A 144179-nucleotide genomic window follows, 5' to 3' on the forward strand; every position below is an offset into this window, starting at 1 on the left:
CAACAGCACGTTAAAAAGCTTATCCATCACAATCAAGTAGGCTTCATCCCGGGGATGCAAGGCTGGTTCAACAAACAGAACAAAGGCAAAAACCACATGATTATCTCAATAGATACAGAGAAGGCCTTCAACAAAATTCAACAGCGCTTTATGCTAAAAACCCTCAATAAACTAGGTATTGATGGAATGCATCTCAAAATAATAAAAAGCTATTTATGACAAACCTACAGCCAATATCATATTGAATGGGCAAAAACTGGAAGCATTCCCTTTGAAATCTGGCACTAGACAAGGATGCCCTCTCACACAACTCCTATTCAATAAGGTATTGGAAGTTCTAGCCAGAGCAAACAGGCAAGAAAAAGAAATAAAGCGTGTTCCATTAGAAAAAGAGGAAGTCAAATTGTCTCTATTTATAGATGACACGTCAGCCCAAAATCTCCTGAAACTAATAAGCAACCTCAGCAAAGTCTCAGAATACAAAATCAATGTGCAAAAATCACAAGCATTCCTATACAGCAATAACAGATAATAGCCAAATCAAGAGTGAAATCGCATTCACAATTGCTACAAAGAGAATAAAATACCTAGGAATACAACTAACAAAGGATGTAAATGACCTCTTCAAGGAGAACCACAAACCCCTGCTCACGGAAATAAGAGAGGACACAAACAGATAGAAAAACATTCCATGCTCATGGTTAGGAAGAATCAATATCTTGAAAATAGCTATACTCCCAATGTAATTTATAGATTCAATGCTCTCCCCATCAAGCTACCATTGACCTTCTTCACAGAACTGGAAAAAAACACTTTAAATTTCATATGGAACCAAAGGAGAGCCCACATAGCTAAGACAATCCTAAGCAAAAAGAACAAAGCTGGAGGCATCACGCTTCCTGACTTCAAACTATACTGCAAGGCTGCAGTAATCAAAACAGCGTGGTACTGGTACCAAAACAGAGATATAGACCAAAGGAACAAATGGAGGCCTCAGAAGCAATGCCACACATCTACAACCATCTGATCCTTGACAACCCTGACAAAAATAAGCATTGGGGAAAGGATTCCCTGTTTTTTTTTTTTTTTTTTTTTTTGAGACGGAGTTTCGCTCTTGTTACCCAGGCTGGAGTGCAATGGCGCGATCTCGGCTCACCGCAATCTCCGCCTCCTGAGTTCAGGCAATTCTCCTGCCTCAGCCTCCTGAGTAGCTGGGATTACAGGCACGCACCACCGTGCCCAGCTAATTTTTTTGTAATTTTAGTAGAGACGGGGTTTCACCATGTTGACCAAGATGGTCTCGATCTGTTGACCTCGTGATCCACCTGCCTTGGCCTCCCAAAGTGCTGGGATTACAGGCTTGAGCCATCGCGCCCGGCCAGGATTCCCTGTTTAATCAATGGTGTTGAGAAAATTGGCTAGCCATGTGCAGAAAGTAGAAGCTGGATCCCTTCCTTACACTAAAATTAACTCTAGATGGATTAAAGATTTAAACATAAGAACTAACACCATTAAAACCCTAGAAGAAAACCTAGGCAAAAGCATTCAGTACATAGGCCCAGGCAAGAACTTCATGACTAAAACATCAAAAGCAATGGCAACAAAAGCCAAAACAGACAAATGGGATCTAATTAAACTTAAGAGTTTCTGCACAGCAAAATAAACAATCATTAGCGTGAACTGGCAACCAACAGAATGGGGAAAAAATTTTGAAATCTATCAATCTGACAAAGGCCTACTATTCAGAAGCTACGAATAACTAAAGCAGATTTACAAGAAAAAAAAATTCATTCAAAAGTGGGCAAAGGATATGAACAGACACTTTTCAAAAGAAGACATTTACAAAGCCAACAAACATATGAAAAAATGCTCATCATCACTGGTCATTAGAGAAATACAAGTGAAAACCACATTGAGATACTATCTCATGCCAGTTAGAATGGCGATCATTAAAAAAATCTGGAGTCAACAGATGCTGGAGAGGATGTGGAGAAATAGCAATACTTTTATATTGTTGGTGGGAGTGTAAACTAGTTCAACCATTGTGGAAGACAGTGTGGTGATTCCTGAAGGATCTAGAAATGGAAATTCCATTTGACCCAGCAATCCCATTACTGGGGATATACCCAAAGGATTACAAATTGTTCTATTATAAAGACACATGTACATGTATGTTCACTGCAGCACTGTTTACAATAGGAAAGACCTGGAACCAACCCAAATGCCCACCAATGTTAGACTGGACAGGGAAAATGTGGCACATACATACCATGGAATACTATGCAGCCATAAAAAATAAGGAGTTCATGTCCTTTGTAGGGACATGGATGAATCTGGAAACCATCATTCTCAGCAAACTGACGCAAGAACAGAAAACCAAACACTGCATATTCTCTCATAGGCAGGTGCTGAAAAATGAGAACTCATGGACACAGGGAGGGGAGCATCACACACTGGGGTCTGTTGGGGGATGGGGGGCTAGGAGAGAAACAGCAGGGAGCAGGGAGGTTGGGGAGGGATAGCACTGGGAGAAATGCCTGATGTAGGTGACAGGGGAATGGAGACAGCAAACCACCATTGCATGTGTGTACTTATGCCACAATCCTGCAAGATCTGCACATGTACCCCAGAACTTAAAATACAATTTAAAAAAATCTTTAATACAATTCAATAGATAAAAATGTAAACTTCTATATATTAAAAATCAAGTAATCACCTAGAAAAAAGTGTAATATGTGTGTGATACTGTAAAATATATAGTAATATTTGATATTTGGCTTGATTTCCTGGCATACAACTCCTAAAATCCTCAGAATCTTCAAAGTGGCATCTTTTTTTGTGTGTGAGACACAGGGTCTGGCTCCATCACCCAGGTTGGATCAGTGGCATGATCTCATATCTCTGCAACCTCCACCTTCTGGGCTCAAGATATCTTTCCACCTCACCCTCCCAAGTAGCTGGGACTTCCCACCTCAGCCTCCCAAGTTGCTGGGACTTCCCACCTCAGCCTCCCAAGTAGCCTCCCAAGTGCTGGTGAAAACCAGCACACCTGGCTAATTATTAGTAGAAATGGAGTTTTGCCATGTTGCCCAGACTGATCTTGAACTCCTGAGCTAAAGCAATCCACCTAACTTGGCTTCCTAAAGGGCTGGGATTGCAGGCCTGAGCCACTGCGCCTGACCCAAAGTGATGTCTTTTGTGTGCTAACGGAGTTGACTGAGGGTTGGGCAGTCCCTGAGTAGCTTCAGGATGGGGGCTGGTCACTGAAAACAACAAGTAGGATTAGAGGGTTAGAGTTTTAGCCCCATCCCCTGATTGCCAAAGAAGGAAAAAGGGCTTATGGTTAAATTGGTAACTAATGGCCAATGACTTAATCAATCATGCCTATGTAATGAAGTCTCTATAAAAATGCAAAAGGACTTGGTTCAGAGAGTTTGTTGGTGTAAACTAAAATGTGTCAAAGACAGGTCTCAATCAATTTAGAAGGTTATTTTGCCAAGGGTAAGGACATGCCCAGAAAAAAAGAAACACAAATCCACAGGAACAATCTGTGGTCCATGCCTTTTTCCAAAGATGATTTTAAAGTCTTCAGTATTTAAAGAGGAAACACAGGCTGAAGAGGAAAAAAGGGGAAGCTATGGTCACATTACTGAATCCACATGCTGTAAGAGAAAAGGAACAGGTAAGGGAATAGTGAATTATGTATTTGTCTCACATTCAGTAAATTGGCACTTAAGGTGAACACAGAGTAGCTACCTGTGAAGATATTTAACCTTTTATCTGTAACTATTTGCTTAGGAACAAAAGGAAAGGCAGTTTTTTGCAGAATCAGGTTTTAGCTTATTTTTTTCCTTTTTGCATAGTGAACTGGGGTCCTGAGAGCCAGGTTCTTTGAATCAACTGCACCATGGACTACACCATAGTCAAGCCATGGTGACCCCTGTGACCCACATGTACACCTCCAGATGGCCTCCTGGAGCCAGAAAGTCTGAGGTAACAGGAAAACTGCAAAAGGAGAATAGCTAGCTCCTGCAGTGCCTGACTAACCGACCCTGTGACATGCCACCATTGTTCTTGCCTCAACTGCTAAGTCAATCTTGTGACACTGGACCCTGTGGCCTGATTAACTGATCTTGCGACATTCTACCACTGTTCTTGTCTCAACTAATAGGTCAAACTTGTGACACTTCAATCTGCGACACCCCCTGGCCCCCAGCTTGCAAAACAACACCCTAAACTGTAACTTTCCACTGCCTACCCCTAACCTATAAAACAAGCTCCTATCCCACCACACTCTTCTGACTCTTTTCGGACTCCACTCACACCCAAGTGAATAAACAGCCTTGTTGCTCACACAAAGCCTGTTTAGGTGGTCTCTTCATTCAGAGCGTGCTTAACATTGAGATTTTCTTTTCTTTTCATACTGGGTTGCTGAACATGTGGAGGTTTCTTGAGGGTGGCAAACCCAGAGAGAACATGGAAGTTCTGCATCCCTTCACCCATACCTTACCCTATGCATCTCCATCTGTATCCTTTGTAATATCTTTTATAATAAGCTGATAAAAATGTTTCCCTGAGTTCTTTGAGCTGCTCTAGCAAATTAAATGAACCCATGGAGAAGGTCATAGGATCCCAGATTTAGGGAGCCAAGATAGGAGCCAATTGGTCAGAGGCACAGGTAGAAAAACTTAGGGCTTGGAGTGGACATTGCAAGTGGGGACAGTCTTATGGGACTTAGCCCTCAATCTGTGCGATCTTATTCTGTCTCCAGGTAGATAGTGCCAGAATTAAATTGAAGGACACCAAGCTGGTATCCACTGCAGAATGCCCCCAATCCCCCCCACCACGCATCTAATCACAGAGGTCTTATGTATTGATTGTTGTGGTATGACAGCAGTCTTAAGTTTTTCCACACTGAATATGGCATAGGATTGATAAGTTTACTATATAAAATGTCACATGCCAGTTAAAGAAAGATGATCATTTCTATAAGAAAATATGCAAATAATCTTCATGAGAAGTATAATGACCATAAACATAAGAAAGTTATTCATGATCAAAGTAAGGCATATTGAATAAAAAATTAAATGTCCTTTATACCCTATTCAATAGAAAAAAAATTTGAGGAATATATTTAGCATTAGTAATGATGGGCTGCAATTCACAGGTATATACATTATTCAGTCTTTCTTATGGCCAGTTTCTCAGTAGTTAACAAGAACTTTAAAGATGTGAACTCCCTTTAGCCCAGTAATTCCATTTCCTGAGGAAATAATCACAAGTTCTTCAGCATGTCATCTGCAGAACTACTTATGGTGTTGATGAGAAAACACTCTTTGTCACACTATGCTGGACCCTCATCTTCAAACTGGGCAAACGTAATTTGAAGATTTATATCATGCTAATTTACCTTCTTTCCTGGAACAGATTTTTATCCAGGAATGAGAATAATTTATACGATTTATGTTCACGTCCTGGGGCCCTTGATGCAGCGCAGATAGTCCTCAACTTACTCTATGATTCAACTCACAATTGTTCAACTTTACAATCATGCAAAAGCAATATGCATTCAGTAGTAGCTGCACTTTGAGTACCAATATAACCATTCTGGTGTTCGCTTTCAGTACCGCATTCAATGAATTACATGAGATGTTTAATACCTTATGATAAAAAAGGCTTGGTGTTATTTTGCCCAAGAGTAAGTTAATGCAAATGTTCTCAGCATGTTTAAGGTAGGCTAGGCCAAGCAATGGTGTTCAGTAGGTTAAGTATATTAAGCGCATTTTCAACTTAAAATATTTTCAATTTCTGATTTATTGGAACAGAATCCATTATAAGTTGGGGGACCATTTATATTAATTTTTCTATTTTCTTCAGAAGGAAAGGAAACAAGTGGCCTGACACAGAAAGGATTTGAGGTGGCCATGCCAAGGCCCTGGAACCCTGATTCTAGATTATTCTCCCAGCATCCTCAGCATATCTCCTACTTGTATCCCATTTCAAGGGCTCTTCTTTCCTGTGGACTCAGCATTGATAGTCCCCAAATCTGTACCTTCAGAACTGACTTTAGCCACAAGGCCAGCTGTAAACTTTAAAACCCTTCCTGATTCCTCAGCATCACAAGTCCACATGCCTAAAATGAACATCATTAACCCTATTAAACTAAATTCTCTTTCTGACCCTCATTCCAACTTTGGCCCTGCTCAGGAGTTTTTACTTTATTATAGGAGAATCACTTAGCATTCTTAAATAAGAAAATAAAAATTCAAGTTTTTATGTTAAAGAGACAATTCAGACAATGATGAGATTCAGAATGAGTAGAGATCAAAGGTAAAGAGACCGATTAGGAGGTCTTCTTTGGAGTAGTGTCAGTTTCTTAATTAGCTTGGAATCCCCAACACCTAGTACAATGTCTAAAATGTCATGAAAGTTCAGCAAAGAGAATCAAATAGAAAATTCTGCAATAATCAATGAAGCCAATTGAACCAGCGTCACAGAAAGATTTATCAGTAATTAGCATGAAATACAATCTACCTTGTTGTTTTATGTCAGAGCATATACTTATGAGTACAAGACATACTGGTTTAGAGCTCTGGATTTTGTGGTTTGGCCACATATCAGCTATGCAACTATAGGTAAATCTACCAATTTCTCCTTACCTGTAAGGATCTATTTGGCAGGAGGTCAACAATTTTTTAGGTAAATTAACGAATGCTTCAAGTTGTGAAAGGAAGCTCAAAAGTATAAAGACTCTATTTTTATCTACCCTCTGATCCCACCAGCTTTCCTAATAATTTGTTTATGGCTTTGTTTTTATTTTGGTTTACAACCATTAGATTCAGACTCTCCTAGAGAAAGAATCTAAATATTAGGCTTCAAAACCCAGATAAAAATCATTTGGATCATTCATTTATTCAACAGATGCCTGGCACTGTTTCAGGTGCTGTGGACACAGCAGTGAATATGACAGATAAGTCCTGCTTCGAGTGCCTTATATTCTCATAGAGAGATTTTATTTCATTTTTTTTAAAGAGATGGGGTTTCACTATGTTGCCCAGGCTGGTCTCAAACTCCTGGGCTCAAGTTATCCTCCCACTGCAGCCTCCCGAAGTGCCGGGATTACAGGCGCGAGCCACAGCACTCGGCCTAGCACAGAGATTTTAAAGGAAAGTCTAGTGACAAAAAATAAAGTCCTGGCCAGGCGCAGTGGCTCATGCCTGTAATCCTAGCACTTTGGGAGGCCGAGCCAGGCAGATCACCTGAGGTCAGGAGTTCAAGACCAGCCTGGCCAACATGGTGAAACCCTGTCTCTACTAAAAATACAAAAATTAGCTGGGTGTCGTGGCACATGCCTGTAATCCCAGCTACTTGGGAGGCTGAGACAGGAGAATCGCTGGAACCCGGGAGGCAGAGGCTGAGATCATGTCACTGCACTCCAGCCTGGGCAAAAAGAGAAAGACTCTGTCACAAAAAAAAAAAAAAAAAAAAAAAAAGTTGTACTTTGACCATGTGCGGAGTAGGTTTTAATATGCTGATATGGTTTAGACGTGTGTCCCCTCCAAATCTCATGGGAAATGTGATCCCCAATGTTTGAAGTGGGGCCTGCTGGGAGGTGTCTGGGCCATGGGTGAGGACGCCTCATGAATGGCTTGGTGCCTTCCCAGCGATAACAAGTTTCATGTGAGATCTGGTTGTTAAAGGAGCCTGGCACCATCCCCACTTCTTGCCCCTTCTCTTGCCATGTGACACATTGGCACCCCTTCCCTTCTGCCATGAGTAAAAGCTTCTTGAGGCCTCACCAGAAGCCAAGCAGATGCTAGTGCCATGCTTGTAGAGCGTGCAAAACAGTGAGCCAAATAAACCCCTTTATTAATTACACAGCTTCAGGTATTCTTTTGTGGCAATACAAAATGGACTCGCACACATGCTATCATACACTATTGCTATCATATGCTGCACTATCATACACTATTGCTATCATATGCTGCACTATCATACACTATTGCTATCATATGCTGCACTATCATACACTATTGCTATCATATGCTGCACTAACATACACTATTGCTATCATATACTGCACTATCATATACTTTTACTTGTCAGCCCATACAATCCCACTTATGCTCTGGATTCTGGCCCTTCCATTCCCTCTAGGACCAGGCACCCCAAGCACCACAAGTTATGCCCTCCCTCTCTGCCGACCTCTCTGCCAACATCACCATCTGCTTGCATTAGGGTACTAAAAGACTTCCCCCCATCAAGATGGCCTTAATGCTCCCCTCAGCCTGACTGTACTTCAGACAGGCTTCTTCTTAACTTTATTAGGCCATTCTTGTATTGCTAAAAAAAAAATATCTGAGCCTAGGTAATTTATAAAGAAAAGAGGTTTAATTGGCTCATAGTTCTTTGGGCTGTACAGGAAGCATAACATGGGCATCTGCTTCTGGGGAGGCTTCAGGAAGCTTCTAGTCATGGCAGTAGGTGAAAGGGAAGCAAGCATCTCACATGGCAGGAGTAGGAGCAAGGGGTGAGGAGAGGTGCCTAACACTTTTAAATGACTAGATCTTGCAAAAACTCACTATCTTGAGGATTGTACCAAGAAGGTGGACTAAACCATTCATGGGAAATCTACCCCAGGATCCAGTCACATCCCACTAGGCCCCAACTCCAACACTGGCAATTACATTTCATCATGAGATTTGGGTGAGGACATCCAAACTACATCATTAACATTAGGCTTCCCTTAGAGCATTTTGTTCAGAAAACTTATAAATTATTTCTGTTCCCCTTTGAGACATACATCTTCCCTTAGCCTTCTTACAACCCAGGAATGTCTTTCTCAAGGACCCAGGGGAACCATTCTCTGAAATGTCATGACAAAAGGATTTTTTTTCTTCCACGTTCTGTGGGATGTGCCTCACTTTGGTGGGCATCTTGCTCCATGCCACAGGACTACTTCCTAAGGATGTTTACTCTTCCTTTGGATAAAGCAAATCAGCAAACACAGATGACCCATGAACCCCCTCACCCTGGCTCTTACGGGATCCAGATGGCCTCTTGTCCCCAGTACTTTTACACTATCTCACCCAGCTGTTGTAAACCCCACCATCCTCTGCTTCCACGGAGTTGAGTTCCGACTTTGTTCTAGTCTCTCTCCTCTCTTGCAAATAGCCCCTTTCCTTCTCTCACAAGAATCTTTTCAAGTTAATGTGTCTCCTTACTTCATTCTCTCTTGGATTTTCCTTCACAGGAAAGGTTTCTTCAAATATGCTCTCCATTCCACTACATCTCCCATTCACTCCATGACCTCCTAGAGTGTAACTCTGGGAATGTCTTTCTCCTGAGCATCCTTAAATCCTTCCTGAATAAAGCATCAGTTTTGTAGCCAGATAGATCCAGGTTGGAAAACCAATTCAGCTACTTACTAAGTGGCAATTTACCTTCTGTAAGTCCCTGTTTCCATCATTTAGAAAATAGGAATCCCTCCCTCTCAGGAATGGCAGCTATTTTAAGTCAAGAAACAAATGTACGGACTCAGTCAGGCATGATGCTCCCTACTTAAATGATAATGGCTCACATTTACTTAGTTCTTACTGTGCGCAGAGCTCAGCAGTTTACATGCATGATCTCGTTTAATTCCTCACCACAATCCCATCATGTAGTTATTACTATCACCTCCATTTTATAAACAAGAAAACTGAGGCTGACAAAGAGGTCAAGTGCCTTGTCCAATCTCAGAACTAAGAAGCAGTGGAACTCATATTCAAAGCCAAGTCTGTATGGAACTCACCTGCTCTACATCGCCTCCAAGGTACAGGTTAAACTCAACTGTGCTCCTCCCAACTCACTGGCTCTGCCTCCCACTCATAACCGCCCACTCACTCATGACCCACTGCAATTGTTCATGCTGTTCTCTTCACAGCATGAATGACTGCTTCCTCCTAACCCCCTCCAACACACACATTTCAGCAGGTTAACATCAAGTCGCAGCTCTAAAAAGCCATTTTCTATGGAGTTTTTCCTGATCCTTCTAGAGACTCTTCTCTATCTTCTCAGAGATCTTTGCATATATTCCCATATATGCATTCCACTACATCTCCATGACCTAGAGTTTATATAATTTATTTTATATAGTTTATATAATTTATTTTTATCATTATGATGAAGAGTCTGAGATGATCTTAAGGCCTAGCAAAGCTGAGGGATATACACGGAGGGCCAAGGAAGAACATGAAAGGAATTTAAAGCAGAATCACAAAGGTTTAATGATAAATGTACGTGAATGAGGAATGAAAACATGATTAATGGGATGGGTTTACAGTCTTGCAGGCTCAAATCAACTGTGAGAATCGGGTAATATGCAACCTGAATCCTGAGAAGCATATGGCTTGAAGTCTCTATGGGGACAGCCCCTATAAATGGAGATTCAGCTCATCCCTCCTTATGAAGAGAATCACCCTTGATATGAGTGACCCAGATCTTATGCCCTGCTCCTAGTTCCTGGTCATATGCAATTTCCATACACTGAGGGTGATACCCACTAGCTTAGGATGGCCGAATTGTTTCCTTAGTCAGTGCTATGCTTTGAATGTTTGTGTCCTCCAAAATTCATGCTGAATTTAGTCCCCAATGCAACAGTATTAAGCGGGGGGGCCTTTAGGAGGTGATTAGGTCATGAGGGCTCTGCTTTCATATATGGGACTGGTGCTCTTATAAAAGAGGCTGAAGAGAGTACCCTAGTCTCTTCTTGCCTTTCTACCCATGTCCACCATGTGACGACACAGCCTGAAGTCACCATCTTTGAAGCAGAAAGAACAGCCCTCACCACATCTGCTGGTGCCTTGACCTTGAACTTTCCAGCCTCCAGAACTGTGAAAAATATACTTCTACTATTTACAAATTACCCATTCTAAAGTATTTTGCTAAACAGGAGGTATAAACTAATACAGTTAGCAAAGGACTTCAAGCTCTTAAAGACTTAAAATTAAGTATAGAGAATGTAGAGATTCAAACCCTTACTACTATTTTATGCTAATTTGGAAATAATCTCTGCATATTGGTATTTAAAGAATGCAATATTTAATAATTTAGCATTTTTTAAGTTTTATTTTTGACACACAGTAATTGTAAATTTATGGGGTACAATGTGATGTTTTAATTCATGTATACACTGTGTAGTAATCAAATCAGTATAATTAGCATATTCATCACCTTGAGTATTTATCATTTCTTTGTGGTAAAACAATGACTGAAGAGCACTATGGACATCTAGAGGGTGAAAACCAGGAAGAGGTATACCATGGTGTCAGAACAGGAAAATGAAGAATTGAAACACATATCACATGACTTTCGAAACCTACTTATAGTCATCTGAACTTAGAATCTGTTTTACATAAACAGGACCTTTGTTATGGGTTTAATATATACTGAATTTTCTAGGAATGCAGGAACCATATAAATTTAGGGAAGATTCTATTTGATTTTGTTTTGAACTTTACTGGGTCGTTCGCTATTTCAGAAGTTGACATAATAGCAATGCTGCTGAGGGCATTTAAATGGAGACTATGACCTACCCGTGCATCAGACTGGTCCGCATTTGTTATTGCATTCATGGTGATTGCCCACATGGATGCAAGCCACGGACGACTTCATCACGCCTTCAGTGTTGGTGTGTTCTATATACATCTCACTGTGTATTACTTTCCTTTCACTTCTTGTTTACATAAGGCATTAGTTGTATTTTGATTACAAATATAGACAGGTTATAGTAACTATGACTTCCACATCAGGATAATAAAAAGTGCATTACAAACTGTTTGTTACAAAAGTGGGGGCTGGGTGTGAACAGGATGGAAAATCTATCCTGGTTGAATTATAGCTTTAGAAGTATGTAGCATCCTGAGTTCTGATATAAGTTAAAGATGAGAAACAGCATTGCTAGAAAATGGAGACAATTACAGTTAAAATAGAAGAAATAAGACCTGGTGTTCAATAGATCAGCAGGGTAACTAAAGTTAATACTAATCTGTACATTTAAAAATAGCTAGATGAGAGTAATTTGAATGCTACCAGCATAAAGGTAAATATGTAAGGTGATGGATATCTCAATTACACTGATTTGATTGTAGGAATATATCAAATTACCACATATACCCTGGTAATATTTACATCTATTATGTATCAATAAATTTTTTTTAAAGAATCAAAAAAAGGAAAGAAATACAGATATTACAAGTGAGGACAATGTGCATTATAGGACTTTAGTTTCTTTTCAATTAAATCCACCCATCTCTGTGCCTACTGGCTGGCTCATTGCCAGCAGAGGTGTAATCCAAAATAATAGGTGGTATCTGAAGAGAAAACGTGAAGTTGGAGTTGATTCCTTTCCCTAGCATACTGATTCTGCCATACTAGTATACAGGAGAATAAACTGGAATGTTTAATAAAACTAAAATTCCTCGGCCCTCCATCCTGAGAGTCTGGTTCAGTAGGTCTGGGGCAGTGGTCAGCAAGCTGGATTAAAAACACTTGTCGCACTGAACTCTGATATAGCTCTTATGTATGGCGGTGCTTCTCATACTCTAATGTGCATACAAGTCTCTTGGAGACCTTGCTAAAATGCATATTCTGATTCAACAGGCCTGGGACAGGACATGGCCTAGGATTCTGCCTTTTTTTTTTTGAGACAAGATCTCACTCTGTCGCCCAGGCTGAGGTGCAGTGCCACTATCATAGCTCACTGTAATGTCAAACTCCCAGGCTCAAGCAATGCTCACACCTTAGCCTCCCGAGCAACTGAGACTACAGGTACGTGCCACCATGCCCTATTAACTTTTTGAAATTTTTTTGTAGAGACAAGGTCTTTCCATATTGCCAAGTCTGGTCTCAAACTCTTGGCCTCAAGCGACCCTCCCACCACAGCAACTCAAAGCATTGGGATTACAGGTGTAAGCCACTGTGCCCAGTCTGGATTCTGCATTTCTAACAAGTCCCAGGGTGATGCCAATGCTGGTGATCTATGGATCACACTTGGAGTAGCACACTGTTGCCCGTTTTGGGACAAAAACAGTCTGATGCATGCAAAAAGGGAAGGTGCAGAACTTACCTTCAACAGTGATATACCTTTCTCTATAAGGAGGAGATGAGCATTACCATAATCAAACTGGGTTTTTACTGACATTCCTGTCCCAAACATAGATCAAAAGGCTGAAATACAGTGAAACTCAGTGACCAACCCTGGGATCACCATATTGGCTTCATCACAAATTCTGGGAGTTTTAAATCATACTGTACTGGGGGGATTTGCCAACACTAAACCAACTGTTCATCTGGAACTTGGCTGCAATTTAAAAACAATTAGAAAGTCCTAATTCCTAAGTGCTGGCACTACTGGCATAAGAGGCTGAAGCATCTCCTTTGCATGGGAAGAGAATCTATCTACACCTGTATGTCTGAAAGAATCCACATGTGGTACTAAGGGCATGGGGCTAGCCTCAGATAACTCAGATCCAAGAAGACTAGAATTATAGCAAGGGCTCTGGAACCTATAGACAATGTTTTTCTATATATGTACTACTATTTTTACAAGGTATGTGGACATTATTAAAATAAATTTTTAAAACACCTTAAGTGTAAACACATTCGGGTTAAAGGGTATTGTATATTCTCTAATTTAATGGAGATTTAAAAACAATCACATATCACTTGGGGTCTTTACAATATTTTAACATTAAAATGGGTCCTTGTCTTCCAGAACATATGCTAGAAGTGGCTTGTTAAAGGAAAATTCAAGCTCTCTGGCATTTCAGAGAATAAATAATATATATGTCACTATTAAATATGTATGTTTAACAAAAATTATGCTCAAGTTCGAAATGACTGCATTTCTCATTTTATAAATCAAGAAAGAAAATATTGCAGAATTCAACCTCAAATGTTTTAATAGTACGACCTTATCCACTGTGTACAGGATTCTCTAAAGAGACCACCTGGCTGGGTGCTCAAACCACATTGGCTGACCCAAAAGACATCCAAGAGCTGCTTGGAGGGCACTAAAAGTTGACGGTCTTGGCCGGCTTCGCATCCTCAATTTCAGCAGTCAGCCAGCGGTAAGTGCGATGAAGCCGCAGCACCTCAATGGCCTTGAGTTCCAGTGGTGTTGGCTGAATACCAAGGTCTTCTAAGCCGGGCAGGTTAGGAAATTTCATGTCTGTGATGTGAATCTTTGAATAAACAAAGGACCGTAGACAATGCTGAAAACTGACTGAGAACAAAGTGCTATCCTAGCAAGCATTTAAACATTCAAGCCGGCATGAGTCCTATTATGGAGACTTAATTGCTTTTCAAAGAATACATGGCAATTTTCGATTCATGCAAATCACTATAAAAGTAGAACACAGAATGAGGGCTTAAGACAAAAAAACGGCAAGATTACCAAGTATCAGATCGAGGTCCCCAGTGGTAGCCATGAGCACAGGATGTTGGCACTACATGAGCCATTCTATATACAGATTTCCACAGAAATAAATCTAGGGCAGGGAAGCACAAGGCATCACACTTGCCAGAGGAGGCTTAACAGGAGGGTTTAGGAATAAAATCAGGGCTAAAGCAGAGCTAGTCCATTCCTCAGTTCTCTCAGGTCCCCATTTTCTAAGCATGGGCATTCTGACTCAGTTTTAACTTTGAATTTAGGAGATAACACAGCATTTGTTCCTCACCCATTAAAAAAAAAAAACAACAATTACCTCTTTTTGCTCCAGCTATACTCAAGCTGGGTTGACTAATGTTCACTGTAGAGCTAGAAAACTAAACCCATCTTGTTTTTAGGGAAAGACAATGAACTATAAAGTTTGCCAAGATCTCAGATTATTCAAAAGCACATAATGGAATCCATCTGCACCTTAGAGCAGCATCAATCCCTCATCCTACCCACCTGAAAGTCTGCAATTCTTTCACCAGAGCACTGTAAGCCAGCTTGCAAACCAAATTCAAAACCCACTCTCACCACTGTATCAGCACATTCTCCATTATAAACGTAAGAGACATTTAAAGATAAACTGAAGTGTCTGACCACCAGTTATCCCTCCTGATCTTTCATAAACACAGAAGGGACATCACATAAATGGCCTCAGCTCTCCAGACGCAGCCAGTCTGAAGAAAGTATGAGAGCTACTGACTTCCACAGGTTCCCTAAGCACTGTTTTCTCATGTTCTCTACACTTAAGCTTTTAGGTAGCATTCAGGGGACAATCTGGCTGCCTCTTGTCAATATATGGTCCATTGGTCTTCAAAGGTGGATACGGTTTAGTATTTGGTATAGTATTATCACTTTATTTTGCATTCTCCCTAGCAGCAAATGCACAGGAACATGACATGAGGTCTGAGAACTGACTACCGGATGTGGCAGCACGGAGACTGTGGGTGCCTTGAAAAGAGATTTAGGGGAGAAACAGGAATAAAAGCCTGATTGGAATAGGTTAAGGAAAGGATGAAAAAACTGGCAACGGTTTCGTCAGGATGAAACCGTGAGGAGGTGTTAGAATGTGAAGGGACACAAAAGCAAAGTAGCTAGAAGAGTGATGGGAGGAAGAGAGGCTTTGGCAGTGGAGCTATTAGGCATTTTTGCGTGTTGATGGGAATGATCCAGCAGAGAAAGAAACATTGATAATGACGGGCAGGTATGGAGGAGCCGCCCCCTGGAGTAGGGCAGCTGGATGAGTTTCAGTGCTAGCGGAGGGGTTGACCACAAACAGCAAGAATGGCAAACAGACAAGAGCAGGGAAACAAGCAAGTAGGCAAACCAAAGGAAGTCTGACTTCTTGTGTGCCCAGGCGGATGCTTTCCACACATCCACTCACCCGCTCCACTTTATCCCTTGTTGTCCAGGGCTCAAATGGACTTATTTCAAATATTCTTGCTATCCATCTGGAAAAGAAATATATATAGCAATGTGATAAGCATCTCTCTACCCAAGATTTAAGCTAGCCTGTAAGAACACAGGTAGACAGACTGCTGTAGAACAGTCTGAATTGTGGTTTTTGGTTGGTTGGTTTGTTTGTAAGAAAATAACCTACATCCTGGCACCTTGACCTGTGAGGCTACCTCTGCTTTTCAGGCCATCTTCTCTCAAGCCAGCCCAGTTGGCCGCTGTAACTGCTAGCACACCTTGTTCTCCTCCAAAGAAACAACAGATCTTAAACTTAAAATGAAATAAAACCAAGAAACAACAAAGCAAACAGAAACTCCAATATTCAACCAATCTGTGAAATTCAATCTAATCTAAACCTCAGATATTCAAATATGCTGCCTTTACAGACACAGGGCAAGCTAAATGGCGTGTAAAATATAAAATGTAAGCCCTAAAAGCTGGGGCCCTTGAGGGGAAAAAAAAATCCAAAAGCACAGAAAAACCAAAAATCTATGGTTCAAATCAGGATGACAACATACCCAGGACAAGAAAGGCCACCTAGCCTGATTAATGCCATCTCTTCACTGCTAATGAAAACGGAAGGGCTCTTTAAATCCTACTTGAGCTCCCATCATCAGTTACCTCAGGCCAGTGGGTTTTTCTTTTCTTTCCTTTTTTTTTTATTCCAGAGACTATGTGTCCAGGCTGGATTCAAACTCCTGGATTCAAGTGATCCTCCCACCTCAGCCTCCCAAGTAGCTAGGACTACAGGTGTGCACCACTGTGCCCAGTAGCAGTTAGTTTTAAACTAGCATCTGAGGATGCTAGGAATTGGCTGGTGCCCCATGGAGTCCTGGGGCCAAGAGTTTGAGAGTATATGTGCTGAGTATCAGCCATCACTGCAACCAGACCAGTTCTTCTATTGGATTTACCCAGCAGGCCTTGATGTAAAAATTTAGTGAACACAAGGTTCCACAGCTGTTTAAAAGCTGGAAAAACATCATTCTAATGCATAGTATAAATAAATGAATAAAGAAGCTGGCTAGAATTTCTCCAGCAACATATAAGCTTCAGATTCCTCAATGGCAGAGAAAGATAATTTACTAGGCTAACATAGCTTAATAAAAACACTCCTTACAAATCTACAGCTCTCTGTGCCCTCGTTCTACGCTAACAGATCATTTCAGGTCTCTATTCTAGTGTCCTCAGGAGGCCAAGTCATGGGCATACATATGCCAACTCTAACTCAATTGTATGTACAACCATGAAAGCACCACATTGCAATCTGGCTTATATCCCTTTCATGGCTCTGAAGCCACAGTCACAAACGGTCATTTGCAGACATTTTTGGGTCCTTTATCTTATTTGATTTCTGCAAGACTTCATTCTACTAGTATTAACAGTGTCTACTGTGTACCAGGCATTGTTCTAGGAGCTTGAGATACATGTGAATGAACAGCAATGTTCCCCTTCTTAAAACATTGATTCCCTCCTTAAAGCATTCCCTTCCCTTTGGTACCTAGAATTTCAAACTCTCATTTCCCACTTAAAAGTCTGATCACTTCTTTCAGCTTTCTTATAAGTTTCTTACTCTGTGGCCTCCTCTTCCACTCACTCCATATACTCTCCTTTCTTACTTTATAGATAGCTGTAAGTATTAAAGGAGACAAAGTAAATAGGCTGAAAGATACAACACTTAATAAATACTGTTATCATGCTGCATTCTAATGATCTATTTTTCTGGCACTCCTGTTAGACCATAAGATTTTGAGTGTTTATTGTAACATTCTGAGTATCTAGTACATTAAGATATAGTAGGCATTCAATAAGTATTTGTTGAATTAATGAATGAAAATCCAAATGAAGATCAGTTTGTGACACAATGGATGTGACAGTCCCCTTAACCAGACAACTAGGGTGTGACATGATAAGTATAAGATTTTATTTTATTTCAGATAGGGTTTTGCTCTGTTACCTAGGCTAGAATGCAGTGGCACAGTATCAGCCTGGAACTCCCAAGCTCAAGCAATCCTCTTGCATCCCCCACTCCACCCCAGCTGGGACTATAGGCAGAGGCCACCACATCCAGCTAATTTGGTATTTTTTGTGGAGATGGAGTTTTGCTATATTGCCCAGGGTGGTCTCAAACTCCTGAGTTCAGTAGGCCCACCATGGCCTCCCAACATGCTGAGATTACAGGCATAAGCCACCACTCCCAGCCAAGTCAAGGATATTTAACCCACAAAGGGAAGAAGTGAACTAAGAAGGAAGTAAAGAAGAGAAGGCAATCCAAGTCTGAATTAGCCTGACTCCTTTCCCCAGTAGCATGATCACGTTGATTTAATTATGAGCACCATGAAACACAGGGGAACCTGACTGCCTCTTATGTATATGCCAAGCAAGTGATTTCTCCAAAATTAAACTCAATGGTTTTAAATTGGAGAAAGTGAAGGACTGCAGATTTAATCTCCTAACACATTTTTCTTACTGGCACTAATCTATTTCTGCTTCTCCTTGCGCTAATGTCATAATACTAGGAGAGTTGGAGACTAGTCCTTCACACACCCTATAACCCTAAGGGTGAACATTAAGAACAAGTGTGTGGAGTTAGCTTTTCCAGAAGTCGCACAAAAGGAGCACTCTACTTACCGATAGGCAAAACGTGGTATGGGGTACGGGAGGAATAATCTGTGAGTCACAGCATAGATGTACTTCACCAGGTCAAAGAGGAGGTACCGATTTGGCCTACAAAAAGACAATACACGTTCTTTCAGTTACATGCTCCTCACAAATTTTCCTTTTTAACAAAATAGCATTTTTCTCATAAAAAAGGAAACATATATTTATGTAGTAAATACAGATTAGCACAAAGGAAAATCACCCATAACCCCATTATGAAAGACAATTAATATATTTGATCTATATCCTTCTCATCCCCTTACATATACACATTATTTTTGTTTTTATAAACACACAATCCATTCTATGCTGTAATGTCTTTTCATTTAACATTATATCACAACTGTCTTTCCACATCATTATTTTATTACATGTTTCACGACTGCACATATTACAATCCATGTAATCACAATTATTTTATCAATTGCCAGTTTTGAGACATTTGCTATTAAAAATATTTTTCTTTTATAAAATAATGCTTTAATGAACATTCTTATAATAAATATTGTATTATCCATAATTATGCATTTAGAATATATTTGCAGAAGTGGAACTGGCTCAATGTAGACTGTGAAATTTTAAGGTTTTACTGAATACTTCTAAACTGCTTTTCAAAACGGTTCTATCAATTTAAGAACAAGTGTGTGGAGTTAGCTTTTCCAGAAGTCGCACAAAAGGAGCACTCTACTTACCGATAGGCAAAACGTGGTATGGGGTACGGGAGGAATAATATATACAAAATGTTGGTAAGAATGCCCCCTCCACCCAAAATGAGTTGTCATAATAAAACAAAATTTTGCTAATCTGCTACATAAAAAAAAGTATCATATGTTTTAATTATTATGTTTTTAATATGAGAGGTTATTTCTTCATGAATTTTTGGTCATTTATATACTTTTCTTTCCTCCTGGAGTCCCTGTCTATAAAAATAATTTGTAAGAATTCTCTCTGTTTTAGTGATATTGTTGAAAACACTTTTTATTGATTGTATTTTACCTTTTAGTGTTATTTACAGTGTTTTGTGCACATAAAATTTTAATAGTTTAACCAAAACTACTGATTTCTTTATGGCTTGGTTTCATATTTAGAAAATTCCTCTGCAGTGACATAAATTTCCACATATTTTGTCTAAAGCTTATAAAAAAGATTTTGTTTTACTATAGAGTAAGTTCCTTCTGTGACATATTTTTGTACATGATATATGATAAACATGTAATTATATTTTTCCCAAGATGTAAGCCAATTGCTTCAATACTATTTACAGAATCATTTACTGTACTGATTCTTTCCCTATACAAAAATGTCACCCTTATCACATACTATATCCTTACATACAATGGGACTGTTTCTGGACTTCCTGCTCTATTTCATTAATCTGAATAGTTCTGTACGATTTTAACCTAGCATTAATAAGTGTCATTGCTTATAATACATTTTAATATTTCTTCACCCATTTCCTAATTCATTTGCATGTTTCATGACAGAAAATCTATGACAACCAAGAGCTGAGTGAAGTTAATTCAGTGAGAACCTCATTATCCTGACATACTTTACTAAAAAACAAGAAACTGTCAGCTAGGGGAAATACCAGACAAAGGTTTTAAAGTAGATTTCTTCAAATTCCAAAAGGATTTGTAAGGATCATTACAGAACATATAATACATGCTACGCCAAGAACAACTTCAATTTTTGTGACGACTAACAAAATTGGTATCATGGGTAAACGAGTTCTACGTAATAGGTTTCCTTTTCAGCTGTTCTGAAGCACTTTGTGTTCCATAAAGTGCAACTAGAAGACCAGTTTAAGTGCCCTTGCTCACAGAGAAAGGTACATCGAAGCCTGAGTCCCTCCCAGCTTAGATTTCATGGCTCAGCATTACAGTTATTCCTCTGCAAATATCCTCAGCAAAACCTTGTCTCCTAGGCCCGTAACCACTATATTTGCCAAGCAAAACACTTACTCTTGTTAACCCAAACATCTGCCTTCTCTGAGCCTGAAACCCCAGAAGGACAAAACTATAGAAAAAAATGTAATTGAGTGAATTGACTTTACCTTATAGTTTTTCTCAGTAATTTCAAATGGAACACTCAGTTCTGCTTGGCAATCCTACATGTTCTCCGAGGAAAAGCTCTTTCCTATTCTCCCAGGGGATACTTTCTATCTTCTCTGTCCTCAAATTTTCCACACACTTTTTTTTGACTCAGTCCATCCTGCCTTTTAGCTAACCTCAAATTGCTATAGGAAAAGATACTCCCTTAAATTCTCACATCCAAACCTACCTGCATCTGCATATATTCTTGAATTCTTTTCTTCATTAAAATTGAAGAAATTTTTGTCTTTTGCAAAGGTCAAACCCTCATTTGCACTCTGTATCCAACTCCTCTCAATTCCTAAAGGACTCTGCTCCTTTTTTGGTGCCCCCATCTCCTGAGTCATCAACTCTTATCTCTTCCCTGGACCATTCTTAGCAATTTATAAACAAGATGTACAATATTCCAAATCCAGGTGGTACCTCCCTTGACAAGACACTCATGTTTCACAGCCTTCTCTTTACCCCTTTCCTTTGCTCCCTTTTATCCCTTTCCTTTGCTCCCTTTTACAAACTTCTCCAAATAGCTACCCACCTAACTGTTGCCTCCACTTCCTATCCTGCCATTCAAATCTCCCTGCAATCCAATTGCCCTTTCCCCAATGTTCAAATGAGGTTATTAAGGTCACTAAGGTGACCATGAATCTCCATGCTGCCACCCACTCAACCTCTTGGCTGCACCCAATATAGTTATCAACTCCCTCCTTCTGATTTTCTTTCCAATTCACTGGACTTTCCTTTCTGGTCATTTATTTTAATTATTTTGCTTAATTATTACTTATGTGTCTCATCATTAGTCTAAAGCTCAACAAAGGCAGAAATTTTACCCATGCTATTCACTACTGTGGTATAATTTGTATACATTAAAATTCATCCATTTTAATCGTATAATGCAATGATTTTTTCATACAGTTACCAAGTTGTACAATCATTACCATAATCCAGTTTTAGAGTATTTTTCCTTGCTCTGATAAGATCCTCTACAGCCATTTAATCCTGGATTTTACTCCCAGGCTCAGGCAATCACAAATCTACTTACAGCTGCCTTTTACAGACATTTCATATAAATGGAATCATACAACATGTGATCTCTTCTGTGTCGGGCTTCTTTCACTTACATTTTTGAGATTCATACATGTAACATGTCAATATTTCATTCCTTTTTATTGTTGAACTTCAATTATATGGGAATGCTACTATGTTTTATGTCTCCTTTCATTAGTTGATGAGTATGTGGGATGGTTTCAATTTTTAGCATTTATGATAACGCTGCCATGAACATTCATGTGTAAATCTTTGTGTAGACACATTTTCATTTCTTTTGGTCAAATATCTAGAAATAAAATTGATAGGCCATGTGGTAAATTTATGCTTAACTTTTTAAGAAGATACTAAACTGTTTTCTAAAGTGGCTGTACAATTTTACACCACTACCCGCAATGTATAAGGTTCCTATTACTCTGTGTCTTCATCAATATTTGTTATTTTCTCTCTGTGAACTGGTATCTCGTTATAGTTTTGATCTGCATTTTTACTAGTAATATAGAGCATCTTTTCATATTAAAAATTAGGTTGCCTTCTCATTGAGTTCTCATAGTTCTTTGTATATTCTGGATACTAGTCCTTTATCAGATATGTAATTAACAAATATTTCCCACCCCCCATCTGTGACTTGATTTTTCATTTTCTTAATGGTGTGTTTTGAAACACTAGAGTTTAAATTTTGGTGAAGCCTAATGTATCCATATATTTTTTAATTTAATGAATTATGCTTTTGACACCATAGTACCCAACATCTACAAGATTTTCTATTTTCCTCCAAAATTTTTATAGTTTCATAACTCTTACACTGAAGTCTCTGAATTAATTTTTTCATGCACAGTGCAAGATAGGAGTTCATATTTTTTTAATGTGGATATTCCAAAACCATTTGTTGAAAAGAATATCCTTTCCCCTTTGAAATGCCATAGTACCTTTTTCAAAAATCAGTTGTCCATAGTTATTTCTGAACTATCAATTCTGGTTAATTCATCTATATATCTATTCTTATGTCAGTACCACACTATCTTGAGAATTCTAGCTATTAAGTTTTGAAACTATGAAACATAATGGTTTTGTCTGTTGTGAGTCTTCCATTACCATATAAATTTAGAATCAATTTGTCCATTTCTGCAAAGAAGTCCTTTGGACTTTTGATAGAATTAAGTTAAATTTGTCAATTAATTTGAAGGAAATTAACATTTTAATCATACTGACTCATCTATTCCATGAAAATGGGATGTCTTATTACTTACTAGGTATAATAAATTTAATTGTTAAATTTATACTTAAATATTCTATTATTTTTGATGCTACTATGAATAAAATTATTTTAATTTTATTTTCAAATTGTTCACTTGCTAGTATATAGAAATTGATTTTTCTATGGTGATCATATACATCATGATTTTGCTGAATGTGTTTATTCATTATCACAGTTGTGTGTATGAGTGTGTATCAATAGTATTTTATGAATTAATGACAAATAGAATGGACCAAGATAATATAATTAATAACTACAAAATACCTAGGAGCAAAATTACAGTCTTATGTCTCTGCCTTAGCCTCAAAATATCAGGGAGTTTTTTCCTGGGGCTGAAGAGACAAGAAATGTGTTGATGCATATCTACTATTTCACAAGGAAAAATATCTACCCTGCAAGGTCTAGTATTATTTTTTCCATCACTATGCCAAAGAAGAATAACTTACTGGAGCCCAGACAAGATGATACTGACTGGGCAAAGGTAAACAGGAAAATGTTCAACTCATCCAGAGCTGGTGCAAGAAAAATTCACAAAGCTATTTCTATTCATTTATTCCCTGAAATTCTAGTCCATGTACCTCTTTATTGGAACTAATGTCTTTTGTGTTTAGTATTTTATGAAACCTATATTGAATACATATTTTTGTAATTTTTCCCTAGACTCTATAACTGACTGCATGCTAATGTGCCAAACTGGGAACTGAAAGGAAGACGTATTTTGCAACTGCTAGTTGACATGGAAAACTAAGAGCTTTTTGCACTGAAAAAAACTGTTTACTAAAGAATAATAGTGGAACATAACAATGTATACATTCTAATTCTGGGAATACATACTATGCCTCTTGGCTTAAAGAGAAGAGTATCATTTCCCTCTAGAGGCAAATACTTCTTAGGAATTAGGCTATCTCTTAAATACTGGGCCAGATCCTTACCTTTCATAGAATGCTAAGTGTCATTAGGTTGCTTCACAAAATGACAAGATTCTGAACTACTTACTAGGTGAATCTGATACCTCTCAACTTGGCAGATGAAGTCTTAGTTTGTGACTTTTAGATAATTCAGTTAAAAAAAGTCCCAAGTCTAGCTGTGACATGATTTACTAATTTCAGATAAGTCACATAGCTTATCTGTACCCATTTTTCTTCTGAGAGCAAATTTTAGCAAAGAGTATAAAAGAAAGAATCAATCTTGCACAGCACTAGTAATTGTGCTATAAAGCACCCATTTTCAGCTTCTGGGGCATTGTGATACTCCATCAAAATTAATGTGGTTTTATAACAATACTCCCAAAAAGTGTTTTGTTTGTGTTTTAGAATTTACAGCAATATTCTTTTATATATTAAAAACATCACTGGAGTCGTACAAAACCATCCCTAAGAACACTGGACTAAGTATATGCAATAGTCTCAGGCAGTGGTTCTCAGACTTTGGTAACAGAAGAATCATTCATTAAAGTAGATTTCAGGTTCCCTCAAATTCTGACTTAATGCAAGCAAAGGGAAGATTCTGATTGTAAAAGTGCAACAAATAAATCTGTTAGTAACTAATTTAGATATTGATTCCTTCATTATAATAGCACAATTTTAAATTAAAACTCTAAGCACTTACCCAACAAAAGCAAAGGTCTTCCCGCTGGCATGAGGATCCTTAATTGCATTCATAATTCCTTTGGATACATCTGAGACCTATAAGAAATTATAATGTATGTTAAAGTAATAGTTGAAAGAAATAGAGACAGAGAGACAGGAAGAAAGCAAAGAAGGGAAAAAGGAAGGAAGGAGGGAGAAAGGAAGAAGGCCACACTGATCTCAACAAAGAAAATGTGACGAAGTTAAAATAATAGCATTATCTATTCACAGAAAGCTTCTTGAAGAATGAGCCTTCTCAAGAGCTCAAATAATCCCTGCTATCCAAGTATTTTCCACAGTAGGAATGTACTTACCTTCAGATAGCTTGAGGCTTTTGTGACTTGCCTTTGCCCACGGCTTGCCAAACTCATCTCTTACCACTCCTCCCAACTCTCTTATTAACCATCACAAACTATTAAGCTGTATCATATGGAATTGCTAATATTCTACCATTTTGATTTTCAAAAATGGTAGTAGTAATAGTGATTTTGGCCCCCAGGGGACATTTGTCAACCGTCTGGAGACATTTTCAGTTGTCACAACTGCAGGGTGGTATGAATGGCATCTAGTGGCTAAAGGCCAGGAATGCTGCCAAACATCCTTCAACAGCCCCCATAACAAAGAATTATCTGGCTCAAAATGTCAATATTGCCACTACTGAGAAAAATTGGTTCAACCGAACATGGAATCCAGCATGCTCTTTCACCTCTGGGCCCCTGTACCTACTGTTCCCTCTGCAGGCAATCCTCTTCCCCAACTCTCTGCATCAGACTTACCTTCAGTCATCTTTAAGGTTTTACCCTAAATGCCCTTCATTCTGAGAGACCCAAGTCTAGATTTGGCACCCATCTGATGTAATTACATAAAACCCTCTCATTATCATAGCACTCATCACGTTGTACGATAACTGCTTTACTTATCTGCCTGACTGAAAGCAATTTGAGAACAGCAATTTGTGTCTATCTAGTTAATATCTTTATTTTCCTAGTGACATGGGACATGTATGGTGTGTCTAGCATATTATGGGTTCAATAAATTTTTCTTAAATGAATCAACAAATGAAGATACAGAGAAGGCATGTACCTCTTAAGTAAACTGAGAGGCAACTAGCTGACACAAGTTGACAAAGAAAATGACAGAATTACTAAATTAGGACAAAACCAGAAACCTGACACCCAAATCTGAATTCATCAAAAACCCCTTTCTGGGCCCCTTCATCCGAGTACTTACATATACCGGTTGTTTAACTGTCTTCCAGCCCAAGGAAACAAGGGGTATAGGACCAAAGCGACGCATATCTAGCGGAAGAAAGAATGAGAACTACACTGAGAAGGCTTAAGTTGCTATAAGACCCACCAATCTTAAGATTAACATTAATTATTGTGCGTAATAGAAATAATATAGTGAATGTAGCTGACTCTGAGGAACTGAATGTACTTGCAAAAGGCAGTCATTAGCTTTTAGGTTAACAAACATGGAAAGTAAAAAGGCCGAACATTTAAAAACATGAAGAACAAAGAAAGAGGTCAAAAGGCTTGACAACTAGTCTGCTCTATAATGCTAAGTGCATCGCCATGCCCAAGACTGGACTCTAGCTGCATTCTAAGGAGGAACACAGAGCTGTTCCTCCTTGTGATTCTTATGCTGTATCACTCATCTGTTGATACAGCAACAGGACAGATGAGTTGTCTATCTAGTTGATATCTAGATGAGTTCTGTTGCTGTATCAACAGACAAGTGATACAGAACAGGTAACCAAGTAAAAGGACCTGACAGAAGTATTAGTTGATATATGGTGCTGGCATAATTATTCTGCTATTTGAAAAAAAATGTGAGATAATGTTTTAGTTTTTACCATAAACTAAAACAAATCCCAAGTGGTTTAAATATTAGGTTAAAAAAGTTTTTTTTAAGCATTTAAGAGTAGAAATGCCCAGCCATAGGGTGGCTCAGGCCTGTAATACCAACGCTTTGGGAGGCCAAGATGGGCAGATCATGAAGTCAGGAGTTCGAGACCAGCCTGGCCAACATGGTGAAACCTGTCTCTACAAAAAAGATACAAAAAATTAGCCAGGCGTGGTGGTACATGCCTGTAATCCCAGCTGCTCAGGATACTGATGCAGGAGAATCACTTGAACCGAGGAGGCAGAGGTTACAGTGAGCCAAGATCGCACCACAGCACTCCAGCCTGGGCGACAGGTGAGCGCACAGCAAGAAGGCCCTTACCAGATCCCAGCACCTGGATCTTGAGCTTCCCAGCCTCCAGAACTGTTAGAAATAAATTTCTCTTCTTTATAAATTACTCAGTGTTTGTTGTAGCACCAAATGGACTAAGACATACATCAGTTCTACCCAAAGCAATCTACAGATTTAATGCAATCCCTATCAAAATCCCAATGGCTATTTACATTTGCAGAAATATAGAAAACACCATCCTAAAATTCATATGGAATTTAAAGGGATTCTTTTAAATCCAAAAATCAAATCTTGAAAACAATCAATCAAAAACAATCTTGAAAAAGAACAAATTCTTGGAAGTCTCACACTTTCTGATTTCAAAACTTATTACAAAAGCACAGTAATCAAAACAGTGTACTGTGATCAAAACAGTGGCAATAAAGACAAACATACAGACCAATGGAATAGAGAGAAATAACTCTTGCATGTATGGTCAAATGATTCCTGGCAAAAGCACCAACACCATTTAATGGAGAAAGAGTCTTTTTAACATACTAGATATCCACATGCAAAAGAATCAAATTGGATCTTTATCTCATATCGTATACAAAAAGTAACTCAAAACGAATCAAAGACCTAAACCTAAGAGTGAAAACTCTAAAACTCTTAGACAAAAACAAAAGTAGAAAGCTTCATGGCATTGGACTTGGCAACAACTCCTTAGATATACTACTAAAACCCCAGGCAACAAAAGTAAAAATAGGTAAACTGGACTACATCAAAACTAAAAACATCATGAATCAAAGAATTAACAGAGTGAAGAGGCAAACTAAAAAAATCAGAGAAAATTTTACAAATCATATCTCTGATAAGCATTTAATATTCTGAATAAATAAAAAGACTCCTACAACTCAACAACAACAACTAAACAACCCAATTTAAAAAAATAGGACAAAGACACGAATAGACATTTCTCCAAATAATAAAGTAGCCAACAAGCCCATAAAAAGATGCTCAACATCCTAATCATTAGGCTGAAGGGGGCAGATCACGAGGTCAAGAGATCGAGACCATCCTGGCCAACATGGTGAAACCCCGTCTCTACTAAATATACAAAAAATAGCTGGGCATGGTGGCACGTGCCTGTGGTCCCAGCTACTCAGGAGGCAGAGGCGGAAGAATCGCTTGAACCCGGAAGGCGAAGGTTGCAGTGAGCCGAGATTGTGCCACTGCACTCCAGCCTGGCGACAGAGCAAGACTATGTCTCAAAAAAAAAAAAAAAAAAGGAAAATATAAATCAAAACCACAGTGAGGCCAGGCAAGGTAGCCCATGCCCATCATCCCAGCACTTTGGGAGGCTGGGACAAAAAGACTGCTTGAAGCTAGGTGTTTGAGTCCAGCCTGGGCAAGACAGCAAGACTTTATCTATACCAAAAAAAAAATAAATTTTATATATATATATATTTAGCCAGGTGTGCTGGTACACACCTGCAGTCCCACCTATGTAAGAAACTGAGGCAAGAGGATTTCCTGAGCCCAGGAGTTTGAGGCTGCAGTGAGCTGCAATTGTACCACTGCCTAGGTGACAGAGCAAGACTCCATCTCAAAAAAACAAAAACAAAAAACACACATAATGAAATACTACCTTATAGCCATTAGGATGGCTACTATCAAAAAAATAGAAAACAACAAATGTTGACAAAGATCTGGAAAAACGGGAAACCTTGTGCACTGTTGGTGGCAATGTAAAGTGGTACAGCCACTATGGAATACACTATGGTGGCTCATCAAAAAAGTAAAAATAGATATACCTACCATGTGATACAGAATTCCACTTCTCAGTACATACCCCGAATAACAAATCAGGGATACTTCATACATCCATAGTCACTGCAGCATTATTCACAAATGCCAAAAGTTGAAGCAACCTGAGTAACCACTGCTGGATGGCGTATTAAACAAAATGTGGTATACACATACAACAGAATATTATTCAGCCTTCAATAGGAAGGAAATCACATCACACGGTACAACGTGGATGAACCTTAAGCATATTATGCTAAGTCAAATAAGCCAGCTACAAAAAGACAAATGCTGTATGATTCCATTTATATGAGGCAGTCAAATTCATAGAAACCAAAAGTAGAATGGTAGTTGCCACGGGCTGGGGGGAAACAGGGGACAGGGAGTTGTGTAAAGGGTAGAGAATTTCAGTTTCACAAGATGAAAAAGTTCTGGGGATTGATTGTACAGCAATGTAAATATCTTAATACTACTGAACTGTACTCTGGTAAAGAGTTAAAACAGTCTTACTCTTAAGACTCTGAATTCCAAAGTCTCATCCAAATATCATCGAAATCAGATATATATAAGACTCAAGGTGTGGGTCATCCTGAGGCAAAATTCCTAACTATGAACATGTGAAACCAGACTAGTTATGTGCTTCCAAAATAGAGTGGTGAGACAGGCATAAGATAGACATGCCAATTCTAAAAGACACAAGAAAGAAGAAAGGGTGACAAGTCCCAAACAAGTCCAAAGCCTAGCAAAGTAAATTCTATTAGATTTTAAGGCTCAAGAATAATCCTCTTTGCCTAGACACCTTGCCTTCTAGATTCACAGAGATGCTGGTCTCACCTTCAGAAGTCACTGAAACAGTGGTCCTAACTTCCAGGACCCACTGGGGCGGCAGTCCCACCGCAGCAGCTCTGCTGAGCAGAGGGTCACACCTTAAAGGTTCCAGGAGGCTCTAGCCTCAAGGACCAAGCAGCTCTACCGCCAAGACTCTGGGTGATTCCATCTCCAAGGCCTCTGACAAAGACCATGTGGTCTGTTTAAACTGAGGCAATGGCCCCATCCTTTGAAACCAAAAAGGTAGTTTTGAACATCTCTGAACCATTTTTGGAGTCACTCTTCCCTTTTCTTGAAAAATAGCTCACACTCACAGCCAAACAGCTCTATGGTCTGGTCCTGTCAGATATAAGAAGTCAGACAGGCTTCTTTCATCTGCCCCTTCTAGTTCAAACTGCTGGTGACTTTGCTGATACAATCTCATCTCTATTCCTGGCTTCTGCTGAGATGGCTTATTAGTTTGCTAGTCATATCCACAATCTCTTCCTCAAATGGTTGTTCAGCCACATTCTTAGTGTTCTCTTCAAAATAAGCTTTCTCATTTTTTGCAATATGGAAAAGCTGAAAATTTTCCAAATCTTCAGGTTCTGGTTCCTTTTTGCTTAACAAGTCCTTTTCATTTCATCTTTCTCTCTTTTTGTATTTTATTATTAACAGGAGAAACCAAGGCATTTCTTCAACACTTTGTACTTAGAAATCTTCTCAGCTGAATAAACAATTTCATCACTCACAAATTCTACCTTCCACTAGAACACAGTTCAGCCAGTATCTTCGCCACTTTATAATATGGATCACCTTTCCTCCAGTTTCCAATGATATATTACTCATTTCCATCTGAGACCTTACAAAAATCACCTTTAACATCCATATTTCTACTGTGTATCTCAAAACTCTTCTAGCACCTACCTGTAACCCAGTTCTAAAGGCCCATTCATATATTTAGGTATTTGTTACAGCAGCACCCCTCTTCTTGGTACCAAAATCTATTTTAGTCTGCTCAGGTTACAAAATACCATAGACTGGGTGGCTTAAGCAATAAAAATGTATTTCTCACAGTTCTGGAGGCTAGCAAATCCAAAATCAAAGTGCCAGCCAGTTTGGTTCCTGGTGAGGGCTCTTTTTCTGGCTTGGAGACAGCTGATTTCTTGCTGTGTCCTCACGGGGTCCTTCCTCAGTGTGTGCACACAGGGAGAGAGAGATCTCTCTTTTTTCCTCTTCTTATAATAAGGTCACTAATCCTACTGAATTAGGACCTCACCATTACAGCCTCATTTAACCCTAACTACCTCCAAAAGCCCTAACTCCAAATAAATTCACAATGCTGTTGAGGCTTCAACATATAAATTATGAGGGGGAGCAATTCAGCCCATAGCAGATGGCAAATTTTATATTATGTATATTTTACCACAACATTTTTAAAGTAGAAATTATTACAGATGTTACGTGGACATAAGCAACAGGGGGCAAAACAAGATAGAAACATCTAAATTGGATAAACAAATATCCAATACAATGGAATCCACACAATGGAATACTATTCAGCTATATAAAAAATAAGCTATAAAGCTATGAAAAGAAATGAAAGAATCTTAAATGCATATTGCTAAGTGAAAGAAGTCCACCTAAAAAGGCTACATACTGTGTATGATTCTAACCATATATACAATATCCTGGAAAAGGCAAAAATATAGAGATAATAAAAAGATCGGTGGTTGTCTGGAGTGGGAGTGGGTAGGAGGGTAAGAACAAATAGGCACAACACAGAGGATTTTAGGATGGAGAAACTATACCATATTATCTTCTAATATTTGTCAAGGTCACAGAGTCACTTGAGCCAAGGCTTAAACTCAAGTCTTTGACTCCCAAGTTCATGCTCTTTTCATTAATCTAAGTTGCTTCTTTTGATATGTAATAAAAAAGACTATATTGACTATGAAAATATAACCTTAGGGGAGAAAAAGGCAACTGAGGCAGAAAAAATACATCCTTAGTCTGTCAATCAGAGAAAGCTGTTAGCTTGTGCAACTTCAACCTGGTTAATCGGTATTCCTCTCTTCTATCATTAAGAAAGAATACGTACTTGAAAAATGATTAAGGAATCTATCCTCTCTTCCAAAGATGTCCGACGGCTTTATGATAATGGCTTCTGGAAACGCTTCTCTCACTACTGTTTCTCCAACGGCCTAAACAACAACCAACAAACCTGTTTTGAGTTTTGAGACAAGTGAATAAAGCTTCCATTCTTTCCACTATTAAGACATGACTTGTATTTCAAAGGTGATATTTTCCTCCAGATAAAGGTCATCATGTGATTCATAAAACTCAGTTACACAGAACTTTTAAAAAATATAATCCACAAAAATGTCCTTCACCTTATAGCTTTGCTTGGGTTTCTTCCCATTTTTTACTTTAAGGGAAGCTTACATTGAAGGGAAAAAAATCAAAGTATAATTTTTTTGGCCTCCATTTTTCCTTCTGTTTACAGATTCTCTGGTTTGTGTCAACAATCTAGCAGTCTGCTTGAGAAAGGAGAGTATGGTGGCAGTGGGCTAAAATAATGGAAGTGGCAGCAGTATGCGTATCCAGAGGAGGCTGGGGATAGAATCAATCTTCCTAATCTCAATTGCTATGCCATCCTTACTTGTTATCCTCTACTAGCCTCCTAGATAAGTCTTCTTGTTTGATGAAGATATCAGCACCTAATTCAGTCTTCCTTTCTACTTTCACCACCACTGGGGGTGACATCAATGTCCAAGTGGGCTTGGACTTCTCAGGTTCTTGAGCTGCTCAACTCCAACGACCTCCTCTTCATTCCACTTCTAACACTCTTAACTCAGTTACACCATATACCATATCAACAACTGGAATTGCTCTGCTTCAGAGGTATTAAATGAAGACATCCTACTCTCTGATGACAATTTCCAGCCTGCCTGTTCTTTGTCTGTCTGCTCCTGGGACACCTGTTTCTTGGCCTTCTCAAGAATTCTAGTTCACCGATTCTGCTTCCCCTGTATCAACCCTTCTGACTGTTCCTGTTCTCCCTTCTGAATTCCAGATTAGGTTCCATAGGCCATCTTCCCATCATTCTCTTGCCAATATTGTAAACTACCTTTTCCCTTTGTCCTTTATTCTAGCCACCATTCAAAATTCTAATCCTAGAACTCCATTTGCCTTCCTTGGGCCATGCACTCCCACTGCCTTGAGCAGCAGGCAGGAAAATAAATCAGTAAAAATCATGAATTGGTACCACTATGAATTCATGCCAACAATTTTAACTGGGCCCTCAACATTTCCCAAAAATAGTGTTTTCCTCTAATTAATTTACCTTCCTATGAGATAACTTGAAACATTTTCTATTCTATTCAAATTTCAGACATCCCTTTCTTTCCTTTTCCTTCCAGTAAATGACTTTACCTTCTAATAAAAGAGAAAGTATAAAACACTAGATAAAAACTACCTCAAGTTCTCACCAGTAAATCTACAAACTCAGGTATATAAAGCACAATTTTCTCCTCCTCTCTTACCTGAAGGAGGAACAGCGTCACTTCCAATGCTTTAGAGCTCATGTCCTTTCACTTTCTCAGGAACCTATCCAATTTATTCTTTCTTCCACATCTTCAGCCTCACTCTTTCCACCAGCATCTCCCTACCAGCATTTAAACAATGTAGATCTTTACTGTAAAAAAAAAAATTCCAACTCCACATCCTTCTCCAGCTTCTATTCTCTCAGTCTTTCATCTTCTTCTTGCCAGTCAAGCTACCTGAAAATGTACCTACCCTTGCCATTCCCACTGCCTCAGTGCCAATTCACTTTTCACTCACCTGCATTCTGGATTCTGCTCCAACCTTTGCACTGAATCTATTGTTGATAAGATCACCAATGACCTCCATGTCAATAGATTCAAGGTGACTGTACAGTCATCATCTTGCATGACTTCTCAATGGCATTCATAAGTATTCACTTCCTCCTGCGAGACTGTCTTGCCTTGGCTTCCCTAGCATTGTACTCTCCTGGTTTCCCTTCTGCCTTATCACATCCTGCTTAGTCTTTGATTGGTTTGGGTTTCTGCAGATGCCTCCTCCTCTACCAGATCATTAACCATTGGTATGCTCTAGGCCCAATCCGAAACTCTCTTCTCAATCTTTAGCCATCTTATCCCCTCCCATTACTTCAATTAACAACAATGCTGGTAACTACATTTCTGTCTCCAACCCAGACCTCTCTTCTGACCTCCAGGATCAGAAACCTTACGTATCAGTTACCTGGAAGATTGATACACATCTGAAATGCACCTGAAACATGAGTCCAAAACTCAATTATCTTCCATTCTCTCAAGTAAAATACTGTTCCTCAATCTTTGCTACACTCAGAATTACCTAGAGAGAGTTAAAACATACTGGTGCCAATGTTGCAACCCCAGAGATGGTTTTAATTGGTCTGAAGAACAGCCTAGGCATCAGAGCTTTATAAAACTCCCTCAGTGGTTCTAATGTGCAACTAAGGCTAAGAATCACTGCCCTACAGGCTAGTCCCTCTCTAATATTTCCCATCTTACTCAACAGTACTATCATCCACCCAACGGCTCCAGCCAGAGGGCTGGACATTTCTGACTCTTCTCTCTGCCTCACCGCTGACACCTCCTATTCCCTTCCAAACAGTCATGAAATTCAGATGATTTTATGAATGTTTCAGCAGAGGCAGGCACAAGTATTCTGTCTCTTATTTTCTCTCTTTCTTCAGCATAGCATGAAAATGTGAGACCTGGATGTGCTATATTAGCTCTGTGACTGTGAGAAACAAAGCCACACAAAGAGAAAATCAAAGCTGAGAGTCAGAGAAACAAGGAGCCCTAACAAACCCTGGCACAATCTGTGGCTAAGGTTCCCTATTGCTAGATTTTTTAAATTATTTTTTATTTATTTATTTTTAAATTATTTTATTTGTTTTATTATTTATAGATACATGGGCCTATAAACTCCCCATTTTAAGCCAGTTTACATTAGATTTTCTGATGCTAGTAATTAAATGCTCCTAACTGATAAAGTGCCCTCTCTCCCTGATTATATGCCCCTTCGGCACAGTTTGCTACTTTGCAACATTTGGTACATCTGGAATTAAAAAATAATTCCAGATGTACCAAATGTTGCAAAGTAGCAAACTGTGGACTAGAAACTTAATTTGGACTAAAAACTTAATATGGGCTAGGACCAAGTCTATTCTATTTACTACTGTATTCACCGTGTGTAACACAATATATGATACAGAGTAGGTGCTTCATGAATAGTTTATCCAGTAAATTAATGTGGTGAGTCAAAAACTTGGAACTATTCTGAAGGAACTCTGTTGTCTTTATCAGTATGACTCAAAACAGGTTTCCATATGGCAGAATCCAAATGTTAAGGGCACTGATAGACACTGATATCCCTTCTGAGTCTCTAATAATGAAGACGTTTCACTCAGGTTACAGACTGACTCCAAACTACAGTGGTTAATCTCTAGGTATGGCATTTCTGGGAGTAAAAGGAGTGTAAGTACTATGTGAATAGGCATCTTCCCTGGCAAATATTAATCCCTGTCATTCTGAGCCTTCACATTGCCCCTTTAAGAGTGGCATAAAACCGTTACAATGCAAGGGGTGAGAAAGATGATCTTTTAACCATGGTAGATGACACAGGTATGATTCCTTTGGCAGAAATGATATTCTGCCTTCTGTGATGGTTTCTGTGCATTTCAGTGATGCCTCAAAGAAACTTTAGGTATCTGAATTCCATTAGTTACATGGTCTAGCCAACTCTGAAGGCCCTTAGCAGTTTCCTGCAAACAGAAGGCACTCAACTAAAATGTCAAAACATCACACATACAAACCTAGTTCTGGATGCAGGGAATCAGAAAACCTTTAATTCTAGATATGTCAATGATAAACCCTTCTTTAATTCTAGATATGTCGATGATAAACCCTTCTCAGTGAAATCATGTTTCAGATGGGCCAAGAAACTCTGGCTCTGCAAACCACTTCCCAAATCAATTTGTTACTTACCTTATTTCTCAAATATTTGGAGGAACTTTTCATATCTGCATTCAAATGCGAAACATGGATGAATTTTCCAACTCCAGCTTCCTTGGACACTTGAGCAATTGCTTGAGGAATCTTCGCATAAACATCCGCAAAATCAAAGTGTCTGGAAGAAAAAAAAAAAAGGATTGGTTGAGAACTCCAGACACAGGATCTCAAAGCTGGTTGTTTTTGTAACAGTACTGAAATTCATACTACTGAAACTTTTAAACAGCAATAATTTAACTTAAAGCTAAAATTGGCCAGGTGTAGTGACTCATGCCTGTAATTCCAGCACTTTGGGAGGCCATGGCAGGTGAATCACTAGTGCCCAGGAGTTCAAGACAAGCCTGGGCAACATGGTAAATATGTTAAACATGTCTCTATTTCTAAAAAAACAAACAAACAAAAAAAAAGTGTTTAAGCCACAATTTTTTAAAAAAAAAATTTACAGGTCTTGCACACTGTCATTACTCTACACAATTTGAGGCCTACTCTAAGTTATAATAAATCCAGTATATATCATATTCTGCATTATCAAGGAATCCCGACACTGAGGCCCTTTAAAGAATCCTGGCTATATTGGTTGCTGTGGGGGAGAGAAGTGTTGGGAATCACTTCGTACCCCTGGGACTTTGTTTCCCTCAAGGTAAAAAGAAGAAACTGAAAATAGCCAGTCAACAATTTTATTCAGTAACATTAACTAAATGTTCACTCTGTATAATATACTATGTTAATCACTAGGGGGCATAAAAAGTTGAATAAGACCTCCAAGTCATCAAATAATTAATAAAATATTTGATAAGAAAGGCATATATTAAAACTAAGTCGCCTGTAATCCCAGCACTTTGGGAGGCCGAGGCGGGTGGATCACGAGGTCAAGAGATCGAGACCATCCTGGTCAACATGGTGAAACCCTGTCTCTACTGAAAATACAAAAAATCAGCAGGGCATGGTGGCACATGCCTGTAATCCCAGCTACTCAGGAGGCTGAGGCAGGAGAATTGCCTGAACCCAGGAGGCGGAGCCTGCTGTGAGCCGAGATCGCGCCATTGCACTCCAGCCCGGGTAATAAAAGCAAAACTCCGTCTCAAAAAAAGAAAAAATAAATAAAATAAAATAAAACTAAGTCAAACTTTAACGCTAAAAAATGAGGTGTAAACAAAGTGTTGTGGACTATAAGATAAAACAATATTTGCTAATAATCAACCCACACAAAGAACTGTTCAAGTTAGTCCTTGTGCCATCTCCAGTTAGCAATGCAGAAAAGACATCTAGAACACTGTCTACACAAGGAAACCCAATGTTCAACTTGCTAAACAACAGAACAGGCAAAATCCTATTTCCTAACGCCATCCCATAGGGACTAATCCAAGCACAGGACCAACACTAGCCACCCCAATACTACCTACTGGCTTTTTATGGGCAGTATATCACACTACTGACTTATACCAGACTTAATGTCAGCTACATCTCCTAAGGGGTGTCACTGGGTATGCAAGTGATTGTTCAACCAACCCTTATTAACTAACTGAAAATGTCACTGTGATAGCTGGCACATAGAAGGTGCCCAATAAAGGTCTATTAAGCCCTAAGAGAGACTTTAACAAAGAAGAAACGAGAGTCAAAGACTTACTTGGTTTCCCAGTCTCGTCCAATAAGATTGATGACCACATTGCTGTGTTGCACAGCTCGTCTGATAGAATCTTTATCTCTCGAGTCCCATTCCTATAATAGCAGAAGGCAATCAGATGAAAACATAGCGGGGTATACCTTGGCATTCAACACTTCTGTAGCCTCCTCAATGCCAGTTTCAAAATAAGTCATAATATGGTGCCATTTCATACAAGCTCCATCTATTACAACAGACATGATGTCTCAAACTCCCTGCTGATTCTCTCACTCTTTTGGAGACAAACATGTAAAAGTACACTTTACTCAGGTAATCAAATGAGAGCTAGAAAGGAGGCTACTGATTTTTAATGGAGCATATTTGTTTTTGTCCACCGAACTACTGCCCACTAAGTTTGAAAAAAGACACCAGTAAACCAAGTCTCCTCTCTTGAAATATAGCCAAAGAACCGAGGATCATTTGGGAGACAGAGACTTTCCCTTCTTGACAGCAACCACTTACAGACTGAAGATAGGGAGGGTGTCTATTAAAGGTTAGTATTAATCGGGCCATTCATTGCTATTTTCTTATTTCATTTTAATTCTTTCCTATTTTATAACCCCAGATCTAGTCATTTCTACATTAACAACATAAAAACAAGAGTCTAAAAGAACTACCTAAAACTTCAGGGTGAGCCAAGGGCTGGTTTCTATAAGCATTTCAATGGAAGATAACAAATAATAAGAATTTCTTAGCACCAAATAGTAAGTGCACATACATGGGTCAGTGCAATGGGAGGGAGATGGGGCAAGAAGAGAAAAGACAAAGAAAGCAGGGATGAGGGAAAGAGAGATGGAGAGAGAACTAAAATGCTGTTTAACTTAGAAAAGAGAAAACAAACTATAAAATGAGATTCAAGAACAAAGATGAAGCCCCAGCAGAAAGAACCAGTTACGACTGATGATAGAGAGTGGGTTAAAAGGCATAGTCTAGAACAGTGGCTCTGGAGTCAAACAGACAGGAATACAAATCTCAGTTTGCCATGTACTAACTTTGTACAAATTATCTCTTCAAGCCCCATGTAAAATTAGAAAACACAACTTACCTCATGAGGTTATTATGAGGATTAAGAGAAATATACACAAAACCTACAGCAGTGAGTGACATATTAAAAGAAAACCAAATTCTCAGGAATAAGGCCCAAGGGCGCACAGTCAGGTAGGTAAAACAAGTGGCCATTCAGACAAGAGTTGCAAACAAAGACTAAAGCAAGAAATCAGCACCTCACACCCCAAATAGTTCTCGAAAATAAACACATAAACAAACACTTAAACATATAAGCCTCTGAGTTCCCTGTGGTTGTGCTCATCCAAATGTGCTCAGAACACAGGTCAATGCCAGACACTCAGAAAATAAATCTCTCCAGAAATAATGGAATAGATGTCATTTAGTTAATTCCAATGGTTCAAAAGTTTTCACCTGCCACTTTTTAAATACTTCAATTTTGAGGCTCTGACAAGATGACCAGTAAACTTAAGGCACAAAGAACTGGGAATAAGCTAAGGTTCTATAACTTTAATATCAAGAAGATACTTAATAGTAAGATTTTGGAGAAGAAAAACATTTTAGAAATAAGAAAGTTATAATATGAGTATTATACTTAGCTTGTGAACAGTGAATAAAGAATAAATGAAAATGTGAAAATGAAATGAAAGTAAGTTAAAATTTAAAGGGATTACAAATAATTTGTAGGACTATTACCAGAGATAGTAAGGATGTTTAGCACATATCTTTTAAAAGGGAATATGTGTAACTGGAAGAGCTCCATTCCTTATAGGACAATACAAGTAGGAAGTCAGCTATAAGATCCAGTAGACTTCAGCATCAAGGCCAGAGAGTATAGCAATCAATAGCTTGGCTGCAGGCATTTGGGGCAGCACAACTCTTTGTGGAAAGGGACTGTCCTGTGCTCTGTAGGATATTTAGCATCCCTGGCCTGTACCTAATAACTAGGATGGTTCCCCGATCACTGTGGTAACCAAAGAGTTCCATTAATCGCTCCCTTAATGGCTTTCCTTTATGGTCTTTCCCCTGCCTCACCCCACTGGCAACTACTAAAGGAAGAACCTGTAGATTACAGAATGACAAAGGGAATGCTCAGAAAGGACTGTTCTAAGATTTAACTATGCTAAATAACCAAGTTATAAAACACTGCATTTGTGATTTTTTAGTGTCTATAGAGCACTATCCAACAGAAATACAACATGAGGCACATGAGTGAAAAAGAAACAAGTGAAATTCATTTTAATGACATATTTTATTTAACCTACTATATCCAAAATATTATTTAATATGTAACAAATACAAAAACTATGATATATTATATATTCTTTCCTTCATACTGAGTCTTTGAAATCTGCTGCATATTTTATACACACAGCATATCTCAATTCAGACTAGCCACATTTCACGTGCTCAGTAGTCACATGTGGCCAGTGGCTACCACATTAGATAGCACAAGGCTAGACCAGGGATTGGCAAACTATAGTCCATAGGCCAAATCTGGCCTGCAACCTAATTTTGTAAATAAAACTTTATTGAAAAGCAGTCATGCCCATTTGTATACATATTGTCTATGGCTACTTCCAGGTACAAAGGCAGAGCTGAGTAAATATGACAAAGACTATGACTTGCGAAGCCAGAAATATCTACTATCTGGCCCTTCACAGAAAAAGTTTGCCAACTGCCAGTCTAGAGCTTGCATGACAAAGAAGATGTGGGAACCTACCTGAAAGAATGACCTGTGAATAGAGAGTGCCTCTGGTTCATTTTAGGATGAAATTACTGCTTCATCTGCTTCTTACTCCTAAAAATGATCTTAGTAATTTATATTTGTCAGTTTCAATCAATCAGCCCTCTTACTCCTAAAAATGATCTTAGCAATGTGTATTTGTCAACTTCAATCAGCCATAAAGGCCCTTACCATAAACAGAAGCTGGCCCAGGTCACCCATGGGACGAAGGTGCATGATGTCATATTTATCACACCGATAAGGTATAACCACCTGTGACCCCATGCGTCCTAAAAGAATCGATTGCAAAAAGGATCAACATTAACATAACGTGGATATATTATACAATTGTGATTTGGTAAATATCTAAATTCTAATACAGTATGTGAATTGATATTATATTTGACAAAAGGAATATTTTGCCATGCTAAGGATGCCATAGCTTTTCAGAGTCCCTTATTCCCATCTTAATAATTCCTATACAGGAGCATGAGTGTGCTCGTAATGTCACAACAAATAAAAATTACATACGTCCAAGATAGGAGTAATTGATAATGCTGTTAAAATGAAGAGAAATATAGCTCATGGCTTCTCATCAGGCAATCCTGACCAGTGGCAATGGAGCATATGAACTCAAGGAACTTTACTTACCAAGGTGATTGACAATATATCGGCCCAGGAATCCTGTTGCTCCAAACACAGTGGCCACGACCCCACTGAATGAGGAACGTCCACCTTTCCCATGAGGTATGAGGGCATGATGAAGCTGGCGATGGGGTGGGCCATGACACACAGATGTGGCTACTGCAGTAATGGCAGAACCTTAAACAAAACCCCAAAGTATACAACAATGGCCAATGTTAATATTTTTACAACTGTGAACACAAATAGCTCCTTTCCCTAAAAACCTGTAACACTATTTTTCAATCAGTACTTTAGTAATTTAACTATCAAAAGCAATAATAGGGGGCCGGGCACGGTGGCTCATGCCTGTAATCCCAGCACTTTGGGAGGCCGAGGTGGGTGGATCACCTGAGGTCAGGAGTTTGAGACCAGCCTGGCCAAGACGGTGAAACCCCATTTCAAAAGTAAAATAAAATAAAATATTAAAATAATAATAATAATAATAATAATAATAAACACAAAATACTACAACACAGAATCCACAGGACATGAGGAAATATATATTCCCTACTCTATACAATGTAATTTACCTAAAAAGACAAGTCACGTTGTTTAAAAACCACATTAAACAGTCACAAAGTAGGAAAGTATAAGCCTATATGGCGAAAGGAACTGAGAATACATAATAAAGGAGCACTAAATCACATTACTATGAAGAAGGATTTCTGGACAAAATGTTTTGAGAAAGGTCTTAAAGAGGAAAAAAAGAAAGGACAGAATTCCATGAGAAACACATAACAATGCAGAGGTATAATGAATAAGCCTAGCACAGGGCAACACAAACGACTCTCCTGGAACAGAATCTGAAACTGGTGACTAATGAAAAACGAAGTTGATGATATCGGTTGGAATCAGAGGATTATTAATACAGAATATTCTTTTTTCAATGCTACCTTTATCACCACCTTATAGATAAGGTTAGTAACTAGCCCAAAGTGCCAGTAAAGATTAAAAAGCAATCCTGTGAGGTAGGGGAAAAAATGCAGAAGGAAACAGAATCTAAAAACCAAAAAAGAAAGTGTTTCAAGAAGAGAATAGCTAACTTTATCAAATGCTGAAACGGAAGTAGAAAGAGAACAGAGGACTACAGAATCTAGAGGATGTGGATGTAGGTGGCATAAATAGAGCAATTTTATTGGATTAGTGGGACTGAAAGCCAGACTGGAGTAAACAAAAGAGAGGCTGTGAGGCAAGGAAGTAAGTAGATGAGGAGCATAGATAATCATCCTTCTGAGGAAGGAGAAACTGGACTAGAGAAACACAAGGACAAGGACCGATTTGTTTGTTTGTTTCTTTTAAATATCAGTTGACATTTTTGTGCTGATGGAAATGACAGGATTTCCACGGTAGGAGGGGGATATTACTGATTCTAGAAAGGGAATGAATAGTTGAGAGGATGAGATCAAATGCAAAGTGAAGGAACTGACCACAGAACAGAGCAGAAGGAGCTTACCCATTGTAATAAGAGAAAAGGCAAAGAATTATCACATATCAACCATTAGAGTTTATGGTGGGAAAATGACTGTTCTCATCTGATTTCCTAGGAAAATGTAGCACTGAAAATCTACTCGAGATTGGTATGCATGAATTTAACATAAGGCCAGTTAGTTTGGAGTTTTCCGTAGCCCCGTTCTCCATTGCTTAGTGGCAGGCAGCAAATTACGTGGAAAGTTTTGTTTAATCAGGGTCAGTGTTTTTTATGACGATGGGAGTTGGGCTGGGGAATTAAGAATGCATAAAAGGGAATGATTAGAATAAGGAAGTGAGGACATAGGATAAGACAGGGAAAAGATGGCAGAGTCAATGAACTGGGAAGAGTTACTAGAGTTAAGGAACTAATATCTCAAAGGACTGTTAAGAAGATTAGATATAAATCTTGGATGCAAGATTAGATTAGACATAAAGCATTTAGTACATTACCCAGAGCATATTAAGCATTCCATGAATAATAGTTGCTTTTACTTTTATTATTTTGAAATTTCTCAGACGGTAACGTCACACTAACCTCACATGGCTATTTGTTTTTTTTAATAATTATGGGCCAAGTATCATTCTAGAAACTGTGACCATCACAGTAGAATACAAAACCCTGGCTTCATGAAGCTCACAATTTAAAGGGTTGATGAGAATTAATAATATATGGGGAAGCAGCTGTCAGAGTGCCTTGCAAATAGTAGGTGCTCAATAAATATAAATTATTATTCTCTTTGGTTGAGCATCTCTTTCTTCCATTTATTATGGGTACTATTAGAAGAACAATATATTCATTATATTTCTCTGCTTAAAAACCTACATTGATTTCCTACTGCAATATATTTGCTTGCACAGTGCATTAATTTTTTTAAAGTCTTTATTTAAAAAATTATATGCATGCTCTACATAGTACCAAAATGATATACACATTATAAATCATGTATTACTTAGAATAGTGTCTGGCATAGAGTTTAAACTAAATAAGTGTTAGCTATTGTTACTATAGAAAATAGTTTTTAGGAGTTCTAATATTATATTTCCATAACTTATTAGGCCCTCTTGCACAACTACCTTTGGAGACTACTGGTCTAAACTCTGCTTGGCTTTCAAAGGTCTCCACTGTCTGATCCCATCTAACACATTCAACCTCCTTTTCCATTAACGCAGATATACAGGTAGTCATTTCACTGCCTCTTGAATACCTCATGACTCCATTCTCACCCACTTGTCTTTCCCAGAAGACTTTCCAGATCATAACAGCCCTAAAGAGATCAATGGGAGCACTACAATTCTCCACTCATCTTCCAATCTTCCTTCAGTACCTGAAATGATAATCTTTCCCTTTTATGATTTCCTGTGATATATAATAGTCTTGCCACGCTTTACTATATACAGTTGTCTTACACAGTTCTGTCCTATAGTGTGTGGTTTATTTTACATACTAGACTTGCCTCTCCAGAATTTACTCAAAAACTTACTTTACCACACAATAACACAGAGTGGTTAAGAACACAAGCTATGGTGTCAGTCAGAGGAAGGTAAGTTAAAAGAGAAAATTAATTAAAATACCTAGAACTGGATATGGCAGATAGCAGGTACTCAATAAACAGTGATTACCATTCACAATCTACATTATATCATACAAATGTAATAATTTAACAAGAACCAGCAAATGCTTTTGCAAGACATTGTGACTACAAAACTATCCACTGTAAGTGATGTGCACCACCACCTTCACAGTGGTATGCAGGAGTTCTAACCATGAGGGAAAACCATAAAACGAGGATCCTCTAAACTCCTAATCCTTGCCTTAGACTGAACATCAAACCTATCTGTGGAGCTTTTAAAAATTTAAGGTGCAAGAAGCTAATCTCAAATTCTGATTCAATCGCTCTACAATCAGTCTTAATTTCTATTTTTTATAAAGCTCTACGAGTGATTCTGACATCAGCCAATTTTGAAAGCAAATGATATTCTGTAAGATTAAAATACACTAAGAAACAAATACAACTTTTGGAGTTTGAGTGGAATATATTTGTGGAAGAGTAGAGGGTGAAAGAATAATAATAAAGTATAACCGTATTTCTAATTGCCTTGCTTTTTAGTGAGGGCAAATGTATGTTTCCAATTTGAGGACTGGGAGCAGATCCAATCGGATTAGAGAGAAAACAAATAATGCTAACAAATTCTAAGATAGCCTTCATTATTCTTCACTTTCCTTTCCACCAAGCTCCTGATTCTTCTCTCCTCAAACATCCTTCTCTCCCCCAGACCCCAAGGCACTCGGCCCAACACATTCTACATCCATATAGACGCTTTAGGTTAAAAGGATGCTTTTACAAACATTAGCTCATTTAATCTTATCAGAGCGTCCCTGGTATTGTAATATTATCATTTCCATCGCGCCATGAAGAATCTGAATTGAGACCTATTAAGGGTTTGCACAAGGTCATAAAGTCAATCCAAGAAAACCTCTCGCCACACTAGCCTTACTTCGCTACCCTACAGATTTCTCTCCCTGTCCCATACAAATATTTCTCATAATCCTAAACCCTTACAACCGTATCAGAAGTCTGATTCTCTCAATCCCTTCTGTAACCCTGCTTTCTCTCCTTCGTATCCCGCTGCTCAAGATCTTTTGTCCCCTCCCAAGATGTACAATTGAGTATGTAAACAGGGGAAGCGGAAAGCAAAAGGAGAAACCCGAGGCAGCTCCAGACCTAGAAAAACCAGAGTGCCTAGGAAGTCGGCGTGACCGCTGCAGCACGGCGCCACTCCCAAAACCTTAGATCCCCGTCTCGGAATCCCGATCAGGGGTCGCCGTTCCCGGTGACACTTACGTGACATTGGCAGGGCCCGGACAACCCGGGATTGTGCGGCGGCCGCCATCTTCTCCCACAATTCCTCACGCCGGCACTCCTGACTGACTACGGCTGCTAAGCTGGGTCAAAATTTATCTTCCACGCCTGTTTGCGCAGACGCTAACCAGGAGGAAAAGCGTTTCGGGTACCACTGTGGTTAAGAAAGCCGGGAGAAGAGAGGAGACAGGAAGGGAGGCCAAGTGAAGGAGAGGGGGAATAAAGGAAGTAAAAAGAATTTGGCTGTTGGAATTTCAGATCTGGAATAGGCTGTCAAGATGTGTCTTTGTTTGTAATCTGTAATTGCCGAGGAACCTGAAGTTCAGAGGTTAACCAGTGACTGACTTGGGACATGCAAAATGGCAAGACCGCGGTAGAAGACCTCAGCTTTCCTGACTCTCAGTTTCCTGTTCCTTGAAAATGTCAGCTAAGGCAGCCCTGGTGAGGCCAGGGGAAGAAGGAGGTGTAGCCCCCTGCGCTCGGGAGGTCCAGGTCCCAGGAGAGAGAAAAAGGGAGACAAGGACGAGGGGAAAAGTGGAGAAGAGAAACCGAAATGAGGGTGTGTCCTAAGTGGATAAATGTACGTCGAGCCCGCCAAGCACTTTCTCTCCTACGGACCTTTGTGCTTGCTGTTGGCGTTTCCTGGAATGCTCACTCGGGTATCTGCACCAGCTCACGTCTCTGCTCAAAAGTGACCTCTTCGGAGAAAACAACTCTGACCATCCTGTCCAAGGTGGTAATCATTCTACCAATTTTTGGTTTAAGTTTATATACCAAAGCACTTATCACCACCTGGCGTATGAATTCAGGAGTTCTTACCAGGAGTGTGATTCATGAGTGGGCTTCAGGAAATCTGTGAACTTCCTGAAATATTATGTAAAATTTAGTGACCATGTGTCCCATCTGAACATCTGTCTAAGAGGAACCTGCAGATGGCTCTCTCTAGCGCAATGGTTTGTAATTTTTTCTTTAACTGTGGACACCTTTGAGAATCTGCATTGTTCTACAAAGAGCCATCTGGAGACTGAGGAAATTTCAGGTTAGGCTAAGTGCTTGGATTTTAAAATACTTTATTACGGTCAACCTCTCCAGATTCTTGGGTAAGAAACAGCAACCAGTGATCCTGTGAAACATGCCTTGGGCTTATCAGAAAAACCACCTAGTTTGGGGAGGGCGGGTTCTTTCTAGTTGATAATCCTTCCAGTGCTTTTTTTTTTCAGAAAAAGTATGTGTTTCTGGGATAGACAAAAAGGACTGAGGTGAGTAGGGCTGTAGGAGTTGCTTTATTACTAGGCTTGAAATCTTGGCTGTTTCCACTCTTTCTTACCCCTACCGTTTTCTGAAGTGTCACCTACCAAATTGAATTGGAAGACAAGAGAAACCCTTGAATTTCACCAGAGAAGGTTAATAATGCTACGCTGTCATCTTGGCTTCATCCTATGTTCATTTAACACAATTTGCTAATACTTGATTCTGGGACCAATACGGATAGTATTCCTGGTTTGAATTGACAGACCCTGACTGTTACCAGCAATCTTGGAACTCCTGTATAACACTGCCAATTATATTATTTAAAATCTCTAAGTTAAACACTCCCTCATGTTCTCAATTTTACTTTCAAGGTTGCATGATGTAAATGAAAGAACACTGATTTTTCTTTTTTTTCATAAGAGATGGGGTCTAACTATATTGCCCAGGCTGGTCTCAAATTTCTGGGCTCAAGACCTCCTCTCACCTTGGTCTCCAAAATTGCTGGGATTACAGTCATGAGTCACTGTGCCCAGCTGAAAGAACACTGATTTTTAACACCCAGAATACTAGATCCCATTCCCAGTTTTATCAGCTGTTAGCTGTTACCTGGACAAGCTCCGACACCTGTCTAACAGGGTAAATAAAACTTACCCTGTTACCTCAAAAGGTTACTACGAGAATTGGGTGACATAATGGATGCAAAGATGCTTTGTCATCTGCAAAGTACTATATGTAGGTCCATGCAGTACTTTTCAAATACCACTGAAGTATCAAAATCAGGATGTTAAGCTAGAAGAGATCTTAGGAGCTCAGCAAGCCCCATTTCTTTATTTTAAAGATGAAAAGGCTGGGCACAGTGGTTCATGCCTGTAATCCCAGTGCTTTGAGACGCTGAGGCAGGTGGATCACTTGAGGTCAGGAGTTTGAGACCAGCCTGACCAACATGATGAAACCCTGGCCTCTACTAAAAATACAAAAATTAGCTGGGTGTGGTGGTGGGTACCTGTAATCCCAGCTACCTGGGAGGCTGAGGCGCGAGAATCACTTGAACCTGGGAGATGGAGGTTGCAGTGAGCCAAGATCTTGCCACTGTACTCCAGCCTGGAAGACAGAGTTGAGACTCCATTTCAAAAATAAAGAAAGAAAATGAGATATATTAACAAATATATTTGATTAGTAGGTGCACTTTATGTGAAAAGAATACAGGAGCTCTTTTGAGACCTAATATAAAAGATCATCAATGGATAAATAACTTTTTTGTTTAAAGTCTCACTCTGTCACCCAGGCTGGAGTGCAATGGTGTGATCTCTGTTCACTGCCACCTGGGTTCAAGCGATTCTCCTGCCTCAGTCTCCCAAGTAGCTGGGATTACAAGCATGTACTACCATGCCTGGCTAATTTTTCGTATTTTTATAGAGACAAGGTTTTGCCATGTTGGCCAGGCTGGTCTTGAACTCCTGACCTCTACTGATCCGCCCGCTTCTGCTTCTCAAAGTGCTGGAATTACAGACGTGAGCCACTGCACCTGGCAATAAATAACCTTTTTGAAGGAAGTCTGTGATAAACCAGTCACTTTTGAATCTGTTGCAATTTTCATCATTATCTTGTGGCCTTGCTTGGAAGTTCTTTTTGCTTCATGGAAACTGCATATTAGTCCTGTGTTTCATTATTAATTATGGAATAGCTGAGGTAACATTTCCACAGAGAATGTAGTAATAAAGACCGCCCCCATCCCACTCCACCCCAAGCAAAGGAAGAGTCGCTAACCAATTGCCTCATGGTCTGATTTTTCCTACTACAGCTTCTCAGGTCAGGCGGTCAGGCATTGCAAAAGATAAATTAGTTCATTGTATCTCTGAGCACCTAAGACAAATTATAACCCAGAGATGATCAGTTTAGACAAAATATCCTAAAAATATTATATATATATATATATATATATATATATATATATTATTTTTACAAAAGGCAAGATGCTTATAAATAAGAAGAGTCCTGGTTGGATTTGACAAAATAAAGTGATTCCATGGGATTTGCATAAAATTTAGACCCTCAGTTCTTTTATTTCTGATTCTCCCCTACAGTGCTCTAGATTTGTTAATACATAATACTTGCTCTGCTGTTTTAAGTGGAATCCATTGGCAAAATGTCCCCCTCCCGTATTCCCCTGCGTATATTAAACGCTCTAAAGCAAGGGTCCCCAAACCCCAGGCCATGGACCAGTGGTCTGCTAGGAACCTGGCCACACAGCAGGTGAGTGGTGGGCAAGTGAGCAAAGCTGAGCTCCACCTTTTGCCATTAGATTCCTGTAGGAGCTTGAACCCTATTGTGAAAGTGCAGGTTGTGCACTCCTTATGAGAATCTAGTGCCTGATGATCTGTCACTGTCTCCCATCACCCCCAGAGGAGACCCTCTAGTTGTAGGAAACCAGGGCTCCTACAGATTCTACATCATGGCATAATGATAGAAATAAAGTGCACAACAAATGTAATGCGCTTGAATCATCCAGAAACCATTCTCCCGCCCCACTCCCATAGGTGGAAAAATTGTCTCCCATAAAACTGGTCCCTGGTGTGAAAAAGAGTGGGGACCACTGCTCTAAAGAGAGAATTAATCAGAATAAAGCCCAGTCCTTCCAAACTAAACATCAGCGCCTTGGAGCATATCTTCACTCCTCCTCTTTGTCTTTTTGACCACTCATTTTCTGGTAGCCTCACCACTGTTGCTATAGAAACAGTGATATCACCAATTGTGATTCTGATGTCATTCTCCAGTCCCAGCAAGGGGGAGGTACATGGAAAGCCACAGAAGGAAACAAGATCTTGAGCTGAGGAAGAACATCCCATTGACTTGAACAATCCCATCTTCATTGACTTTAAAAGTATATTCTGGAGTCTTCTGTGGTTCACTATTCAAGTGCTACAGAGGTAGGAAATCTTACTGGACTGATAAAACAGCCCATTTTCTGCTCCTCTGTGGTTGGAAGGGAGAATTCAGTGACAAGTGATAGGCAACTTTTTATGTTCAACCCACCCTTGTTCTTCTGTCATCCAATATATATATATATTTTTTTGAGATGGAGTCTTACTCTGTTGTGCAGGCTGGAGTGCAGTGGTGCTATCTTGGCTCACTGCAATTTCCACCTCCTGGGTTCAAGTGATTTTCCTGCCTTAGACTCCCAAGTAGCTGGGATTACAGGCATACACCATGTCACCTGGCTATTTTTTTTGTATTTTTAGTAGAGATGTGGCTTCACCATGTTGGCCAGGATGGTCTTGATCTCTTGACCTCGTGATCCGCCTGCCTCGGCCTCCCAAAGTGCTGGGATTACAGATGTGAGCCAATGCACTCGGCCATTTTTTTTGTATTTTTAATAGAGACAGGGTTTCGCCATGTTGGGTAGGCTGATCTCGAACTCCTGACCTTAAGTGATCTGCCCAACTCAGCCTCCCAAAGTACTAGAATTACAGGTGGGAGCCACTGTGCCCAGCCTGCTTGGACAATTCTAATCCTACCTCTGGAAATAAACAAACCTCTCCTTTAGCAGCATTGAAGTCAAACCTACCATCTTTGCTGCTGACATTGTGATCTTTTTACAGATTGGACAAGATCTCAGCCCATGGGAGAATTTCACTGCTGCCAGAATGTTAGTGGGGCTGGAATATCTAAAGAAATATATACGCACTGATTCTAGCATTTCCTTTCTGAGCCTCAATATCCTAATCTATAAGATGAGAGTGTTAGAAAACATGGCTTCTACGGTCCATTTGTCATTAATTTAATAGATAACATGAAGTGTCATTTTCTTTAACTCCAAGATGTTATTTACCAATTTTTGAACTTATAATAATTGATGAATCCATTCACTGACTTCATTAAACTCTTTAGCTCTTCCTTTCTTTTTTTCCACTTTGTTATGAGAAACATTGATTTAGAAATCTGAATGTCGTTAACCATTAATAAGTATGAAAGTGCCCTTTATAGATGCTATCATCTATAAAGACAATTAGGAAGTTTTAAAAGTCCAAAACAAGCTTCGCAATGCAGATAAACACACACACAGGACCTATAAAATAGAATAAAAAACATTAGAACATAAGTAAGTGAAGTGTTTGCTGAATATATTTGACTAGTAGGTTCTCTTTCTGTGAAAAAAAATACAAAAGCACTTTTGAGATGTTGATTTATTTGTACTAGTGGAATAGGAAGGTCTGCTAGTAAATCATAACTAAGTCTCTGGGGTGCACATATCTCCCAAAGGAGTTGAGCTTCAAGAAGTCTTGAATATATGAATTATCACCATAGTAGATTTGAGCAATCCATCTCTTTTTTGTTCTTTTTCCAATCCAAAAGAAAAAATGAGCTATCTGAAAATGGGCAGATTGTGCATATTCATTCTTCCAGCAGGTAATTATTATGCTCCAATTTTTAGATACTACCTACTATGGGGGATACCAAGATGAATAGGAAAATGCCTCTCCCCTTATGAAGTCACCCAGTAAAGAAGATGAAATATATGGGAGCAATTAAAATACAAGATAGAATGTACATGTTGAGACAAAATATGATAGAAACCTCAATGAGGGAGCAATCACATTCACTAGGTATCTAGAAAATATTTCATGGATAGGGTAGTCCTTGCTTGACCTGGGCTAAAAAGTAAGGGTAAATTTAGAGAGCCAATGCTGGGATGCTGGGTGGATATTCGACAAGAGAGTACAGTGCTCTAATGTCTTCCACTGAAATGTCTTAGTAGAATTAGAACAAGGAAGTTAATAAATCGAAAGATACCTGTGAATTCCCCCTCATAACTTGAGAGTGTATATTTGTAGTCCTCAAAGATGCTTGCAAAGTGTTTTGAGTTCCATAAATTTAGGGTGCTTATTCATTCTAGCTATTTTTCTTCCAACTTCTTATTCAAGCAAGTTTAAAATTAAGCTGAAAATTTTTAGTGTCTTCATTGTTTAAAAAGACTGTATACCAATGATTTGAAGGTGAGGAATAACAATAGTCATTTAAGAAATAATTGGTCCAAAAGTGGAACGGTTTTTGTCATCTGGGAACTGCTAGAATGCACCAAGAATAAGATGTGCACTCATGAAATTTGAATGTCACTTTGAGCTCGTTATTTAAATGCACATGTGAAAAATAATAAATAGGTCAAAATCATTATTTGGTAATAAGAGCAAAAAGTTTCATCTGTAAAATCTGTCATTCTTATCTGTATCTTTCCATTGCAGATTCCTGTATTACATGGCAGGAGGTGTGATAAACTGAGGGATGCTGAAAACAACAATGAATTAATCCAGAGTTTTCCTCCTGTCTCAGAACCTATCCTGAGTAAGAGTAAGTGATCACATAATTCCCATACTTTTTGTGCACAATTTTCAGCATTATAATTGTATATAGCTTAAATGAGGAAATGTATCCTATTGATTTTGTCACACTTTTCTGTTAGAATTAACTCATTTGGATGAAATATAAAATGAAAATTAAGAGATTGTGTTTATGGCTCTCACTAGTACATCAGTAATCTAGGATAACCTGCTTCTGAGTCTTCCAGTTCTTTGGCCAAATCGTAATACCATTCGTTATTTGCTTTATAGTAATGATGCAAGCATAAGAACATTTATATGTAAGTATATATAATAGTGATACAAGCCTAAAAATATTTATATGTATATATGTTTATGCAGAGGACGTACAGGGTTTAACCTCATAGACATTAACAACTTCCTTGTTAAGGTAACAAAACATTCAACTAAGATACCAAAAAAAATTAGAAATGGGGCTGGGCAGGGTGGCCCACACCTGCAATCCCAGCACTTTGGGAGGCCAAGGCAGGTAGATCACTTGAGGTCAGGAGTTCAAGACAAGCCTGGCCAGCACGGTGAAACCCTATGCCTACTAAAAATAGAAAAATTAGCCAAGTGTGGTGTGCCTGGTGTAGTCCCAGCTACTTGGCAGGCTGAGGCAGGTAATTATCACATTGACATTTTTGAGGAACATTTTAATCCGATCCTTCTATTGGCCCCGAGAAAATTTCACAGCTTCCAAGATGTTAGCAGTGCTGGAATATCTAAAGGAATTAGATATTCCCTTGGGAGGTGGAGGTTGTGGTGAGCAACCTGGGATGCAAATTTACTGTGAGCCAAGATTGCACCAGTGCAGTCCAACCTGGGCAACAGAGTGGGACTTTGTCTCAAAAAATAAAGTTAGAAAATCTGGAAGACATGGGTAAATAATTATCTTTCTGGACCTAGCCAGTGTTTCTCACAGAGTTTCTCCAGATAAGCCCTGGTCTAGAAATTCTCAATTCTTGATGTATATTAGAATCACCCAGGGAGCATTTAAGAATTTTAAGAATGCCTGTTTCCCCAACCAAAAACCATTAAAATAAGATTTTCAGGGGGATGGTAACTTGGATTCAGTATCTTTATACAGCTCTCTTGGTGATTCTCATGTCTAATTAGAGTGGAGGACCCATTGTTTACCTAAGGAATCCATTGTATTTGGATACCTGGAAGATGAAAATAAACTGCTTCCTTAGCTCAGTAATCTGAGGTAGTGATCTCTGTGTGAAAACAGGTGCAAATTATTGTGAGAGCAAATAATAAGTAGCTCTTAAAAGATCTTGCATTTCCTTTGTAATGATTATCTCAAATATCCTGTATAACAAAAATGACATATCCACTTATGTAAGTTTCAATCATGTATTTAATCTTTCATTGCTCTGTACTGGTTTTTTTTTTGAGGGAGGATGTCTATCCTCACCACAGTCCAAAGTCATTAAAACAAATATTTCCAGTTAACCAGATGTTCACGCCTTAATATTGCTTCACTTCAAGCAGTTCTTCATAAAACACAGTTGTACTATAAAAAATCAGGGTAAGCTGTTGGGCTTGATTACAACAGTATTTTAAACCAGTATTTTGTTGAAATTAAAATACAGAGATATTCTGTTTCACAAAGATGTTTGAGGCATTGGGGAGGAGAAATGGTGTAGCTATTCCACCTTGATAATCGAGAAGTATAGGTCTGAGCAGAATTTTTTTGTTTTTAATTTTTTTAATGGCAACTGAGCCTAGGGGATGAAGCAGGAAGGAGGGATAAGCTGAGCAAAGTTTTTAATATAAGAAGGGAAACATCTATGTGAAAGCCTGGGAATGGAAGTCTGGCATAGAAAAAGAGGGCAAGGTTCTCATAATTTTAGATGATCAGTGGATAACTCTAAGTCATTATAGTTGACCATGTTTTCAAAGACTACCAAGTAAGGAGTACATAGAATAGGGACTATGATCAATCAATGAAAGCAGCAGGTCTAAGCAATTCCTTTAAGAAAAATGACTGCAAATATAAAAAGAGAGAAATAGTAGCAAGAAGTAGCTTGGGGTGGAATAAGACAATTAAAATGAATCTCAGTTTTCTGGCTTAGAAGACCAGGTAAATGGTGGTGCCATTACCGAGATTAGGGAATCAGCAAAGTATTGGGAAGGCTGTGAACGAATTCACTTCAGCAAGGAAATCACTGCATCCATGGACAAAGGCCCGTTGGATGGCACACATGACATCTCTTTTGTCCTGTCTGATATTCAGAAATTCCACTGAACCATAGAGGCTGAGAATTCCCCTAGGATCCTTGGCTAATGAGGAGGGTTTGGTCTTTAGTAAGAGAGACACCAGACTTACTGCTAGTATGAGTAAGTTACAGCTTTAGAAATTAATTAAAAATAAAACATCTTTTACTTAAAAGCTAAGTTGGTAGGGCAAGAACCACCAACAAGGGAGCACTAAATTAATTCTATTTTGGTCACATTGAGTTTTGAATGTCTACTGAAAATCTAGTGGGTGCAGGAGGAGGGTCATCAAGCAAGGCCACAAAGGGGTGGGACATGGCTGCTAGGTTCATTCATTTAACAAAGATGTGTTAAGCACCTGTAGCAGATACCAGGCACTAGCTTCTTCATTAGAGGTGCAAATATGTTTAAGAAATCTTCCTTCCATTGAGAGCTGAGGATGAAGATATCCAGAATGGAGTGGGTCTAAAGTGGCTGTTGGGGAAGGTCTCTATTGAAGGCATTGTTCATATTTCCCATGCCTTAGCCATGATCACCACGTTTCTTCTTACTTTTGTGTAATCTGCCCTTTTGATGATTCTTATTTTTTTTCCTAATTCCAGATGTCAGATAAGGTTGATTGGTTACAAAGTCAAAATGGAGTGTGCAAAGTTGATGTCTATTCTCCTGGAGACAGCCAAGCCCAGGGCTGGGAAATGGTAAGGGTCAGCCTCTTGATAAACAGTAGGTTAAGAATATGGGGCTGTCATTAACAGTAGCCTTATTCTCTCCACCATACCACCAACCTGTTGTTTTTCATGGTGGGATTCTTGTGGTGGACAGGAAATGAGCCCCTGTGGAACAAAACATTCCCATTTATAGTTTTGTGGGAAAAAAATTCCCATCATATGGTATTTAATATGCTATAATTAATGAAATATATATGTACATATAAGCTGTATAACATATGTCGTGTAGGTATATATCATGTATATGTAAATATATATGTATATGTCATGTGTATATTGTAGCTGTAAAATTTTAATTTTCCAACAGAGAGGAATTGGAGATAAATGTCTCCAAGGCTTATAGAAAATATTTTCTAAAATGTAGGATGCCTTAAAGTTTTCAGAACTATAAACTCTCATCTAAGCCACATTGTCATTCTGCCTTTACTATTCAACAAACATTTATTAAATACTTAATATCAGGCAATGTATCAGTCAGAGTCTAGTCAGAAGATAAAAACCATACGAGTAACTTAATGTTTAAAAATTATTTAGTAATAAAAGGTAGTAAACTACTAAAAGCCATAAAAGAGGACTCTAGGAATTCCAGAAATAACAAATGCAGAAAGCAGCTACTACCCCAGGCTGAGATTGCATAAACAAGGAAGAAACTAAGTAAATATAAGAGCTGCCCTCCCTCAACCAAAGCTGCTTCCCATCTCTTTGGAAAGAATGTGGCTGCCACAGGAAACTTGCCAGAGGGAAGCCCTTTCCTCCTGCTCTGACCATGCAGTGTCCCCCCATACCCTCTATTGACAAAGCCAACTGCAAAGGAGAAATGTTTAGAGTTCAGCTCTGGTGTCACAAAGAAAGGCAAAGAAGGGTGGATTTGGAGTGAGAGATAGTAAATCAATAGCTGGCACAGACACTGTCCTGAGTGTGAGAGTCAGAGACATAAAATAAATTAGAATTCTCTCCTTTTAAGGATCTCATAATCTAATGGAATCACTATTATTAATAGACTATTACAGCAATATATCAGGCCAGGTACAGTGGCTCACACCTATAATCCCAACACTTTGGGAGGCCAAGGCAGGAGAATTGCTTGAGCCCAGGAGTTGGAGAACAGCCTGGGAAACATGGCGAAACTCTGTCTCTACTAAAAAAAAAAAAATTAGCCAGGTGTGGTGGCACATACCTGTAGTCCCAGCAACTTGAGAGTCTGAGGCAGGAGAATCACTTGAGCCCAGGATTTTGAGGTCGCAGTGAGCTATGATCATGCCACTGTGCTCCAGCCTGGGCAACAGTGAGACCTTATCTCAAAATTTAAAAAAATAAATAAATAACACTTATCAAACATTTATTTGCATGTAATCAAAAGCAAATGACCCATCTTCTTCTATTTGTCCAAATCTGGTCAATCTATATATAGCCTTAAAGAGAAAACACTAACAAATCTACGTGAGACATTAAGACATAAATATAATAAATATTCAATTACTATAAAGGGCCAGCCAAAACTGCTTCTACTGAATCTTTGACTTACCTCTGCCCTTTCATTTGAAGAAACAAAGGGCAGATCAGTTTCAATGCTAAATCAAATGAATAGTGATTTTTCACTAAATGAGAAGCAATGTGAGGGATACAAAAAAGAATGTAACAATTACTGAACCTTATCATTCATTAGCGAAAATACACACATGAAAATAGACATGGTGGAGTGGCATGAAGAACAGATGCCACGGCCTCCACCACCGCGGCGTGAAGAACAGATGCCACGGCCTCCACCACCGCGGCATGAAGAACAGATGCCACGGCCTCCACCACCGCGGCGTGAAGAACAGATGCCACGGCCTCCACCACCGCGGCGTGAAGAACAGATGCCACGGCCTCCACCACCGCGGCGTGAAGAACAGATGCCACGGCCTCCACCACCGCGGCGTGAAGAACAGATGCCACGGCCTCCACCACCACTGCCATGCACACACTCTCTAGACACACTCTAGTCCTATGGATCACGCCTAGGCCTTGGTGCCAGGAAGCTTCAGCTGGCAGCTCCGCTTGCTGCGTCTCAGGTTTCTTTACCTCCTGAAAGAAGAAAATTGACCCCTTGAATTCAGGAAGTTCATTGAAGAGTCTGAAATTAGTGTCTTATTTCAGATTTAGGCATGGCTAATTGAGGTGCAATAAGACCCAATGGGCCAAATACTGTAAATAAAATATGCCAGTTCAAACTAGTGCTTCCGAAAGAGTCTGCTGTTGGCAAATCAAGCCTAGTGCTTCATTTTGTGGAAGGTCAATTTCATGAATTTTAAGAGAGTACCATTGAGGTAACTCTCAAAGTGATAGAAGCTGTTTCTTTGTGAAATATGGGCCTGAAAAGAAAACCAACCGCTAGTGCTGGTGATGGGAATGAAGAGAAAATGAAGAGATCTAAGAGTGATGGTTCTTAGCCAGAAAATAAATGTTTCAGGAAAGTTAAAGTAGTTTTACAGATTGAGCTGCTTTTCTAACCCAAACTGTGTGTCTTGATGACACTACAGTATAGGTTGAAAGATGGGATATAGCTCGTCAAGAACAATACCGTAGCCTAGCACCGATGTACTACAGAGGACACAAGCAGCCATAGTTGTATATGATAACACAAATGAGGAGTCCTCTGCAAGAGCAAAAAATTGGGTTAAAGAACTTCAGAGGCAAGCAAGTTCTAACATGGTAGTAGTTTTATCAGGAAACAAGGCTGACCTCGCAAAGGAAAGAGTAGTAGATTTCCAGGAAGCACAGTCCTATGCAGATGACAATAGTTTATTATTCATGAAGACAGCAGCTGAAACATCAATGAATGCAAATGAGATATTCATGGCAATAGCTAAAAAATTGCCAAAGAAGGAACCACCAAATCCAGGAGCAAATTCTGCCAGACGAAGAGGAGTAAACCTTGCTGAACTTACACAACCAAGCAGGAGTCAGTGTTGCAGTAACAAAACCTCCAGTTTGAACTAGATGGAATAGTCTTCTGCTTCTTAACTGTTAATAATGATGGAATTGGAGCATTTATCCAGCCCAGTATGACTTCCAAAAGAAGAGAATTGTGATAATAGAGTCAAGTTTCTAATACAGAATTATTTTAAGTGTTTTGAACTTAATTTTTAGTAACATGCATGGGTCCCTTTCACTAATGTTTCAGCAATAAGGAAAAATGAGAACTATATGTATACTTATTTCATTATTCCCCCTAATTTCTTATCACTAGGAGTATAGACAAATGACTGACTGGACCAACACAGTTAACCAGCCCATTTCTCCACACTGCTACAATAGTCAACTGTGAAAAAAATTTAGAATGTACTATTTGGCCTTTTCAAAACCATTCTCTTTTTATAAGGAGATTCTAATGTTATTTATGCTTAGCCATAGTATTCAGGCAAATGTTCATTTCTCCTGATATTTGTATTTAAAATGGACATTTCACATTTTAATAAATTAACCACAAGAAAATAATCCCACATATACAAGGTGGGGGGTGGAAAGAGCATTAATGGCATCTAAATCATAGCCAGTCCTGTTTTTTGTTTTTTTTTAAAATGGGTTAAAAAAAATCAAATGTAACCCCATCTTGTTTTAGGAATTTGAGAACTAATAAATGCATCTTAATGGATAGTGTTCCTTTCAAACATGTGAGTCATTTAACAAAATGAAATAAACCAGGTATCTGTGATTTCTAATTAATCACTGCTGGCCATTACCTAGGTTTTGTTGTTTGGTGCAGGGAGGAGACTTTCATTCACTTTTGACGCAGGGTAGTCAATGCACCAACAATTATGTATATTTAAACTTGATTATTTTATTTTATTTTATTTATTGCATTTTAGGTTTTGGGGTACATGTGCAGAACATGCAAGACAGTTGCATAGGTACACACATGGCAGTGTGTTTTGCTTCCTTTCTCCCCTTCACCCACATTTGGCATTTCTCCCCAGGCTATCCCTCCCCTCCTCCCCCTCCCACTGGCCCTCCCCTTTTCCCCCCAATAGACCCCAGTGTTTAGTACTCCCCTCTCTGTGTCCATGTGTTCTCATTTTTTATCACCCGCCTATGAGTGAGAATATGCGGTATTTCATTTTCTGTTCTTGTGTCAGTTTGCTGAGAATGATGTTCTCCAGATTCATCCATGTCCCTACAAACGACACAAACTCATCATTTCTGATTGCTGCATAATATTCCATGGTGTACATGTGCCACATTTTCCCAATCCAGTCTATCATCGATGGGCATTTGGGTTGATTCCAGGTCTTTGCTATTGTAAACAGTGCTGCAATGAACATTCGTGTGCATGTGTCCTTATAGTAGAACGCTTTATAGTCCTTTGGATATATACCCAGTAATGGGATTACTGGGTCAAATGGAATTTCTATTTCTAAGGCCTTGAGGAATCGCCACACTGTCTTCCACAATGGTTGAACTAATTTACACTCCCACTAATTTATGGTGTAAAAGTGTTCCTTTTTCTCCACATCCTCTCCAGCATCTGCTGTCTCCAGATTTTTTAATGATCGCCATTCTAACTGGCGTGAGATGGTATCTCAATGTGGTTTTGATTTGCATCTCTCTGATGACCAGTGACGATGAGCATTTTTTCATATGATTGTTGGCCTCATATATGTCTTCTTTCGTAAAGTGTCTGTTCATATCCTTTGCCCAATTTTGAATGGGCTTGTTTGTTTTTTTCCTGTAAATCTGTTTGAGTTCTTTGTAAATTCTGGATATCAGCCCTTTGTCAGATGGGTAAACTGCAAAAATGTTTTCCCATTCTGTTGGTTGCCGATTCACTCTAGTGACTGTTTCTTTTGCCATGCAGAAGCTGTGGAGTTTCATTAGGTCCCATTTATCTATTTTGGCTTTTGTTGCCAGTGCTTTTGGTGTTTTGTTCATGAAGTCCTTGCCTACTCCTATGTCCTGGATGGTTTTGCCTAGATTTTCTTCTAGGGTTTTTATGGTGCCAGGTCTTATGTTTAAATCTTTAATCCATCTGGAGTTAATTTTAGTGTAAGGTGTCAGGAAGGGGTCCAGTTTCTGCTTTCTGCACATGGCTAGCCAGTTTTGCCAACACCATTTGTTAAACAGGGAATTCTTTCCCCATTGCTTGTTTTTGTCAGGTTTATCAAAGATTGTATGGTTGTAGATACGTTGTGTTGCCTCCGATGCCTCTGTTTTGTTCCATTGGTCTATATCTCTGTTTTGGTACCAGTACCATGCTGTTATGATTACTGTAGCCTTGTAGTATAGTTTGAAATCCGATAGTGTGATGCCCCCTGCTGTGTTCTCTTTGCTTAGAATTGACTTGGCTATGCGGGTTCTCTTTTGGTTCCATATGAAGTTCATGGGGGTTTTTTCCAGTTCTGTGAAGAAAGTCAATGGTAGCTTGATGGGGATAGCGTTGATTCTGTAAATTACTTTGGGCAGTATAGCCATTTTCACGATATTAATTCTTCCTAACCATGAACATGGAATGTTTCTCCATCTGTTTGTGTCCTCTCTGATTTCATTGAGCAGTGGTTTGTAGTTTTCCTTGAAGAGGTCCCTTACGTTCCTTGTGAGTTGTATTCCAAGGTATTTTATTCTTTTTGTAGCAATTGTGAATGGCAATTCATTCTTGATTTGGCTCTCTTTAAGTCTGTTATTGGTGTAGAGGAATGCTTGTGATTTTTGCACATTGATTTTATATCCTGAGATTTGCTGAAGTTGCTTATCAGTTACAGGAGTTTTTGGGCTGAGGCGATGGGGTCTTCTAGGTATACTATCATGTCGTCTGCAAATAGAGACAATTTGGCTTCCACCTTTCCTATTTGAATACCCTTTCTTTCTTTTTCTTGCCTGATTGCTGTGGCTAGAACTTCCAGTACTATATTGAATAGGAGTGGTGAAAGAGGGCATCCTTGTCTAGTGCCAGATTTCAAAGGGAATGCTTCCAATTTTTGCCCATTCAGTATGATATTGGTTGTTGGTTTGTCATAAATAGCATTTATTACTTTGAGATACGTTCCATTGATACTGAGTTTATCGAGGGTTTTTAGCATAAAGGGCTGTTGAATTTTGTCAAATGCCTTCTCTGCGTCAATTGAGATAATCATGTTTTTTTTTGTTTTTGGTTCTGTTTATGTGATGAATTACGTTGATAGACTTGCGTATGTTGAACCAGCCTTGCATCCCCGGGATGAATCCTACTTGATCATGATGGATAAGTTTTTTGATTTGCTGTTGCAATTGGCTTGCCAATATTTTATTGAAGATTTTTGCATCTATGTTCATCATGGATATTGGCCTGAAATTTTCTTTTCTTGTTGGGTCTCTGCCGGGTTTTGGTATCAGGATGATATTGGTCTCATAAAATGATTTGGGAAGGATTCCCTCTTTTTGGATTGTTTGGAATAGTTTCAGAAGGAATGGTACCAGCTCCTCTTTGTGTGTCTGGTAGAATTCGGCTGTGAACCCGTCTGAACCTGGGCTTTTTTTGAGTGGTAAGCTCTTAATTGCTGCCTTGACTTCTGACCTTGTTATTGGTCTATTCATAGTTTCAGCTTCCTCCTGGTTTAGGCTTGGGAGGACACAGGAGTCCAGGAATTTATCTATTTCTTCCAGGTTTACTAGTTTATGTGCATAGAGTTGTTTGTAATATTCTCTGATAATGGTTTGAATTTCTGTGGAATCTGTGGTGATTTCCCCTTTATTATTTTTTATTGCATCTATTTGGTTGTTCTCTCTTTTATTTTTAATCAGTCTGGCTAGTGGTCTATTTTGTTGATCTTTTCAAAAAACCAGCTCTTGGATTTATTGATTTTTTGAAGGGTTTTTCATGTCTCTATCTCCTTCAGTTCAGCTCTGATCTTAGTTATTTCTTGTCTTCTTCTGGGTTTTGAGTTTTTTTGATCTTGCTCCTCTAGTTCTTTCAATTTTGATGATAGGGTGTCAATTTTGGGTCTCTCCATTCTTCTCATATGGGTGCTTATTGCTACTTTCCTCTAGAGACTGCTTTAAATGTGTCCCTGAGATTCTGGCATGTTGTGTCTTCGTTCTCATTGGTTTCGAAGAACTTCTTTATTTCTGCCTTCATTTCGTTGTTTATCCAGTCAACATTCAAGAGCCAGCTGTTCAGTTTCCATGAAGCTGTGCAGTTCTGGGTTGGTTTCTGAATTCTGAGTTCTAACTTGATTGCACTATGGTCTGAGAGGCTGTTTGTTATGATTTCAGTTGTTTTGCATTTGCTGAGCAGTGCTTTACTTCCGATTATGTGGTCAATTTTAGAGTAGGTGTGATGTGGTGCTGAGAAGAATGTATATTCTGTGGATTTGGGGTGGAGAGTTCTGTAAATGTCTATCAGGTTTGCTTGCTCCAGGTCTGAGTTCAAGCTCTGGATATCCTTGTTGATTTTCTGTCTGGTTGATCTGTCTAATATTGACAGTGGAGTGTTAAAGTCTCCCACTATTATTGTGTGGGAGTCTAAGTCTCTTTGTAAGTCATTAAGAACTTGCCTTATGTATCTGGGTGCTCCTGTATTGGGTCCATGTATGTTTAGGATCGATAGCTCTTCTTGTTGTATCGATCCTTTTACCATTATGTAATGGCCTTCTTTGTCTCTTTTGATCTTTGTTGCTTTAAAGTCTATTTTATCAGAGATGAGAATTGCAACTCCTGCTTTTTATTGCTCTCCATTTGCTTGGTAAATCTTCCTCCATCCCTTTATTTTGAGCCTTTGTGTATCCTTGCATGTGAGATGGGTTTCCTGGATACAGCACACTGATGCGTTTTGGATTTTTATCCAATTTGCCAGTCTGTGTCTTTTGATTGGTGCATTTAGTCCATTTACATTTAGGGTTAATATTTTTATGTGTGAATTTGATACTGCCATTTTGATGCTAGCTGCCTGTTTTGCCTGTTAGTTGTTGTAGATTCTTCATTATGTTGATGCTCTTTAGCATTTAGTGTGATTTTGGAATGGCTGGTACTGGTTGTTCCTTTCTATGTGTAGTGCCTCTTTCAGGAGCTCTTGTAAAGCAGGCCTGGTGGTGACAAAATCTCTGAGTACTTGCTTGTTCGCAAAGGATTTTATTTTTCCTTCACTTCTGAAGCTCAGTTTGGCTGGATATGAAATTCTGGGTTGAAAGTTCTCTTCTTTAAGAATGTTGAATATTGGCCCCCACTCTCTTCTGGCTTGTAGTGTTTCTGCCGAGAGATCTGCTGTGAGTCTGATGGGCTTCCCTTTGTGGGTGACCCGACCTTTCTCTCTGGCTGCCCTTAGTATTTTCTCCTTCATTTCAACCTTGTTGAATCTGACGATTATGTGCCTTGGGGTTACTCTTCTTGCGGAATATCTTTGTGGTGTTCTCTGTATTTCCTGCATTTGAGTGTTGGCCTGTCTTGCTAGGTGGGGGATATTTTCCTGGATAATGTCCTGAAGAATATTTTCCAGCTTGGATTCATTCTCTTCGTCACATTCTGGTACACCTATTAAACGTAGGTTAGGTCTCTTCACATAGTCCCACATTTCTTGGAGACTTTGTTCATTCCTTTTTGCACTTTTTACTCTGATCTTGGTTTCTTGTTTCATTTCATTGAGTTGATCTTCGACTTCTGATATTCTTTCTTCTGCTTGGTCAATTCGGCTATTGAAACTTGTGCATGCTTTGTGAAGTTCTTGTATTGTGTTTTTCAGCTCCTTTAATTCATTCATATTCCTCTCTAAGTTATCCATTCTTGTTATCATTTCATCGAATCTTTTTTCAAGGTTCTTAGTTTCTTTGCATTGATTTAAAACATGTTCTTTTAGCTCACAAATGTTTCTCATTATCCACCTTCTGAAGTCTAATTTCGTCATTTCGTCACAGTCATTCTCCGTCCAGCTTTGTTCCCTTGCTGGTGAGGAGTTTTGGTCCTCTGTAGGAGGTGAGGTGTTCTGGTTTCGGATGTTTTCCTCCTTTTTGCACTGGTTTCTTCCCATCTTTGTGGATTTATCCACGTGTCATCTGTGTAGTTGCTGACTTTTCGATTGGGTCTCTGAATGGACACCCAGATTGTTGATGATGAAGTATTTCAGTTACTTGGTTTTCCTTCTACCAGTCAAGCCCCTTTGCTGCATGACTGCTGAGGTCCACTGCAGGCCCTGCTTGTCTGGGGTGCACCTATAGCAACTGTGGAACAGTGAGGGATGCTACCAGTTTCTTTTTCTGCTATCTTTGTCCCAGAATGATGCCTGTCAAATGTCAGTCTTTTGGATATAGAGGGGTCAGGGAGCTGCTTGAGGAGACAGTCTGTACTTTATAGGAGCTCAATTGCTGAGCTGTGAGCTCTGTTGTTCATTCAGGGCTGTTAGGCTGCTATGTTTAATTCTGCTGCAACAGAGCTCATAAAAAAAAACCCTTTTTTTCTCAGATGCTCTGTCTGGGGGGGTTGGGGCTTTATTTTTGAGTGTCCGTGGTGCTGTCGTGCCCAGCTAGGAGGCAGTCTAGTCACTATTTGCCTGCCGCGGCTCCGCCCTGCTGGTGTGAGGTTCGCCCTGTTGCTGTAGGCTCTGCCCTTCTGCTGCGGTCTCCACCCCGCTGCCACGGGCTACGCCCTGCAGCGGAGTCTCTCTGTTGTAGCGGGTTGCCTCGGCCATGGCAGGCTGCGTCAGCAATGGGCGTGTACCTCAGTAGGGGCTGATTGCCTCGGTAATGGCGGACGCCCCTCCCCCACGGAGCTGCGCCCTTAGGGAACCTCTCCACCAGGAGTGTTTGGAATCACTGTTTTGTTTGTCGCACTGCGCTTGGAATCTCCTGGGCTGGCTCACTGTCCAAGTCCTGTTCAGTCTCAAGTTCAGCCCTCTCAAGTCTCAGGTTGCCGGTTCAACAGGGCACCTGGACCAGTGCGCTTTGTGCGGAGCGCTGTGTCGCACCACTGCGCTATAGCGCGGGCCGCCGCCGCACCAGCTGCCGGCTACACCAGCGAAAACCTTTGCCTGGTGTCCCGCGTCTCTTTTATACCTGGGAATTTCCCCATTCTGTGGGCAACAAAGATCCATCTGGAAGTGCTGCCCTGACTCACCCTCTCCGCCCATTCATCAAGAGCTTCAATCCTGGGTTGTTCTCACAGCGCCATCTTGAGTCCTTCTAAACTTGGTTATTTTAAATTCAATCTTTACCTGTACAAAACGGAGACTATATTGTAGTCTCCATATATATATTACTTTTCTGTAATATTTAAGGGTTGCTTAAAAGTATACAAAATGTACAGTTACTAAAACAACTAATTATTTCTCTCCCCCCTCTGACAGTAAGGGGCTTAAGTTCTTCCTCTGTGGCTAGAACCTTAACAAACAATGTTCCCATAATTTGTAATATAAAGTATGGCAATATGTTAGTAACAATCTTGCAGCCTTGTTTTCCAACATTCAATTATTTTGATTAGGTCAGTATATTGCACTAATTATTTTAGGTATTTTCATTATATGAGAGCTACCATGTGTCAGAGATGATTTAATCTATTTACATGTTGGTCTGCTAGGAGGACTTGTACATTTACAATAATGCAGAATTAGGAAAACGATTCACCAGTATTTAGTTTTATATTGAAGTTCTCATGTTGGAATAAAGCAGTATAAAAAGCAAAAAAAAAAAAAAAAAAAAAAAGAATGTAGATAGGTCACTTGAAAGCTCTGAATAACTGTTGGACTAATGAAAAGCAGTTCATGATTATTCGTCACATGTGTTTTCTTTTCTTTTCTTTTTTTTGAGATGGAGTTTCGCTCTTTTTACCCAGGCTGGAGTGCAATGGCGCGATCTCGGCTCACCGCAACCTCCGCCTCCTGGGTTCAGGCAATTCTCCTGCCTCAGCCTCCTGAGTAGCTGGGATTACAGGCACGTGCCACTGTGCCCAGCTAATTTTTTGTATTTTTAGTAGAGACGGGGTTTCACCATGTTGACCAGGATGATCTCGATCTCTTGACCTCGTGATCCACCCGCCTCGGCCTGCCAAAGTGCTGGGATTACAGGCCTGAGCCACCGCGCCCGGCCCATCACATGTATTTTCTAGACAATAATTGCTATAGGTGTTTAAAGAATGGGTCATCTCAAAATGGGATATGGTCAGAGAAAATTTTATGAGGTATGTTTGAGACAAAGGTCAGAGAAAATTTTATGAGGTATGTTTGAGACAAAGGTGGAGAAGAGGAATAAGACAGGGAGATATATAGCTGACTTAAAACTGAGCTACCAAAGGAAAAGATGGTGAGCAGAGAAAATAAAACCCATGAATCCTTTTTATATTCTCCTTCATGGACATGAAAATTTGCCCCAGCTTCAGAAATACTGAGATAATCTGGCATCTTCCTTCCCTAATTGCTCAGAATACTATTGTGCAAGAAAAGAAAAGGCTGCAAGAGGGCAAGGGGGTTCGAAGAGATGGATGTTTGGTTATAGACTGCATTGATAAGAAAGGAAATGTGGGTACGTAGTCTTTCAGTCACTATGGTTTGATCAACCCCTTTTGCAAAATCCTTGTGGATAGAGTGGAATAATAGACATAGTGTATACACATTTTAGGTTTAAAAATATATAGACATTAAAAACCCATAAACACAGCAACTTAACACAATTCTGTGGAATCCATTGTAAAGCTCTGTGCTATGCTGTAGGTTTGGTTTTTTATTTTTTTTTTAAATTTTATTTATTTTTTAAAATATATTTTTGTAGAGACAGGGTTTTGCTATGTTGCCCAGGCTGGTCTCAAACTCCTTTGCTCAAGCGATATGCCCACCTCCGCCTCCCAAAATGATGGGACTGCAGCCGTGAGCCACCACACCTAACTTTTTTTTTTTTTAATTAAAAAGGGTAAAAGAATAAACTCCACAGCTGCACTATAGTAAGGCTTCCTGTACTGTTACAGCCCTATTATGGAAACACACCTATTTGCAGGTTAGTGTGTTTACTTGTAAATGACTAGGTAGTAATGCATTATCATTTTCCAAAAAGAGAGGTAAAATTATCACTTTGATACAGATAGAAAAATGAATATGTACTAAAGATTGTATCTACCTCACAGGTGAGGAAATTGGTAGGTATTACAACCAGTTCAAAGGAGAATGTTTTTAAAGATACACTTATATATCAGGAATATTGAAATAAATATGCAAATAAAAGCAAAACTGGCCTGCTCCACAGTGGGGAAGGGAAATCAACCAAATTTCCATTAGGTAGAGTTTTAACATCTGTAGCCAAGAGTTATTTTGCATCGCTATCAATTATCTACAGCTTGCAGAATTGTAAAATAGCTCTCACAGACTAAGAATCAGATCGTGTGGAAGACTGAAGATAATGCTTAGTCTGTAGGCTATAGACAATGTTTAGTTTTCTATTTAAGCGCAATTTTTTTCCTGTAGTCTTCCCATTTTGATAAAAATTAAAATCTCAAAGTAAGATTATTCTTGAACACAAAATGAAGCTAGTCTTATCAGATTTGGCCTGATTGTTCACATAGGTGCAGCAACTGGATAGGCTTTCTTAAGTTGGCTTTACCGGAAGTCTTCATAAGGAATCTCAGATTGAACTTTTAAAGGCCTCTATTATTTAACTGTGCTGAGTTAGGAAGTCAAGCCTAAGAAACTCTCTACCAGGTTTCACCTGCAGTCGCTAAGAAAACAAGCAGGTATACATTTAGACTTCTCCGAAACTATTGTTCCTAATTATAGTCTCAACCACTAATAGTAATCATAACTGTTAACCAAAGTACTTTCTGTTCTTTCTATTTCTCACACACACAAAAAAACTAGGGGTGAGGGATATATAATTGCGAACATCACACACCAGCTGAAATTCAGATGAGTAGAACTCATGAGTACACCTGAAGAAGACTTGCTACAGCCACAGACACCCTTTATGCCGCCTCTCTAAGTGGAGAAGATGAACACACTCATTAACAGACTTAAAGATATGGCCTCTCTATAAGTGATAAAAATAATAAGCAAAAGCATATAAACTTTATGCTTAGCCATCAATGTCTCTGTGTTCCATCTTACTTAGAAATGATCTACATATTCAGTGAATATGCATTAACTCAATGTAATACCACTCCAGTATTTTAAGTTATACAAAGATGTTGGAAACTTACCATTAGGCTGACATATAAAACATAATAACTGTTGAAATAAAGATGTCAGAATGATTATTGAACGTGGTTAAACACAAATTTACATTTTTCATAATCCTTAAACATTAAGTAGAAGTAATGCTGGCTTTTTTGGATCTGTGTAACCTGTGTAAGTTTATGAAAAGCATATCAAAGTAAAATAAAAGCATACTATTGTATTATACTTAACATTGATAAATAAGAAAAGATATAGCTGTTTTTATTAAATCAAAATTATTAAACTAGTACTGTTGCCAAAGATTTACCTAATTTATGTCAATTTGGGTTTCTAAAATGTTTCTGAGTTAGGTTCCATAAAAACACTTTTTTTTTCCTTTTCTTTCTTTTCTTTTAGCATTCCCTTTGAATATTTTAAATATTGAAAGCTAGAGTTCCTTATTTTCAAGGGATATCAAAAATGTTTAATTTACCTAAGTGTGTGTTTGTGTGCATGTGCATGTGTGTACACGCGCTGATCCGAATAAATATTTTTTAATTTAGGAGACTTCATATCATTATGTACTGATACCATCTGGAGGAAGACATGCTGCTTACACCTAACATTATCTGAATTACAGACATGTAGCGATGCAATCACTGATAGACAGTTTATGGCTTCAATTCTAAACCTTCAGCCAAACTTTGTGTCAAAAATCAACCAGAAACATAAAACTCACTTGTCCAAATATCAAAGAGCTCGTCTCCTTCCAAGTGAGCACAAACACGTTAATTTATTTGAGCTTAAGATAAACAAAAAAAATACTGTCAAAGCAAATTTTCTGTTGCTTCGAATCCAACAGAAGATAGATCTTTATAAATCATTAATCCATAAAAGGAATTAGCAGTGGTCAGAAAATAAAATCAAATTTCCCATCATCACTGTCACCAATTGACCATAAACAAACCAAAGTGAGAACCAAAATGAAAATTAGTGGAGCGGAAAATTAAAACTAGAAAAAATGGTGGCTCATGCTTGTAATCCCAGCGCTTTGGAAGGCTGATGCAGGTGAATCAGGTCAGGAGTTTGAGAATAGCTTGACCAACATGGTGAAACCCCGTCTCTATTAAAAATACAAAAAGTAGACAGGCGTGGTGGCACACCCCTGTAATCCCAGCTACTCAGGAGGCTGAGGCAGGAGAATCACTTGAACCCAGGAGGAGGAGGTTGTAGTGAGCCAAGATTGTTCCATTGCACTCTAGCCTGGGCAACAAGAGCAAGACTCCATCTCAAAAAACAAAACAAAACAAAACGAAAACTAGAAAAACAGAATGTCTGCAAACTTCTGTTGCCACTCTGGGGGCTGAGAAAAGACACACCTGGTGCACTTGTCTCATGAGGACATTTATCTCCATTAGGTGGACCTATTGGGCATCTTGGTGGAAGACTTCCAAAACCATTAAAAGATAATTTTCAAAGAAGGGTAAAATAATGACTCTCATACACATATAAAAATGAACATGTGTTAAAGATTTTATTTAACTCATTAACAAGGAACAGATGAGGTTCAAATGACACATGTAGCTTGGAAATACTGAAGTGAATGTGCCCATGGAGGCAGAGCTGACCTTCTCTACAGTGGGAGAGGCAGTCAGTCGACCCTCCCTTTATTGGTGTCTAGACAAGAATTATATTGCATTGCTGTCAGTTATCTACAGTTAACAGAGTTGTAAAATAGCTCCAAGAGAAGGAGAATTAGATGATGTGTAGTTTTCCACTAAAGCACAAAATACCCCATATAATAGCTATTATTAGGAGAACCATTTGGAAGGGTTTTGAACCAAGCACAATGGCCCTTAACTCCAACATGGTAACAAGCCACTTAAACCAGTTCTGCAGACAACTAGCACAACTGCTTTTCTTTTCTTTCCAAGTAATCAAAACACAGCAGGATATTGTAGGGGTAGAGAGCCCAGATTTTAGAGTCAGAATTGGATTTGAATATGAAACCCCACCATGGACTAGCTGTGAGATGCCTGGCAAACTATTTACTTCTCTAAGCCTCTGTTTTCTTACCTGTGAAACTGGAAGAGTAAAACCTATCTTACTAGGTGAATATGAGGATTAAACAAAATAGTGCATGTAAAACATTTAGCATGGTGCCTGGCAAACCTTATGAGTACTTCACAAATAATAACTAGTAACTATTTGACACTTGGTAATAAAAATACCAAATTGTTCTTTAAAGATGGGCAGTATTTGTGGTCATTCCCAGATAGACATATGAACTCCAATAATTACAGTGATCCTTAGCATTTGATAATAAATAAGACACGTTCATATATACTATTTTATCCTATGTTTAAGAGTTTTTCCCATATGCAGATTGTACAGTTTATAAACGTATAAACATGGCCATGTGCTTATCGCAGCTACTGTCCATCAAAGAATCTGTATTCACACAAAACTACTAAATTGCCCATACATATTAACTGCTGAATTGTAGATCAGAAAGTCAACTTAAGTGATATCAGTCCACTGGAAGCCACTGAACATATCTAGATAGTGTTTGTGCAGCCTGGCAAAGTGACTAATTGTGCACCATTTTCCCTGAATTTTCTCAATTTTTGGAAACTATACTTATAATATGATCTAAATAAAAACAGGTAAATCATAGAAAATAACAATATTAAAACAAGAAAAAATCTGATTCAGTTCAAATGCTAACTCTTCTATGTAGCTGGTGACTATCATCTTTTTTTCAACTTTATTTTAAGTTTGGGGGTACATGTGCAGGTTTGTTACGTAGGTAAACTAGTGTTACAGGAGTTTGTTGTCCAGATTATTTAATCATCCAGGTATTAAGGCTAGTACCCATTAGTCACTTTTCCTTGTCCTCTCCCTTTTCCCTACTACCACTCTCCAAAAGGCCCCAGTGTGTGTTGTTCCTCTCTATGTGTTCATGTGTTCTAATCATTTATCTGCCACTTCTAAGTAAGAACATGTGGTATTTGGTTTTCTGTTGATGAATCACTCTAAATGCCCATCAATGATAGATTGGATAAAGAAAATGTGATACATATACAACATGGAATATTATGCAGCCATAAAAAAGAACGATATCATGTCCTTTACAGGGACATGGATGAAGCTGGAGGCCATTATCCTTAGCAGACTATCCGATCTTAAAGATGTATGTCATTAGAAGCAATATAATGTACTAGCTGAGAGCATAGGCTGTGGAGTCAGACTGCCAGGACTGGAATTTCTGCTCCATCAGTGGTTAGCTGTATTATTTCAAATAAGTCACAAACTTAACTTCTCAGTTCTTCAATTTCCTCCTCTGTAAAATGAGGATAATAAGAGAGTTAAATCTCAGGCTTATTATGAGAATAATTAAATGAGATAGATAATAGTCTTAAAACAATGCCTGATACACAGTGAGTACTGGATACATAGTTACTTTTATTGCCAAGATGGAGCAAGCTTGAGAGGGCTGAGGACATTTGTAACTCAACTTTGAGGTTGTCTGGAATATCCCATGTCTTTGCTTTGTGATAGTCAGATGAATGCTTGTCTATTTTTAAGGACACCTCCACGGATCCTGTCAGAGTGCTCAGCTGGCTCCGCAGAGACCTGGAGAAAAGTACAGCAGAGTTCCAAGATGTTAGGTTCAAGCCCGGAGAATCATCGTTTGGTGGGGAAAGGTCCAACTCAGGAGACCCACACAAAGGCACCACCAAGGGCACTCCAGGAAGATTGCATTTTGAGATAACTCACAAAGAGAATCCTTTCCAGGGCCCCAGGGCCCAACTTGGCAATGGGAATTCAGTAGATGAAGTTTCCTTCTATGCTAACCGCCTCACGAATCTAGTCATAGCCATGGCCCGCAAAGAGATCAATGAGGCAATCAATGGCTCTGAAGACAAATGTGTCCATCAGTCATTGTACATAGGGAATGAACCCATCCCCACCAAAAGTCTCAGTAAGGTAGCATCAAAGCTGGTGAATGAGACTGTCTCTGCATGTTCCAGGAATGCTGCCCCGGACAAGGCTCCCAGCTTTGGAGACAGAGCATCAGAATCATCACAAAAGCCTCCAAATTTGAAATACAAGTCCATTTTGAAGATGAAGGAGAGCACCAGGGAAAGACAGGGTCCAGAGGACAAGCCTGATTCTAAGAAGTCTTTCTTCTATAAGGAAGTGTTTGACTCTCATAATGCAGATTATGCCAGAGCAGGTGGAAGGTTCTTTCCTTGGGAGAGAAAGATGTTTCGAGGGCAGGAAAGGGCTGATGACTTTACAACTTCAGTTAGTGAAAGGATTATGACCTATGCTAACAGTGTGGTATCTGATATTATGGTCTCCATCATGAAGACACTGAGGATCCAAGTGAAAGACACAACCATTGCCACCATCCTACTGAAGAAGGTTCTGCTCAAGCATGCAAAAGACGTGGTCTCAGATCTCATCGACTCCTTCATGATGAACCTCCACAATGTCACAGGGACCCTCATGACTAACACAGACTTTGTTTCGGCTGTGAAAAGAACTGTCTTCTCTCATGGAAGCCAAAAGGCCTCAGATATCATGGATGCCATGCTAGGGAATCTGTACAATGTGATGTTTGCAGACAAAGTCTCTGAGCATATCAGGAAAGCCAAAGACAAGGCTGAGCGTTATTCCCTCCTCTCCATGAAAGGAATGGGTGATCCTAAAAAACGAAATGTGAACTTTGCCATGAGATCTGAAGCTAAATTGAGAGAAAAAATGTGTTCTGAAGCCAAATCAGAGAAGAAGACTTGTGCCGAAACTCTGGGTGAACACATTATCAAAGAGGGGCTGACTTTGTGGCATAAAAATCAGAAAGAATGTAAATCTCCAGGTTTTCAGCATGCAGCCTGTGAAGCTCCCAACACACAGTGTAAGCCTGCACCAGACATTTCCTTTGAGTACCCTGAAGGTACTTGCAATTTCGGCCCTCCTCAATATCCCCCAGAGAAACCTGAGAATTTTATGTTTGATTCAGATTCCTGGGCCAAGGACCTGATCATATCTGCCCTACTTCTGATTCAATATCACCTGGCCCAGGGAGGAAGAAGGGATGCACAGAACTTCCCTGAAGCTGCTGGAACCACCAACTTTAATGCCAACAAATCTCCTGTAGTTCCTGATGAATCCTGCCTGAAGACTGCTCACAATGTAGATGACCAAGAACAAGCAGAAAAGAAGGACCTAATGAGTGTTTTCTTCAATTTCATCCGGAACTTACTTAGTGAGACCGTTTTTGAGCGTGGCCATTGCTCTGAACCCAAGGTGCCAGAACAACTAGTTAAGGAAGATACAAACTTGTATGAAAGACCTTTAACCTCTTCACCCCCCAAACCTTGTAAAGATGATGAGACCCCTGGTGCCTCTTCTGGGCTGACCAAGATGGTTACCAACCAGCTAGATGGCAACATGAATGGGAAGATGGTAGAACATCTGATGGACTCAGTGATGAAGCTGTGTATCATCATTGCCAAGTCCTGTGATACTTCTTTGACAGAACTGGAAGATGACAAGTCTGGAAATGTCAGCAGGCTAATGTCGGCCTTTCCAGATAGTTTATATGAGTGTTTGCCAGTCAAGGACACAGGGACAGCAGAAGCTCTTCTGCAGAATGCCTATCAAGCTGTCCATAATCTACTGAGAGGTGTATCAGGACAAGCCCTTGAAGGGTGTGCAGCACCCAAGGTGATTGTCAGCAATCACAACCTATTAGATACGGTTGAGAACAAGCAACTCCAGGCCGTCCTTCAATGGGTAGCTGCCTCTGAACTCAATGTCCCTATTTTGTATTTTGCTGGTGATGATGAAGGGATCCAGGAGAAGGTAAGAAAGGCAGAGAAATTTGGAAGCCTTATTAAGATCTAACAAGGTCTTTAAGTTCTGCTTTCCTTCTGAATAGGAAGATAGCCACCGGGAAGGTAAAACGGGAACAGCAGGATTTGAAGATCATGCCTCTTGGCAGAGATAATGGATAAAGTAAAATTAGATTTTGCCCAATACAAGGCATATCAAAGAGGGAAAAGAGGATAAGTGATATTTTTCTTTCTTTTTTTTTTTTTTTTTTGCATTTAGGAGTAGGAGTGTACAGATGAGGAACCTCCAAGAGACCTAGTGAAAGAATCAGATTAAGGTTTGGGCTTTGGGCTGAGTTTTGGATAGGACAGCATTGCTCAAAAGATGAGATGAAGCTGGAAAAGTAGCCCTGGGATGTGTTAGGGAAGAGGCAAGAGTCTGAACTTAACGACCTCTTCAAACGTGTCATTACTGTCTTAGCTGGTTGTCTAGGTGGCATAGGGGATTTGAAAGGATTCAGTTGATAACCCCTCTTCCCCCTACCCTAAATTCTAAATCCGTTGAGAAGTAAGATTAAAGCATAAGGCAGATGGGAAATCAACCTATCACTGTTATTACTGCTAAAGGTAAACATGCCTGATAAGTTCTCGTCCTTCACCCAAGGTGCCCGATAAGCATCAGAACTGCTCACTAAAAGGAGGGTTTGAGTCTGGAGAACATGCACACTTACCCAAGATGCTGTTGCTTCATACTGAAGTGGGGGAATTAAAAAGACTATCCCCGCAACCTTCTCTTCTCTCTCTTTCTTCCTTCTCTCTCTCTCTCGTTTTCTCTTTCTCAATGCTTTTGATGATCTCCTCTTGACTGAGAAAAGTGGAACAACTGCTATTAATCATTAAGTAGCAAAGGGTGGCAAAAGAGGCTACAATTATTCAGAAAAATTCATCATCATAGAAATCAGAAGATATAGAAAAAGAGGCTTTCTCTGCTTAATTAAGTGTGGTATTACCAACGCTTGCAACTGAGTCATTACATTTATCTGATAACTGGGAAGACACACGATTACAGAGCATTCAGATTAGGCTTTACCAAGCCTAGACATGAAACTGTATGGTCTTTGACTTTGGTCTTGCTACTCGAAGTATACTCTGTGGACCTGCAACATTGGCATTACCTGGGAGTTTTTTAGAAATACAGAATCTCACACTTCCCTCCAGATCTACTGAATCAGAATCTTTGTTTTAGCAAAACGTCCAGCTGAGTTATGTGCACATTCAAGTTCAGGCTAGAAGATAATGTGAACTTCCAATACTAGATGTATTCCTAAGGGTCCTTGGCAAGCTGTGTCTCCATGCAGGGTTTTCAATCTATGAAACAGACAACTATTTTATAGTATATGGCAATTAGCAGAGATGGGGAGTAGGAGGCTATATTCTGAAGAAAATTTAAACTGATGAAGAAAAACTACAAATAAGCATAGACTAAAGGTGTATAATGTGTGATAAAGCCCTTTGTTTTGTAGCCATCTTTGAAATCAAACCCATATACATAATGTACATAATACACTCTGGTTTTAGACTTTTTTGACTTGGAATGTCTTGTTTTAGATTATTTTAAATTGAAAAGTTTATCTAAAATAGGACAATAGACTTGCAGTCCACACACACACACACACACACACACACACACACACACACACGTGCGCGCCCACCCCCGCCCCTCTTTGTCTACTCTAAAGATAAAGCTATCTATTTTATTGACTGCCTTTAAGGGTAGAAGCAACAAGAAGCAGCATATTCAAACTTCAACTAATGAATAGATGCACTGAATATCAGTATATTTTTAAGAACAGAGAGATTAATATATGCATACATTCTCATACCGATTCAGGTGATTGAACCTTCTGTCACTGGGATGTCTACGAGCCCAGTGTCTTGAAATACATTTGTATTTATTTTTGAATGAATAATATGTGTGCTTAATTCAAAATTCAAAAGTACAAAAGGATGCAGAGTGAAAATTAAGGGTTGTTTCCTCACTTGTATGCCCATCCCATTGCCTTCCCTGGAGGAAAAAAACATTTGGATCAATTTCTTATGTGTCTTTCCAGAAATACACACACATACACACACACAAAGTCACAAATTATTATAAATAAATATGTATATATCCACTTCTGTAACATATAGAGCTGCCACATTCTTTTTAATGGCTTTATATATTTTATAATATATGAAACCATTTCATATACATGTTTCATATATGTTTCATATATTTAACCACTCCCCCATGAATGGATATTTCATTGCCACTGTTTTGGACTGTAAGCAATAATATACTGAATATCCTTGAATATACATAATTTTGTATATTCAGATTTACAGATTCAAATGTATTCATATGTGCTATATACCTAGGAAAGGAATTTCAAGGTTACTGAGAATATTATTTGTATAATTTGATACATGTTTCCAAATTGCCTTCCAGAGAGCTTGTGCCAATTTACACACCTTTTTTTTTTTTTTTGAATTAGAGTCTGTCTGTGATGTCATGACACCCAGGTTGGAGTGCAATGGCATGATATTGGCTTACTGCAACTTCCACCTCCTGGGTTCAAGTGATTCTCCTGCTTCAGTCTGCCTAGTAGCTGGGATTACAGGCATGTGTTATCATGCCTGGCTAATTTTTGTATTTATAGTAGAGATGAGTTTCATCATTTTGGCCAGGCAGGTCCTGAACTCCTGACATTAGGTGATCCTCCTGCCTCAGCCTCCCAAAGTGCTGGGATTACAGACGTGAGCCACCGTGCCCGGCCTTACACACCTATTTAAACAGTATAAGAGGACTATTTCCCCACTCTTTAACCAGCAGTGCATGCTAAAATCTTTAATTTGCCAAGTTGCTTTACTTTTTTGTCTTATTAGTAGTGAGGGTGAGCATCTTTGCATATATTTAAGGCCATTTGAATTTCCTCTTCTGTGGATAAATTGGTCATAACTTCTGCCCACTTTTTTTTAACTTTTATTTTAGGTTCAGGGGTACATGTGCTGGTTTTTTATATAGGTAAACTTGTGTCACAGGGGTTTGTTGTACAGATTATCTTGTCACCCAGGTACCAGGTAAGCCTAGTACCACCCAATAGTTATTTTTGTCTGATCGTCTTCTTCCTCCCACCCTCCACTCTCAAGTGTCTGTGGTTTCCCTCTTTGTTTCCATGTGTTCTTATCATTTAACTCCCACTTCTGATAACATGCAGTTATTTGGTTTTCTGTTCCTGAGTTAGTTTGCCAAGGGCAATGGCCTCCAGCTGCATCCATGTTCCTGCAAAGGAAATGGTTGTGTTCTTATTTTTTTTTTTAATTGTACTTTAGATCCTGGGGTACATGTGCAGATCATACAGGATTGTTGCATAGGTACATATATGGCAAGGTGGTTTGCTGCCTTCATCCCCCCCATCACCTATATCTGGCATTTCTCCCCTCATTATCCCTCCCCACCCTCCATTGTCCCTTCCCTAGCTCCTACCAACTGACCCCAGTGTGTGATGCTTCCCTCCATGTGTCCATGTGTTCTAACTGTTCAACACCCATCTATGAGTGATAACGTGGTGTTTGGTTTTCTGTTCTTGTGTCAGTTTGCTGAGAATGATAGTTTCCAGATTCATCCATGTCCCTATGAAGGACACGAATTCATCATTTTTTATGGCTGTGTAGTATTCCATGCTGTATATGTGCCACATTTTCATTATCCAGTCTATAGTTGATGGACATTTGGTTGGTTCCAGGTCTTTGCTATTGTAAACAGTGCCGCAATGAACATAATGTGCATGTGTCTTTATAATAGAACAGTTTATAATTCTTTCGGTATATACTCAGTAATGGGATTGCTATGTCAAATGGTATTTCTGTTTCTAGGTCCTTGAGGAAACACCACGCTGTCTTCCACAATGGTTGCACTAATTTGCACTCCCACCAACAGTGTAAAAGTGTTCCTATTTCTCCCATCCATTGTAGCATCTGTTGTCTCCAGATATTTTAATGATCACATCATTCTAACTGGTGTGAGATGGTATCTCAATATGGTTTTGATTTGCATTTTTCTAATGACCAGTGATGATGAGCATTTTTTCGTATGTTTGTTGGCCTCATATATGCCTTCTTTTGAAAAGTGTCTGTTCATATCCTTTGCCCACTTTTGAATGGGTTTGTTTGTTTTTTTCTTGTAAATCTGTTTTAGTTTTTTGTAGATTTTGGTTATTAGCCCTTTGTCAGATGGGTAGATTGTAAAATTTTTTTTTCCCATTCTGTTGGTTGCCAGTTTGCTCTAATGATTGTTTCCTTTGCTGTGCAGAAGCTCTGGAGTATGATCAGGTCCCATTGTCTATTTTGGCTTTTGTTGCCGTTGCTTTTGGTGTTTTAGTCATGAAGTCCTTGCCTATGCCTATATCCTGAATGGCTTTGCCTAGGTTTTCTTCTAGGGTTTTTATGGTGTTAGGTCTCATGTTTAGATCTTTAATCCATCTGGAGTTAATTTTAGCGTAAAGTGTCAGGAAGGGGTCCAGTTTCTGCTTTCTGCACATTGCACATTGCTAGCCAGTTTTCCCAACACCATTCATTAAACAGGGAATCCTTTTAAAAAAATTAAACTTCCTTTTTAAATACTTTTAATAAAATAAAATTTTATTAATATTAAAATCGTCTTAATAAAATAAAAATTGCTTGTTTTTCTCAGGATTTGTCAAAGATCAGATGATTGTAGATGGGTGGGCCTCTTCTCTGTTTTGGTATCAGTACCATATTGTTTTGATTACTGTGGCCTTGTAGTATAGATTGAAGTCAGGCAGCATGATGCCTCCAGCTTTGTTCTTTTTTCTTAGTATTGTTTTGGCTATGCAGGCTCTCTTTTGGTTCCATATGATGTTTGAAGTGGTTTTTTCCAGTTCTGTGAAGAAGGTCATTGGTTGCTTGATGGGGATAGTGTTGACTCTATATATTACTTTGGGCAGTATGGCCATTTTCAAGATGTTGATTCTTACCAACTATGAGCATGGAACGTTTTTCTATCTGTTTGTGTCCTGTCTTATTTCATTGAGCAGTGGTTTGTAGTTCTCTTTGAAGAGGTCCTTTACATCCTTTGTTTGTTGTTTTCCTAGATATTTTGTTCTCTTTGTAGCAATTGTGAATGGGAGTTCACTTCTGATTTGGCTCTCTGTTTGTCTGTTAGTGGTATATAGAAATGCTTGTGATTTCTGCACATTGATTTTGTATTCTGAGACTTTGCTGAAGTTGCTTATCAGTTTCAGGAGATTTTGGGCTGAGACATGGGGTCTTCTAAATATATAATCACATCATCTGCAAATAAAGACAATTTGGCTTCCTCCTTTCCTATTTGAATACCCTTTATTTCTTTTTCTTGCCTGATTGCTCTGGCTAGAACTTCCAATACTATATTGAATAGGAGTTGTGAGAGAGGACATCCTTGTCTAGTGCCAGATTTCAAAGGGAATGCTCCAGTTTTTGCCCATTCAATATGATGTTGGCTGTGGGTTTCTCATAAATGGCTTTTATTATTTTGTGATATGTTCCATCGATACCTAGTTTATTGAGGGTTTTTTAGCATAAAGCGCTGTTGAATTTTGTTGAAGGCCTTCTCTGCATCTATTGAGATAATCATGCGGTTTTTGTCTTTGGTTCAGTTTATATGATGGATTACGTTTTTGGACTTGCCTATGTTGAACCAGCCTTGCATCTCCAGGAGGGAAGCCTACTTGATCATGATGAATAAGCTTTTTTGATGTGCTGTTGCATTCTGTTTACCAGTGTTTTATTGAAGAATTTTGTGTTGATGTTCATCATGGATATTGGCCTGAAGCTTTCTTTTCTTGTTGCATCACTGCCCGGTTTTGGAATTAGGATGATGTTGGTCTCATAAAATGAGTTGGGGAGGATTCCCTCTTTTTGTATTGTTTGGAAAAGTTTCAGAAGGAGTGGTACCAGCTCCTCTTTGTACATCTGGTAGAATTCGACTGTAAACCCATCTGGACCTGGGCTTTTTTTAGTTGGTAGGCTATTAATTGCTGCCTCAATTTCAGCCCTTGTTATTGGTCTATTCAGGGTTTCAACTTCTTCCTGGTTTAGTCTTGGAAGAGTGCAGGTGTCCAGGAATTTATTCGTTTCTTCCAGACTTACTGATTGGTGTGCATAGAGTTGTTTGTTGTAATCTCTGATGGTAGTTTGTATTTCTGTGCAATCAGTGGTGATGTCCCCTTTATCATTTTTTATTGCATCTATTTCATTCTGTCTTTAGTTTTTCATTCTTCATTAGTCTGGCTATCTATTTTGTTGATCTTTTCAAAAAACCACCTCTTGGATTTGTTGATTTTTTGAAGGGTTTTTCGTGTCTCTATCTCCTTCAGTTCTGCTCTGATCTTAGTTATTTTTTGTCTTCTACCAGCTTTTGAATTTCTTTTTTAATCTTGCTCCTCTAACTCTTTCAATTTTGATGATAGGGTGTCAATTTTAGACCTTTTATTCTCTGGTGGGCATTTATTGCTATAAATTGCCCTCTAGACACTGCTTTACATGTATCCCAGAGATTCTGGTATGTTGTGTCTTCATCCTCATTGATTTCAAAGAACATCTTTGTTTCTGACTTCATTTCATTGTCTATCCAGTTGACATTCCAGAGCCAGTTGTTCATTTTCCATGAAGTTGTGCAGTTTTGAGTTAGTTTTTTAATTCTGAGTTCTAATTTGATTGCACTGTGATCGAGAGACTGTTTGTTATGATTTCCATTCTTTTGCATTTGCTGAGGAGCGATTTATTTCCAATTATGTAGTCAATTTTAGACTAAGTGTGACGTGGTGCAGAGAGGAATGTATATTCTGTGGATTTGGGATAGAGAGTTCTGTAAATGTCTATTAAGTTCGCTTGGTCCAGATCTGCAGTCAAATCCTGGATATACTTACTTGTTGATTTTCCATCTCCTTGGTCTGTCTAATATTGACAATGGAGTGTTAAAGTCTCCCACTATTATTATGCAGGAGCCTAAGTCTCTTTGTAGGTCATTAAGGACTTGATTCATGTATCTGGGTGCTCCTGTATTGGGTGCGTATATATTTAGAATAGTTAGTTCTTCTTGTTGTATTGATCCTTTTACCATTATGGAATGCCCTTCTTTGTCTCTCTTTATTTTTGTTGGTTTAAAGTTTATTTTACTAGAGACTAGGATTGCCACTCCTGCTTTTTTTTGCTATCCATTTCCTTGGTAAATCTTCCAACCCTTTATTTTGAGTCTGTGTGTGTCTTTGCACTTGAGATGGGTCTCCTGAATATAGCACGATGGTTCTTGGCTTTTTATCCAATTTGCCAGTCTGTATCTTTTGAGTGGGGCATTTAGTCCATTTGCATTTAATGTTAATATTGTTATGTGTGAATTTGATCCTGCAATTTTATTTCGGGTTGGTTGTTTTGCCCTTTCGTTGGCGTAATTTCTTCATTGCGTCATTGGTCTTTACTCTTTGGTTCTTTTTTGCAGTGGCTGGTACTGGTTTTTTCTTTCTGTGTTTAGTGCCTCCTTCAGGAGCTCTTTTAGGGCAGGTCTGGTAGTGACAAAATCTCTCAGCAGTTTCGTGTCCATAAGGATTTTATTTCTCCATCACTTATGAAGCTTAGTTTGGCTGGATATGAAATTCTGGTTTGAAAGTTCTTTTCTTTAAGGATGTTGAATATTGGCCCCCACTATCTTCTGGCTTGTAGGGTTTCTGCCAAGAGATCTGCTGTGAGTCTGATGTGCTTCCCTTTGTGGGTGACCCAACCTTTCTCTCTGGCTGCCCTTAGTATTTTTTCCTTTGTTTCAACCCTGGGGAATCTGATGATTATGTGCCTTGGTGTTGCTCTTCTAGAGGAGTATCATTGTGGTGTTCTCTGTATTTCCTGTATTTGAATGTTGGCCTGCCTTGCTAGGTTGGGGAAGTTCTCCTGGATAATATCCTAAAGAGTGTTGTCCAGCTTGGATTTATTCTTCCCATCATCTTCCGGTACACGGATCAAGCATAGATCAGGTCTTTTCACATAATGCCATATTTCTTGAAGGCTTTGTTAATTTCTTTTCACTCTTTGTTCTCTTTTCTTGCTTTCTCATTTTATTTCATTGAGTTGATCTTCAATCTCTGATATCCTTTCTTCTACTTGATTGATTCGGCTATTGAAACTTGTGTATGTTTCTCAAAGTTCTTGTGCTGTTTTTCAGCTACATCAAGTCGTTTATGTTCTTCTCTAAGTGAGTTATTCTAGTTAGCATTTCTTCTAACCGTTCTTCAAGGTTTTTAGTTTCTTTGCATTGGGATAGAACATGTTCCTTTAACTCAGAGAAGTTTGTTATTACCCACCTTCTGAAGCCTGCTTCTGTCAGTTCATCAAATTCATTCTCCATCCAGCTTTGTTCCCCTGCTGGTGAGGAGTTGTGATCTCGTGGTGGGGGAGAGGCATTCTTGTTTTTGATGGTTTCATTCTTCTTGTGCTGGTTTCTTCCCATCTCCTTGGATTTTTATAGTTTTGATCTCAGGTAGCTGCTTGGGGAGGCGGCCTTTCCTTTGTCTGCCTGCAGAGGCGCTGCTGGCCTGCCACAGATTCAGTGGAGCTGCTGCATCTTTTATTTACTCAGGAAAATTAGGCTGGCTTCTGCAATGGTGACTGCCCTTACCCCCACCGAGCTCGATCATTCCTGATCACTAACTGATGTTCTGGGTGCAAAACTCTGAGAGTTTTTTAGCCTCTAGGCTTTGTGCAGGGGGCCTGACCTGCCATATGGGCTGTTTCCCTGTTTTCAGTTCCCTGTCTTTCTGGGGGGCGGGTGGCTCTCTCCAGCCAGCTTTCTGGCTTTCGAGTCAGCCAGTGCTTCCACCTAGATCTATGCTGAGATCCCTGGTGCAGGCCAAAGTTGCTGTTCTGCCCTGTTCAGGCAGCTGCTCACTGAGGCTTTTCAGCCTGGCAATGATCTCCTGTTCTGTGGGTTGTAGAGGGCTTGGGAGGAGCACTGTATCCAAACCGAAGTCCCAGAGGGGGAGATCCCCTGGTCTTCTCTGGTTGGTTGCATGCACCTCCTGGGTGGGGCAGTGCCCCAACTTGCCTCAACTTGCCCTATTTGGTTTATACCCACTGTCCAACCAGATCCACCAAATGAACCTCGTACCTCATTTGCAATTGTGGAGACCACTCGGCTTCTGTGTCTTTCTCACTGGGAGCTGTTTTCTCGAGCTGCCCCTTATTCAACCATCTTGGGATCCCTCGGTTGTGTACCTTTTTATGACTGTGTAATATTCCATGGTGTATTTGTATCATATTTTTAAAATCCCATCTACCACTGATGGGTATTTAGGTTAATTCCATATCTTTGTTATTGTGAATAGTGTTGCAATGAACATTCATGTGTATCTGTCTTTGTGGTAAAACAATTTATATTCCTTTGTGTATACACCCAGTAATGGGATTGCTGAGTTGAATGGTAGTTCTGATTTTAGCTCTTTGAGGAATCACCACACTGCTTTCAACAATGGTTGAACTAATTTACACTCCCACCAACAGTGTAAAAGTGTTCCCTTTTCTCCGCAACCTTACCAGCATCTATTATTTTTTACTTTTAATAGTAAACAGCCATTCTAACTGGTGTGAGATGGTATCTTTTTATGGTTTTAATTTGCATTTATCTAGTAACCAGTGATATTGAGCTTGTTTTTATATGATTCTTGACCACACATATGTCTTCTTTTGAAAAGGGTCTGTTTGTGTCCTTTGCCCACTTTTTAGTAGTTTTTGTCTTGTAACTTTAAGTTCCATATAGATGCTGAACATTAGACCTTTGTCAGCCACATATTTGCAGATATTTCCTCCCATTATGTAGGTTGTCTGTTTACTCTATTAATAGTTTCTATTACTGTGCAGAATCTCTTAAATTTAATTAGATCCCATTTGTCAATTTTTGCTCTTGTTGCAGTTGCTTTTGGTGTATTCATCATGAAATCTTCATCAGTTTCTATGTCTATTGCCTAGGGTGTCTTCTAGGATTCTTAGTTTTTAGTCTTACATTTAAGTCTTTAATCAATCTTGAGTTTATTTTTGGTATAAGGTTTATACATGGTATAAGGAAGGGGTCCAATTTCAATCTTCTGCATATGGCTAGCCTGTTATCCCAGCACCATTTATTGAATAGCGAGTCCTTCGCCATTGCTTGTTTTTGTCAGCTTTGTCAAAGATCAGATGGTTATAGCTGTGTGGCCTTATTTCTGGGCTCTGTATTCCGTTTTATTGGTCTATGTGTCTGTTTTTGTGCCAGTATGATGCGTTTTGGTTACTGTGGTTGTGTAGTATAGTTTGAAGTCATGTAATGTGATGTCTCTGGCTTTGTTCTTTTTCCTAGGATTGCCTTGGCTATTGGTGTGCTCTTTTCTGGTTACATATGAATTTAAAAATAGTTTCTGTGAAGAATGTCATTGGTCATTTAATAGGAATCGCATTGAACCATAAGTTCCTTTGGGCAGTGTGGCCATTGTAACAGTATTGACGTTTTCTATCCATGAGCATGGAATATTTTTTCATTTGTTTGTGTCATCTCTGATTTCTTTGAGCAGTGTTTTGTAATTCTCATTGTAGAGATTTTCACCTCCTTGTTTGGCTGTATTCCTAGGTATTCTTTTTATGTTCTGCCCATTTTTTTTATTGCATTGTAGACCTCTTCCTTATTGATCTATAAGGGTTTTATGTATTATAAGGAATCAACGTTTATGATATTAAATACAGTTGTTTCCTTTGCCATTGGTCTTTTGATTGGTGTTTTGTTTTGTTTTGTTTTGTTTTAGATTGTGTCTGCCACACAAATGTAGTCAAATATGAGACATTTTTCTTTTATTTTTGCTGGGTTTTATGTTTTATTTTGGAAAACAAATGATACTAGCAAACAAACGATACTAGCTAATTATGTTATTAGCAAAACTTTCCCATTTTTTTCTCGTACAGTCATGCATTGCTTAGTAATGGGGATATGTTCTGAGAAATGTGTCATTAAGTGATTTCCTCATTGTGTGAACATCATAGACTGTACTTACACAAACCTAGCTGGCATAGCCTACTATATATCTAGCTTTTATTGTATTGTATAGCCTATTGCTCCTAGGCTACACACTTATATACAGCATGTTACTGTACTGAATACTGTAAGCAATTGTAACACCATGGTATGTGTGGATCTAAACATATTGAAATATAGAAGAGGTACAGTAAAAATATGGCATAAAAGATAAAATCTTGTACATCTGTATAGGTCATTTACCGTGAATGGAGCTCACAGGACTGGAAGTTGCTTTGGATGAGTGAGTGACTGAGTGGTGAGTGAATGTGAAGGCCTAGGGCATTACCGTTCACTACTGTAGACTTTATAAACACTGTACATTTAGGCTACAATAAATATATTTTAAAATATTTTTTCTTTCTTCAATAATAAATTGACCACTTACTGTAACATTTTTATGTTTTAAACCTTTAATTTTTAAAAACTTTTTGACTTTTGTAAATAACACTTAGCTTAAAACACAAACACATTGTACAGTTACACACAAATATTTTTTCTTTATATTCTTTTTTATAAGCTTTTTTTCTATTTTTTTAACTTTTTATTAAAAATGAAGACATAAACACACACATTGGCCTAGGCCCACATGGGGTCAGGATCATCAATATCATTGCCTTCCACCTCTGCACATTCTCCCACTAGAAGGTCTTCAGGGGAAGGAACACTCATGAAGCTATTATGTATAATGTCCTATGATGACAATGCCTTTGTCCTGAAGGACCTGCCTGAGGCTGTTTTACAATTTTTTTAGTAAGTAACAGTAGACTAAAATAACACTAAAGGTATAGTATAGTGTAGTAAATACAGGAATCAGTAAAATAGTCATTTATTATCATTATGAAGTACTATCCACTATATGTAATAATGTGTGCTGGACTTTTATACAACTGGCAGCACAGTAGGTTTGTTTACAGCAGCATCACCCCAAACTAGTGAGTAATGTGTTGTGCTATGTTATGGTAACGATGATATCACTAGAAAATGGGAGTTTTTCAGGTCCATTGTAAACTTATGGAACCACCATCATATGTATAGTCTTTGGTTGACTGAAACATCATTATGCAGTGCATGATTGTACTTTTATGATTTTTTAAATATATTTAAGACTTTAATACATTTTGAATTCATTTTTGTGTAAGGTATGAAGTAGGGTTACAATTTCTTATTATTTTCTATTCTTTTTCTAAACTTTCTACTCTGTGCCATTGAATCGTCCATCTACTCTTGTACCAATAGCATACTGTTTTACTTACTGTAATTCTATAATATTTTTGAATATCTAATAGGACTGGAAACTCCTTATTTTTCTACCTGAGAATTTTCTAGGCTATTCTTAGTTGTTATTCTCTGAGGTGCCCTTTTGCTCTAACATTTTAGGGTTCTATGGTCTATGGGACATGGAAAGCAGCATCCACATTTGTCCACTGGATATTTTCTGTCTTGCCCTTTTGGTCTTAGGGCAATGACAGAGACTTTTCTGATATTAGGGTGAACTTAGAACCTTAGAATTCTTGGAGAGCAAGATCGTGGACAGGTGGGTGTTAACATCTCTTCTTTAAACTAAAAATATTGTCACCAACCTTCTTCTGGTAAACAGGCCAGCAGACTTTAAAGTCTGTGTTGCAGTTTCCCAAGGTCTGCCTGGCCTCTGCTCTAGACATGGCAGGCTCCGTCTGGCCTGCCATGGGATGCTGCACCTCTCCATTAGTGTTTTCTTTTCTTTCACAGCTACTACAGCTCTCGGCTGCTGCTGTGGACAAAGGATGCAGCGTGGGTAAAGTTCTGCAGTCAGTGCTATGCTATGAGAAGCAGCGCCAGCTGAATGAGGCAGTGGGGAATGTCACACCACTGCAGCTGCTGGACTGGCTGATGGTGAACCTGTGATCAGCAACCTCACTGCTTTCCCTTCTTCCGGCAGCGGGCCTGGCCCTTATCCCCATCCTTTCTCATTTCCATAGCTCCCCCTCTATATCCTTATAGAGCCCTAACCCTATCTTCATATCACTCTCATCAAAGACATATCATCTTATGCTAGTCACTGGATTTTGCAGATTTTCCTGTCCATGACAGCAAGGATGTAAAATTAAAAAAATACAACTAAATGGCTCCACGTGTTTTGCTTTCTTGGGATCCAATGGGACAATCAGGTAAAGAAATCCCAGGAGTGAAAAAATAACTAGATGAATGCCAGAGGTACAACAGAGCTGGACTGAGGGGCCCTGCTGCAGGTCACTCAGCCTTTCCCCTGTCTCTGTGTCACAATTTGCAGCTTCCTCATTCTCTTAAACTAAACCACAGTTTATCAGTAATTCATTTTAGACTTTTATAACCATGAAAATCAGAAGATACTTTCTAATATTCAATCAAAATCATCCTAATTAAAATGTTGAGGATTTGGTTTCCCTTTCTCTGTAGAGCTGCATAACAATGTCCGCCTCCGACTTCATCCATGGTTGAAGTTCGTGTCAAGAATGTTCCCAAGGGTCTGAGTTCTGTTGCTGGTTTTGTGGCTTTCTGGCTATAGAACCTGGGATAAGATACCTGTTCTAATACTGCTCCGACTTAATATCCATATCACCCCACTTAAGAAATACTTTCTATTCTTATCATGAATTTTCTGTGGAATTTTATATTCTTGACCCTTCTTTCCTTTTAGAAACTTTTCCGTTGACTTCTAATTTTCTTCCTGTATCTGTGGGTCTCTTGGGGGACCTCCTCAACTCTGTTACCTACTTTTATTATCTATCTTTTTATTAGTTATCTTTCCTAGGACTTTCTTTCAACCCTCTGCTATTGAACTCAAGATCTTCCCTGGGAGATTGCATCCAAATCCATTGATTTAATGACTTGGTGTAAACGTTCATAAAATGTTATACAACAATTAAAATGAAAAGTGTATTGAGGGGAGGTTATTCCAAATGGCAATAAGAAACCTAAAACTATTGTTATATATTCTATAGCATTTCTGATGTTATAATCTTAAGTTTCATGTCAAATTCTATCTGCCCTATTATAATCACATAAAGCTTATGTATTTGTGTAGGTAAGGATTAGAAAGGGAAGTAAGAAGGCATACTTAGATTTGCAGTATGGTAGATAAATGAATATGTCCTGCTTGCTCCCCTCCTTTGAGAAACCTCCTATCCCTTGCTCTAGTCTAGAGAAGCATCAGTCACAGTGCCCTCACCATCACTGTGGGCTTGGGGCCCAGACTGGCCAAACATCCCAGTCTCCCAGGCACAGTTTCTGTGTTACAATCATTTTGGAGACTTCCTGTCAGCAAAGAGCCTGCATCTTTTGACTGGATGTTGGTGGTTACTTTCTGGGCAGAGACCATCATCAGGATGAACTCAACCATAGAGAGAAGCAAGGCTAATAGGTGAAGAAGGAGTCTGAACCCTACAACCTCATTTGAATTCCTGGATCCTGCTGTGCCTGAAACTACATCTACCCTTTCTGATTCCCCAATTATATAAGTCGATAAATGTCTTCTGTTGTTTAAGCTACTTTTGAATTCAGCTTCTATCATTTTCAAACAAAATTCCTGACATAGGTTGGCAGTCACAAGCAAGAACAAAAAAATGTCTTTGTCCAGAGTTCTAATGATGCTATAACATTGACAGTTAAGTATTATTCCCACCCCAACACACAAACACATATGGAATGAATTTAAGTGTGAGGACATCCTCCCCCATCCCTCATAAGAGAAATCATGCTAACTGGCCATATTAATAGAGTTTTTAAAAATAAACTTTTATGTATTAAAAAGCAACAGTCTGATGTATTGTACAGTGTAAGTGCTGTCTTAATACAAAGCACTGGTGGAAAGGAGTAGGACACACTCTCAGCAAAGGTCATACAATAGGGGGTAAAATGTTTGTGTTCTTTGGGGAGGAATTTTTGCTCTGTCCTGTGGAGGTCATGGGCATTTCTGCCCCAACAGCTGCCTCTGACTTTGGGGGAGCTTCTATCAGTTGAGGCAGCTGAACAGTGTCAGCTGTGTGCTGGAGAGAGTCCTGCTGATCACCTGAATGCTGAATATGCTTCATGGGGCCATCTTTTGTTTTGTCTGTAGTCTTTTCGGTGATCTCATCTGCTGAAGGAGAGAGAAGACAGAGGAACAAGCGTTCAAATGGGGACTATATGCTAACTGTCCTTTAGGCTGTAAATCACTTAGTGGAAACCATGACTATGATGATATAAAAACAGTTCATTTGTAAAGCACGTTCAGTGTGCCAGGCATTATTCTAAGCACTTTACGTGTACTAATTCATCTGATCATTTCAGCGACCCTGGAGAATGGGCATTATTCTCATTCTCATAAATGGAGATACTGAGCTATAGAGAGGTTAAGTCCATACCTGATAAACGGTGGAGCCAGAATTTAATCCCAGGTAACCCGACTCTTGTGACTATATACCTAACCACTAGGCTATATTGCATATAAAAATTTGCATAGTACCATCATCTGGTACTGATAGAAATTCTAAGGGTACTTATAGAGCATAAAGGGGTAGACACAGTTAATGAAAAGGAAAGGAGGAGAAAGGAAATTGATTATGGGAGAATAATGGAATATCCTAATAAGGAGCAAAAAGGAAAATCCCAAAGCTAAGAAATGGCAGCCTTCCTGGACTATGGAAATAGGACTGGCTATTTGACAGGCTGTACCTTTTTTGCTTCAGTGATGACCGCCTTGAACCTTGATCTTCCTTATCTCAGAGGGGAAAACGAAACTGGATTTCCACAGGGTCTGGGGCCTGGACTGTGGCTTGAGGTTCCTAGACTGATGAATCCAAGCATGCTTGAGGGCCTGGTCCGGGGTCATGCGAAGAGAAGTTTCCCATCTGCACCCCAACAAAGCCCAGCAAGGGTTACTGTTTTACCTTTAATATACCTTTTAGTATATTTACCTACTGTTTTACTTTAATATACCTTTTAGTATATTAAAACATTTAAAAAACCCGATAAAGATTTTTATTTAAGCTATGTTGATATCTCAAAGATATCATCATAGAACAGAGATTATGGCATATAACTTAAAAGTACCTGGAAACAGCTATTGAAAATAATATTTTTAGAAGATGTGTGTAACAAGCCAGGGAATATATATTACACTCCCAAGTCTTCCAGAATGCCTAGAAATTTCTTTATAAGAAGTATTATTTTATAAAAGCTTAATCAGAGGGATTTAGGGTTTGGTAAGCTAAGCATATTAAAAACAAAGAGATGCTTAATTTCAATTTCCAGACTACAGAATTGGGGCTTCCAAATATATCACAAGAAAAGTTACAGAATTCTAGAATATTAAGATTTGCAAGGGGACTTGGATATAGTCTAATTAAACTTCTAATTCAGTAGCAGAATCCATTGACCAAATTCCCTTCATGGAATCACCCTACAATTCTTGAGTAATTTCAGTGACAAGACACTAACTCTCAGAACCATCTATTCCAATTTTGAAAAACTCTGATTCTTTGAAAGTTCTTGATTTTTATTATATCAAAACTGGTTTGCTTTCCAGTAACTTGTACCCAGGTCCTGATTCAACCCATTACCATCATACAAAATAACTAATTCTTCTTTTATGTTTCAGCCCTTCAACTATGTGAAAATATTTACATTGCTACTAACTAATGATCCTATGATATGGTTTTCACCATCTGGCCACCTTCTGAGATAAGGATATTTTAGCAGTTGTCTAACTAAGGTCCACCATGGTGGGAATAGCTTCTATAACTGCAGGGAGACAGTATTAACACTCTAGACTAATTGAGGTCCTAAACAGCTCAAACTCTCATTTCTGTGTCAAATGAACTGCTGTTAAACAAATGTGTCCTTTCCTGGACTTTTGGAGTTAGCCCACAAAGTCTAACACAAGGCTTTACATTTATGCCTACTGAACTTGGCTCAACACTTTTAGTCTCTCATTGCAAAGATTTGCTAATTAGTGATATATATATAGTAACAGTCCCCATTAGCTTGACTGCCTCTTGCAAGGTATAAGTAATCAGTCTTTTGCACTAAAGAAGAAAATAATGTGGCTGGGCGCGGTGGCTCACTCCCGTAATCCCAGCACTTTGGGAGGCCGAGGCAGGCGCATCATGAGGTCAGGAGATCAAGACCATCCTGGCTAACAAGGTGAAACCCCGTCTCTACTAAAAATACAAAAAAAATTAGCGGGGCTTGGTGGCACATGCCTGTAGTCCCAGCAACTCCGGAAGCTGAGATAAGAGAATCGCATGAACCCAGGAGGTGGAGGTTGCAATGAGCCAAGATCATGCCACCATACTCCAGACTGGGCGACAGAGCAAGACTATGTCAAAAAAAAAAAAAAAAGAAAGAAAGAAAGAAAGAAATGAAAATAATGTCTTCCTTGGTGCTGAGCTGTATTCTGGATGGTTGGGGTTTCTGGATAACCCATCTGTCTCAGCAGTTGGTTTCTGTCGTTTGTTAAGGTAGAGGTAAAGATGGGGTACAGAATCTTTCTCTACCTTGATTATTCTGATAAGTGAATAGCATGACCCTCTAAGTTGGGAATACTTTCATCGCTACCTCACAGTTCACCCTCTGAGCTAGTACTGAAATCTGAAGCTTGGGGTGGAATAAGACAATTATTCTGAATTTTCAGTTTATCCCTTTTGTCTGAATAATAAAGTGCACATTGGTTCCTATGGCATACAAGCCCCTCATGGTTTGACTTCACCTACATAATTCCACTATTGCCTTCGGCTGAATTCCTTAGTTGATGCTGATATAATAGTTCTTAAGTTTTTCTTCCAATCCTCCTCAAGACAGGAATCATTTTAGCTATAGCCAATTCCAGGTTTTCTAGCTGTCACTATCTCTATCTTCCTTTTAACTTAAGAGAGCATGAAACAAAAACGCTTGAAGGAGTCTGCTTTTATTTTCATATGCACACATGAAATAGCAGCTCAACTTTTGTATTCAGAAGAATAAGGCTTTGCTGTGTGTTTGGATTTGAATCTGCTAGAGGCAACTCTTAGTCTAAGAAGTGTAAAGGAGAAAACAGATCAATGAGTCTGAAGCTTTCTTACAAACAAGAGAATATATATCTCACATACATTCTATATCTGTAGTATTAATTATCAAAAAGTGCTCATATTTAGTTGCAGCTAAAGAGAGGAAAAATAATTTCTTATAACATATTAATAGGTTAAGTGAGTGAATATAATTTCTTGGGTTATATTCATGGGTTTTATGAGCTTTGTTTATCACATTAAAGATGAAACTTGTGGGAATTTGGAAAATGGTATTTAATGGTTTAGTATCTCAGGCAGCTTCTGGTTCCCCCTCTGAAACTTAGAATAATAACCTAGAGAACCTGTTTAGATTTAAGTTCTTTGCTTTTGATGATTAGGCTCTGTGATTGCTAGAATGCAAGAATTCTCTGACTTTCCTTATTTTTATTTAGAAGTATAACAACAGTTATTAAAAAACTGAGAAAGTACAAATAAGAAAAAATAAATAGACTTCATGCTACCACCCAGTGACAAATGTTAAGAGTTTTGTATGCTTCTTTCTATGTAGTCTATCTATGGGTAGATTTAAAATTTTAAGTTAGAATTACGAAGCACAAATATTACTTTTATTATATATCATATTTTATAGTATTATATATACAATTAATACTGATTTCTACTTGAGTAATAAAATTCATGTTTATAAAATATGGAATTATAAAGATAGAAGAAAAAGTCACCTTTTATTTATGGCACCTATATATAAAAACACTGTTGTATATTAACATTTTTACATATTTTATTTCTGTGTTTCTCCAAATATATCTATATCTACATAGCTAAGGGTTTTTGAAAGTAAAATTGAAATTGTAATTTCATACGCTACCTTTCTTTAGCGTGTTTTACCATGTTATTACTTTCAAAATTGGCATCATGTTAAATGTATATCACTGTGAGAGTCTTATGCCACTTAATCTGGTCTCTTTTCTGAAACTTTTAGAGTAGTTCCAAGGCTTCCTTTTTATAAACACTGCTTCAATAAACACTCTCATATATGTAGACTATTTCTGATTTTATGTCTATTTTTATAGCCTAGCTGGCCAGAAATAGTATTATTCTTAAAACAATAAAAATTCTATTCATTTTATTAACCACTTTCTAAACATTGCTAAGCAGCAGTCTCTTTTCCAAGTGGCAGTGTGTCAGCAATTAAGGTCAAGGCTGCTTTTTATCCTCTTCCTTATAACTTCAGGGCCTGCAAAGTCGTTCATTGTCAATGGGTGCCATGATGTCTTCAATCTCATCTTTATTTATTTATTATTTTTTTGAGGTGGAGTCTTGCTCTGTCTCCCAGGCTGGAGTGCAATGGTGCCATCTTGGCTCACTGTAACCTTGATCTCCTGAGTTCAAGTGATTCTTCTGCCTCAGCCTCCTGAGTAGCTAGGATTACAGGCACATGCCACCACATCCAGCTAATTTTGTGTATTTTTAGTAGAGGTGGGGTTTCACCATCTTGGCCAGGCTGGTCTTGAACTCCTGACCTCAGGTGATCCATCTGCCTCAGCCTCCCAAAGTGTTGGGATTACAGGTGTGAGCCAGTGTACCTGGCCCAATCTCATCTTTTATCATCAAAAAAGAGATGAGTCATGATGACTTTTGAGACTTTTACAAGCATCAATGCAGTGGCTGAGCTCACAGTTTGGCTTCTCTCTGCTAATTTTTTTTTTTCTCATTCACATGTGTAGTGTGAGCTGGTTATTATTTTGTTGTTGTGGTAGTGGTGGGTTGTGTTGTTTCAGGGGGGTTGTTGTTGGCTTTGTTTTTGGATGCACCCTTAGCCTGTCGCCTCATTAAGGTCTGTGTCAGTTTTTCAGAAATGCACATGGCAAGTTATTTCAGCATGTGGTTTATAAAATAAAAAGCACTGAAAACCAGCACAACATCCATAGTTGTAATTGTGTGTGCCATGGAAACATAGTAAGGATGCTTTTCATTTCCATTTAGAGAGTTTTATCTCTGTAGCTGTCTATGTTTAGAAGCATCTCACACCAACCTAAAATACATTGCCGTATTTTACCTTTCTGTTCCCCTTGTCTTGACATTTATAATGGCAAAGGAATAAGTTTTCTCTAAACATCTTCAGGTTCATTGTGGCAAGCAACATATACCCTGTAACTAGATTCAGCAGCAGAATTGATAAGGGGGTTGGAATGTGCATAGACTCTTAGTGAGAGCGAAGGAATCTGCAGTGAACGAAAGCATCCGGGGGCAGCATTGAAATCACCTTGCCGGCCTGTTGATGACTAGGGTTCCAGCACCTCTGGCCAAGCTTGTGATGAACCAGACACAAACTTTCCTTAAACACGCCCATCTCCCAGACAAGAGCAGCATCCCAGATGCCCTAAAGCAGCTTTCTACGCCTCCCTGGTACATTCCCTTTTGCATTCTCTGTCCCTGTTCAACCGAGAGCACCAAGGGAAATAAACCACGCCTGTTTTCTTCATCTCTGTAGTTGCAGCACCAATGGGGAAATAGGTCACTGGGGCCAGAGTGTTTTCATGAGGCCCTCATTTCTGCTGCTCCAGGTCCCTCTGCAGGCTGCTCTCATGGCCAGGAAGGAATTCTCCATGGCTCCTTTCCTCTCTCCCCCATTATTCTCATAGAAATCAGAGTCTAGGGCTGGGCGCGGTGGCTCACGCCTATAATCCCAGCACTTTGGGAGGCCGAGGTGGGTGGATCAAGAGGTCAAGAGATCGAGACCATCCTGGTCAACAAGGTGAAACCCCGTCTACTAAAAATACAAAAATTAGCTGGGCATGGTGGTGCGCGCCTGTAGTCCCAGCTACTCAGGAGGCTGAGGCAGGAGAATTGCTTGAACCCAGGAGGTGGAGGTTGCAGTGAGCCGAGATCGTGCCATTGCACTCCAGCCTGGGTAACAACAGCGAAACTCAGTCTCAAAAAAAAAAAAAAAAAAAAGAAAGAAATAAGAGTGTAGTAGCACTGGTGAATCTGATTGGCTTGACCTAGGCCTGCATCCTAGCTTAAAAGATGCTGGGAAGTTGAGTTCTGACTTCTAGAATGGAGAGGCAAGACCCACGACCTCGACATTTCCATAAATATAAAGAAAAATATTCAAACGATATTTGAAGGTCACAAATATGTAAGATGCTCTCTTTATTGCAAAACAGCCCCCTCTATAAGCAGCGTCTATGTGAAGTGGTTTCCTGGCTCAATGCAATGTGCCTACTGTATTCTGAATAAATCCTTTTTGAGTGGATCGCACTAGGAAATTTATATTTTAATTCAAACATGTTCTATAACTGCTACTTATAACAAGCACTGACTCCTTTCTCAATCTCAAAGTTGTTATAAGCAGGTACCCTGGAAATAAACAAGTTAACTAGTGGTTTGTTTTATAACGGTCTAAAACCAATGTGTACAATGAAGGGCTTTTTAAAATGCTATGCTTTTTGCCAGGTAAAAATTCGATTAAGGATTCAAACTAGCAAAAGATGATTTTATTTTGCCCCAAAGAGAGTGGTTTCCTGGGTTTTGTGTCATCTTGCTTTGCAATGTGTAGCCAATTCTTCAGGGGTTGCAGAGAGAAAAATCACATGCCAGATTCTGGACCCACAGTGACATCTGGCGAAGAAAGGAGGGAGTCCCATGATCACGGTGCGTGTGGGTACTAGACCTAGCCAAAAAAACAGAACCAAACAAATAGAATGCAATAAGTTATGGACTCTCGTACATTGCAGTGGAGCGAATTCCTCAAAAGCTTCTGTTGTATTATATATTACTGTAGTAATCTCGAAATACATAGTCACTCATTTATTCATGCACTGATTTATTCATTAGTTACCATACGTTAAGCGCCTACTTCCCCATTGGTGCTGCAACTACAGAGATGAAGAAAGCAGGCATGGTTTATATCCCTTGGTGCTCTCAGTTGAACAGGGACATAGAATGCAAAAGGGGATGTACCAGGAAGGCGCAGAAAGCTGCTTTAGGGGTCGGGGATGCTGCTCTTGTCTGGGAGATGGGCGTGTTTAAGGAAAGTTTGTGTCTCAGTCTGTCTATGCTGCTACAACTGAAGTCCTGAGTCTGGATGATTTATAAACAATAGAAATGTATTCCTGACAATTCTGGAAGCTGGGAAATCCAAGATCAAGACACCTGTAGGTTTGGTGGCTGGTGAGAGGTTCAGTTTCTCCTTCTAAGATGCCAACTTGTTGCTATGTGCTCTGCAGGGCAGAATGCTATGTCCTGACATGGTAGAAGAGCAGAAGAGAATGAACCCTGATACGGTTGGGCTATGTCCTCACTCAAAATCTCATCTTGAATTGTAATCCCCATAATCCCCATGTGTCAAGGGAAAAACCAGGTGGAGGTAAGTGAATCATGGGGGTGGTTTCTCCTCCTCTGTTCTCGTGATAGCGAGTGAGTTCTCACGAGATCTGATGGTTTTATAAGTGTTTGGTTGTTCTTCCTGCATTCATTCTCCCCGTTGCTGCCCTGTGAAGAAGGTGCTTTGCTTTCCCTTTGCTTCCCATCATGATTATAAGTTTCCTGAGGTCACCCCAGCCATGCAAAACTGTGAGTCAATTAAACCTCTTTCTTTTTTAAATTACCCAGACTTGTGCATTCTTTATAGTAATGGGAGAATGGACCAACAAAAACCCATTCCCTCAAGCCCTTCTAGAAAGGACACAACCCCACTCTTGAGGGTTCTATCCTGAGACTTAAAGGTCCCCACCTCATAATACAACCATGTTGGCCATTACATCAACATGTGAATTCTGGAGGATACATTCAGATCACAGTAGCTTCCTAGATGGAGTAACATAGACGCTGAGTCTTGAGGATGGTTAGAATGTAGCTGGGTGAACAATAGGAAAAAGGCATCGTAGGCAGCAGGAAAAGCACATACAAAGGCCCTGAGGCCGGAGGGAGTGTGTAGCATTCACAGGATGGAGGCCCAAGGGAGTGGAGCACAGTGAGTGAGGGGAAAGATGGTGCAAAACAAGGTCAGGGAGGGAGGCTAGGCCCTGGTAAGAAATTTAAGTGCAATGGGCAGACAATGAAACGTTTCACACAGAGTTATGGAAAAACCATTTGCAAAATTGTTTAGCTAAATACAAACTGGAAATACTTTACATTATCCAGCACAATAAGTATCAAAAGAAGTGCAAAATATCCGGAAGGTGGACTTGAATGAGTCTGGGAATAGTGTCATGTTCCTCGGGTGCCCTCTGCAGGCGCCAAACCAAATTGCCGTGTGGTTCTGGGGGTTTGCTCTTTTTTGCCCCTCCGTCCTCATGGCCAGTGTGGAAGGGGAATATGATCAAAGTTTCCTTTTTAAATCTTAGAACCAGGAGCCTGGAGCAGGTGTTGCAGGTTCTGGAGGGCACCCAGGCGTGTAATTCCGGGAAATGATCTGATAACCTCTTTATTGCTCTGTGACAAAATCTAAATTAAACTGGGACATGTCTGGACAATTTTGTAGCTTACATACCAATTCAAATAGGTTTTGTTTTTTTATTCTCATGGTTTTCAGTCAACATACCATTTCTGTTTTTATATCTTCTTCATAGGTGTTCATGATGGTAATTGCACAGTCTTTTATTATAACTGTATGAGTTCTTATTGGAGCTATAGATAGGATTTATATTAATAATACTTTGTAACTTCCTGCATCATTTACTTATATATTTTGGTTATGATATTTTTTTCTATCCATAGAATGTAAGCCACAGGAGGACAAAGGGTTTTGTCTGTTTTTCTCAGTGTTAAACCCTCAGTGCTGGGCACCTGCCCTTCTTGGTCTAATCAACATGCCACAGTCCTCAGGGACCACTCCTGCCAGATTCGAGCTCTTTCTTCCGCAAACTCATCCCAGGGCTGCAGTGTCTGGTGCTATGATTTTGGTTGGTGGTTTGTTTGCCATCCATAAGCTTCATGATGCCAAACACCTTGTCTGCTTTATTTTTCTACTCACAATAGCATCTAGCATGGTACAAATTTCAAACAGACACATACCCAAATGCTCTCATTTAGGTATGTTAGAACAGAGGGCTGGGGATTACAAGTTCATAGACCTGGAGGGCCTGACAGGTGAGTGCACAAATGGGCAGGTGCTCTGCATGTACCTGTGTGTGCTCTGTGAGTGGAAGTCTGCTGGACCTAGGAGAAAGCCTGCTGGCTGAATGTGCCAGTCCAAAGTGGCACCAGCAGCTGCCATCATGCAGAAACACAGGTGCAATGTCGCCAGGACTCTGATTTTACTAGCTCAAGAAAAACTAAAAATCTCAAATATTTGTTCTGTTAAAGACAAATACCATATGGGTCAAAGAAAACATAGCTTGGATCCAGTCAGTGGGTGGCCAGTTTTCAACCCAGCATAAGGGAATGTCTTTTCAAATGCTCATCGTTGATTCTTCTCCCTGACCATATGCTTCCACTTGTACCCCACACTTCTCCCCAGAGAGCCATGGATAGTCCCCAGCTGGAGAAAGGACCAGAAACAAATGTCGGAAATGCTCTGCATCAGGAAATGAGAAGATGCTCAGCAGAAGACTTGAAAATCCCTTTGCCACGCAGACATGCAGAACTAGTTTTTATGCTAGGAGAGAGATTAGCTCAAAGGACAGCAAGGTCAGGGGAGAGGAGAGGGACAGGAATGGTGAGAAACAGAATGACAACGAAAGCCTCTAAAGCAAGGGGAAGCCAGGGGCTTCAGAAGGAGCTGAGTCAGCAGCAAGACTGCCGGGAGTCACCATTGTCCTCTGTCCAGATTCAGTGGCACTGCCCTGAGCCCAGAGACTCTCTGCCTAGTGCCTTTTCTCTCTGTTTTTGCAAGGCCTGTGTGGGGAACTAATACTGGGAGAAGTGTCCAGCATCTCGTGATAGTGATGGAATAGACAAAGACTCAGAGAGCATCTGATTGGAGCCATGGCTTCTCTGAGCTGCGGATCCAGCCCAGTCATCCCCTACCTCCACATCATCTGTTAGAGGAGACAATGCCCCCTAGCCCTGCTGCCTCTGGAGCCCATGTCTCCTGGTGCAATCTCCCAGCTCAATGACTAGTTAACGAGGCCCTTGGACGTTAAGGAGGCGTGGTGATGAATGAGTGAGCCCTGCATGAGGCAGGCTCCTCAGGGTTTCTCAGTGGCACATGTATTAGCAATTGGACCAATCTGATTTTATTATTATTGACATTCATGTATTTATTTGTAATTTTGTGGGTACATAGTAGGCGTAAATATTTACGGGGTATGTGAGTTCTTTTGATATGGGCTTACAATGTGCAGTGATCACGTCAGGGTAAATGGTGCATCCACCACCTCAGATATTTATCTTTTGTGTTACAAACAACTCGGTTACACTCTTTCAGTAATTTAAAATGTATAATAAATTATGATTGACTGTAGTCACCCTGTTGTGCAATCAAACACTAGATCTCATTTATATAACTGTATTTTCGTATCCATCAACCATTCCACGTCCCCCTCCCCTACTACCCTTTCAGCCTCTGGTAACCATCCTGTTCTCCATTTCCATGAGTTCAGTTGTTTTAAGATTTTTAGTTCCCACAAATCAGTGAGAACATGCAACGTCTGCCTTTTTGTGCCTTAACATAATATCCTCCAGTTTTAACCATGTTATAGCAAATGACAAGCTCTTATTCTTTTTTTATGGCCAAATAGTACTCCATTGTGTATAGGTGCCACATTTTCTTTTTATTTTACTTTAAGTTCTGGGATACATGTGCAGAACGTGCAGGTTTGTTACGTAGGTATACATGTGCCATAGTGGTTTGCTGTACCTATCAACCCATCTTCTTTAAGTGTAATAATAAAATTTAGAACAAATTTTTTTGGTTTTAAATTTTATTATTATACTTTAAGTTCTGGGTACATGTGCAGATCATGCAGGTTTGTTACATAGGTGTACACGTGCTAAAGTGGTTTGCTGCATCCATCACCCTGTCATCTACATTAGGTATTTCTCCTAATGCTCTCCCTCTCCTTGGCCCCCACCCCTTGACAGGCCCCAATGTGTGTTGTTCCCCCCCGTGTCCATGTGTTCTCATTGTTCAGTTCCCACTAATGAGTGACAACATGTGGTGTTTGTTTTTCTGTTCCCGTGTTAGTTTGCTGAGAATGATGGCTTCCAGCTTCACCCACGTCCCTGCAAAGGACGAGAACTCATTCTTTTGTATGGCTGCATAGTATTCCATGGTGTATATGTGCCACATTTTCTTTATCCAGTCTATCGTTGATGGGCATCTGAGTTGGTTCCAAGTCTTTGCTATTGTAAACAGTGCTGCAATAAACATACATGTGCATGTGTCTTTACAGTAGAATGATTTATAATTCTTTCGGTATATACCCAGTGATGGGATTGCTGGGTCAAATGGTATTTCTGGTTCCTGATCCTTGAGGAATTGCCACAGTCTTTCACAGTGGTTGAACTAATTTACACTCCCACCAACTCTTCATCCATTCATCTGTGGATGGACATTTAGGTTGCTTCTGAATCTTGGCTGTTGTGAATAGGGCTGCAATAAACAAAGAGTGCTTCTCTTTGATATATTGATTTCCTTAATGGGGGTTATATACCTAGCAGTGGGACTGCTGGATTATGCAGTAGCTCCATATTCAGTTTTTTGAGGAAGCTCTGTACTGTTTTTCATAGTGGTTGTACTAATTTACATTCCCACCAACAGTGTATCAGGGTTCCCTTTTCTCCACATGCTCTCCGGCATTTGTTATTTTCTGTCTTTTGGATAAAAGCAATTTTTAGCTGTGATGAGCTGATACCGCATTGTAGTTTGGATTTGCATTTCTCTGACGTTCAGTGATGCTGAGCACCTTTTCTTCGTTTGCCATTTGCACGTCTGCTTTCGAAGAATGTCTATTCAGATCTTTTGCCCATTTTTAAACGGATTATTAGATTTTTTTTTCCTATTGAGTTGTTTGAGCTTCTCATATACTTTGGCTGTTAATCTCCTTTTTCTTGCCTTATTTCTTAAATATTAAGTTAAATATTTATCTTGCAAATATTTTCTCTCATTCTGCAGTTTGTCCAATGTAATTTTCAAGTCCTAAAGGAATTTGATTCGATGACCCTTCAGTATGTCATAACCTGAAATTTTAGCTGATTTTATGGGCCTCTATGTCAGATGGCACCTAAGGATGTATCACATTAAAGCCTCTTGGTTGAACCTGTCTTCATCTTCACCTGCCTTTGGCCACTTCCTCCACCCCAGCAGCCCCCGCAGTGGCTGGCTCCACGCCAGCCATGGTGTGCGGAATTGAGGTGTGCAGAACCAAGCAGGGCTGCCTCAGGCTCTGGTGCCTTGTGCTTACAGCCTTATGCCTTGTTCCTCCCCCTGGGGGCTTCCCTGTGGAAGGTTGAGGTGAGAACATTATGGGAACCTCAATGAGCAACCTGGAAGTATCTGGGAGTTAGGTCCCTGTGGGGCCAGCTTTTGAATGGGAGGCAGGAACCGGCAGATAAGAGCTCTCCCTGGCTGAACTCTCCTGCGTCCTGGTTAACACAGCTTCTTACAGGACAGTCCCCAGAGAGGGAGCAACCAGTCATGCTTGATACCAAGCAAAGGTCAGCTTGGTGAGGCCTCCTGCTTTTGGCTCTGCTGCCTTCCCTCTCCTGCTTCATTCTGCTTTTTGCTTGCTCTGGCTGCCCTGGGATGGCATTTAATGAAGAAGCATATCCAAATCCTTTGCTTTGGGCCCTGATTTAAAAATTCCAGCTAGGATGACTTCTAACCACTGTCATTCTTCGCCCCCAGGATGCTTTCCAATTTCTACATGTCTGAAATGAATGCTACAGTCTCAAAAGGCAGCGCTACTAGCGGCCATGGGGGTAGTTAGCCGTAATACTGAGCCAGGGGAGTTCTTTAAGAGGAGATTTGAAAGATCGTAACTTGGGCAGAGGAATTTCAGAGGCAACTGGGCTGAACTGAGAAAGTAATCATAGCTAACATTTCCTGAGAGCTTGCAGTGCATTTTATTTGCATGTATTATTGCTTCTACTCTTTGCAACAACCCTGTTAGACAGACCTTATTATTTTTACCATGAAAGTAACTTGTCCAACATCAAAAGTAGAAAGTGGTGGAGGTATGATTTGAACCCAGGCAGTCTGGCTCCAGCACGCACTTTATTAGTCTTAAACACTTTGCTCATGCAAGTCAGGTGACAGGAGCTCCAATCTCCACTATGAACTGCCCTCTCTGGGACACATCTGACTTTATACTTAACTTGTAGTGATGAGTAAAGTCTGGTGCTTAGGAGAGTGGTTTCTGGGGCCAGGTTCATCAGAGTTCAAATCCAGGCTCTGGAATTTCCTGGCTGCTGTAGCCTTGGCCAAGTAATTTTGTCCTGCTGAGACTCTATTTCCTCTCCTGTAAAAAGGTCGACAACAATATTGTGTGGAATGGTAAGGATTGAAACATTTAGCAAGGTGCAAGCCACAGAATATGTACCCTGTCGGTTTTATGTTACTATTGCTATTGCATTGATTTATTTCCACATTGCTGATAAAGACATACTCAAGACTGGGTAATTTATAAAGAAAAAGAGGTCTAATGGACTCACAGTTCCACATGGCTGGGGAGGCCTCACAATCTTGGCAGAAGGCAAAAGGCACATCTTACATGGTGGCAGACAGGAGAGAATGAGACAAGTGAAGGGGGAAACCCCTCATAAAACCATCGGATCTCATGAGACTTATTCACTACCATGAGAACAGTATAGAGGCAACCGCCTCCATGATTCAATTATCTCCCACCAGGTGCCTCCCACAACACATGGAAATTATGGGAGCTACCATCCAAGACGAGATTTGGGTGGGAACACAGCCAAGCATAACAACTATTATTATGATTATATTATCAGTGAAAGGCAAAGGTTAGCGTAGACGAAGGTTTATGGTCCCTTCTGGTCCTAAGAGCTATGAATATGAGGACAGAAGTGCTTCTGTCTCTGAAACCCCCTCTGCTGCGTTCACTTCTCACCATATAATTACATTTCCTCAAAATTCATGCACTATTGTTCCTCACCTTTCAACTCAGCCATTTCTCAATAAAAGTTTTAAAAAATCCGAATTTTTTCTTTCTCTCTCTCTCTCCTTCCCCTGGTGTGGCCTCACCAAGGTCTAAAGCACGCCCAGATCTGGCCCCTGCCTTACACCCCAGCCTTGCTCCATGCTGCTCTTCCCTTTCTACCATGTCTCACCAGGCTTTTTCCCTCTCAGCCCTCTATCCCTGGGGTCCACTTTCATCTCTTCTCCCTGTGCTGGGGCCCCCTATTACTCTCTTTTAGCTTAGAGACCAGATCCAGAGCCAGCCCCTCCCCTCTGTGCTCTGCCTCAGCACCCCATTTATCTCCTTCATGCACATGGTACCATTTGTGACAATTTTGCCCTTTATGTCTGTCACCCTCTCCACCATTTGTTTCTTGCAATTTTTTTTACATTAAGCTCTGGAATAAACATGTCACTGATGGAGCATCTCTTATGTGACAGACCCTGTGCTAAGAGTTAACCCTGGAAAAACATCTTTTTTTTTTGATGGAGTTTCGCTGTTGTTACCCAGACTGGAGTGCAATGGCACGATCTCTGCCTTCTGGGTTCAAGCAATTCTCCTGCCTCAGCCTCCAGAGTAGCTGGGACTACAGGCGTGCACCACCATGCCTAGCTAATTTTTGTATTTTTAGTAGAGACGGGGTTTCACCTTTTTGACCAGGATGGTCTTGATCTCTTGACCTCGTGATCCACATCTTTATTCATCAAATACTTTTTAAGCACATATGAGCTGCACACTGGAAAGTCCCGATACTAACGGTCTGGTGAGGCCAGAATTGGCAGGAGAGTGGGTGATGGCCATGGTGTGGGGGGGCAAGGTGGATGGGTAAAAAGAGCACAGGGCACTATAAGGTTTCATCTCCCTCATTTAAACAAAAAGGAAATTGAGACTTTGAGAAAGAAGAAGGCTTGTCAGGGGGCAGTTCTCAAGCTGTGGCCCATGAAACTTGGGGGTCCCTGAGACCTTTTCAGGACCCATGAGGGCCTCCCTTTCCCAACTGCATTATTTGTGTGAGGCTGGAGTTTTTCATACCTACGACTAGACAACTATTTGGAATGACCGAATGCAGAAGTAGACATGAGAATTGACCCTTCCATTAAGCCTGATATTAAAGAGATGAGTGAAAATGTAAAATGATGACAATCTTCTCAGTTTCTTTTTGTCTCAGAAAATATAGTTATTTTTAAAGTATGATTTTTATTACCATGGAATGGATTTTTATATTATTTTAAATGAATTAATATATACATTTAAAACATTCAGTTTGAATTTCTAATACAGTAAATATCAATAAATAACTTATATAAACAAGTTATTTGGAGTCCTCAGTAATTTCTAGGAGCATGAAGAGGTCCTGAGGAAAAAAAATTAATAATTGGGAGACAGTTATCAGAATATACAGTAACTGTTCAGTAATATTGCTGCAAATCAATTAGTAAGACTGTCTATTCATAATAGCAAAGGCATGGAATAAACCCAGGTGCCCATCTGTGGTGGAGAGAATAAAGAAAATGTAAGAACAAAGTCATGTCCTTTCCGGCAGCATGGATGCAGCTGGAGACCATTATGCTAAGCAAATTAACACAGAAACAGAAAACCAACCGCTCATATTCCCACTTACGAGTGAGAGCTGAACACTGGGTACTCATGGACATACAGATAGGAACGATAAATGCTAGGGATTCCAAAAACGGGGAAGGAGGGAGGGGAAAAGGTTTGAAAAATTACCTGTGGGGTACTATGTTCACTACTTGGACACCGGAATCATTAGAAATCCAAACCTTAGCATCATGCAATATAACCGTATAATAAACCTGCACACATACCCCCTGAATCTAACTTTTAAAAAAATTTTATTAAAAAATAGGAGTGCCTCCTCCTTTACGCCACTTGAATTATTAGGGCACATAAATCTCACACCCTATTTGCCAAGGGCATTCGTTCCTAGCTCTTTTACAGGTAGGTCAATTTCTCAGTGCAAGTCTGTGGGACGGATGGAGAAAAATTTCCCTTCCCTCCCCTCTGATCCCGCCCCAGCCGGGTCCCGCCTCTCTGAGCCTCTGGCGCGCCCCCTGCTGCCCGCGGCCGGAGCCGTTCGCCACACCCCCGTGTTTATCAGTCCACGGGGGTTGCCTGTCCCTTTAATTGGTATGTACCAAGTCCTTCCAGGTCACATTTCCTCCCTGCATCCCAGCCATTTGGAATCATTGGCCAAAAGTCCAAGAGGAAGGAATGTGGAGGTAGTGTTGTATTTTTGCGGGGAGTTCTGGCTCTACCGGGAGCGAGAGAGCGCTCGGGGGCGAAGCGCGCCATTGCGGCCCTCCCCGCCACGTGCCGTAGTCCAGTCCCAAGATGGCGGCCACCATGAAGAAGGCGGTGAGTGGGGCGCTCGGGGCGCTGGATGTTTGGGCGGCGCCGAAGCTCAGCAGTCGGGGCTCGGACGCGGCATGTTGGGGGTGCTCAGCTCCGAAGCCTGGCGTGGGGCCCAAGGCCGAGGCCGAGGCCCTGAGATCAGCCCCGCGGCGAGGCCTGCCTGCTGGCTCCCTGAGCATTTTCCTAGGCACCTGGCCGGCCGAGGCGGGGCTCCGGGGCTAGGGCCGGGAGCCTTGGAGGGCGCAGGGTCTCCTTCCCCGGTGCCGAAGATGCCCCCGGGGAGTCTGAGGAACCTGCAGCCCCAGCCTCGCCCCTGGGGTGTGGGAAGCTGAATGTCCCGTTGAGTGTGGTTGGCCTTGACTCGGGCGCTGCATCGGGATTATCACATTAGCCTTACGGGTCCTGGGTAGCTACTGCTAGGACCGTGTTTATGAGTGAGGAAACTGAGGCCCAGAGATGCGGAGTAACCTGCGCCAGGTTACGCAGCTCGTAAGTGGGAGAACAGGTTCCTGCAACCCCGAGCTGACTTGTATCCATCCTCGATGCCCCTGCCTCCTCCAGGCTAAAACCAGTATTTATTGAGGATGGACGATGTGCCGGGCCCTGCAGCTGGCCGTTTATCTGTATCCTTCCCGCAACTCAGCAGGTGTATGGGTTCCTCTCCACTTTGCAAGTAGAGAAACTTAGGCACAGAGCAGTTAGGGCCCCCAGAGTGACTCAGCTAGTAAGAAGCAGAGCTGGAGTTCAAACTCAGGTTTGGTTTTGTTTTACCACACCTAGGTAAACACTAAGCAGGCTAAACTTCCATGTGGGGTTTATAATTCCTTGAATCTTCCCAGATGTGTAAAGATGGCTAGAGAGAATAAAAAGAAAATTGGAGAGGGGGACGGAAATAGGCTGTTAATTTGGGGATCTTTACAGTTTGCTAGGTACAGCTGTAAGGTTTTTTTTTTTTTTGCATGTATAGTTTATCTTATGCACTTTTGGGGGAGATACTGTTTTTATCCTTATTTAACAAATGAGAAAACAGGCACGGAGGCAAAGCTAGCATGTAAACCACAGGCATTCTGACTCTGTTTTTTGACTGCTGTAAGGGATCTTCGATGAGAATCCCTTGGCTGGACGGATTTGCGTTCATTCCACTTTTAAGACCACATTAGAACTTTCTTTGCCTTGCCCCTATCCAGTACCACATAGTCTGTGCCATCCGTGCCTGGTATACGGTGACCCACTGAACCCTTTTATCTGAAATTGAGGGACGGCCTAAACTGGGAAAACCCCAGTCAACTCAGGATGAGTTACTCACCTTACTATTCTGCCACCCAGAAAATCTTACTGAGTACCAGAGTAGGGTCCACGGCCATGGTGATTCAAAAAAGCGTGAAACTTTGTGAGATTTCTCTTTGTGAGAAACTTTATTTGTTAAATTGGGCCCGCTGGTGTTAGATATGGCCTCTGATTTCTTGGAAGATACTAGTTGTGGTTCACGCGGTTTTATAGGTGTGGAAACTGAAGTGCAGAGAAGTGAAGTAAATGGTACAAGAGGAAATGGCAGAAGAATGATTTGAAGCCCGGATTTTGATTGCAAAATTTTTAATTACCAACCTTTTCTTTACCCCTTTCATTGATTCAGTAGAATTTTTTTGAGCATATAACATGGATGGTGTAGTCTCAGTTTTAAGTGGAGACAACTATGGATCGACCAGTGAGGAAGTTCTTCTCCCCTTATTCTCATTGTACCGAAGAATGTATGTTCCAGGGAAGAGGCAGGCATTACTCAAATCACACAGAAAATTTTCTCTGATGAGAACTGTGAAGGAAAAGTATTTAACGAACTGAGGGCCAAAGTGAGGTCTGTTTTGAGATCAGAGAAGGCTTTCCGGGAAAGGGCCATTTAAGTTGAGATCTGTGAGATTATGTAAGGAAAGGAAGGGAAAGTTGGTTAGGGAGTGAGGCATTCTAGAGAGGGAGATTCTCGTGCAAAGACTCTGAGCATGCATTTAATACAAGGAAGGCCAGATGGCAGATAATCAGGGGAAAAGTGTTTGAGCCATGATGGGAAATGAACTTATAGAGGGGTAGGTGGTGGCCAAAATATAAAGGATCTTCTGTATCTTTGGAGCCTTTGAGAGTCATATGATGGATGCAATGTCCTGTAGATGTTTCCATTGTTTATGAACAATTCCTGATAGATTAGCTTACATGTATACTTTGCCCCTTTGCCCTCACTAGGAAAAAACACACATGTATGCCAGTGAGTGAGAGTGAAGCAGAGAGAGATAGCCCTTTGAGTTTAATTAAAAGTAAATCATGTACAATCCGGAGTACTTATATTTGTAACACATTGTACCTCTCAACTGGTCATGACTTTGCGGGGGAGAGTGTTTAGATGAGATGATTCAGTCCTCTCATCTCTAAAGTTCTGCCTTCTAAGATCTAGTTCTTGAGTATAAGGAGATCTGTACTTTTATGATTTCTGTTCATTATCCTACATGCAAATATTCCTCAGAGAGGCTACCTTTGACCTTTATCTAAAGAAGCCTCCTTCCCGCCCCAGGCTCCAAGCACTTTCTACTACTAAGCTGTTTTATTTGTCACTATTGGACACTATCTTGTTCATCTTGGTTTTTGCTGTCTTCCTCCACCAGGACGTATGCTTACCATTTGTGTTCATGAAGGTGGGGTAGTGGCTCTCTTGTCAGTGCATGGCATGTAGGAAACAATATTGTTAAATGAGCGACTCCATGGATGAAAGGTGCAAAAGTTTATATCATACAGACTTGGTAGATATGTTTTTAAAAGTAAAAATACAAGACTGAAATTGACCAGAATTGATTTCTAGGGACCCAGCTGTCAGTTCAGACTCCAAGTAATACCTAGACTTGGCATGGGGCATTACTGAGTATGGTTCAGTTTCCAAATCCTCTAATACCAGAAGATATTTATTCTCAAGAAAAAGGTCGGCCGCGGTGGCTCACGCCTATAATCCCAGCACTTTTGGAGGCCGAGGCGGGTGGATCAAGAGGTCAAGAGATCGAAACCATCCTGATCAACAAGGTGAAACCCCGTCTCTACTAAAAATACAAAAATTAGCTGGGCATGATGGTGCGCACCTGTAGTCCCACCTACTCGGGAGGCTGAGGCAGGAGAATTGCTTGAACCCAGGAGACGGAGGTTGCGGTGAGCAGAGATCGTACCATTGCAGTCCAGTCTGGGTAACAACAGTGAAACTCCATCTCAAAAAAAAAAAAGAGAAAATAGCCCAGGGAATTTTAATTTTTACCTTGGATCTTGAGCCTGCGTATTTCTCTTTGGCCTAGCAGAACTTTCTTCTAGATCTGGATCTGTTCTTTGTAATGATTTTTTATAAACAGTATTCAGGAAATAAAATGCTTAGCTATCATTTATTGAAAACTGACTTTCTCCTAGGTATTCATTTTATCAACCCTATAAGGAAGGAACGAGCTTCTCCATTTCGTAGATGGGAAACCTCAGGTGGTTTCAGAGAATTGGGTAATTTGCCCAAGGTTCCTGTTTGCTTGGATTGGATTCTAGTCTGACTCTTTCCACCACTCTGTGTGCTGCCTCCGATACTACAGGATATGAGTTCTTCCTAGACTTCTTATGACTTTTAAGAGTAGCTACCTCTGGTTTCCCTGAAGGCAGGAGTTACTAATCTTTTGGGCTTGTGGATTCGTCCCTTTGAGAATCTGGTGAAAGCTAGAAGACTTTCCAGAAGAAGGCACATACTATTCATGCCATTTTGCATACAGTCTCAGGGTAAATTGCCCTCTCAGTGTCCACTGACCTCCCCCCCGCCCCGGTTAAGAATTACCCACTTCTAGGCTGGGTGCAGTGGCTCATGCCATTTTTATGTCAATCTAGCATATACATGGAAGGAGACTTAACTCAAAGGCCTGATAGTTCTTAAACTTGAGCATACATCAGAATCACTGAGGGCACTTGTTAAGGAACAAATCACTTAGGCTGGGCGCAATGGCTTATACCTGTAATCCCAGCACTTTGGGAGGCCGAGACAGGTGGATCATGGGGTCAGAAATTCAAGACCAGCCTGGCCAAGATGGTGAAACCCCATCTCTACTAAAAATACAAAAATTAGTCAGGCATGGTGGCAGGCGCCTGTAGTCACAGCTGCTTGGGAGGTTGAGGTGGAGAATTGCTTGAACCTGGGAGGTAGAGATTGCAGTGAGCCAAGATCGCACCACTACACTCCAGCCTCAAACAAGAATTACCCACTTCTGGCTGGGCATGGTGGTTCATGGCTGTAATCCCAGCACTTTGGGAGGCCGAGGCAGGTGTATCACCTGTTAGGAGTTTGAGACCAGCCTGGCTAACATGGTGAAACCCTCCCCCCACCAACTAAAAATACAAAAATTAGCTAGGCGTGGTGGTACGTACCTGTAATCTCAGCTACTTGGAGGCTGAGGCAGGAAAATGGCTTGAACCCAGGAGGTGGAGGTTGCAGTGAGCCGAGATTGCTCTGCGGCACTTCAGCCTGGGCGACGGTGAGACTGTCTCAAAAAAAAAAGCCCACTTCTTGCCATAATGCAGCTTCAAGAAATGTAGGAATGATCTAGGACAGTTAGGCATCAGAGGCACTGACCTCTTACTTTCTGCTGTAAACAGTGGTCCACTGGGCGGCGTGTAGCATATTAGACTCACACATCAACTTTAGCCCTTTACCCCAGTGGGAAAATCACCATAAAGAACCAGATACCAGGGACCAAGTAGGTGCTGGTGGCTGTGGTTTGGTGGGGCTCCAACAGGTAATTCCTGCTTTGGAAAGACAGAAAGCATAGCCAAATTCTCTCTACCACATTTTGGAAACTGAGTGTTTGAGTCTGATCAAGCATGATTGAGATTCAAATTCAGAAACCATGTATTAGCTTCAGTTATGTGCCAGGCGGTCCTGCACTGGATCCGTTCATGTGAATGGCTGTCGAGCCCTCACTAGGACAAATGGATCCATAAATACCTGTTAAGGTTTTCAGGGGTTCAGTATTTAAACAAAATGGCATATACTCTTCAGGCAAACAGGAACTCTTTAGAATTCTCTGCTATTTGCTTAGGGAATTGACAGTTCTCACTTTGGCGAATGACTTGTGTGCCCAGAGATATACTTTGGTTTCTTTAGTGTAGCTCAGTGTTCCCCAACTTCCATATTCATCAAAATTATGCATCTGGTTGAACACTCAAAGCTATACATAGTGTGATGTAAAGGATTTTTTTCAGGCTATCTTCTGTGTTGCCGAGGTGGGGCGTAATGCATGTGAAATTGTTTATTGGAATGAGAGCCTGACAAAGGGGAGAGCTGTGTTCTATTTCAACCACTGAGCTCTGTGTTGATTGATACCGCCTTTCAACCTCAGAAATAAAAGTTCACATATCTTAAGTCAATGGTCACAAGAGACCAGGTCAGGGATGGTGTGTGGATGTTGTGAGCTCATGACTGTTATTGCAAAAGAGCCAAAAACAGTTCTTCAGTGAGAACTATTTTCATACACATACACATGTCTTTCCGCCTTTCAACTAGAATCAGGTGCTCGGATTCTCACTTTATAAATGGAGGGGAAACCTTAAGGAGAGTCTGGTTTTATTTTCTAGCTTTATTTTTTAAAAAACATATAGTACCTCCTTGAGAATCTAATGAAAGCAGACTTCCTGCTGCCTCTTCCAAATGTGCCTAAGCCTATGTGCACACTAACACACATGTACACGCACACACAGACGCACATTCACACTCAGTTTCCCAGGACTCATGGACCTGTCTGACCTCTGCAGCCAGTCTGCCGGGTTGAAATCAAGCTCCACCACCTACTGACTATGTGGCTTTGGGCATGTTATATAAAGTTTGCCTTAGTTTCTCAATCTGTAAAATAGTACTGGTGATCCTCCTTACTAGGCTGAAATGGAGGATTAGCAGAGATGAGAAAGTACTGAGGAAGTTTTGGCACATAGTAAACTCTCCATCAGTGTTAGCTATTAATTAAATTTCATGGGTATTAGGTTATCCAAGTACTCTTTATTTGCAAATTTGTAAATTTAATTGCATTAGGTATTAATTTTTAAATACTAAACATTCAGTTTTTATCATGTTTTAGTGAAGTAGACCTTATTAAGACATTTAAACAGGTCCTACATCATTAACATAATTTTTGCTATGAATGGAATGTAGCTACTGAAATATACAGTGACCCTTCAGCCAGTATCTCGTTTGTTTTAAATACCGTAGAAACCATCAGATTTTTATTACCACACTAAGCTCATGCAAGTTTTGGCTTTAGGCAAAAAACAAACAAACAAAAAAACACTACTATGAGGCATTTACCAATATATTTGACACATCACTTTTTGTTTCCTGGGTTATCTTAATAGAATAATGCTCCAACTTGAGAAATTCTGCTCTGGGCCAAAAGTTGGCTTTCTTTTATTCTTTTTAAAGAACTTATTAATTGTTCTTTATATTTGCAATATTCTTATAGCATAGGAATTATTTTGTAGAGTATCAGAAAAGGTTATAGATTTATGAACAACCTTAAGCTTGTGGAGCAAAAAATAAGGCATTTGTTATGTTCTGTAAGAACTTCTTGTGATTCTTGACTATATGAGTGCACATATTGTTTATTGAGTTATTGTTGAGAAATATAAAAAGCTAACTGACAGCTTCTCCATTAACATTTTACAAAAACTTAAAAACTTTTTTCAGGCTGCAGAAGATGTCAATGTTACTTTCGAAGATCAACAAAAGATAAACAAATTTGCACGGAATACAAGTAGAATCACAGAGCTAAAGGAGGAAATAGAAGTAAAAAAGGTATTGAAAATAATTATTAGAAGAATAAAAAATTTTTATACTGTAGCTACTTAAAACTGAACTAAGTTAACAAGTATCTTTCTCTGGGCTGTTTGTTGCAGATGATGCAGTCCGCTCTGGTTAAGTAGAAAGTCTTTTTTTTTTTTTTTTTTAAGGGATACGAGATAACGTATTGTTGAGGCGCTTGAGTCTAGACTGAGGTTCCAGGAACAAGCCTTGGAGAACTTGGCTGGCGATGGAACAGCTGTTGCCTCCACTGATCCCAGAGTTAGCTATCTTCCCAATGAGGAAGCCACCCTTGCAGACCTAGAAACACCAAGCTACTGCAGCCACTGCCAACTACCTCTGTCAATCTGGGGCCTGTGTCCAGCCTGTCTCCCTTGAATTAAAATCCAGCTCAAGTGCATTTGATTGGTGGAATTTATTATCACTTACACATGCTGGCAGAGCCTTCATTACCAGTATGATTTACTTACTCCCTATCAGCAAGCAAGGCTGAGAAATGTATGTTGGTTTTTTGTTTGTTTTTTGTAGGAAGGCAGAATTCACAAAGTTGAAAATTGTTAAAACAGAAGAAATTTTACTTTGGGAGGCCGAGGCGGGTGGATCATGAGATCAAGAGATCGAGACCATCCTGGTCAACATGGTGAAACCCGTCTCTACTAAATATACAAAAAATTAGCTGGGGATGGTGGCGCGTGCCTGTAATCCCAGCTACTCAGGAGGCTGAGGCAGGAGAATTGCCTGAACCCAGGAGGCGGAGGTTGCGATGAGCCGAGATCGCGCCATTGCACTCCAGCCTGGGTAACAGAGCGAAACTCCATCTCAAAAAAAAAAAAAAAAAAAAAGAAGAAGAAATTTTAAGTGACCGTGGGCGCCTGCTGTCCACCACCACAGGGTGCTTATAGCAATCTGAAAATTTCAGAGGACAGTGTGTTAGCTCTAACTGCTTACCTGTGAAGTGTTATCTAAAACGTTACAAATTAGTCTTATTCTAATGTGGTAATACCTTTGTGAGGGGGTCCCTCAGAGAGTTGCTGTCCCCAGATTACAATTGGCCTTTAGCTTCTATCAGAGAATTTTGAATACATTTTTCTATGCCATTTTGCATTTATAGAAACAACTGCAAAACCTAGAAGATGCTTGTGATGACATCATGCTTGCAGATGATGACTGCTTAATGATACCTTATCAGATTGGTGATGTTTTCATTAGCCATTCTCAAGAAGAAACACAAGAAATGTTAGAAGAAGCAAAGGTATGTTCAAACTTAATTCTGAAATTAGAATTTATATAATTATAAAGAACATGTAATTGTAGATGTAGGGACATAGTGGATGCTAACTATAGTTAACATTTACTGCCTTGTTATGTCCCACGCATGCTCTGATGCTTTGCTAGCAGGATCTTATTGAATCCTAACAATGACCTGTTAATCCCAATTTAGGGACAAAGAATAGAGGCTTAGAGAGGTTCCAGGATTTATGCAGTGTGACATATAGACAGTGGTCTTCCGACTTCAGAACCTTGCTCAAAACTAAAACTCTGTAGAAAGCATAGCATATATTGAAGCAGAAAAGAAAAATCCTTTGTAATGCTACTACCTAGAGGTGACATTTTTATGTATTTCATTTACGTTCTTTCTGACTCTCTCCAAAGAGTAGTTTGCTTCCCAGTTTGGACAGTTAATGTTCTAGGAGGAGCATTTTTGCTTGTTTTGTTTACTGTTTATTTGTACAGCAGATACTCATTGGGAGCCTGCTCTGGGCCAGGCACACAGGCCTTTTAAAAACATGATTTTTGATTACTGTTTAATATCATGTTGATGGGTATCAACTGGGGTCATGAATCTTACTGTGAGCATTAATTTATTTCCAATATTTCACTGTAGTAATGTTACAGTGAACATTCTTCTACATACATCTTTGTTGACATTTAGGAAATTGTTTTGAGGAAATAGAGAAGTATAATGACTGGGTCAGCAATGAGTTCTCTGATAATATCTGAGACGTTTGATACATGGTATGAAAATTTTTGGTTCACATGCCTTCTAACTATGAGAGGGATGGTCACATTGCCTATGAAAGCTGACGGCAATTAAACCTTTCCTAATGGTTTTGCTGATAAGTTGATTTCTTAAAATGATAGTCTGTCTTCTTCAATGTCATAAAAAGCAAAACTTCCTATGAATGAAACCCACATTTAGTAAATCTTGGGAAGAACTGTCACTTACTCCTGTGTCTTTCCATGCAGAAATGTTGTAAGTCTCCCTATGTTTAAATCTTTTCTCTTAGTCAAATTTTGTGATTTTGTTCTTTTTATTTAACCATTTAAAAAATATTTTTACTGAAAGCATTCCAAAATAGTTTATGGTCTTTGTGGCTATTGTGAGTCCCCTGCCCCGTACACAGATAGATACTGAACCTTTATTTTTTTTACTCATTCATTCCTTCTGGAATGAATGAATTGAATACTTACTCTGAATCAGGTTCTGCCATGTACTAGGGATCATTGGAGACAACAAAACCTGCCTGGGCCCCGCCTGCATGGAGCATATAGTCTAGATGGAAAGAGAGAAAAGTAAACAAAACTGATAATGAGTAGAAAGTGGTATAAGGATAGAGGTGGCTTTAAGACCATAGGAAGAGGAGTCTATTCTAGTCTGGACATCAAGGGCTCCCAGGGAAAGTGATGAGAGAACAGCTGAGGAATAAGTGGCTGTCAGCCAGAAAGGGGTGGAGGGTGTGCTAGTCCTGAGAAGCAGCATGTGTAAATGGCCATAGGATGATGGTGGTGCAGACGTAAAACGGCAAGATGTATTTGCTGGAGATTTGGGAGCACTTGAAATTGTGGCCACGTCTTGGAGAACTCTAGTCAGTTGAGTGGAATAAATTGCCCTTTATCTTAGCAGGGGTCATCAAACTTTGTGTGAAGGGCCAGAAGTAAATATATTAGGTTTTGTGGGCTGTACAGTCTCTGCCATAATTACTGTGAAAGCAAGATGAATGTATCTGTATGGCTGTGTTCCAATAAAACTTGACAAAAACAAGCTTCGGGCTAGATTTGGTCTGAAGAACCTAGTACAGAGTTTGCCCACCCCAGTCCCAGAGCAAAGAGGAGCCTTCAGAGATTTTTGGAAAAGAGAGTTATGACTAGACTTGTGATATTAAAATAGCTTTCTAGTGTCTTCTTTTACTGATTAACTAGGTTTTCTCAGTATAGACATTCAGAATTTATCTCCTTTCTAGTAGCCATATGTCCTATTTCTATTTCTTGTTTTGTAACAGTGATTCTCAAACTTGTAGCATGCATCAAAATCACAGTTGCCCATAGGGCTTGTTAAAAATTCAGAGTGCTGGGCTCAACCCAAAGAAGTTCTTTCAGGAGGCCGGAAGTAGGGCCCCAGAGTGTGTACTTCTAACAGGTTCCCAGGTGATTTTGCCCCTGATACTGCTCTGGGGGCCACCCTTTGAGAACCATTGGCTAGATTTCTAAAACAGTAACATGGTCAATATTACATATTCTTTAGTTTCTAATGTTAATGTGTATTTGGTTTGTATGATTTCATATTTTTTGTCATGTTTAGGAAAAAAAATTGTTTTGATCCTAGCCAGGAACTTATGACTTGTTTTAACAAAGCATATATGTTAAAGTTTATTTCATCTATTAATGAGGGATTACAAAACTGGTTTTATAATTGAAGAGGCTAAGTATCTATAGATGGGTAGGTAGGTAGAAAGAATTGTCCTTTGGAATTGTACTTTCTTTTTTAGCATTGTAAATTGACAATTTACAATTCTATAAATGTATGGGGTAAATGTGCTGTTATAATTCATTAATATAATGTGGAGTAATTAAATCAAGATAATTAACATGTATCACCTTGAATATGTAGAAAACATGGGACGTTTCATTGGGCAAAGCTGCTCTGTCTTAAAAATGAGGTACCCTACCACTCTCTTCCAAAATTTAGCTGCAGAGGCCTCAAAGTTAGTGAAAATTTCTGCCAGAGTTGGATGTAAGTTGTTATTCTTAATTATTGGTAGTTGGTGGTGTGAGTTTCTATCATTTCCTGTAGTCTCATAGTTATTTTTGTTGTTGGGAAAGTTGGGTTAGAAGCCAGCAGGCCCAGGATAAACTGTTTATAGAAGTATTTGTATTTGCTTCTTTCTTTATTAGGAAATGATAATTTAGAAATTATTATTACTATTTTTTTACTTTTTTTTGGATTACCAGAAAGGGAGAAAACAAGCTTGATTTATTCTGTGATAAGCAAATATGGACCATGAATTTAAAATGCCCACATTCAGATATTTAGACCTAATTATCAGTGTTACTTAGCTGCCTGTTCAAGTTTAGAAGGTTCTTGACCTAAAATTCTTCCCAAATATTATTTCAGACACAGATGCTCAGAAATCATCCAATTGAATAGAATTAATGTAAATTATTTTTTTCCAGAAAAATTTGCAAGAAGAAATTGACGCCTTAGAATCCAGAGTGGAATCAATTCAGCGGGTGTTAGCAGATTTGAAAGTTCAGTTGTATGCAAAATTTGGGAGCAACATAAACCTTGAAGCCGATGAAAGTTAAACATTTTATAATACTTTTTTTATTTGTTTAATAAACTTGAATATTGTTTAAAATGATAATTTCCCTTCTTCAAATGACATGGAAAGCAAAACTTTCTTTTTTAAAAAATTTTCATTTATTTAATGGAAACTTGCCTATTTTCACATGTCTTGCTTATTTATTTTATATTTTTAAAAGAAGACAGTATTCACCTATGTATTTTACATAACGATTATATCAAGTCTAGGGGCTTTATGTCATGTTATTAAAATCAGTTAAGCAATCTTTTATGTTTCTATATTATTTAGAATATTTGTTGTTGCAATTTTCACATAAGAAAATTTAACAGTTGTGTCATGTTGTTTCTATGTATGATTTTAATTGCTGTCTAATGACTGGGAAAGCATAACTAAAAGATGTACAATCCTGCATCCTTCCTTATTTCACAACTAAAGCTTTGTCAGAGACTTCAAAGTATATATGTATATATTTTATTTAAATACATGTTACGTATTATATTTAAACATACCTAACATTTTTTTACATATCTATCAATGTCAGAGATTTGGGTAGTAGAATGGGCAATGTTGAAACATGTGGCTGCATATGGAGCTTTATAGAAACAGTGCAGAACCACAGAAGAACGTTTTAGAAGCCAAGAGATGTGCAGAAAGAAATGTTTAATGTGTTTTTGTTTTCAATTTTAGATTTTATTGTAGTGCTTTGTAATGAATTGGGGTTTATATTGATAAAGATGTGGAAGTTAAATGGCTATGTACTTAAAATGAGGCTTATTTCTTAAATAAAGGGTACATTTCTTCCTACTCCCTCCCGAAAGACATACATTTTGGGATTTGGGAGACCTAAGTGTATCAGCTTTCCAGCAGATGGCACTAATGTGCCAAAATGCGGATGGAAGGATCATAGCACAAAAATGAGGATACTGCTAGGATTCAATATACCTAACTTTAGAGAAGTATTTTTAATTTTTAAGGCTAAACTGCATATGTATTTTTTGGTTCAATGTTTATAAACATGAATCAGACTTAAAGATAGACAATTATATAATTTCTAAAATTCTTAATACTATAAAGGCAATTTTTTTTTTAAGATGGCCTCTCACAGTGTTGCCCAGGCTGGAGTGCAGTGATGTTATCTCAGCTCACTGCAACCTCCACTTTCTGGGTTCCAGTGATTCTCCCACCTCAGCTTCCCGAGTAGCTGGGATTACAGGCGTGTGCCAGTACACCCAGCTAACTTTTGTATTTTTAGTAGATACAGGGTTTCACCATGTTGGCCAGGCTGGTCATGAACTCATGACCTCTGGTGATCTCCCTGCCTTGGCCTCCCAAAGTTTTGTGATTACAGGTATGAGCTACTGTGCCCAACCAAAGGCAAATTTTTAAATTGCTGCAAAAATAAATAGTGAATTCAAGTTCTAGAAAATGACTCTTACCAAGGGTATTTTATTCTTGCATGCATTTGGTCAATGTTCAGTTAGAGGAGTGAAGTTGGGGAGATGAGTCAGTCAACTTGCAGTAGGAAATAAAATTAGAATAATTTGAGGAAACTCTAGCCAAAATAATAATGGTGCCAGGTCACCACTAGAGTCCTTTTGTACTGTCAAAGGCCAGGGAAGAGAGCAACTGCCCCCTTCACTCCTGACGCAGGGAAAGTTGCTCTTCATCTGGGGAGGAACACAGCCAGCCTGCATCATCCCTGCGGTGATAGAGCCAGGGGACCAGACACCGTGACCTCATTTGCTCTCCCTGCAAAATCCACCTGGGTTCCACCATTGGTCAAACCCAACCGGAATCCCGCCTTCTATGGTTCATAGAAGTCAATTGCCTGCAGGGCCTGGGAGGGGTGGGGAATGGACGAATCTGGGGATCCCCCGTGGAAGATCTAGTTTAACCCTTTAGAAATGTTGACAATCAACAGTCACCTGACATGGGCCAAGAGACTGAAGTATGTAATTCACTGGGACTTTAAATTTTGTCCTGCATATTATAAAGAAAACATAATACAAAAACCCAAATATCTAACATCAGTGGGATGGAAGGGTGTGATATTGCTAACTTCATTTTCTTAACTTACCTGTGACATTTTAGAACATTACAAATATTTGATTCCCGTTTTAAATTCATTTCTAAAGCCTTTGCTTATTTTTATGAATAGTAACTTCCTTGGGCTAGGTGTGAAGATGGGCGAACAGCACGCTGCATCTGAAGGGAAATGAGAAACGTCAGCTCCATCTAGTAGTTGCCATGGAGGGAGTTTCGATCTGGATTTGTCACTTGTTTTTTTTTTTAAAACAGGAATCCTGATTTTTATGTGCAATCACTATTTTTAGACCTGGCCACTAGTTTTTAAAGCAGTGCAGGCCACACAAAAGATAATTGTACGACAAATCTGACCCTGAGACTGCCAGTTTGCAAACTCAGGTGCACAACATGCTATGTCTTATGCGGGCTTTTCACAGCAAGTGGTAGTAGGAGTCTTACCAGCGGCTGTGCTTTGCTGCTGACTTTAATATTGAAATATCTCTTAAATCCCTTCATTTCTTGTCATCTCTACGACTACCATGATCCTTGTCCAGCCTTGTGAGCATTAGTCAAAAGCATGGCTAAGGAAGGGAGCAAGAGGTTGGAAAAGCCATTTGAGCTGGGGTTTTCACACAGGGGGTCTCTAAAGGGTTTTGAACAGAAAGGTAATTTACGTGATTGGAGCAGTATTTTTCAATAATTTGGCAGTTGTTAGGTGGCTTTTACTGCAAAAAGATGGAGGTAGAAATACCGGATGTCACTGTACCTTCTCTGGTGCCTCTAACCAGTTGGCTGAAGAAAAGGTACACCAGGACTTAGAGAAAGGGTGAAATGTACAAATTTTGGCAATGATTGGAGAGATGAAGGTGAGGGTGAAGGAGAAAGCCAAAAAGAACTTGCTTTTGAGCACAGGCCAGTACAGTTTGCAACAGGTTTTCTTTGGCTCCTACAGTTCAACAACAAAAAACTAAATTTGTGGCCACAATCAAATCCAGAGATCTCACATAAAAATGCACAGTTTGGCAACGTTGAAACCGTATTTCTAAATGACAGTCTTCAGCTGCTCATGCATTAGACAAAGCAGGCTGCCTCCAGTTCACCCCAGTCCCCACCCAGCCCACTACCCTCATTTATTTCACCTGCATGGTGCCTGTCTGTATTTGTTTTGTGATCTCTGGATGCCTGCTGGTAGTGTAAGCAGAGGCAAGAAAGAAAGAAGTGTCTGTAGGAAGCACGGCTGAGAAGGGGGAGGGTGAGAGAAGGGCACGAGCTTGGCATCAACACTTGAACTTCCCAGGGCATCAACCATGTGGAGACATGTAATTGGCAATTGGAAAAGCGCACTGAAGCTCAGGATATGCGGGACTCGGGAGAGAACCCTCTGCATCCTAAAGAAGGGCTTCTTAACATTTAACGCACATAAAAATCACCTGGGGATTTTGTTACACTGCAGAGTCTGGCTCCATGTGGGCTTGAGCCTGAGAGACTGCCTTTCTAACGAGCTCCCAGATGCTGCTGCTACTGCTGACACCTGGGGCCATGCATTATTAGACAGCTAAGGTAGCTTGCCGCAAAGAAGAGGACATGGGGGAAATGCAGGTGGGAGGAAAAAGAAACAGCAAAGGAGGCAGAAGCTGCAACGGTAAGGGGAGATCCACAAAAGTGTGAATCCTAGAGGCCACGAGAATATTGAAAGCAGGGGTATAAACAAGAGCCAGTAGTATAGAGTGGCCAATAAGAGCTGAGAAAATGGAGCTCTATTTGATGACTAAGAAGGTCCTTATTTACTTCAAAAAAGAGTTAACCGTCTTCTACCCCATACACAAAACTGGAGCATCAAACACCCTGGCCCCCCAAGACCTGAGGCCCCAACACCTGAGCCCCAGACACACCTGGCCCACACAAACTGCTGAGTTCCCATAGCCCTGAGCTCCAAAACCTAAGTTTCCCCACTCCTAAGAACCCCACATCTGAGCCCTGCATACCTCTCCTACATATAACTGAGCCCCCATATACCTGAGTCCCCCACACTGGAGCCCCCACATACTTGAGCCCTCCCTGATACTTGAACTCCCCACACAGCTGAGTCCCCATGTACTTGATCCTCCCCACACTTGAGCTTCCATATACTTGAACCCCATGCACACCTAAGACCCCACACGCACCTGAGACCCCCGTACCTCAGCCTCCCCACATCTGAGCCCATACACACGGGAGTTCCACACATACCCGAAGTATCAGCTCCCTCCCATCAGGCACCAGTGCCACACACAGCAGTGATTCTCAGGGGGGATAACTATGTAGTTCAAAAAAGCCTCAACATATCAGGTGCTAAGGATCAACAATACTTTAAAAATTCTCTAATTCAGCATTTCTCCAGGTGTGAACCTACAACCAACATCACCTGGGAACTTGTTAGAAATGCCAAGTTTTTCACGGGACTAAAACCTGAAAAAAAATTCCCCGTTGGGCAATGATATGGAGCAACATAAATGGTTGTTGTCTTCAAAGATGACTTCATAGAAACTCTGGGGACTGGGCCTAGGGTTTTACCAAGCACTCCAGGTGATTATGACTCAGCGAAAGAGCTGGTGGGGTTCAAATCATTCTGTCTTTCTGGAGGTGGAAGGTGTGGGCATGGTGTAGAGGGAAGAGACTGAAGCACCAACTGAGTGAGAATTCTTAATGCAGATTATAGTGCTGGAGAGGGTAACAAGAGAGGGCAGCACTGAAGAGATTGACTCATCCAGTTTAGGGATTGAGGGTAGCTAGAAGCATTCTGGTTGCTGGCAGTAAACAGATTATAAAAGATTAAGCAGTAGGTGGTGTGAGAGTTGGAAGCAGCAAGTGAAAAGTATTTTTACAAGAAAGTTAATGGTGGTGGGAAAGTGGTAGACCATCACTTAATGCCATTGTGGTGCAGATGGAAAGGGCTTTTTTTTTGGATATGGATACACAGAGTAGATGGGAAGGATCGAAGAGAGAAGATGATGAAAACGTCAAAGGACAAGAGGTAATAGTTGGAGCACATCTGTGGGAAGAAAAGGGATTCTACAGTGGTTAGACAAACGGTAGACTGGTAGACAGAATTAGGTGTACATTTTACAAAACCTTTTTCTTGAAGAATAAATGGTAGAGAAAAAAAATTCAGAATAGTAATTAACTGTAGGAAGAAGATATCACTGGAGGAGGCAGAAACAGGAGGAGGCTTCAATAATCTTTAGGTTCTGTTTCTTAAGTTGGGTCATGGGTCCACACTTATTTATAGCCAATATGTTTATTATGGATTATTTTACATGCATGAAATTCTTCACAATAACGAGTTTTTAAATAAAGTTCTGTTAGTTATGGCCCGAACATGAACTAGGAAAAAATGCATATTACTATGGCATTGTTACTGATATTTCTGTGTTACATTCAACTACTTTTTTGTCATTTGACATAACATGGATCATTGTGACTCTCCAGTTTTGAAAGTAGAAAATCAGCAACAACCAAAAATTTAAAAGTTGGCTAAGAGATTTGGTATAGAATATTGTTTGTGCAACACTAATTAGCGCCCATTTGTATACAGGAATTTCTGGTAACTAGTTCTTTGAGCCTTGATTCTGATATCTAGGAGTAATTCTAGTGACGGTAACACGAACAACTACTGGCTTGGAGTGCTTATTGTAGGCTGTCACTTTTCTGAACCTTTTTATGTATGTTCCTTCCTCAAAAGAACTCTTTAAAGTAGATTCCTTATTATCTCGCATTGTGCAGGAGTAGAGAAAGGTTTAGAGATGTGAAACCTTTCTTAGCAGCTTACTTAGCAAATGGGTGGTTAATGAATGCACACATTGTAGTTCTGAAATTTATTTTGTTAGGTATTTTATGTGTTCTGTTATTATTTATCAAAGGAATATCAGATCACTTCTCATGTGGACATATAAATGTCTATGTATGTATATACAAAAGTATAAATATAACATTAATAGATTAGGAGAAAAGGAAGGGAGCAGTAAGTAAGTTGGTCATGGAGTCCACCTTTCAGGTTAACCTACTCTGAACTTCTACGTAGCTAAGACAGAAAAAGAAAAACAATGAATAAAACTACATTGGAAACGGTGGTGTATATGAATATATCAGGAGACAAAATATTTTTCAGTGGACTAAACCTTTAAAAAAATTTTCACCATTAGGCATTGATTTTGAACAATGTATTAGATACTAACTTTAACAATTACTTCAAAGCAAATACAAGAGCAAAATTCATATGGCTAATTCTTGTAGCAATGAGACAGTTAACCTAAATCCAATGGAAATAATTTAGAAGGAGGCTGATAATACACAGCCAACATCCATGAAGCTCTTATTTACCCTGGGCTAGGCATTAAATAAGTATTCACATATATTCATTATTGTAAGGTACAAACTAGTGTTATCATCATGTCCACTTACAGATGAGGAAACAGAGGCCCAGACCAAAGTTCCAAAGGACTTTAAGTGAGGAGCCAGAACTCAAACCCAAACCATGGGGCTTCGAATCTGTCGTCCCAACTACTCCATTGCAATATTGTAGAATCTTCTCACAATCTCCCTAGATCCAAGGATGCTCCATAGGTTACTTCAAACTCACAATTTCTCTTCAAATAGGAATTAGAGAACAGAATAGTGATGGCCTTGGTCTACAAATTAAATTAAAAGATGCTTCTTCCTAAGAACTCATTTAAAGTCAGTCCTATAAGATAGCAAAGGTATCAGATTATACCGATAGAACACTTGGAATTCTGAACTTGACCACAGTGCCTATAATATTGGGGGCCAGGTATGGTGGCTTATGCCTTTGGGAGGCCAGGGTGGGTGGGTCACTTGAGTTTAGAAGTTTGAGACCAGCCTGTGCAACACGATGAAGCCCTATCTGTACAAAAAATACAAAAATTAACCAGATGTGTGGTACATGCCTGTGGTCCCAGCTACTAGGAAGGCTGAGGCAGGAGGATTGACTGAGCCCAGGAGGTCAAAGCTGCAGTGAGCCATGATCACGCCATTGCACTTGGCTTGGGTGACAGAGCAAGACCCTGTTTCAAAATATAAAAAAAGAAAGAAAAGAAAGAGAAAAAGAAAGAAAGCAAGAAAAATAAAAGAAAGAAAGAATAATAACATTGGGAAAGGATAGGTTCTATTGGGCAGGGACGATGAATACCGCAGTCATAAATTCTGGTTCATTTCGCAATAATGTCTCGGACATTCACAATCATACTGTAACTTGGAATAACGATAGAATTATTGGTAGAGGTCGATAAAACCTGTAATAACACAGATGAGCAAATGTACTAGGAAACTGAATTAAACTTTTCTCAGGGTGTGATACTGATGGGAAAAAATGGACCTGAAGAGGACTTGCATTTAACTAATAATCTATTAAAAGTTGTTTTTAAATCATTTGACTCAAACTTATAAAGTCCAAATTATAGTAGCTGATAGTGGCATAAGAACAGTTACACTCATGCAAAAATATATAACTTATGTCCAATAATCTTGGTTTGCTTCGCTTGTCTTATACTTGTCTCTACCACCTTGGGCTAAGAGGCAGTGAGCGCTCATTTGGACTATTGCTGGTGTCTTCTGATGGGTATCCCAGCCTCCATTCTTACTCACACACATCCCCTTCCGTCCGTTTTAGTAGCCAGATAATCTTTCTCAGACTACAAATCTAATTAGGTTACTCTTTCTTTGATAACCACCTCCTCCCTAAAAATAAAATAAAATAATAATGTCCTCCCCCTTGGTGAGAGTAGTGAAAATGAAAACGGCGAACACAGACTGCTTAGTCTGAATCCTACCTACTTTTCCACCTCCCCTTTCCTCTCTGTACCAACCACACCGGCCTTATTCCAGTTCCCCAGGTTTGTTATGCTCCCTTTGGTCATAGGACCTGCACCCTTACCAGGTGAAAGCCCCAGGTATACTTTCATAGTTCCACATGTCTCTCCTTTGTTGCAAGCACAGCTATTACATTTATATTGATCGTTGCAAATTATTGACTTGTCTTCCTTATTAGACTGAAATCAGGAACCATGATAAAGCTTTGCTTATTCCTATATTCCCAGCCCCTGCCTACCATGAAATCCAGCACATGACAGTGCTCAATATATCCTGTAATCCAGCAATTCTGCTGAATGTGGTTTGGCTTTGTGTCCCCACTCAAATCTCATGTTGAATTGTAATTCCCAATGTTGGGGGAGGCATAGGGTGGAAGGGTGATTGGATCATGGGGGCGGATTTCCCTCTTGCTGTTCTTGTGATAGTGAGTGAGTTATGAGATCTGATGGTTTAAAAGTATGTTGCGCTTTCCCCTTTGCTGTCTCTTTCTCCTAGTCTGCCACGGTAAGATGTGCTTACTTTCTCTTTGCCTTGTGCCATAATTGTAAGTTTCCTGAGGCTGCCCAGTAATACTTCCTGTTAAGCCTGCAGAACTGTGAGTCAATTAAAGCTCTTTTCTTCATAAATGACCCAGTCTTAGGTAGTTCTTTATAGAAGTATGAGAATGGATTAATATACTTCTAGATATGTACCCAGTAGACATGAAAACTTGCGTTCATCAAAATACATATTAAAGAATGCTTATATAGTAGTCCCAGTTTACTCAAGGGGGATAATGTACCAAGATCATGCTTGAAACCATTGATAGTACAGAACCCTATATATACACCATTTTTTCCTATATACACATATGTGTATATATATCTCCATACCTATGATTAAGCTTAATTTACAAATTAGCACATAAAGACATTAATAAAATAGAACAATTATAAAAACATACTGCAATAAAATTTATGTGAATGTGATCTCTTTGTCTAAAATGATTTTTTATTGTGCTCTACTATGGGTAACTGAAATATCACAAAGTGAAACTGCAGATAAGTGGGGACTGCTTTGGTAGTTTCATTCTTAGCAGCCCAAACCTGGAAACAACTTCAATGTTAACAGGAGAATGGACACATAAATTGTGGTCTAGTCATACAATGAAATTCAACACAGCAGTAAAAAATAACCCCTCATCATGACTGCAAAGGAATGCATGAATCTCACAGACATGTTGTTGAGTAAAAGAAGAAAGACACAAAATAGTACATTCTGTATTATTCCACTTATATGAAGTTTAGACACAGTGGAGGGTAGGGAAAGGTCACCTCTTAGGGAAGGCTAATAATAACTACCATTTATTTGGAACATTGACAAAATCACCAGCACTATGTACAGAATTTGATACGACCTTAACTAAATCACCCTCCCCAGAGCTTACGACCTTAATTTTTTTATTATCCCCATTTTTTTTTTTTTTGAGATGGAGTTTCGCTCTTGTTACACAGGCTGGAGTGCAATGGCGCGGTCTTGGCTCACTGCAACCTCCGCCTCCTGGGTTCAGGCAATTCTCCTGCCTCAGCCTCCCAAGTAGCTGGGATTACAGGTGTGCACCACCATGCCCAGCTAATTTTTTGTATTTTTAGTAGAGAGGGGGTTTCACCATGTTGACCAGGATGGTCTTGATCTCTTGACCTCGTGATCCACCCGCCTCAGCCTCTCAAAGTGCTGGGATTACAGGCTTGAGCATTTTTTAGATTAAGAAACTAAGGCTGTGAGCAGAGAAATACCTTGCCCAAGGCTATATTGCTGGTAAGTGCAGCTCTGCACGATCTCATGGTATCCTGACAATTACTGTTAGTCGTTTCTTATAGGGCTGCACAAGACACATCTGTCATTGTTTTGCCAAAAAATTGCATGAGATAAGATGCTGAGCATGCCCCTACAAGGCCTAAGACATAGTAATGACCCAATAAATATTGTCTATTATGATCAGTCCCATGAAAATAAAAATAGAGGCTTAATGACGTTGCTCAAAGCCATATGGCTAAGTGACATTGCATTTGTGTAGTTTTGATTGTGAATTTTATTGTTCAGATTGATTCTAAGTGACGTACATAGTTACTCTAAATGCAGCACCACACTATGATTTTCATGGCTGTTGAGTATTTTTCCGTTCCTGAGCCCCCGCTTTCCGTAGCCAGATATTCAAAAGCATATTTTATGACTGCCTTGGAACAGACAAATGTAACCCAGGCTGGATTATATTCACTCTGTTTTCTAATTTTAAAAGAAACTAAACATTTTCACAGGCCCTTAAGGTGCCATGGGCTGTAAGCATTCTGTCCATTGTGCCTAATAGGGAAGGAGGCCCTGACTCAATGCAGACAAGATTGTGTGTTAGGCGAGGATGGTGAGTTTCAACTGGGGAGTGGAAGAGGCTGCGGTTGAAAAACACAACTGAAGACAAATTCTTTGTTGATGAGAAGAGATTTTGGTTCTCTTGTTCTTTTTCTAAAATAGCCATACAGAAAAGATTTAGCCAACAGCATGAAATGTCATTTGGGTTCAAGTGATTGTGAAGAGATTTTAAGTTAATGAAAAAATCATAAAATGATCCAGAAAAAATAAGAGACTGCAATTCATAGAAATGCCATTTGGTGTGATTTTATCTGATTTGGAATGAGGCTGAGGAGAAGTAATTGATGAAATGTTATGAAATGGTAGAATTTAAATAGGCCTGATGTAAATAATGAAGCATGCTTTCAGGCTTTCAAAATACACAATTCTAGTCTCAGTTTAAAAAGTAGTCACTTGGAGCCAATCTAAATATATAGAGAGACTGATGGCAGCAACAATGGCAAAGAATACGTGTTCCCTTCAAGGTTTCAAATTACCTATTTGTCTAGAGTCTGAACCCTGCTTAGAAGGCCTTTGAAAGAACATTGAAGGGGGAACAAAATCCCTCAGACAAACTTACACAGTATTTGTCCATGGGATTTGAATGGCTCTTAGCTACTAACAGGTATTTGCAATCTTTTATGGAGGTTTTTAAAAGCAAACAAACTCATAGAATCAGGGGACTGAAGTAGTACACCGAATACATTCTGAATGTTGTTTAGGACACAACAGGGTACTTACACATCTTCATGCTATGCACTTAACCATGGCTGTGTGCCGCACAAGACAATGGGTAAGTGTAATATATGGATTAATTTTGGCATTATAGCTGCTATTAACGCAAAACCAGGACAGCACAAAGACAATATCTATCAAGAATGGTGGGTGGAAATGCTCTCAGGACCCAGTCATAGAAGAGCAGATGAACGTAAAAGCAACAGGAAAGCCATCATCAATGCAAAGAAAATGGATGCAGCCAACACACATTTATTGAATGCCCTGGGTCCTCATCAAGATGAATGAGATAATCTTACTCTGATCATAGGTGTGTTCTGACCAGAAGTGCTATGGCTGGATCTTGCTCAGATGTCTCTGGGATGACTGTGGGGCTCACATCCGTGACTGAGGCAGGCTGGGCTGGTCACAGCTGTCCTACTTAGAGGGAGTAGAACTCTCTAGGTGACCATAGTTTTATACCCACCCTGATTGTCTCAACAATGAAGTCACTGTGGCTTTTTGGAAGAGCAATTTCAAGATTGTCTTTCATTTTATGTTGATGTCATGGTTTTTAGAGTACTTGGCAGTGGGGGAGAAGCTGATGACAGGCCAGGATGTGGTGCAAGAGAAAGAAACAGCCCCATGGCTTCAGCCAGCTGTCACCATGGTGGAATGTGGGCAGGTCTGGCCAAGCTTTCTGACTGTCCAAGAAAAGCCAGTAATCTGAGTTTGTTTTGTGTGAAATCTCCCAATTTCTAAATGTTGCTGAATCATTCAAAGATTTAAAAGACATTAAGAAGAATACAATAATGAGGAACAAATGAGTTCAAGACCATCAGTTCATAACCCAGTTCACAGAATTCACAGACTTCCAACTCACAGGTGAATCTGAGCCTTGGTAGAAACCAGTGAGGGCTGACCGAAGCCCTTTAATAAATAGTGAAAAAAAAAGTTCTCATTTTTCCTTTGGAATTTTAATCAAACAATGCTATTTAACAATGTGCTCTCTCTATCTTCAGCCTAAAGGAAGAATCCCTTTCATTAACCTACACGAAAAGTAAGTAAATCTATGGCAGGAATTATTTTTTCAACATCAATGAATGGTTTAAATGTGTGTTTTTTTTTTTTTTAGTTTATGTCTTTCTCAGTTGCTATCATGGGTTAAAAGAGATTGTAGAATATTGCACAAAAGGAAATAAATAGGGAGTTGCTTCAAAAGTTCAAAAAAACAGTAATAGATTTAAACAAAAAACAATGGTCGAGACAATATCCAGAAAAACTTCAGTATCACCAGAGAGTTTGCCAGTAAGTCCATAAAGCAAAAAGATGATTAACCTCAAGATGGAGCTACTGTTGGGATCTCATGAAAACCATCAGCTGTGCACCGTGTTTTATTGACATGTCAGGGTAAACTAATAAAACTTCCCATTTCAATTAAATTTTGGAAACTCATATTCCCTTTTCCTTAAATGCTATAAACCAGCTTATAAACACACAGAATGTTTTTTCTAAAATCTCCTCTTGGCTCAGGAAGTGGAGCCAATGGCACATTCTAGCTTTTTTCTCACTGTGGCTTTCCTTGACACAGGTGGCTACAAGATGTGATATTAACAAAAGGGGGAATTGTAATTATATGCTTTTCATTTTTGCAAGTGAGCTGGTAGAGCCATTTTGAAATCCTTAAAGTGTGCTTTGTGTTCCTTTTCAGGGGTTCCTGGAATCATGGCTGAGCTGAAAGGAATCTTGGGGAATTTTAGTATAGATTTTAGACTGGAGAATTGAGGCCCAGAATGTCTAACCCTGCCAGAGCCAAAGAGCAAAGCAGAGTCAACTTCAATTCCATGTCTTTGATAGGTAGCCTTCTAAATCGACTCTCACTTACTTCTGCCTCTTGGTATTCATGTTCTGCGTAATCTTCTTCCTTTGAATGTGGCTGGACCTGTTGGCATGCTTCTGATGAATGGAACACAGCAAAAGTGATGGATGTCACTTCTGTGTAGGTCACAAAAGACTATGGCTGCCATCTTGCTTGCCCTCTCTTTCACTAATGTGCTCTCTCTCTCTCTCTTTTCTGTTTCTTACATCCTTGCCCTAATAAAGCCACCTGGAGAGGCCCATGGGATAAGGCACTGAGGGAGGCCATCTACCATTGCCATGAAGAAACTGAGGCCCTCAGCCCCTCATCCTGGAGGCACTAAATTCCAACAATAAACTACATGAGTGAGCCCAGAATTGGAACTTTCAGATGAGACCACAGCCCTGACTGACACCTTGATTGCAGCTTTGTGAGAGATCCTAAGCCAGAGGCCCCCAGCTAAGTGATACATGGATTTCTGACCCACAGAAAGTGTAAGTTACTCTATGTCCACAGTTTGGGGAAATTTGTTACACAGCAATAGATAGCTACCACAATGTCCAGGGCTCTTGACTCTAAGACCAGTATTATTTGTTCCATTGGCTGCCTTTATATTCTTCATAGATAACTTTTCAATTACTTTGTCTGCATCCTGTTAGTGATCACTGGAAGGACAATGTGTGAGGTAATGTCCAGGACATAAAGATGAGAGTGGCAGAGTCCTTAGTCTCACTGCATTTTGCTTTAGGACTAGAACTAAATTTTAAACTGGCCATCTTAAGGGGACACAACAGGGCTTCCAAATAAGACTAAGTTTCTTATTGGGAAAACGAATATGACAATTCCTGTATCATTCTTCTATTATAAGAAATAAGAAATGCTCACACACACAATGCTCTCTGTGTGCTAAACTCCACACCAAGCACTTTATTAATATGAACTCATTTAATTCTCATATCATGAGGACAGTAGCATCACCCTTCATTTTACAGACAGGGAAATTGAGGCATATAGATGTTTTAAGAGATTACAGTGGTGAAAGGGGGCATAGAAAAGGTTCACACCTGAGGAAGTTGAGTTCTAGAGTCTGTGTTTTAACCATTTTACTTTCTTGCTTTTAGGACAGTGAAGAATGATGGGACAACATATATAATATCTTAGCACAGTATCAATACATATTAATTGCTCAATATGTGGTTGCTATCATTATTATTAAAGATACACTTCCATTGTTGCATTAGCTGGCAATGGCAGATCCTACATATAACAAAGATTTTATGAGGTTTTGATGAAAGCTAGCCCAAAGCACTCAAACTCTTTGGGATATCTGTCAAGTGAAAATGACAGCATTTAAAAATGCTTGGATCTAAAGACATCAGGATACTTTCTATTGAATATGATTGAAAGCAAACAGCCAGCCAAAAATTTCTCCTCTATGTTGCTCAGGCTAAGAAGCAAATGTATTGTCACGCATAACTGAATATTCAGAGACAGGATTGACTTCAGGCAGGCTGGATTCAGGCTCATACAATGTCATCGGGATTTATTCCTCCTGCCATCTGCTGTACTAGCTTTATCCTAAGACTACATGCTGTAGTGACCTGCATATCCAATCCATGCCCTTCTTTCATCATGGAGAGATGATTTCAGTAGCTCCATCTCTCTCTCTTTCCAAGTTTGGGCCACGTGAAAGAATGAAAGACTTCTAGAGCTTAAAAAATTAAAGATTCATTCTGATTGGACTGGCTTAGGTCACATGCCCATTTCTGATTCATATCAGGGAGATATGGTGGTTTAAACGCAGGTCATGTGCTCTTTTCTTGTAGGTGTAAGTGGAGCCATATCCTGACTCATGAAGTAGAGCCGAATGGGCTAGTATCCAAAAAAGTGGGAACTGATGTCAGGGACTCACTACAAAATGTGGCAGCCTTGAAATAGCTACATGTTTGATGACCAGTTCATTATAGAGATTAAATATATGAGCCTTGCATAATTTTGACTCTTGCTTTTGTCTTGTGCACTCTTTTGATCATTATTTTTCATAGTCTGCTTTCTTTTATATATATATAAAATTGCATTTTAGGTTTTGGGGTACACATGAAGAACATGCAAGATTGTTACACAGGTACATGGCAGTGTGGTTTGCTGCCTTCCTCCCCATCACCTATATCTGGCATTTCTTCCCATGTTGTCCCTCCCCAACTCCCCACACCCCACTGTCTCTCTCCTAGTTCCCCGCCAACAGCCCCCAGTGTGTGATGCTCCCCTCCCTGTGTCCATGTGTTCTCATTGTTCAACACTCGCCTATGAGTGAGAACATGCAGTGTTTGATTTTCTGTTTTTGTGTCAGTTTGCTGAGAATGATGGATAACATGACATGTACACTAAAGTATCCTAACAAGTGCTCTTTTAAAAATATATAACTGCAAAATAAGAATGGACCACTTTTCTGGGACTGTGCCTACTGAAGAAATGTAGGCTTTATTATTATCTCTTAGTTTTTTTGTGTAACCTTTTAAAGTGCTTTACAGCTCTCTCTCCTCCTATATTTATCTTTCATTTGAAACAAGTGAAAAATGAGATCAATTCTTGGCATCAGAAGGAAATTAATACCTAGCAAAACTGGTATCACTTTGGAAACCAATTCAATGAATAACCACACTTAAGCTTTCAACAACACAATTCATAGTTGAATCCTTTATATGGTTGCCATATCTTGGATGTTACACAAGAGATTCTGTTACATCCTGTATTAGTTATCTATAGCTGTGTAACAAATCACCCCAAAACTTAGCAGCTAAGAAACAACACACATTTATTGTCTTGCAATTTCCATAGGTGAAGAATCTGGGAGCAGCTCAGCTGGATAGCTCTGGCTCAGAGTCTCTCACGAGACTATACTTAAGGTGTAAGCCAGGGGCAGAGTCATCTCAAAGCTCAGCTGCAAGAGGGTCTGCTTCACAGCTCACATATGTGGCCATCGTCAGATCTCAGAAGCTCTGTGTCCAAGCTTACTCAGATGGGGCTTTCCACTGGTCTGTTTCATGACACGGTACATGGCTTCCCCCAGAGCAAGCAATGCAAGAGAGGGTGAAAAAGAGCACCCAATTGGGAAGCACAGGTTTTCTGTAACCTCATTTTGAAAATGACATCCCATCATTTCTGCCATGTTCTCTTCCTAGAAGCAAACTGACAAGTCCAGCCCCCAGTCAAGCAGAGGGGATTACCCAAAGGAAGGAATGCCAGTAGACCAGCAGTCAGGATATTGAGCACCACCTTAAGAGCCTGCCCACTATACCTCTACACTCAGAGGACTGTGTTATGGGACAGTTTAATCTCCAGGCAAATATAGAACCGATACCGATAAGCAAATACTTTTACAAGATCCCAGTGTGGTTTGTATAAGCATTTATTTTTCAAAATTTGTTTGATTTTTTTTCTCTTTAGCTAACAACATTGATTTTATTTGAGGGACAAAAAACCCCACCAATTTAATTATTGATTTCATTTGAAAAGACTTTTTAACATTTGGTGATCTCTGGATATACTTTGAGAGTAGAAAATGAAACAGAACTGAAGATTCACCTACTAAAGAAATGGCTCTTGGCCAGGTGTGGGGACTCATGCCTGTAATCCCAGCACTTCGGGGGGCAGAGGCAGGCAGATCACCTGAGGTCAGGAGTTTGTGACCAGCCTCACCAACATGGAGAAACCCTGTCTCTATTAAAAATACAAAATTAGCTGGGCATAGTGGCGCATGCCTGTAATCTCAGCTACTCGGGAGGCTAAGGCAGGAAAATCACTTGAACCTAGGAGGTGGAGGTTATGGTGAGCTGAGATCGCATCATTGTACTCCAGCCTAGGCAACAAGAGCAAAACTCTATCTCAAAAAAAAAAAAAAAAAAAAAAAAGAAATAGAAGTGGCTCTTAATTTTACAAGGTGTGCTTTACAGCTTTGTACATATAAAACATCTTGAAGAACCATTGAAAGGAAACAACTGGGAAATATCTCAATGAATTAACAAAGGCTGTGTGATTAAATATTATGTTTAATTTTATAGAAAATGGACTTACAGAGATGAAAAATGCTGTAGAAATGGACTGATACAAGGCAACTCCACCATTTTTCACTTTTACATGTGAGTATGGTTTTGATTTTATTCAAAGTCTGGCTTTTCTAGTAAAAAACGAGTAACAGTGGCTAAAAAGTTATTCATTTCCCTTTCTGCTTGGGAATGAAAGAAACTGTGTTCTTCGTTTTGAAGGTGTGTGTGCTTTCCTTTCCACAGAGGTTACTTATGAGGCACATGGAAATGAGGGAATCAAATTTCTTCCTCTTCTTGTGCTACAAACCTTTATAAAGGTTGCTATAAATGTCATAACTACTTTGTTTCCTGAAAAGTAATTTTCCTGTCAGTCTGATCTGTTCCTTTGAGATACCATATTATTAGTCTATGATGATTTCTTTAAAGTGCATCAAAGTATGTGCTTTACTGTATTTTTCTTATTTCACTACCTTACAGTGAATTTCTTACTAACTTCAATGCTTGTTCCTAAGTCACTAATTATTCATAAAGTATTGCTTTATTTTATCCTCCTAATGAGATGCATTAAAGTGGAAGAAAAGCCCTTAACCGAGCATAAAATGCCAAGAAGAGCTTAGGGAATTATAAGTCCTTCGGCTAAAATGTGAATTTAACTACAAGGAGAGGAAAAGGAAGAAGCAGGAGAAAGAGCACGCTTAGAAATGGTGGTATGATGAGACCTCTAGAGGTGGACGAGGAGAAAGGGAGGGTCATAGTTCAGCATTTATGGCTTTGAAATTGTCAATGTCCATCAGGTGCTTTAAAAACAATCCCAGAGGGCCAGGCGCGATGGCTCACACCTGTAATCCCAGCACTTTGGGAGGCCAAGGCGGGTGGATCACGAGGTCAAGAGATCGAGACCATCCTGGTCAACATGGTGAAACCCCCTGTCTACTAAAAATACAAAAAATTAGCTGGGCATGGTGGCGTGTGCCTGTAATCCCAGCTACTCAGGAGGCTGAGGCAGAAGAATTGCCTGAACCCAGGAGGCAGAGGTTGCAGTGAGCCAAGATCGCGCCATTGCACTCTAGCCTGGGTAACAAGAGTGAAACTCCATCTCAGAAAAAAAAAAAAAAAAAAATCCCAGAAACGAACAGAAAGGCCAGGAATGTAACAGCAATCGCAGCGATGGTCTTGAAATAAAGCATCTGAACCTCCTCCGACCTCCCCATGGTGTCTCTGATACCATGAATAATTTTCCCAAGAAGGATAGATGAGCATGAGGGTAAAAAATATATATAATGTTTTTTTACTTGTACACCAAGAAATCATTGGCTCAAGCTCACGAAATGCAATAATATTTTATTACATTTTCTAGATATTCAAGACTCAAATACACCAGAACAGATTTTAAACAAGATTTTTAAACAGGATGCAAATGCTTTGTATCACACAGCTTAATGATTTAGAGTCCATGAGACAAACCAATTTACCTTATTTTTTGTGGGAGACATATTGATTTAAGACCAAAAGTAGTAATGATTGCATCTTTGGAGGTCAAAGGTGAGCTGATGAGAGAGGAAATTGGAAAGGAGAGAGAAAAAGAAATATATAGAAAGAGATAAAATGAGGTATGAACATAAACCTCAATTTCTGAGATTTAACTTATTATTACTAAGTTTTCATGTTCCCCAAATAGTTTTCTTCAAGGAACAGAATTCATTCGGATTCAGATCTGCTCACATGCAATGAATCTGTATGTGTGGTGTTTGGCTGAGTCCATTTGTAAAATAAATAAGAAACGTAGAACCGTTAAGAAATAAGATGAGCCAGGACTTACAGGCACAGATGTACCCTCATCTTTTTGGATATTTATACTGAGTTTTCTGAAGCACTCAAAACCTTGGAAGGGTTTTAAGATGCTTCATAGAGTCATTTGTCTAATTGGATATCTAAAAGTGCAATATCTAGGAAAACGCATTCATTCTGAGAAAACGAAAAGTTATTTGTAATTATAATAGTGGGGTTTTCTGCCTCTTTTGGAAGTGATAATGAGCATGCTGGCTCAGTTCTTCCTATGCCTCCTTTTCTTGCTTTTAAATCTTCTTCATGATCTCCTTTATTATCTGCTGTTTATTTTACTGAAGGTAATCACTGCCTTATTAATCACTGCTTGAGTAACCACAGTGGGCCTTGAAATCAGCTTGTTTGAATTGTAAAAGTCACAAATGCAGGTGGTGGCTCTTGCCTGGACCTCTCGAAATTTCCCTTTTCCCTTTGACTTTTATGAGAACTTCCATGTGTAGAAATGTCATGGGTGACCAGTGGTGGTTTGGTGTTTCTGAAGCTTGGAGAAAGGGAATCTGAAGACACTTTCCAGATAGCATACATGTGGTGTGTCGTAGTAAACTGCAAGGAATTCTCCTTGCTTACAGGAAAGAGACTTGGTTTGCTTCAAGAGCAAAACAATAAAAATGGTTTTTGAAACAAATGTAATTTAGGCATCCGGTTTGTTTTTCAGAACTGAAAACTCAGATGTCAATTCATTCTGAAGCTGGCAATTATATTTTGTTTCTAATGTAGTTGTAAGACAGATTTATAAAACTGTTTAGATTTCAAATAGCTTTTGCAAATAACCTTTGAGTTTTGTTAAATAATCAGAAACAAATTTCAATTTTCCTTGAAATACTACTAGATCTTAGAAAGTAGGAGCTTTGTGAATCTACACGTGATAACATTTCATAGATACACACACACACACACACACACACCATCATGTAAAAACTAGTGACATCTGAATAAAGCCAATGTTTGAGTTAATAGTATAATACCAATGTCAATTTTCTGGTTTGACACTGTACTCCATTCATGTAATAAGCCATCACTGGGGGAAGCTGAGTGAAGAGCACATACACGGGAGCTCTCTGATTGTTTTGCAATGTCTTGAGAATTCAAATTTGAGAAAAACAAAGATCAAGAATGTAAGAAGAAACTATATCTTGCTGCCTCTTTTCTTTTTTTTTTTTTGAGAGAAGGAAAGAAAAAAAGTGGTAAAGGAGAGGAAGAAAGAGGAAGAGAAAGAGGGAGGGTGAACGGAAATATTGCTTTATTCTGGAAAAAAATGGGTATTAATAATGGCCAATCAATGTTTCATTTAAACCTATGAGTATGTGTGATGTGGTATTGACAAGAATGTATATTTTGTGTATTTGAAGTGGAGAGCTCTATAAATTTTTATTAAGTTTACTTGTTCCAGATCTGAGTTCGAGTCCTTGATATCCTTATTAATTTTCTGTCTCATTGAATCTAAGTCTCTATGTATCTGGGTGTTAGGATCGTTAGCTCTTGTTGTTGCATTGATCCTTTTACCACTGTATCTTTGTTGCTTTAAAATCTATTTTATCCGATATGAGAATTGCAACTCCTGCTTTTTACTTATTTATTTATTTATTTATTTATTTTTGCTCTCCATTTGGTTGGTAAATCTTTCTCCATCCCTTTGTTTTGAGTCTTTGTGTATCCTTGCATGTGAAACAGGTCTGGATGTAACATGGTGTTGGGTTTTGGCTGTGTCTTTTGATTGGGGGATTTAGTCGATTTAAATTTAGGGTTACTGCCATTTGATGTTAACTGGCTGTTTTATCCTTTCGTTGATGTAAATAATTCTTTATGTTGGTGCTCTTTACTTTTTGGTATATTTTTAGAAAGGCTAATACTGGTTGTTTCTTTCTGTGTGTAATGCTTCTTTCAGAAGCTCTTGTAAAGCAGGCCTGGTGGTAATAAAATCTCTGAGTACTTGCTTGTTCATAAAAGATTTTATTTTTCCTTCAGTTGTGAAGCTTAGTTTGGCTGGATAGGAAATTCTGGGCTGAAGGTTCTGTTCTTTGAGGATGTTGAATATTGGCCCCCACTCTCTTCTGGCTTGTAGAGTTTCTGCTGAGAGATCTGCTGTAAGTCTGATAGGCTTGCCTTTGTGGGTAACCTGACCTTTCTCTCTGGCTACCCTTAGTATTTTCTCCTTCGTTTCAACCCTGGTGAATCTAACGATTATGTGCCTTGGGGTTGCTCTTCTTGAGGAATATCTTTGTGGTGTTCTCTGTATTACCTGGGGTTGAATATTGACCTGCTTTGCTAATTTAGGAAAATTTTCCTGAATAATATCCTGAAGGGTATTTTCCAGCTTGGATTCATTCTCTCCATCACATTCAGGTACACCTATCAAACGTAAATTAGGTCTTTTCACATAGTCCCACATTTCTTGGAGACTTTGCTCATTCCTTTTTAACCTTTTTTCTCTAATCTTGTCTTCTTGTTTTATTTCATTAAGTTGGACTTTGACCTCTGATATCCTTTCTTCTGCTTGAACAATTTGAGTGTTTAAACCTGTGCATACTTCTCGGAGTTCCTGTATTGTATTCTTCAGTTCCATTAATTCACTTATATTCCTCTCTAAGTTGTCTATTCTCAATTGGATTTCATCAAACCTTTTTTCAAAGTTCTTAGTTTCTTTACGTTGGGCTACAACATGTTCTTTTAACTCACAGAAGTTTCTTATTATCCATTCCCTGAAGCGTGATTCTGTTATTGGGATGTGCTCATTCTCCATCAAGCCTTGTTACATTGTTAATGTGGAACTGTGATCATCTTTAGAGTGAGAGGCGTTCTGATTTTGAGTATTCTCAGCCTTTTTACGCTGGTTTCTTCCCATCATTGTAAATTTATCCTCCTGTCGTCTTTGAAATTACCAACTTTCAGATTAGGTCTCTTGAGTGGACGTCCAAGTTGTTAGTACCCAGGGCCAGAACAGTGGCGTTAAGACTGATGGTGCTTTTCTGCCCAGGATTCTCCTGTCTGGCTTCCTTCTCGTGTCCGTAATAGGCACCTCTGCCTTCCCGGGGCTCCAAACCTCAGTCAGAAGGGGAACCAGTCTCGTTTTACTCTGCGCTGAGAGCTGCCGCGCTGAGGTGCCATCACAGCTGCTGCACCGGCCTCAGGAGTCATGCTGGGGACCTGTGTGTGTCCTCCAAACCTCGGTCGGAAGGGGAGCCAGCCCTGTTTACTCTGCTCTGAGAGCTGCCGCGCCGAGGTGCCTGCGAAACCGCTGCGCCAGCCGCAAGAGTTGCGCTGGCGACCCGTGTGATTCCTCCACTGGGGTTCTGCTCTGTGAATGACCAGAATTTGTCTGAAAGTGTGGTGTCCTCTAGTTCTCTGCACTTCCACTGAGAGCTGCAATCCCGAGATGTTAGCGATCGGCCATCTTGGATCGTTCACCCTTGCTGCTTCTTTTCTTATTTCTTTCTTAACACACTTTGCCTAGGAGCTTTAATACCACATAGATGCTGACACACCCAATTTATATCTCCCGGGTGTATCTCTCTTCTGAGTTCCAAAGTCATACCTAATTGCCTATTTGACATCTTTTTTTAGTACTGTCACAGGCATATCCAAAATTTTAAATCCAAGAGTGAGTTTTTCAAAAGATTTCAATAGTTTTGGGGGTACAAGTGATTTTGGTTACATGGATACGTTTAACTGGTGATTTCTAAGATTTTAGTGCACCTGTCACCTGAGCAATATACACTGTGTACCCAATATTTTGGCTTTTATCCCTCACCACCCTCCCAGCCTTCCTCCCACCACGTCCCCAAAGTCCATTATATCATTTTTACGTCTTTGTGCTCTCATAGTTTAGCTCCCACTTATGAGAACATGCACTGTTTGATTTTCCATTGCTGAGTTACTTTACTTAGAATAATGGCTTTCAGCATCATTCCAGTTGCATTCCTTTTTATGACTGAGTAGTGTTCCATGGTGGATATATACCACATATTCTTTATCCACTCATTGGTTGATGGGCATTTAGGTTGGTTCCATATTTTTGCAATTGCAAATTGTGCTGCTATAAACATGAATGTGCTTATGTCTTGTTCATATGACTTGCTTCTCTTTGGGTAGGTACCCAGTAGTGGGATTACTGGATCGAATGGTAGTTCTACTTTTAGTGTTTCAAGCATTCCCAGGAGTGAGAATGCTGGAGTTAGTTCCCTCCCCCCAGATTTCAGCTGCATGTTGTACTTACTCAGGTTAAGCTTGGAAATAATCCTACCTCTCACCAGTCTCTGCTCCCAACATCCAATTTACCACCATACCTAGGCAATTTTACCCTCAAAGAACAATTGGAAACTCTTAATATATTTTTCTTTTTTTTTTAAATTTATTTATTTCACTTGAGGTGCATACTATATCTGGCATTTCTCCCCATGTTATCCCTTCCTCCCCTCCCCTCCCTCCCTACCCCCGGCTCTCTCTCCCCTATCCCCCAACTTCCCCCAGTGTGTGATACTCCTCTCCTTGAGTCCACATGTGTCAGTTTGCTGAGAATGATGGTTTCCAGATTCATCCAAGTCCCTACAAAGGACATGAACTCATTGTTTTTTATGGCTGTATGGTATTCCATGGTGTATATGTACCATATTTTCTTTGTCCAGTCTGTCATTGATGGGCATTTGGGTTGGTTCCAGGTCTTTGCTATTGTACACAGGGCTGCAATGAATATACGTGTTCATGTGTCTTTATAGTAGAATGATTTATAGTTCTTTGGGTATATACCCAGTAATGTATTTTTCTTACAGTTTTTATCATGGAAGATAGTAAGCATTTACAAAATAAAGAGAATACCATAATGAATCCCTATGTAGCTCTCACGCAGCCTCCAAAATATTATATTCAACTCACATCCAGTTTTATTTTCGCTCCTCCCTTTTTCCTTCATTTCAGTGTATTTTGAAGCCAATCTCAAGTATCAGATTATTTCTTTTGTAAATATTTCAATATACTTTTCTAAAAACATAAACAATATCACCTTACTTAAAAATTATAGAAATTTCTTAATATTATCAAATATCTTGTCATAGCTCACATTTATATGATTAGCTTATGATTTTTACAGTATGTTTTTTCAAATCAGGATTCAGTTTCACACATTGCAATTGGTGGATATATATCTTATCTCTTTTAATCATCTCACTTTTTTCTTATTTGTTTATTGAAGGATCTAGGTCATTTATCTGTTAGAATTTCTCTGTATCTTTATGATCTCATCTGTGTGGCCGACATAGAAAGTGCCGCCCAGATCTCACTTCAGGAAGGACTTGCTGCACAATTGCTGGACATGTGAGCAGCAAACAGCTTCCCTCTTCCAGCTTTCATTTCCTTCATGATCTTACTCGGCGCTATGGAGCTTCTTTGTTTTCTTTTTTCTTTTTCTTTTTTTGAGTTGGAGTCTAACTTTGTTGCCCAGACTGGAGTGCAGTGATACCATCTCGGCTCACTACAGCCTCCACTTCCCAGGTTCAAGCAATTCTCCTGCCTCAGCCTCCTGAGTGGCTGGGATTATAGGCAATGCCACCATGCCCAGCTAATTTTTGTATTTTTAGTAGAGACGGGATTTTGTAATGTTGGCCAGGCTGGTCTCAAACTCCTAACCTCAGGTGATCCACCCACCTTGACCTCTCAAAGTGCTGGGATTGCAGGCTTGAACCACCACTCCTGGCCAGAGCTTCTTTGTTTTCTAGTATAACCAGATAATTCAGGATAGTCTTGTATGTTCTGCCTTAGTCCTAGAATTACCTATTTGCTTTTAAGGAATTCTGACTCCTTATAATAGGAAATTATATTTAGGGTTGATAATCTGGGTGTGAGGACTGTTCTTTGTTAGTGGGTTCATTATTTTCTACACTGAAAACAGTGGTCAGAGCCGGGAAGTTTAAAAATCGGACTACAGCATTATCACTTAACCTTATGGAGGCTGAGATGTCCTAAGGTCTGCTGTCTGCCAGCTGGGGGTGTAGGAAAGCCAGCGTTATAGTTCGAAGGCCTGAGAGCCAGCAAACTGACACTATAGACTCTTGTCTGGGTCTGAAGGCCTGAGAACCAAGAGTGCTGAAGGCAGAAGAAGATCAATGTTCCAGCTCAAGCAGGCAGGCAGAGAGCAAATTCAAGCTTCCTCCACCTTCTGTTCTATGCAGACCCTGAATGGATTGGTCATGCCCACCCATGGTAGGGAGGGCCATCTGCCTTACTTAGTCCACCAATCCAAATGCTCATCTCTTCTGGAAACACCCTCACAGATGCAGCCAGAAATAATATTTAACCAGCTATCTGGGTATCCTATGGCCCAGTCAAGTTGAAACACTAAATTAAGCATCACAGAGTGGTGTTTAAATCAGCAATAGCTTCACCTGGGAACTTATTTAATACTCAAAGACCCTTTAAAGAATATCTGATTATGATCTCCATTTTTCAGGAGAAGAAACAGAGGCTTAGGATGGTTAAGTTACCTGCCCAAGGTACATAGCAGTGGTAAATCCAGGACTGAAAAACAGCTGGTCTGATTCACACATTGTGTTCAACTACTTTGCCATATTAACTTCCTGGGATTTTCTAATTCTTCAATATTTCCATCAAATTCTGTCTTCTTCGGCTCCTTCGCTGAACTCCTGCAGTTATTCCACTGCTTCTCAGAAGTTGATAAGTTACCATGTCTTCATTAATGTGTCAGTCATTCTTTCTCCAACACTCCACATTTGATCATTTACAAATGCTATGTCTGACCTTCAAAATATTCCTCGAGTGTGAGCACTGCTCAGTCTGTTGTCCACTGCCACCCAGTTAAAACACCATTGTCTCTTGCCTGGAACATAGCATAGTCCTCTAATTGCCTCCTGCTCTTGCTTCTCTATAGTGTGTTAGAACAGCCATGATGGTCTCCTGTTCTTTCAATGGCTTCTAACTGCACTTCTAATGAAATCCAAACTAATTACCAGGGATTGTAAGGCTGTGCGTTACAGGGCAGAAAACAACGGATGAAGGGTCCAATATAGCCTGCCACTCATTTTTAAAATAAAGCTTTACTGTAACCCAGCTATACCCTTTTTTTACATATGATTCGTGGATAGCTTTTCCTTTACTTTGGTGGCGATGAGTAGTTGTGACTGACTGTGGGGCCCACGAAGCCTAAAATATTTCCTATCTAACCCTCTACAGGGAAGTTTGTTAACCAGTACTTTAGATGGACTGGCCCTGCCTACCTTTCTGATTTCATCTCCTAGCTCTTTCTCTGTGTGCCTTCTGTTCTGGCACAAATCCTCCTCGCTCTTCCTTGAACAGTCCACGCTTGCTTCTGCCACAGGATTTCAGCACAACGTATTTACTTTGCTTAGAATATTTTTAATCTCTAAGATCCACATGGCTCACTCCTGAGCTTCATCCAAGTTCTGCTCAAATGTCACTTCAGCATGGCCTTCCCTGACCTCCCTCCCTAATATCCCCCCACTCCTGTTCCGTCGCTTTCCACACCTTGCCCTGTTTTATTCGTCACAGCTTTTGTCACCATCTGGCATCCATCTGTTTGTTTGTTAATTTATTGTCTCTCTCGTTCCACTAAAACCTAAGTTCCGTGGAATCAAGAATCTTAATTGTTTGGTCCTCTGTTGTATCTCTTGCAGTCCTAGACCACGTAGGTGCTTAATTAGTTTATTTGTTAAATAAACTAACTTACTAACTAGCTAACATGAGTGTGGCAGGTGTTATGCTTGATACTAGGTATACAGAGGTGAGCTCTTGTTTATGGCTCTCCAGGGCCTGCATGGGACCCGGACATAGTGCTGGAAAGTGAACATCTTGAGCTTTGTGTGGCAATTCCTCAAAGACCTAGAACCAGAAATACCATTTGGTCTAGCAATTTTGTTACTGTGTATGTATCCAAAAGAACATAAATCATTCTATTATAAAGATACTTTCACACGTATGTTCATTACACTACTATTCACAATACCAAAGACCTGGAATCAACCCAAATGTCTATCAGTGATAGACTGGATAAAGAAAATGTGATACATACACATTGTGGAATACTATGCAGTCATAAAAAAAGAACAAGATCATGTCCTTTGCAGGGACTTGGATGGCGCTGGAAGCCATTATCCTCAGCAAACTATTGCAGGTACAGAAAACCAAACACTGCATGTTCTTACTTATAAGTGGGAGCTGAACAATGAGAACACATGAACACAGGGAGGGGAACAACCCACCTTGGGTTCTGTTGGGGGCATGGGCAGGGGGAGGGAGAGAATCAGTATAAATAGCTAATGCATGTGGGGCCTAATACCTAAGTGATAGGTTCATAGGTGCAGCAAACCCCCATGGCACACGTTTACCTATGTAACAAACCTGTACATCCTGCACATGTATCCTGGAACTTAAAAATTTTCTTTATTTTGAGACAGAGTCTTGATCTGTCACCAGATTGAGAGTGCAGTGGCACCATCTCAGCTCACTGCAATCTCCACCTCCCGTGTTTAAGTAATTCTCCTGTCTCAGCCTACTGAGTAGCTGGGATTACAGGCACACATCACCACATCCAGCTAATTTTTTGTATTTTTAGTAGAGGCAGGGTTTCACCATGTTGGCCATGATGGTCTTGGTCTCCTGACCTCGTGATCTGCCCCCCTCGGACTCCCAAAGTGCTGGGTTTATGGGTGTGAGCCACCGTGCCTGGCCTTAAAATAAAAATTTTTAAAAAGGGATACTGCGAAGGTGACCAGGAGCCAACACATCTGTGAGGTGAAAGTAGGTGTTCTAAGGCAGGGCATCTATATTTTTGAATTTCAGAGAATAAGGTATTTTTCTCTGCATTTTCTTTTAACTTCTGGAGAACAGCATAAGGCTGGCAACTTAATTATTTTGTCAAATTGGATATTTCAAGTAATAAATCTGCTGACTGCAAAAAGACAGCTTCAAGATAGGTGAAAACATTTAAATATGAACTGGGTATTAGATAATACGGTGGAATTATTATTAATATTTAGTGTGACAATGGCAATATGATTATATATGAAAATGTCAGTTTTGCTTAAAGATGTATATTGGAGTAC

General features: G+C 39.7%; 3 protein-coding genes, 1 long non-coding RNA gene and 1 pseudogene across 11 annotated transcripts; 4 read left to right on the forward strand and 1 right to left on the reverse strand.

Moving 5' to 3' along the window:
* Positions 1–11089: 11089 nt before the first annotated feature.
* Positions 11090–44940, reverse strand: NDUFA9 (NADH:ubiquinone oxidoreductase subunit A9). The gene is made up of 11 exons (XM_009003446.6): positions 44872–44940; positions 40526–40696; positions 40067–40164; positions 37108–37199; positions 35457–35598; positions 31499–31601; positions 25840–25907; positions 24590–24666; positions 18560–18655; positions 15861–15927; positions 11090–14225 (listed from the first exon to the last, which is right to left on the reverse strand). Exons 1-11 carry the CDS (start codon positions 44918–44920, stop codon positions 14055–14057), a joined length of 1134 nt encoding a protein of 377 aa, XP_009001694.2. The 5' UTR covers positions 44921–44940; the 3' UTR covers positions 11090–14054.
* AKAP3 (A-kinase anchoring protein 3) lies at positions 37373–103887 on the forward strand. Of its 7 annotated transcripts, none has more exons than XM_035298977.3 (6): positions 44996–45622; positions 51381–51486; positions 54320–54415; positions 71106–73391; positions 95719–95858; positions 97953–103887. In XM_035298977.3, the coding sequence occupies exons 3-5, from the start codon at positions 54320–54322 to the stop codon at positions 95815–95817; spliced, it is 2481 nt and encodes an 826-aa protein (XP_035154868.2). In that variant the 5' UTR covers positions 44996–45622; positions 51381–51486; the 3' UTR covers positions 95818–95858; positions 97953–103887. The 7 variants fall into 7 exon arrangements, with proteins under 7 accessions (XP_078228136.1, XP_035154868.2, XP_035154866.2 ...); XM_078372011.1 differs by lacking the exon at positions 44996–45622 and adding an exon at positions 48947–49067; XM_078372010.1 differs by lacking the exons at positions 44996–45622; positions 95719–95858; positions 97953–103887 and adding exons at positions 37373–37636; positions 86214–86587.
* Positions 56532–57555, forward strand: LOC108593096 (ras-related protein Rab-5A-like; annotated as a pseudogene).
* Positions 65334–68829, forward strand: LOC144582506 (uncharacterized). The gene is made up of 2 exons (XR_013535259.1): positions 65334–65540; positions 65578–68829. It is a non-coding gene; the product is annotated as an uncharacterized LOC144582506 (long non-coding RNA).
* Positions 103888–104693: 806 nt separating the features above from the next.
* Positions 104694–117799, forward strand: PFDN4 (prefoldin subunit 4). 2 transcript variants are annotated; one of them, XM_002747687.7, is made up of 4 exons: positions 104694–104952; positions 111677–111784; positions 112902–113042; positions 116243–117799. In XM_002747687.7, the coding sequence occupies exons 1-4, from the start codon at positions 104929–104931 to the stop codon at positions 116372–116374; spliced, it is 405 nt and encodes a 134-aa protein (XP_002747733.1). In that variant the 5' UTR covers positions 104694–104928; the 3' UTR covers positions 116375–117799. The 2 variants fall into 2 exon arrangements, with proteins under 2 accessions (XP_002747733.1, XP_008994397.2); XM_008996149.5 differs by lacking the exon at positions 104694–104952 and adding an exon at positions 105151–108006.
* Positions 117800–144179: the final 26380 nt, after the last annotated feature.

This window comes from Callithrix jacchus, chromosome 5, assembly GCF_049354715.1.
Source record: "Callithrix jacchus isolate 240 chromosome 5, calJac240_pri, whole genome shotgun sequence".
NCBI classification, from domain to species: domain Eukaryota; kingdom Metazoa; phylum Chordata; class Mammalia; order Primates; family Cebidae; genus Callithrix; species Callithrix jacchus.

Excerpts from the sequence above, each read along its gene's own strand:
- PFDN4 (XM_008996149.5), top strand. The coding sequence starts at position 107,854 with ATGGTTCAGTTTCCAAATCCTCTAATACCAGAAGATATTTATTCTCAA. Across the intron at positions 108,007-111,676 it reads AAACCATCCTGATCAACAAG|GCTGCAGAAGATGTCAATGT; the intron begins GTGAAACCCCGT and ends AACTTTTTTCAG. Across the intron at positions 111,785-112,901 it reads AGGAAATAGAAGTAAAAAAG|AAACAACTGCAAAACCTAGA; the intron begins GTATTGAAAATA and ends TTGCATTTATAG.
- AKAP3 (XM_078372010.1), top strand. The coding sequence starts at position 54,320 with ATGTCAGATAAGGTTGATTGGTTACAAAGTCAAAATGGAGTGTGCAAA. Across the intron at positions 54,416-71,105 it reads AAGCCCAGGGCTGGGAAATG|GACACCTCCACGGATCCTGT; the intron begins GTAAGGGTCAGC and ends TCTATTTTTAAG. Across the intron at positions 73,392-86,213 it reads ATGAAGGGATCCAGGAGAAG|CTACTACAGCTCTCGGCTGC; the intron begins GTAAGAAAGGCA and ends TTTCTTTCACAG.
- NDUFA9 (XM_009003446.6), bottom strand. The coding sequence starts at position 44,920 with ATGGCGGCCGCCGCACAATCCCGGGTTGTCCGGGCCCTGCCAATGTCA. Across the intron at positions 31,602-35,456 it reads CCAAATATTTGAGAAATAAG|GCCGTTGGAGAAACAGTAGT; the intron begins GTAAGTAACAAA and ends GTTGTTGTTTAG. Across the intron at positions 25,908-31,498 it reads ATTCCTTAATCATTTTTCAA|ATATGCGTCGCTTTGGTCCT; the intron begins GTACGTATTCTT and ends TTCTTCCGCTAG.